Source organism: Haemorhous mexicanus, chromosome 3 (genome assembly GCF_027477595.1).
Source record: "Haemorhous mexicanus isolate bHaeMex1 chromosome 3, bHaeMex1.pri, whole genome shotgun sequence".
NCBI classification, from domain to species: domain Eukaryota; kingdom Metazoa; phylum Chordata; class Aves; order Passeriformes; family Fringillidae; genus Haemorhous; species Haemorhous mexicanus.
In genome coordinates this window covers 7,492,584-7,607,408 of record NC_082343.1, presented here as the reverse complement: position 1 = coordinate 7,607,408, position 114,825 = coordinate 7,492,584, and the positions used below count along the sequence as shown (strand labels likewise).

The following is a 114,825-nucleotide window of genomic DNA, read 5'->3' as shown; positions in this document are numbered from 1 at the left end:
ATTAAACAGAAGATCCCAGGTTTATAAACTAAACATTCCAGAGCAGTTAAACAAGGTTTAAACAACTAAAAAAAATATATATTAAATAGGAAAGCTTTGGACAATTTAATAGCTCAAGTGTACTGGAGAGCAAAGTGTCTTCCATATTTAATCACTGCATTTGATCAGTTTGTGTAACATATCCAGATTTATTAGGTCTTCAGCAAGCCAACAGTTTTTGTATCTGATGTTTTCCATTCCAGAGACCGTGAGATCCAGTACCTACTGTATCTTCAGCTGGCAAAAAGCTTGAACAAAAGCCCTGGCATGTTCACTTACATGTGAACCAAAGCCAGGACTGCATCCCTGGAACAGGGAAGGTGAGATCCAGGCAGGAGAACTGCAGGAGTGGAGAGCACACAGACAGGCAAGCTGGCCAAGGTACAGTGCAAAGTAGCACAGAAGTGCAACTTGAGTTGAACAGAATAGGTCACAACTAGCAGACATGTTGCTGTAAAATAGTCCAAACTGAATTTAGTAGTTCATGAAGTAGCATTCACTGAAATTTGCTAATTACCCTCTTAAAAGCATCAGGAACACCAAGGAATCAGAGAATCCTCTTCTGTGCTGAGACACATTCTACTCTATCCTACATCATCCTATTTTCATGAGGCTCTTGATGCTGAAAATTCCTTTGGCAGCCCTAGTGCTCCCCACAATTCACTGTTAGAAGATCTGAGTAAGAGCAACCAAGTTTCTCTTCAATTCTGTCTTACCTTTTGCAGTAAGAAGTTACACACAGGCATCCTTTGTAGCATTAATGAATACCAACATGCAATGCTGAGTATCAGGAACTGACCAAGTTCCATTTGTTTCCATCTGTTCTTTAATCTGTGAAATTTGCAGGTACTCTTTCTTCCTTCAGCACTTCCACCTGTTACATCCATTAGCCCAGGTCTGGAGGATCCTTACATACTGTAGCTACACAGAAGCTGTTCAGTCTGGGAAGCAAGACCTCGTCACAAACAGCTTTTCCCTCAAAAAAGTACCACTATGGTATCTTTTGGTCTTATTTTCACCATGTTCACTAGGTGCACAAATTCATTCAAAAAATCCCCAACCTTACTATGAAACAGAAAGCAGTTTCTAAGTAAGTGCTATTTTTAGAAAAGCAGTAAAGCTGGCCTCAGTAGTTTTAAGTTATTTTAAGAAACCAGATATGACACTTCAAATTGCTTTCCCTGACAGCTCTGACTTTTCTTTCAGTTTTAGCCCTTGACACAAGTACTAAAACTGAAAAGTGGATGAAATCAATTTTTCATGTAATTTTGCAAACTACATCTCAGTCTCACTGTGTTAAGGCTCTCCTGTGAACAGATGATACAATCACTAATCACTACCAACACTACTTCGAGGCTGATACACCAACTCACATAAACATGCACAGGCATTGAGAGTGAAAAGAGATATAGTTTTACTTCAGGTGATTCATCAGCTTGTTCAAATATTGCAAAATTTATCCTTTTTATTTAACAAGGGACAACATGGTGTCAGAAATTAATGTTCCAGCTATTTTGTCCAAACAATTACTTCATTCTTGTTTTTTCCATGTGTATATTTTTCTGCTGTACATTCCAGGCAAGAGCCATCTGATGTTTCCCTCTCTGGGATGTAAAATACAAAACACTGGTGTACATTCATTGTGGAATTTCTTGTAACCATCCCCTCTACCCCTTAAAGTTTCATGGGCCTCATTCCATTTCACTGGCAGCACAAGGAGGAGCAGGATGCACCTGCAATCCTGGAGCACATGATACTTCCTTGAGCTGAAGGGTCCAAGCTGGCACAGTTCCCAGAGAACACTTCCCATAACAATTGGCTGTTGTTGTCCAGCTCAGTTTAGGAACAGCCAGAGATTCCCCAACACATCCAGAAATGCTACTCTGGAGTAACCTGAAACAATTTGTACACTGGGATGGTGGGGAGGGGGAAATTGTCTGCATATTCTAGAAATTAATAAAGAAACTGAAGTGAAAAATATTCAAAATATATGAATACCCTTTCAGTAAATGCAATTACCAAGTTTATACTTGTTTGGAAGCATTTAACCACAAGTAGCTGGTAATTGGTCCATTACAGGAATTTTTTATCACAAAAAACCATTCAATGAATTTGTATCACACAGTATTTCTAGCTATCATGCTGACCCTTTGACTCAAAATTGCTTTTTAGAAGTTAAGGTATATGCCAGTATTTTTAAGCTGAATAGCAGGTATCTATCTCCAAGATAGAGTTACCTGTAAAAAACATTCTGAGCTGTATAAACCAGTAAAAGCAAATGCTCCTTCAACAGTTTAAGTCTGCTCTCAGACAGCCTTTTATAATTTCCTTGATTATTGAGAAAAATTACTTTTTTTTTTGAAAGGACTCAAACTACTCAAGAAGTTTATCTGAAAGCTAAATGTCTGTCAAATATTAGGCATTTGTAATGTTACTTCTGGTACGAGCTACTATGTTTTAGAAGTAAAAACTGTAGCTGAAGTTTCAGGAAAAATGTGAGTTTGCCACGATTATATAATATCTGACCAGACAACTTCTGATTTGTTTGGTGCTTTAACCATAGCCACGAGGTTATGCTGACAGCCATACAAAATGAACTTGCACTTTAACCCACAGCAGTAATATCAAGATTGTGAACAGCTACAAAATGCAGCATTTGCATTTTCAGTGCCATACCAAGTTGAATTCAGAACCACCTAAAGACAAAGCAGCAGCTGATTAAAAAAAGAAAACATAAGTCAAATTATAAAGCTACATAGTTTAGTACATTAAAACAAAACCAAGGACAATGGTATTTGTATAAGATTCCAAAAATATACAGATGGCGGGGGGGGAAGAATCACTGTACACAACTCTGAGGTGGTTAAAGTGACCAGAGAGACTGAACAGTGCAAGACATGCTTTTCCAGTTACAAGCTCAAAACAGAAGTGCAAAAGAAATTAAAGCTCTGTCTGAAGTGATTTACCTTTTAGGATAAGGAAAGCTTAGAATATTGTCATCAGTGTTACAGAGAAATTTCCACCCCAACCCCAACACAGACACACAAAATAGTTTAAGTTTTACCATAATACAGCATTTCACTCCAATGATGTCCCCAGAGCTTGGTGACTCCAGGGACAGCTGGTAGGTGTTCGGTGTTGGCCCATGACCCAAGTGATGCACAGGCAGCCTCTCCACTCTCCAGCTTTGGCTAACAACAGATCCCTGCCCTCCAGGCAGGGCGAGAGCAGCCACACAGCCCCGGCTCCCCAGCCCGCCTCGCTGCGAGGAAGCCGCTGTGCTGAAAGTAGAGACTGACTTATGGCTGAGGAACAAAGGAATTGCTTGACAGGTCTCTGTGCTCTCTCCCAGAGTTTGGAACAGTTTCAGGCAAGTGCTTTTGGCAGGCTGACTAAGCTGTACATGCATCTATCCATGCAAATGTAGAATATGGCTCCCAAGACTTAGAACCAGGGTGTGTGCATGTGAAGACTGGATAGAAGGCCCTTCCGTGGAAGTTTACAAAAATATATAGCCAATACTGTAGCTTAAGAAGTCAGTTTTACTCGTTACAGAGAACCCCAAAAAGTATTAACTACTTTTCAGACATTCCAGACAAGGTCACTTGTAACAAAAAAGGTCAAGTTCTCAAAAACAAGGTCTTAAAAGCGGATCTTTCCTTCAAGTGAACAGGACATCTGTTTTTACTCTTAACCATTTAGTCAGTTAAGACAATTTATTTAAGATTTCATGTGAACATATGCATAAACACAAATAAGTTTACTTTAAAACACATCTGCACGGAAAAAAAAGGTTAACCCTTCAAAACATAACAGAGCAGGTCTGGTTAGTATGTAGCTATTGCAAATCTTAAAGATTCTGTGCATTAGGCCCACCCATATAGAAAGCAGGGGAAAAGTCAATGAAAGAAAATCACTGTTCAAGTCTAAGTGGTGTTTTGAAGAGCCAGCAGCCTAAGTGACACCATGAAGCTGGTCACAGTATCCAAACAAGCAGGCCTGCTTGGGCTACTAGAGCAGTGTATCCTCCTGAAGGCGCCATTTCCTCCCCAGTTATTTTCTGTTCCGAAGGCGTTTAGATTTCCTAGGACAGTCTGTGGAATCCACCGCCTTCCTCCTTTTCCTGGGAGATTGTTCATTTGAGCCGGAACCCGAAGAATTCCCTACTGTGCTCTCCATCACCTCCCGCAGCTTGCGCTCCAGCTCGGCCAAGCGGGCGTTCTGTTCCCCAATGATTTGGGTCTGCTCAAGCAGTTTCTGGTCTTGATCCTGGAGCTGCTTCTGCTGCTCCTGCACTTTGACGCGCAGCTCCGAGATCTCCCGCTTCAGCGCCGTCAGGCCCGTGCCGTTGGCTTTCACCTGCTGCTGCAGCTTGGTGACTTCCTGCCTGGAAGGGCTCTGCTTGGAGAACAGCTGCATTGTTGTCAGTGCTGCAGAAGGCCCTGGAACTTCAGAGAGAGCTGTGATTAACTTACGGGTACAAACGGTGTCCCAGTGTTTGTATTTTGCTTATCCCTACTCCCCACACATGAATCTGAATCCCCACTGCAAGTTATGTGAACAGGCAAACAGATTTACAGTCACTTAAGCGTCTAACAAGAACACGTGGTAATCTCAGAGCACAACCAGTTTAATTTAAAATACTTACAGCTTTTCAGTAGTCAGGAAAAAAGTTCATAATTAATTTCCTGTATATAAGCCCCCCTCCTTTTGCTGCATCAAAACCTGTGTACAACTATTGTGCTGTCATCTAGACTTAGTGTCACAGATGTTAAGACAAATTCCCACAAAAAAATTACTTAATATGGAATAGTTAAGACTGAATGAATATCTTTCATTAGACCAGCAAAATTCTGCTGTCTTAGCTGCAGCTAAAGCTCTAAAAAATTGTAGTTTGGAACTTAACAAGGTATTTCGGTATAACTTACATTTTAGAAGGAAGGAATTTATTTTCCATGCTTCTTTAGAATCACTCCTCCTAAGCACTAAAACCATACTGGAATCTGAGCTTGGAACTGTTGATTCTAATAAAGTTCCTGCAAATCAAGGAGACTAACAGCTACGGTATAATTTCTTTCACTTTTTCTGCCATAAAAGGTATCTATCATTTTTTCTGTCATTATACTCTTCTAGCAATGCTGTGCAATTAAGGTGCAACTTCAGGTGCTCTACAGACAGAAGAGTCTGGAACAGTCATCCTCCTTTTTTTCCATTAGGATGGCAGCACAGCTACCATTATGAGACACTAAGGGGTTGCTATTGGAGAGGTTATGCCTTTCCCTGAACAAGAGAGAGGCATTTTATGCACCACAAAGCCTTGGCCTTGAAAAGTTAATTGAGATCAACTGTGGGTCTGGGCAATACTTCCTCAGCTGAGAGGCTCAGTATATACTAACACATATAATTAAAAAAAAAAATTTAAACCCATATATAATTTTTAAAAAGGTATATAATGATAAAAATTGAAGTACAACTAGCAGGATATACTAAAGGTGGCATACATACTTATGGCTAAAAGGATGGACTAGACATACAAGAAACAAAAGCATCTGCAGTTAGGCCTATTGTTTTTACTTAAGATGTATTATTTCCCCCCAATTTTTACTAAGTTATCCTTCTAGAGAGTTACATTTCACAGTTTCTAAAATGTGAACATATCCTGTATAGTGAAATTTCTACAATTTCACTAATCTTTTGCCTTTTACCATTAGGATAACTTCAGCCAAGAGGCAACTACCTTAAAGTTTGGCTCACAAAAATTCTGGAAAGTCTGACGGAGTATTCAAAGGACCAGTTTAATGGCTTATTTATAGACTGTTATTTTAATTGCCTTTCCACTATTACCTGTAACTATTTCGCTTGTTAGTGCATAAAATAGTACCCCCAGTAAAGTATAAAAAGCCCATTCCAGCCCTCTATGTACTACTACAGCTTAGGCAAATTCATTTGCAGCTTGTCCTAAAAATAAAAGGCATCAAATTGTCATCTCATGTGCCAAATTTCAACCAAAAGCAGCAATAGTCTCATTCATTGGTGGCACAAAAGCATTTGTTTAATGAATACACACTATGCATAATTCTAACATACATTCAAGTGACTGTTCTTTTAGTAGTACAAAGGCTCCTTAACTTTCAAAGCAAATGAATTTCAGTTAGCATTCTTAAGAAACAAGTATCATCAATATTTATGTAATAAAGCTCCCATTTAAAGGAGGGAGCTTAGAAAACATACAGTGCTGTGATGTTTTAAAGAACAACTAAATAAAACTTAACTATACGTTGGAATTAATACCTGGGGCAGTTCCTATTAGACGTCCCGATACATCTGACCCAGGCATCTTTCTTTTCAGTATTGGAACAATCTTCTCATCAAAATATTCCATAGCCATGGAGGAAATGTCCCTTAGTTCTTGAAGAACTTCATGAGCTCTCTGAGGAGCTCTTGTAGAGTTTACATATCTTAGCACTCGATAAATTTCATCTATTACCTAAAACATTTAAGAAGAATTAGGATTTTCTGATAAAGGCAAGATTATTTCAGTTTGTTCTAGGAATTCTGGCATATTTAGGGGTTTTTTACCACATAACAGTTGCACACCACTGTGTGTTTTAGTTCCAGATCAGCTTTTTGAAGTGTTGCTCATGATGTATCAGAGAAGCTATTCATTTAATCTCTCTTCAAAGTCATGAAATAATGCTCATTAGGTGAAATTTGAAGTACAGCCATAGTTGGCTTGCAAGTTACATAATCTATACTCAGCAAAGCATGATCATTTCCTTCAGGAGAACCTGAAGCAAGAAGCCCTAAAGCAGAGCAGTCACTACCCCTGCCAGTCATGAAACAGAATTGGAGTAGCAAGAATTAGCATTATATCAGCCTGAAGAGCTGTAAATATTTACTTGAGTCCGCTTCCATACACACAAAATATTGCAAATTCAGATTAAGTCCAAAATATATTCATTTACAAAACATCAATTCACTATTGACAGAGAACAAAACTCTCTTGACAGGTTTGGAAAACAAAGCCCTTTAGTTAGGAGAGATACAGAGAGATGAAGGGAGTCTTACTAATTTATGAATTAAAATCTGAAGCAGGTCAAGATAGGAATGCTGGTCTCTTAGCCAAAGCTATACAGGTATTTTGCACAGGATTAAGAATGTTTGAAGAACACACATAATAAGGACCTTGTAATACAGTTGCACCTTCTGCTCTGATAAAGGAAGCTTAGCTAAAAGTCCCAAAAGCTAGACAAGACCTAAGTTTCTCATCAAGCCACAAACAACAAATGACTGCTCTAATTTCATTCACTTTATATCCTGTTAGCAACAACATCCTCAACATAAAACCTTGCAGCAGTGCTCTGCTATCACACAGAATGCTGAACCTCAAACCAGGATTTGCATATTCTAACACAAATTCACTTCCTGGCAGTTCTATGGTGAAATTTCCTGAGGGAAGCAAAGCAGGTGGGAGGGAAACCACAGACACTAAGTGAACACAAGACACAAGTGAACACTAAGCCTTGAGTCTGATTGACCAAAATATTAATTAATGGGTGAACTGGTAACTGTGCTGAGAGTGCAGCAGTGCTAGCAAACTCACACACTAAAAAAAAAGCCACCACCAACTTTTTAGCAGTTGTATCAAAATAAAATCAAGGTGCTTCCAAGTTGGTGCCCACAAGGAAAAGCAAGCTCACCTGCCCAACTCCTGCACACCCGTGGGCAAGGATGAGTACTGCCATTCCCTCTACTCTTCAGAACAGTAAAGCAACATTTTTTTTTAAAGTATCCCATTTACCATGTAAGTATCAGGAACTTAAGTTCATTTGACTTCATTATATTAATTTTTTAAAAATACATGGTATATAAAAGCATAATGTAAAGACATACAAGGATATAATTTAAAATGAATTAAAATCCAGTCATCAAGACAAACAGAAATAGTTACTTCTTCAAGATAAGAATACATTCCATGCCCACAGTTTATCCTACCACTGTATGCATAAATGCCTGCATGCTTCCCCAGAATCCAAAAGATAACTCTTCCATTCATCTCACTGCAATTCAGTTCTCTGCCCACAAAAAAGTAACATCAACATATCTGAACCTTGCATGGGAAGATCAATGAGTAGAGCATTAGGATAATGTTCACTGATCTCATTTAATCCCTGAGCTGTACCAGTCTTCCTCTGAGCAGGATTTTGTCAATTCCCCTGTGCACTGGTGATTTCACAGCTTATAAAACATCGGTATCTCTGATGTACATCTTGCCTGCATAATTTATATTTAATGCTGGGCTGCTATTCTAAAACACCAGAACTGTTCAGTAATGTTCCCATTTAACACACTTTACATTTAAAACTAATTCCACCTACTCTACAAAAATATACCATTCACTGTAATATTGAACAGTGTTTTGACATATTAAATACCTTAATTCAATTAAACTGAAGTACTCAAACCCTTAAGAAGGTGCCTAAAATCATGACTGACTGAGTACCTAGTGTTACATGTAATCTAAATTACTACATCTTCAGATGGCCTGATCACATGTTTTTTTCTAAAAGGTTGTAAAAGATGAGTATCCCACAAGTCAAACATCAGAATCAAGAGAGAATCTAAGGGCAAATAGAAATCTAATTTAAAATAATTAATATTTAAATACAGCCTGGTTTATTCATTTCAGGCTGCCTGGTAAAACAGAGTATTGGCTTGTAGGTTTATTTGCAAGTATATATATAAATTATATATACACACACAAAATAACAATTTTCCCCAGCCGTGCCAGGTTAAGTTACACAATCCGATTTTTTAAACACAGATACATATTCACATAATATAGTCTGCATTTTACCTTTCCAGGTATGAAGCAACAGAGATTGGAATCCACATACTTCATGAAAGTCATATTTAGGAGAGAGAGTCTCGTTTCCACAGCAGCGAGGATGTCTGCATGGCGAGCTAATGAATGGTTTCTCCTTTCTGACTCCCGTCTGGAAAACAGACCACAAGGTGACACTCATTTAACAAGGAGTCAAAAAATCCAACTGTAACACTTGTCAAGTTAATTTCACCCTTAAAACCCTGTAACCACTGACATTAGTCTTCACAGAAATAATAGACACTGAGACCCAGCTAGTAACAGCATACTACATTTTCTTACACAAGATTTGTTCTCTAAGTAATTACTATACCTTATGTGCTCCACACATTTTGTATGTAATTGAGGACTGTTTAAGAACAAGGCTGCAATACTGACTAGCAGCAGACACTGAGTCAGAGAGAATGTATTTATCCCACTCACTCATATGGTCAGTACTTCATTGCAATTGAAATAATAAAAGTAATATATTAGTAGTGAAGTTTACATAGTGAAGAACTACTATGAAATTTAGGTTTGAGCTAGAAACCCTTTTTGATAAAGGATCTCTATGCTAAGTAGCATTTAGTTTCTTCTCTCTGGCTGGGAAATCTGATAGGACACAGCAGCAGCTGCTCTTATTCAGTGGAAAGAGGAAGAAAGACATTGCTTTAGTGGGAAACCAGTTCCCAGTAATGCTCACATGTCAAATCCCTCTTCCTTGTTCCCACTTAATCCTTGCCAGTGAAAAACCTTGCCTGTGTTTTAAAGCAGAATATTTGATAAATCATCAGTGAAGGCAGTTTTTCTTGAAAAGGAATAGCATTTATTCATTCCCAGGAATCCTCATTTGATTTGCCAGAAGAGTTGACTAATACAGAACCCTGACTTCTCTGTTTGAAATACCAGACACACTTCTCACACCACTATTCTGTAATTAAATCTTAAGTTCAAGGTGCTTTTAGAAAAAAAAATTAAATAAAGGCAAATGTGACTCAAATTTTCAAGATATATAAGAGAATTAGCCAGAAAGGAATTCCTTTTCAATAATCTGCTTAAATCAATCTAACACAATTAAGTTTAATTCCAGTGTTAATGGGTACATACCTTGGAAGTTGAGCTTTAACTTGCTTTTGACACAAGTTGTGGTATCTTTCCACTTTCAGAAATCCCTGATTTAACATTCTCTGGCAAACCAAGTCCATTCGCTTACAAACCTGTATTTAAGTAAAAAGAAATCTTAAGCCTCAATTAAGGCCACAACTCACTTTTACTATTATCTTATCCCTACTTGCCAGGTAGCAAAAGATTCTCTTACTGGTTTTTGCTCCATTTCAACAAGCAAAAACTGCAGTTGAGATTAAGGCATTCCCATCTCCACCAAAAATCACGATACTCCAAAAAGGAGCAGCTATGTTTCACACAGTTCAAAATAAATCTGTTGATTTTGCCTAACAAGAGACAGTAGGCTGAATGCCACCTATTAGAAGCAAATACAATTTCCTCTGGTTCTAATGGAAGTTGCAAATGCCCACACCTGGCTTTCAGCATGGTCTCCACAGTGATTCTGGTAGATGAAATTAATATTTTGTAGTCTCAAAAATAGAAACCTTTAAAGGCAAGAAATCACAGTGGTTTTCTTCCAGTGTTTAAGGCTTATGTTTTTTGAGTCAACCACAATTAAATTTAAAAACACATGGAAAACATTGCACATGGAACAAGATTCTCCTTTTTGCATAAGAAAGTCTCTTCTCCTCTGTTTAAAGGATTCCTTTATTTGCTGTTGGACACCAGTAGTCTCAGGGTTTTTTGCCCCACAGAGTTAGGAAGAAGGACACACATGAAGAGCACATGAAGAGCTGCAGAAGATATAATAAACTGCTAAAGTTAAACCTTCACAAAGTGACCAGTTACAGGACAAAGCCAACTCATACAAGTTTAAAGGAATTCCTGTTCAATTCTGAAGATACAAGAGCTTAGTGACCCAACTGTTCTCGGAAATAGTTTTGGTTTTGTTGGGACTTTTTTAGGTACTGAAGTCCACAGCTCTCACTGTGACCCCACTTGCCAAAAAATACGTTTTTTTTTTAAATAAACACTCCTTTCCTCCATACACTCATCATTTCATAACTTCCAAGTCTATGTAAGTTTATACCTTGAGGAAAAAGATTCTCACCTCTCCCAGAAAAACCTGCAATTACTTTGTGTAATGCCTTCCGTATAAAAAGAAGGAAGTTCTGCTTTGTGTCCCAAGTTCTGTGAGAACTGACCACTTTCAGACAGCCCATTAAGCAGTGACTGTGGATCTGTCTGTGCCCCTCGGTATTACATCCTTCTGCTTAACCAAGGATCAGACAGGCAAACAGCAGAGGGAGAGTCTCAGCACACTCTGCCCCACACTCAGTGATCCAGTTAAATCATCTCCTGTGTAAAATCATCTCCTGTGTATAAGGAAAAATGCTGGCCTTTCCTACAGGAAGGAGGAAATCGTTCTTTCTTCCCTGAGCTCGTAGCAGTTTTAAATCGTTTACGTGCAGCTCCAATGGCACCGAATCCCTGAAGCAGAAACCGGGACCTGCACAGGGCTGCGTCAGCTCTGCAGTCACCGGGCACCAGAGGAAAACATCTCCAGGCGCGCTCGGCTCCGCGCTCGGAGGCGGCAGAGAGGGCTTCAACCTCGCGCACAGTGACATCTGCCGGCAGAGAGGTCCCCCAGGGAGCTGCAGCCCACCACACGGACCGCACTGGGGTTTTGAACCTTCCTCCTCTGCTTGCCCTACACAGCAGGAAGGATTCTTTGCTCCAATTTCTGGACAGTACCCATATTTAGCCAATAATCAGTCCAGATCCCAAACTTCGGGACCACCAGAGATCGAAAGTGTTTGTTTGCAACTTATGTTACCAATCGTCTGGTAATTCTCAGCTAGTTCACTACCTAAACCATAGAGCACCTGGATTTATAGCAACAAAATACCTCTTCTAGCCTGCACAGTCACATGCAAAGCTTCATTACACTTTTAGGTGTCCATAGCAGTCCAAGACAGTTTGATATTATGTATTTGATAGATTATACACTGAATTTCCTTATCCTTGTATTTGCAATTTTGGTGAATGTTTTCTTATTTTAGTCACAGGCTGTCTTTCCTCAAAGGTCAAGTCAAACCAGACCCTGTGTTCAATTTTCAGGGTTAGAAAGGTAATCCATGTAAAAAGCAAGAGAGGTTGCTTCTTCATGTGCTGACTTTTATGTGAAAGCAGCTTTCTATGATCCTATAAACTAATTTTCCACTTCATTTGTAAACAAACTGACACAATCTACTAACTTCCTTAAAAAGCGTGTTTTATTTCTTCCAAGCTTCACTACCAGATAACCAACTCCAAAACAAATATAAAATATCCTGGAGTATTTAGATTCAATATATGTTATTTTTCCTAGACAGTGACACCATGTTATATAAAATGCCTTTTTTAGGGTAAAGTGGCAAAATGTTTATAACTTCATCAAGAAACCTTAAAACAGAAATGCCTGTAAATAGAGACTGACTGAAACTGGGATTATTAAAGCCATGCTGTCCAAAGGCTATCAGTCCTTACTTGTGCTGTGCAGGAAATAAGCACAAGCTTACTCCAGAACCTCAGTAATCCTGATGTGTGTCAGAATCCAAGATAACCTTCTCAGAGTGTTCATAGAAGGAGGTTGTGAACTGAGTGATTTTAGTCATGCTTGTCGTAGACATAGCCTGAATGGAAGTGCCTTTCCAAGCTCAGACATGTGACTGAAAAAAACACTGGAATCTAAGAATTTCATTATTATCCCACTGAGGTAGAAATTTCAAAGCTTCTGCAAGTCACTAAAAATATCCCTGTAAAAGGAGCCTTCAAAAGCTGGAAGATAGGGAGCTTGCCTGTCAGCATGCACAGTAGGCTTGTCCAAAGCATTACAGCTTCAGACACTGGCATCCTTGGGGTTTTCTGTTTCTCTCATGGGGATCATCAGAGGAAGCAGATGAAGTAAATACTCAAAAGGGCTGAAAGCAAAATGCTGCTGCTTTTCCTCTCATTCACTTTGTTTGAACAAAAGTTTGAGGGCTCAAGATTTCCCTCATTTCAGACATGACTGCTCTCTGAATACCTATTGTTTAGTCTCTGTTCCTTGGATCTACTTCACTGCTTAACCTGTAGGTGCTTCATTTCTGCTTTCACACACAGTGACCCCAGGAATAGCAGAAAGCATTTATGCTCAGGAAAGCAAGTGCTTTTTGCACAATGAGGGGCCCACAGCCTTGCCTTGCCTGATGGCAATCATCACAAGCAGGAAATGTTCTTTACCTCATCCTTTGGGGACAGAAAAAGACTTCTGGATCTTATGCCTGAGATTATGCTCCTCATTATGCTCTACATAAACAATGCACATTCCTATCTCTATTTCAATCTGAAAACATTCTGGTGCTCTATGTCCTCCCACCCAGCCAACTCCTCAGTCTGCTGTTTTGTATACACTGTAGATCCAAACCCAGTTCAATCCAGAGTTTGGTTTTTTTTAATGGATCACTGAGCTAAGGTGATCCAAAATAAAAAACACATTAAGACATCCATTCCTTCCATGCTGGGATCCAGAAAATGCATCAAAATTATTGGTCTAAGGAATCCACATATTTTTGTCTAAACGTATATGATCAAATTTTGTTTAGGTAGATTGATGTCCTGGATTTTCCTGCCTTCCTCAAGATGCTTTATCTCATGGAATCCCACATTCTAAGGGGTAATGAGGCTGCTTTTGGGCATGTTTCCAATATGCATGAGACCTGAGCAATTTCCTATCTGTCATTCAATTAATGTACTCCTGCAATGTATCTTTAGCACAATACTACTTATTATAAGATACACTCATTTATCTTTGATAAGCAGCTCAAGTCAGTCCTCACAGAAAACAAAAATCTACTGTTTGTGCAAGGCAGCTCTTAGAGCAGGAACAAGCAAGTCTTTCCAAAGGCTACTCACCACCTTGAAAAATCCCAAAGTAATGAAATTTCATTCTGAATTTATGCCTGGCACTACTGTTTTTAAAGGCTACCTTAATTCTCTGACAAAAGCACCTGGAGCTATGAAGAACATTCAGTGTCTGCCTCTCAGTGAACTGCCAAAAGAACACCTTCAGCTCTGAACAGCCACCTGAAAGACCCAGCTGATCAAGCTTATGGGCTCAAACCAGAAAGGCTTTGATTCTTTACATTACTGCTGGTTAACAAAAGGCTACTTTCTTCTCAGAAGAATGCTCATAATGCCTTCTGATGTGCTTAAGGGAACAGTTAGGAATTTGATGGGGATTAATTTTCTTGGCTGTCACTGACTCAAAAACTCAAAGTAGGCAAAGATCAACTGAATAGTTTCCTTCATTTTACACCCAGTATTGCTCTACATGTGTTTCAAAGCTGGTATTTATCAAGTCTAGTTTTGCATATTTCTGAAAGTTCTGAAAGGGGCAGTCCTATTCTAGGAAAAGGAACTTGGAGGTGCTATACAAGAGAGCATAGAAGTGTCACATTTTACTTTCTAAGTGCCAGTGAGAGTTAAAAAGCTGGTTTAGTCCTGACATCCTCACCTTTCCTACTCTCATCTTCACTGCCAACAGAGCATTACAAACACTTAGAGCTGGAGAAAGAAAAAGCCTTCTGAGAGCTCCCACAGGCACTACCATTCACAAGCTGCAAGGGGAAAGCTGCAGCCACGGGCTGTGCCTGGCGTTGCAATTCTGAGCCTGAAAAGTGGCATATCCAAACACCATGTGATTTACTTCCCTTCCCCCTGGTCAAACTGCAGGTACCACCTGTGATCTTGGGCCAGGAGCTGGACTTTTGGGATCCTCATGGCTCACTTCTAACTCAGGCTATTCTGTGTTTCTCAAGTACCACATCTTTTTTACAGATCCACTACCTACTCTCACAGAAGAAGCTGAAGTCTTCAGGGGACTGACAGCAGACTCTAGAAATATTAAGGAACTGGTATGCTGGAGCAGTATAAATGAGAACAGATTTTCTGCTTGAAGAGCTTTTGGTTTATAGTTACAGTCAGGATGCAACACTTCAGGCTGCTGATCCAGGACACAGGCAGTCCAATTTCCTGCAGAAATACACCTGTAATATTATCCAGTTTAGACTAATCGAGTTCTTAAAATAGGAAGGGTACAGTGCATTCAGGTTTACTGAGAGTTACATAAGCTGTGCATTAATTCCCTCACTATTATTCCATTTACAACCTCGTAAGAGATTCAGTAAGACAGCAGCTTATCATAATATGACATGGTTTACATCAGGCTCCTTATGCAGGCAGTTAAATATTGATATACATTGATCCCCTCACTGACAGCTGTGGGGTTTTTTGGTTTTTTTGGCATTATCAAGTTCAGAGGTGCAGATACTATATGCTATTAATTACACATCCACTAAGACTGGAAGAAGCAGGCAGTTTTTTTGGTTGGTTTTTTTTTTTTTTACATCTTCTTTTTTGACCCACATTTCTAGATAGGGGAGGATTCTTGGAGCAGCAGGCTCACCACCTCCTACACTTGTATGCTTAAGCCCTATAAGCAAGAATAAACACACATACGAGACACAATAGACTGCCCACCCCAACCAGTCACTGGGAGAAACGACCCGCCAGCAGCCCGGTGCTTTCTCACTGAGCGTGAAAGGAACGAAAGAAGTAAGAGACGGCATAAAGAGCTTTAGGAATGCGGGTATGGAAGCGCACACGGAGAGCGGAGAAGGGATAAAGCCCCATCCCACCCCACCCCACCTCATCCAGCCCCTTCCCCGGCGAGCGCAGCAGCCCGGCGGGGGGCGCCGGGGCCGCCGCCACCGCGGCCCCTGCCCCGGGCCAGGCGGGCTGAGCCCGGCGGGGTGAGCCCGGCCCCGGCCGCAGCCCCGGGGCCCGCGCCCCGCCGCCTCCCCTCCGCGGCCCCTACCAAGCGCAGCTGGCTCGTCTCATCGTAGGACAGGAAGCTGAGGATGCTCTCGATAGCCACGATGGGCAGCCCCATCAGCGTGTTGCTCTGAGGCGGCGGCTCCATGGGCGCCAGCGGCTCAGCGGCCTCCGGCAGCGGGGCCGGGGAGAGCCGCGCCGAGCCCGGGGCGCCGCCTTCGCCCTCCGACACGAGCCGCTCCTCCGGCGCCGCCATCTTGCAGCCCGTCCTTCCTCCGCGGGGGAACGGCACCGCCTCTCTGTGACGCCTCTTCCGCAGCCGTCACGGCAGGCCCGCCCCGGCGTTCCCGCAGGGAGTGCGGGAAATGGAATCCCCAGCGCTGCTGCGGTGCCTGAGGGCTCGGGTCGCTAGCCCCGCCCGGGGAGCCGTTCGCGGGCGGGCGGGCGGCAGAGGCACGGTGTCCGACCCTCGTCGGTGGTGCCCGAGACAGGACGAGGAGCAAGGGCCGTAGACTAAAACACGAGAAGTTCGCCAACCCGAGGGAGAATTTTTTAAGCTGAGAGTGGCAGAGCGCTGGAACAGCTGTCCAGGGAGGCCGTGGAGTCTCTCTCCTGGAGACCTTCAGACCCCACCTGGACACGTTCCTGTGTCACCCGCTGCAGGCGACTCTGCCTTGGCGGGCGGTTGGACTGGAGATCTCCAAAGGCCCCTTCCAAACCTAGTGATTCTGTGACTCCCATGCAGGATTCCCACTCTCTCCGTGAGGAATTTCCCTAATACACAACCTGAACTTCCCCCGAGGCGGCTTTACAGCATCCCTTCGTGTTCTACGGCTGGAGGCCGGAGAGGAGGGATGAGCGCCTGTCTCTCCGTGCCCCTCTGAGGAAATGCCGTGGGAAGGATCTCCCAAACCTCCGTGGGTGCTGCTGCACAGTGACCTACCGGGACAACGTGCTTGGATTGCAGTGAGGCAGCTACACGGTGGAAAATACCTCTGTAGCTCCTAAGCGAGACAAAACCACATCCTCAGTACAAAGTAATCCAGCCTGCTGAGTTTTACCTATGGATAGGCGAGCACCCCTTCAGTGTTTGGTGTCCAAGCTGCCTCTACTCCGGTGGCAGGGGGAGCCACAGCAGCCGGGGTGCTGCAGGTCCGCTGCCGGCCTTTGGGATCAGAGCCAGCTGGCAAAACCCTCGGCAGCCCGAAAACCACTGCCTGGAACCAGCCATAATCGAGCAGGCAGAACACCCAGAATAAAGCAAACTCTGCTCCTTTATTTCCCCTTTATCCTGTATGTTAAGGAGGTTTCTGGATCAGATTGCTGGGACAACAGAGGGATGGGACCAAGAGCTGTTTCTAGAACATTCCATGGTGCTTCTGTGAAGAGGCACTCCTCAATTTCACAAGCATTTTAGCCTGACAGGAGTTGGCACAGCCTTTGAAAAGTATGGTGCCAGTCTCCTCAGTGCCTTCAGCAGCTGCTGCTTTGTTTCTCATCAGCAGTGTTGGGTGTCTGTGCTTGACTGGGGAACTGGTGCTGCTGAAGACTGACTTGCCAGAGGAAAATCACTAAACAAATGCCAAGAGTGATGGTAGCAAAGTATGTGGGAACAGGACATCAAATATTTGGGGAGAATGAGACCACTTCTTTCAGTACCTGCAGCAAGGTAGTGCTCCTTAAAATATTACAGGACAAAAGAATTAGCTGCCTGCAGCACCTCTGTACATTTTTTTGTCAGCCATGCTTCCTCTCTTTGAAGTTTTATCCTAACCCATTTCTTTCACTCCCCCCTCTCCTCAGAAACTCATCTGCAACCTCTTTCTTAAAATAAACAAACAAGCCCCAAAACACAAACAAACAAACAAACCCAAAACCAAAAAGAGGCATCTGGAAAAGAATTAACTTGGGAGCAGGGCAAATGCAAGGGTAAGGCTTTATGTGTGTCATCCTAATGGCACTTCAAAAATGTGTGCTGAAATTAATATTTCCTTTTTAGGAGCAGAACACTGTGTGCCTTGTATGGATCTGGAAGTGTTTTGCTCCCTCCCCTCAACTCATCAATGCTGCTGTCTTGCAGCAAGAGTTTTATTCTTGTGCGTGGTTTTCAGACCTGATCTCCTTTCACATGCACCGTCAGCAGTTTGAAACTCACTCAGGAGAATTCTTTATGAACTTGTGACTTGGCACGTGAAGTTTGGGTTGGCAGTGTGTTGATGCTTTAAAAGGAAGTAGGATTTTTCATCCTACCTAAGCATATAAGATTTCACATTGTTTCAAGAGAGAGTTTCTCTTTTTTTTTGGTCATATGATTTAGATAATTTCAGTTTTTTAGATACAGCTCTGTGTTTAATAAATATAAGCCGTATGTTTTTCATATCACCAAACAGAATAAATACAATGAACAATATACATAGCTTAACAGTTAATAAGTCTATTTTAGTAAGTTGGGTAATTCTGCTCCCTTCCAGGTTCTGACTCATGTCCTTCCCCAATGTATCTGGTGTCATTTTTCTGAGCATGCATCACTTTGCATTAATTTGGAAAAACACAGTTCTCATGCACTTTCACAAAACCCCCATTACAGACTCTGCAGTGGATGAACTTTTCAGTTATTTTGGGATACTGTGAAGCCAGAAAACTTGATAATACTTTCTGAAAGGGATAAAATAAAGTTATGTAGAATCTGTTTGCATATTACATGTCATGTATCATCTTGAAATAGCCATCGTTTTTATTTAACCATGTTAGAATTATGAGCATAGTTGGATTGATTTTTTTTAACTTCTCAATGACTCACAAGAAGGTGTTAGGGGAAATGAATTTTTTCACTCCTTTCATGCAAAAATCCACATAATATTTTGATTTATGTTTGGGGGAATGAAATTTGGATATCTCCATACTCTGGACTACATATTGTGCTCCCAACTGACTGGAGTGTCGTGTGTTTTCAGGCTGTGAAATTTTACTGAAATTGTGTGGAATGTTTTGGTTAGGCTTGGTATGGAAGCAAGCCACCCCAAGAACTGTGATAAAGAGAAAGGAGCCTGGCTCAAGCACAAGTCAACTTGTATCTATAAGATCTGAGAAAGGAGGAGAAATTAAAGAAAGGGAAGAGAGAGAGAGAGTGAGAAGCAGGAGCTAACAAGCAGACATCTGGGAAGATGGGAGTGGTGGAAAAAATTTAGCAGCAGGGGTTGGAGGTGAAGGAAAGTGTGTAAGTAGGTCAGAACTGTCATGTTGATTAGGAATATTGGAGCAAAGAGGAGTAACGTGCTCAGAAACTGATGGTAAGAGCAGAAGTTGGGTGGGAGGAGAACAGATTTGTTTTATTAAGTCAGTGTAATCAATAGAAAAATAAAAAAGCCTTTCCCACACGATATGTTTTCTTCTCAGGGGCAGCAGCAGTTTGCTCACTTCATGGATATTAGGAATTTTTTTAAAGAGATGGTAAATTTGAAAGAAGTCTGGTCTATTCACAGAGCTGTACTTTCATTCAGGCTGCTGGACACTAAGGCAGAGTAAAGCCTTTCTTGCTTAAAGATCTTTTTGTGAAAGGCATTAAAAATGGGAAAAAAGTAATATTTCAATTTCCCTTGAGTGTGTTGTTAATAAACACAGCAGTGTAAATTTGAACACATTAATCTTTCACAGCTGAAACTTTTAATCCTCTAATAGGTAAATGAGTAAATATTGTGGTATGGAGTCAGCTTCAGATATGAATGTAATCCCAGTTTAATTAAATCCATATAAATATTTAACTGGATCCTTTGCAGTTTAATCAGTTTTGGACCCAGTAGTGCTACATGTTGCATAAAAATCTGGTTGAGAAACTGACTCTAAAATCTACATCCACCCCTTAATTTACTTGTACTACTGTATATCAGGTATCTGAGAGTAATCATGTGTTGATGTTGAGAGGCAGAAGAATATGATGCTCCATGGGAGGTGAGAGGTAGAAGCAAAAGGAAAACAAATAGAAGACAGGAAAGCAGAAAATACAATCTCTCTAGAAAATACAGTCTCTCTAGATTTTTCTGAACTGAAAGTGTGGGGACCAGACCAGTCTTGAGTGGTTTATGTAGGCCAAGCATGTTGCACAGTCAAGCTTTCATCAAATATATTTTCCTGTTTCAAATTTCAAGAAAAAACTTAAAATGTTTACATATCCACAGGAAAAATGGCATTTGTAGACACATACTATATTAATTCCATACTACTAATAATTAATTACAAATCAGATAAACCAATGTACTTGGGGCATTAAAAAGACAAGGGTTCAGACAAAGACCTTTTCTATTTCCTTGGAGTCAAAATACCTCCCCCAAGGAGGGCTGCAGAATCAGCTCCCAATGGTTACACATCCTCCCTCAGCTCTACTCAGAACAACTTTGGTCAACAAGCTTAGATAAAAAAATGAGAGGCTTTCATTAGATAACATGACTTCTGCTAATTCTCTGTATTATTCTCTTGTAGGATGTTTGCCATCCTACAAGCTTAGATAAAAAAATGAGAGGCTTTCATTAGATAACATGACTTCTGCTAATTCTCTGTATTATTCTCTTTTAGGATGTTTGCCATCCCTAGGGCACAGAATTAGTTATCACCATGAGGAAGGGCTCAGTTGTGATGTAAGTTCCAAGGAATTCCTTTAATTTCAGTATACTAGCACATATTTACACTATGATAAAGATAATTCAGGGAACACATCAGTAATGTCTTTGTGTCTCAGAGATATCAGTTCAGCTTGGTAAAATATCATAGATACAACAAACTGCACAAGTAGTTTTGATGTCCCCAGGTCTGCCAGGGTTATCTCAAGCAGAGTTTGATATTCTGAGGCACAGGACTATAGCTCTGTGTGAGAAAGTGCAAAAAGACAGATAAATTAACCATGAGAAAAGGTTTACAAAGACATGGTCTGCTCAAATATGATATTGTTGAGGGCCTGATCTTGAAATAATTGTATATTTTCTGAAATCCTTCTGGTTTAATTCTCTCTTGACTCCAGAGGGGCTGCTAGCATGAGCTAAGTCTGGCTTCTTGGCAGCTGAGCAATAGGGATGAGGCAACAGTAAAATAGCAGTGTTCATTTAACTCTCCACATCCTCCAAACATCCAGCTGGGATGAAGGTCCAGAGTCACTGTGTGGCTGATCAGTGCCTTAAAGTTTCTGGGAAGGAATGAGATTTTGATCACAGAACTTCTGTTTCCAACAGCTGAATATATTTGTGCTTAATGAGCACGTGTTTCAGTTCCTTCCCTGTTTTTTTGCTCTCTGGCCAGCTCCCTTATGGGGCTGGATGAGTGGCTGCAGGCAGATAAAACTTTCCTAAATCACTGTAATTGCCCTAAACAGACGTTTTGTTACAGAGGGTCTTCTGTCAGGATCTGTGCTCAGATAAATTGACAGGGATCCAGAGTGAGTGTAGTGAATGTAATTTGGTTATTGAGAAGAATGGCAGCTGTGTGTGATGCATACAAAACACTAATTTGTGCCAGCCTACATTTTGTTGAATGATGCTGGGGTCTAATGGAAGAAGAAGTTTCTTTCTCCTCTTTTGAAGACATTGCAGACTTGCTTTAGCTGGCTGATTGTTCAATTACCTGTGAGGGGAAAAAACCCCACACAGAATTTAAATTACATAGAAAAGACTTTTGAGTGAGGAAATTAGAATTTTCTTCCAGCAAGTAACTTGAGAAGTTGGAGGAGCTCTAGTTAAATAATTCCTTGTTGATCTGGAAGAAATTGAATACTTCTCTTTAAAGTGAGTGATGCTTTTGATATTAATGACACTTTCTATTTTTAGAGAAACATCCTTTGAAACTGTATTTAAATGATCAGCTTAAGGCCTGAATAGGTTGCAGCAAAATTGATGCAAATTTCTGAAGTATTTTCTGAGTGCTGCTGGCTCTGTACAATTATTAGTTTACTGAGTAACATGATTATGTACTTTATGCAGTGGGTGCATGTGGGACTGTCACAACTTAGATAATGGGGTGAGTTTACAGAGAGGATGCAAGTTAAGCAAGAAATAATTTTTAACTAACTTTAAAGTTACAGAGTCTGAACTTTGGTTGTCTGGTGTAATTGCTTATATGCATGACTAGCTCCTACATAGAGTGGCCAATGATATTTATATTTACTTTGTGTAGTAGTAAGTGCTATCACAAAGCACCATCTCTCATGGCTCTGAGTGAGGCAAATGTAACTCAGCTGTTTCTCGTGTTGGGAAAATCCAGATTTTGTTTCAGCTGTGGTGCAGGGATGTGACAGAATACAGTTATTTGTTTGGATTTTAAATGGATTTAATCTGAGTGTGAATAAGGAACTATGTGTCCCAACCAAAATGGACTTGGTGTGAGCACAAAGCACACACCATCCAAGGAGGGCCCTGATGATGATGTTGATATTCTGCACTGAGCATGCCCTGATGTGATAAACTCCCTACAGAGGCTCATTTCAGCTTCCAGACACAAGTTTAGAGAAGTGGCTTATCTCCAAGAGGAAGATATGTCTGCTGTGTAGCTCCTCAATGTCCAAGAAAACTTCACACTTAGAGAACAGGCTGACAGAAGTTGTGGCAAGCCACTGTGTCTTAATTTAAAGTTTACACTTGTTAAATGCTTCTTGATGTGCTGCTTTGAATGTAGGATGGACCAAAAGCTTTTTCTTTGGAAGCAGCCACTAGAACAACATGGGATGTCCTAGCTGATGTTGTTAGCAAATTTCTGAAAAGATTTCATAAATCATACCTGCAGACTTTGGAACTTGGTCAAGCACTGGAACAGGCTGCCCAGGAAAGTGATGGAATCACTGCCCCAGAAGTGTTCAAAAACGTATAGTTGTGGCCCTATAGTTGTGAAGGACCTGGCAATGTTGGGTTAATGGTTGGACTTGATGACTTTAGAGGTCTTTCCCAACCTTAATGGTTCTATGGTTCTATGAACTAGGGCACTTTATTTTCCAGGTAGGAGATAGACTCAGTCATTGCTGTGTGTATTCCCCCAAACTCTTTCTGCTCGAAGGTCTGTTATCTGATGTTTTGAAAACAAATTAAATTGTAGGAATGCAGCATTAAATAGTGGAAATGAATCTGACAACAACAAGAAGGCAGCTGGTGGATTGGCAGAACTGTATGTAGGTGCTGAAATTGTTAAACCATCTGTTTTCTCTTCTTTAGCTGCATTTTCTCTTTGTGAGGAAGTTTGACAACACCGACTAATCGAGGCCTTTGTGTTGAATCACTGCCTGGAAAAGCCTTATCTTGAGCTGAAGAGTAGCTGTCTAAATTAGGTGCCAGAATTTCAACATCGATGGAAAGAATCCAAACTTATGAAGCTGCTGTGCCACAGCCCGATGAGTTTAGGTGAACAATTCTCTAATTCTCTTGGCATGTACTTTTTTTTTTTCTTTTCTCCACAGCAATCTCAATTCCAAAGCTTTTCCTTCCTTCTGGACTCTTAAATCATATCCTTGGGGAATTAAGAGCTCAGAAATCTGACTTGGTGGAGTTTTAACAGTAGGTGGCAGTGGACAGCAAATCTAACCCAGCTGCCCTCCTGTACCTCTTCTGTTGCTGCTGCTTGCTTGATTTATGTCAAACACCCTCTGAAATTACTGCCTTAGAAGCAGTCTAAGAAACATATTCAGCTTTTTGCTGAAGAATTGAAGGGTTTATTAAAACCAACCAAAAGGTAAAGCTTTTTTTTTTTTCCCCTTTAAATTCTTATGAGTTCTTGCAAAAGGAATGTCACCTGATAATCCTCCAAATTTTTGTCAGGACTGTAAAAGGGGACTTGTCTGGTCTGCAAGTGGTTCTGGGCAGTCTGGTAGAGCAGAGGATGTGAAGTTACTATTAAAATTGCTTGGATACAGTACAGAAGGAATTATGTGGAGTTTTTGAGTTCTAAGTAGTGTGCTGAGAGCATGAAATACAGCAGTGTTTTTCCAGCCCTGTCCTACAGATCCCATTGTAGGGAAGACTAATGACAAGAAGAGATGATGTTGTTTATTTCTACCAATTATCATTACCAATAATGTCTGTAATGTCTCTGCTACTGCACGTTTCTATGGTTCAGATCAAGCTGATCTCCTGTGGAAAGAATAATAATTCTGCTACATTTCTGTTTAGTGGTTTTGTGGACTTTTTTTCCCTTTTCTTGGATACTTTTCAAGCCATTCCAGGAGTATGAACTTCCCTTGAGCTGATGTAGGGGGATACAGTATGGGTAAATGAAGGTGGTATAGAAGGTAATCTTATCCCCCAGTGAGTTGCAGCTGGACCAATTACTAAAGATTAGAAACAGGCCTGATCTTAACAGGCCACACCTGTAGCCAATAAGAACCAGTGGTATAAAAGAGTGGATTGGTGGGATCTGGAGTCAGATGACTGCTGCAAGGATCAGGAACAGTCAGTGCTTAGAGGAGCTGCCTGTGCGAAACATTGAGGAGGTATGATGCTCTGGTGATATGAAATCCTTACACTGTAATGATGTTAGAACTCCTGCTAAGACAACAAGCTGCTGCCTTATGAAGACTTTATTAAAAGGCCTCAATGGATCCACCTTGGGCAGCACAAGAGCCCAGCCAGGGCTACACCCCAGATGAATCCAAAATGGTCACAAAATGGACAAGCAGTCATGGGCTCTCTCACTTTTATAAGTTCTGGGCCATTTGCATATTGGAGTTAATTGTCCAGTTACAGTTCCAGCCTATGAAGTCCCATTCTTTTTGTTTTTCTCTCTTCATTCTGCCCTTGTTTATGCTCTTGGGCCTGAGATTTGGATCATTTGTCCTTAGTCCCAAGCTAGAGAAGGAATTGTTTTGTCTACCTACTCTGTGAAGAGCGCTTACTATCCCTTAATATGAAGCTCAGAACTACACACTAAAGCAGGACAGAATCTGAAAAATATAAAAGCTAAGACCTGAGGCATCAGAACCTTTGCTGTGATCACTTCTAGGGATCTGCATGTGGCCTTAGTCAAATGCAGCATGTTCTGCTTAGGCCACCAAAGGTAGTGGGAGCCAGGGAAGAGGTGCAGAGCTTCAGCTGTCCATGCCTTTGGCTCCAGATCCTGTGGCTCTTCTTTTTTCTGACAGCTCTGTGTGGGCAGGACTGGGAACTGCTGCCCCTTGCCAATGCTCCTGTGCATGACTCAGTTATCTCCAACTGTCGACACTCTGGAGGTTGAACCTGTGGTCAGAAACCCTCCCATATTTCTGCCCTCTCTGGGGGAACCATCAACTCTCTGCTGATAAACCAAAAAGTCTGTCCTGGAATTAATAACCTGTTGTGAGAAATTCATGCCATGCTTCTCTAGTGAAATCATGTCTGAGTAGCTGTGAGAGGCAGGAATGAGAGGTGCTGTAGGGAGGGCGAGCAGTGCTGCTGAGATAGGCCCGGGTACAAGTGGTTTTACCTGCAAACCTGGCCAGCACTGTCCCCTCTGCTGGAGAGGAGCTGCGATCTTCAGTGCGAGGCCAGATGGCACTGAGAGCCCTCACTGCAGTGTATGAGTCACAGAGCCTGCACAGAACTGGAAATAAATACCTGTGCACCCCTTGGAGCTTCATTTCCTTAGCAGGGATGGAGTTCTGTGTGAAAGATGTCAAAGATAGAACTTAAGCCAAAAGAGACTTCTGTGGATTGGCCTGCAAGAAGCTTATGCTAGCAAAATGTGGCTACCTCACACACACACTCATCTGAAACACCTTTTCTACTTGATTTTTACCTAAGCATTTCCAGGTTTATTTTACAGGCTTAAAATTGTTATTTTAATATTCAAATTATTAGAATTATTTGTGTCTGTATTTAGGGAGTACATTTAAAAATCACATTCCTGATTTTATCCCTTACCGACTACATGCTTCTAAAAATTCAGCAGGGATTTGCAGAATCCTTGGCTGGAGTGTGTCCAAAGAAGGACAACAAAGCTGGTGAAGGTTCTGGAGCACCAAGGCTTCTGAGGTGGGACTGGGGGGTGTTTAGGCTGGAGAAAAGGATAATCAGAGAGACCTCATTGTGCTCTACAGCTCCCTGAAAGGAGTTTGTAGCCAGGTGGGAGTCGGTCTTTTCTCCCAAGTAACAAGTGATAGGGCAAGAGGACAAGGCCTCAAGTTGCACCAGGAGAGGCTTAGATGGGGTATTAGGAAAAATGTCTTTACTGAAATGTCTTAACTCAAAGGCTGCCCGGGGAAGTGAGGGGGAGTCACCCTCCCTAGCAGTGTTTGGAGGACATGGATATCTGGTGCTCTGGGATGTGGTTTAGTGGCAGACGTGGCACTGTTGGGTTAATGATTGAACTCGATGATCTTCCAAACTCAGTGACTCTACTACTCTGCGATTTTAAGAATTTCAGTTCTCCATTGCCACTTGCTTTGACCTGTAACATTTTTATCCTGTAATATAAATCCAAAGTCTGAGTTTTAAAAATTCTAGCAAATGAAAAGTTTGGCTTTTCTAAATGGCTTTGTAAACCTTCTGTGAGTAGGCTGACCCATGCATGCGGGCACTGGAGAAGCGAATCGGGAAAGAGCTGGAATTCACTGATCCCGCTCAGCCGGTGGGATACCCGCGGGGTTTGGGAGCAGCAGTGCGGCTCTTTGCCCGCGGTCCGTCCGAGGCAGCAGCCCCAGGGAAACGCGCGTTTTCCGCCGGGACAACGGGGGAGCCGCTGCCCGGGACGCGGCCGGGGCGGGGCCATGACGTCACGGCGTTGCCAGGAGACACCGCGCCGTGTTCGTGAGGCGCCCAATGGGCGCCCGAGGAGGTGACGTCATGCCGGGGGCGGCGCCTCCTCATTGGCCGGCCGTGGCGCGGGGGCGAGGAGCGCGGGGAGTGGGGGGCATGCGGGAGCGGCCCCAGGATCGGGACAAACACGGCCCGGCTCGGCCAGGGTTTTATTCCTTCTGCAGCAATATTGTATTAAACAGTGCTTGCTTACCGCCTAGGAGTTCCTGGGGGAAGGGGCTCTCAAAGCTCCTTTAATGCTCTCAAAGTTTCTTTACTGGTTTAGAAAAATAGATGTTTGTATACAAATTAGGTTCGTGTTTTGCTCTTCCTTCATCTGGGAACTTCTAATCCCCTCCGTTTTTATCCTGCTTAATTGCTGCGAAGATTTTAATACGAGTAGGAAAAACAGATGGGGCTGGTTTTCCTGGCCAGAGAGCCCTGTAACGGTGCCGATTGAATATACTTTTTTTTTTTCTAAGCCTTGCGTGAGCTTCTGAAGTGATGCTAGCGAAGTGCCTGGGTTTGAAATGGGTGTCCTGCACACTGCTCCAAAGAAGGGAGAACTTTTTCCCTCCACCTCTTAAGTGAGTGCAAAAGATTCGTGGGGATGTTTTTGGACAGCCCAACTAAGACTTTGCCATCTCAGTCAGGTCTGACTTGATCGGCTCACCAGGTCCAACCAAAAATAACAAAAAAAATAAAACGTGCCTCGGGCAGGTATGCTCCATTGACTGCGTACGCGAGGAATTTAAAGATATCTGTAGGACGGTCTGTCTGAGGCACAGGGACGGCAGGAGCTCGCAGATCAGGCTAGGGGAGGCTCTGCTGTGACCTTGGCTGGTGGCTTTCACCCCCGCTGCCGATCCAGGGCAAACCGCGCTGCGTGTGCCCCTGCCCTCGGTGGGGCCCCGAAACCCGCGCGTTCGGAGCGGCGTGCGGGAGGAGGTGACCCCGTGGGGGCTCCCAGGGATCTCGTATGGTCACAGCCCCGCGGAGTGCCGAGCCCCGGGACGTCTAACCTCCCTCGTGGAGCTCCGGGCCGGCGGGGGCAGGAGGTGGGCCGGCCCCTCCCGGGGGTGGGCGGCGGGCGGGGCGCGGCGGCTCCTCCTCGCCGGGCCGGGGTTAGTTTCGGAGCGGAGCCGGGGGTGGAGGCGGCGGTGGGAGAGCGGCTCCCGGTGGGAACAAAGCGGAGGGCGGGCGGTGAGGCTGGGCCGAGCCGGGTGCCTCCCGCAACAGGTCGTCCCTGCGCCAGCAGCAGCGCAGCCCCTCCGCCCCCCGGGCCGCCGCTCCCCGCTGCGGGTGGCGGGGCCGGCACCGGCCGCCCTCATGCGGTTCGGCTCCAAGATGATGCCGGTGAGTCCCGGGCCGCAGCGAGCGGAAAGTTGGAGCGGGGCAGCGGGAGGGAAAATGGATCCTGCAGCCGTGAAGGGGGGAGGGAGGCGACTCTCCTTCCCTCCGGCATTCCCTGCCCGCCTTCCCCCGCTCGGTCCGGGCTCTGCGGCCGCGCAGGGGCTTCCCCTCCCCCTCCCAGGTTTTCCTTTTCTTCCTCTTTCTCGCCGGGATCAACATGTTAGACGGGCCCGCTGGAGCCGAGCCAGGGCCGAGGGGGCCGCGGGGCCCCGGCAGCAGCGCGGGGCGGAGGGGGCCCGCAGCGCCCGGGGCTTTTCCTTCGCCCCGCTGCTGGGGGATACGGCTGGGATAAGGCTTCCCCGCCCTCCCGCGGGCTAATGGGCACTTCGTCTGGATCCTGCTTTCTTCTTCTTTTTTTGTTTGGTCGGTTGGGTGGGTTTTTTTATTTGTTTTTAATGGTACGAAGTTCTTAAAGTTGGTTTGAGCCGTGCTGCTTCTGGGGGTTTGGGTGGCTTTGCCTGGCCGTGCCCGGGCTGCCAGAGGAAGATGGTGCCCGCGCTGTTTGCGGTTCGGAGTGCTGCAGCTCCCGGGGCAGGTAGTCCCGACCTCGGCCGGCAGAGTTTCGGGAGCTGTTGGCGGCGGTGTGTGCTAAACCTGCCCGGCTCTGGGAGGTGTCTCTGTTCTAACACTTTCAAAGGGCACACGGAGCACCGCCTCCTCTAAGGAGTTTTACCATGAATTTTAAAACTGCACCGTTTTTGTCAGTTGCAGTTGGATGAAAGCAAAGCCCGGCAGCTTTTCCTTAGTTTCCAGCGGAGTATATGGGAAAGCAGTGACGTAAAATAGTTTCCTTTGAAGGTACACCTGCCACTAAATCCCTGGGTTTAGTGGCAGGGATGCCCCGTGAAATCCATTTTCTGTTGTTCTGATAGACTGGAGTATGCACAGAAAATCCTGACGAGCTTAATACCTATTTAGTCCGAGCTGAAGGTGCTTTCAAGTGTTCTCTCTGCCGTCCTCCCCCGGGCGATGTGGCCTGTCTTACCGAGTAGCTTTGCACGCATAGGTGGTTCTTTCAACAGCATTCTTGTATTAAAGATTATTTCTAGTTTAACTCTTCAAGGAACTGACTAAAGCAATTAAAAGAGGAGCTGTACTGAAAGGTGAAACTGGGAATCCATGCTGGAAGGATGTGGGTGTTTCAGGGAAGCTTGTTTTGCTATAGGTGTGAGGTTCTTCCTCTGCAATTAGGAGGAAATAATGAGCGATAATTTGATCTCGCAGAGCACTAGCGAAGGCTGGGTGACGATTGCTCTAGCTAATGAGGGAGGAACAGACAGAATATGAACCCATCTAGATTAAATAGCCAATGTGTTGTGCAACAGTGGTGTTGTCTGCCTGTAAAAACAGAAAAAACAAGCAGTAAATATAATAAGGTGTTGATTCGATCCATGTCAAAACTGAGCTAGGTAAGCGCCCTCATATATCAGTGAAATCTTCAAGAGATGCTGTTGCCGGTGAGTTCCTTGCCACTGAGTTCAAATAAAGGAGAAAACAAACAGGCACAGTCTTATCCCATCAACATTTGCAGGTGACAAGTTCCAGAGTATGCATTGCCCCGGTGGCTCCGACTTCTCTTTGGCTGACGACTCAGCTATTAGGGATTCTGCTTTTTCACACGTAAATAAAGGGATGAATATGGCCTTTACACATTGTGTTTACTGCGAATAATGAAAGGATTGTGAGGGTTGAAAGTGGCTTAAGGAATAAAAATATAAGTATTTTGAGTATTAGAACTTTTAATTCAGCTTAAAAAGCTTTTCTCCAGATTTCCTCATTGTTTTTTAGTTAATAATAAAAAAAAATCTCATTTCTCTTTTCAGAAAAAAATTAAAAGTTTGAGATGGGCAGAGAAGGAGGATTTGAGGAAGGGAGGGAACAGGACATGAGGGCTCTTTTATTTGTTCAGTAGTGCAGTGTTTATAACTTCAGTATCTTCTTCACTGTTTGAATGAGAAGTTGTAGGCTGGCCCTAAAGCATCTACAAAATGTTTTGTTTCTTAAGAGTTTAAGATGTCTTCTTTTCCCCACCTAAATTCATCTGTATATGATTTTTAACTCTCAGCTCCAGGTCCATCTCCTGTGCTCCAGAGGAGAGCGTGGGCAAAGGATTAAACAACACAGTTTGTTCCCCAAGTGGGAAATACAGGCAACGTGAGCCCAGCCAGGAATTCACCTCTGAGCAGCTGCCAGGGAAAAGCTGGGAAATTGCTGTAGCAGCATAACTACTCATGCTCTTGGGAGACTACCCTGAAATGGGAATGTTTTCCTTGTGGTAATGACAGATAGGAGCTCAACTGCTGCTGTAACCATATGTCAGGGCAGTGGGATATAAAGCCTGCACGAGGGTGTGCTAAGAAGTCATTTGTGTGTAGCTGTACTGATGAAGGTAATAACAGGGTTAATGCTGGCAAGCTGTGTGAGGTTGTCTCACCTTTCATCTGTGAAGGCTTGTGGGAGTGTGACTGGTACTGTTAAGCAGTGGAAAGGAGCTGGAAACACTTTCTAAAATAGCATATTTTTCCACAGCATAATTGGTATCTCTCCTTTTATTTTACATTATTACCCTAAAAGGAGCATGTATTGAGAAATAATTTAGGTCATTATGCATGCTGGATAAATGTTTGGGGTTTTTTTTTCTGTCAGAATGTGGGATATGGTAGATTGAGCTGCCCTTTAATACCCAGAGAACTTTTTAGATCAACCCCCCCTTAATCTAGATAATGATTAATTTTTTAATTTGAGTTATGTGCATTGGTTCCTGGGGGCCTCTTGAAATTGGGATGGATCCAGACCCACAGCTGTATTGTTAGGGACTAACTTGGCAAACTAGAGAGCTCTTTAATTCCTTAGTTTTGCTTTCTGTCATCAGAAATGACTGAAATGTCTGACACCCAAGTTCTTGATAACCATGTGTTCTTTTCTAATCAGGTTAAGCTTTCAAGTATAACTCTACAACTTTGATACCACAATGAGTAGTGCTTTCCTTCTAAAGTCTAACATCTTGTTCCAAGGGAGCTTCTTGGAGTTGCCACATCCAGTGAGCACTTCCAGTACATATTTTCATTGCAGAATGCTCACTACTTTGTGGATATCTCTACATTTCACCTTTTAAAAAACCCTACAATTAAAGGTGTTTTGCAGTTAATTGGAGCTGCTGCATGGATTCTGAGTTACTGAGGTAGTCTGTCTCTGGGAATTTTTGTAGGAAGCACTTCTCTGGAAGTTTAACTAAAGAACTTTTAGCAGAAGTGAATCTCTTGTGCTTTGTAATATAAGCAGCTGTAAGTTTGTAAACAAACTGACCCCCAGCAGAGTTTATGAGAGGAATAAGTGAGCTGTAGGATCTCAGTGCTGTTCCTGTGGTCTTTTAATTATTTATCTCTGGTCAGCTTTATCAGTCATTAACACTGTTTTCCTTGGCCCCTTTCATGGATTTCAGTGCAGGAGTGGGGTTTCAGACTGTGAGCTCTTTAAAGAGTATGCTGTATATCTTCATCTAATTGCAGGATTTAGTTTATTAAGTGTTCTTTTAACTGAATATCCATTTAATGTTCATAATTTAGAAGTTTTAATACTATATTCAAACACTTTAATGTGGTACTCAGTGTTTAAGTATTCTGTCTAGAATGCTAAATAAAGCTTAGGTGATTGTTCTGCCGTGCTGTCTTAGCTCTAAACTTCTCAAACCTCTTGCACTTCTCTTATAGACTCTGACCTGTTGTTATGCAAAATAGAAAACACTGCCTTGAGGTTCCCAGAGTGCTCTTTTTCTTTTTCCCCTCCCTTTGCTTCATGCTGTTACAACATGATATTTTTTACTTTTTTTTTCTGTTTAGTTAATAATTGTTCCAAGAGTAGTTTTAAATTCATTTACTTTTCTCTATGTCTTTTTTAGTACCATAGCACTCTACCTGCAGTTTGTGTTATATTACACAGCAGTGTATTAATATCTTTGTTTCTTTGTGTGGCTTTTATCAGACATGGGGGAAGGGCAATATTACAAATTCATACCAGATCAAGCTGTGGTGACCATGGGAATAGTTAATTATGCCTCTTCTGATCTGCTGAACAGTTCAGGGGCTGAGTGCCTCGTGGGGCTCTTGCATTTACACTTTTGAGGGCTAATATGCTGTCATGAAGTTTGGGATGGATGGATAAATCACAGAATCTTGTTTTGTCTTCTCCTTCCTAGTGTTGTCAGATGGGATCTCTGCTTTTTTGGTGAGCAGATCTGCTTTGTGGGATTAATTTATGTGCAAGTGAGTTGGACTTTAAAAGAGGCAGGTATAAAGGTTATTTCCACAGAATTAACTAGTGGCATGGCAGTGTGCCTAGCATTCCTTTCAAATTATTGATGGAGAAACAGTCTTGAAAGTGCTCTGTTTGCCTGGCCCCTGTCCTTGCCAGCAGCCTGCCTTGGGGACTGCTTTCTCTTCTTGTGTGTGTTATGGAGTTTGTTTAATCACTGCACGGTCCTGCCTTGCTGCCTCCCTGGTGGGTAGCCCTGACAAGACTGGCTTGAGCTGCCTCCTATGGCTTGGTGGCACAGCTGAAGGAGAACTTCTTGCTTCCTTGTGCCTTCCTTCCCACTGACAACAAAGGAACAGCCAAGATCCTTTTAATGTCTGGGCTTTCACCATCTTGTGAAGTGTAAAACTTACTCAGTGCTCTGGAAACTGGAGAATGCTCCTATTCAGGAGGTAACGAGCAGATAAAACTTCTCTTTTCTCTCAGTTTTATTATCTTGAGGCCTGGTTTCTGTCAGCTTAGTCACTTGTGAGTCAGGCAAAGTCTTTTTGATGTTCAGTTCCCAAACAGTGGGATGATACTGTGAGTAAAGGTCACCAGAAATCCTGGACATCACGTGAAGTGTACTTAATTATCTTAGTCACTACTGCTTTACTGGTTTAGAGGTTTCAGACTTTTCTGTGGAACATGAAAGACCTGAAAAGTTGTTTAGAACAGTGTTAGATAACTTGCTGCAGTTTGGGATAAATGTTCATGGAGAGGGAACAGTGAGCTGGGACAGAACAGCAACTGTGACTCTGATGTGTTAAAGGGCACAAAGTTGTCTTCTGCCGTTGCTGTTTGCATTTAGGTAATCATTAATATGCAGGATCTTGCTGCTGCTGTTTAGGGTTAGTCATGCACTTGTACTCATTAGGTATTTCTCCAGAGAGATGGTATTACATGGATGTTGACCCCACTGGTGTCTTAGGGGTGAACCCTTTGGGTTTTGTTTCTGTGGTGTTAATACCAAGAACTTTTTTGCTGAGCTGGTAACAGATTCTGTACAAATTGATTCTATACTGCTGTGATGCTTCCTGGACTTAATCTGATATGAACCTTTGATAGATAGCTGTGTGCAGTGCCCTACCTTTTACTGGTGTTTATTTTAAAAAGGAAGATTAGGAGAAAACCTGATGCATTTGATTAGGGTTTTGCATTGTTTTAAAACCCTATTCATATGTTTATTTCATGCTTCTGCAAAGTAAAGCATAGACATCTTAAAATTAAACTTGTGCTACAGTTATCACTTACTCTATGTGGTTCTCTTGATAATAAAATTGATTCTTAAAAGCCTTTATCTGCAGTGTACCTGGGTGATAATACCCAAACTCGTGTAAAAACATGGACATGTTCCCACAGAATTGACAAGAAGATGACTTTAAAGGTTCTGACTTTATTGAGTTATTCTGTATCAAATATTTGATCTGTAAAATGCAAACTGCTATGGATCATAACTTTGAATAAAGTGAGCAGAAGCTGCAGGGAGGTCAAGCCATTTGTTAGAGGTCATGCAGTGAGCTCAGCCTGGGAGGTGGAGGACCTGTAGAGTCAAACCAACTGGTGCATTGTGGTGCAGCTGGAATACAGGTCTGTCATATCCAACATCAGCATTTAAATGATTTGAGGGGTTAATCACAAATGGAGAGAGAACTCTGGTGGTAATTCATTGTGTTCCATGCTTGAGAATGGGCCCTGAAAGAGATGCTTCTTCACAAATCCTTTAAAATCTATAAAATAAATGTTCTTGTTTCACTGTTCAGGATGATTCTTGGATAAGAAGCAATGTGTGGGGTTCCTTTTGGTTTTTTGTTGAATAAGTTAGGAGATTTTCCTTGTCATTTGATACTTCAAATTTGTGAAACTTAAGTAGTTCAGGAGCAGTTGAGATCTAAGTTTAGATTACTGGTTTTCCTCTATTTCATTAGGATGTTAAATCCCATTGTTTCTTTCAATTGAAAGGTAAGGGAGAGTCTCTGGAATTGTGTATTTTTCTTACTTATTTTTCCTTCTGTTATTTAAAAGAGTAAAATCCTTTTTTTTTGTTTGGTTTTTTTTTTTTTTTTTTTTTTAGCTGTGTTCTGCACCAAACCACAGTAGCTCCAGTGTAGCAGCAGCCTGTGAGTGTGTGAACAAGGAGCTGGAAGGCTCCACATAAGCACTGCTGTAGTTTATCCTTGTATTCTCAAGGTGTGGAGGCTTCACCTTCTAAAAGGTGACTGTTCCCTTCCTGAATTTCAGTAGCCACAAGCCTCTTCAGCCAGACACAGGAATCTCACCCTCCTATTCCTTAGTTTTGCTGAACAAAGCTGAAGTTGTGCAACTTGGCTAAGCTAGCAAATAATGTGAATTTAGAGGAGGGCTTTTACTCCCTGTAGCTGGGTCTTTTACTCAGCTGTTTCTGTCATACCTGTGCACAGTTATAACTTGCTAATTTCCCTGCTGCCTGAGGGTAGTGGCTTGTCTAGTGCACTTTCTCTCTCTTTTTTTTTTTTTAGGAGTTTGTACAGACCTTTTTTCAGTCTGCTCTCTCAGTAGGTATTTGCTGTCCTGAATGCAGAATCTTACCTAGGTCAGTATCTGAATCACACAGAGCAGTGATTGTTAGCTCCTGCCTGATTTCTCCAGACAAGTGAAACCCTTTCCTGCCATCTTTGGATTTCCTAAGCCAGGGAAGACCCTCTAAAGGATGGCATTTGTTAGAGCTTCTCTGGTCTCAGCTCTAGTACAGCTGTGTGCCTCTCAACATAATCAAGTGTTCAGGAGAAGCTCATTCCATAGCAGGGAATGACTGATTTCTGGCTGTGGTGGAGTGAGGGAGGTGTCACTGAGTCTGAAAGGCAGAGTGCAAGGGACCAGGCAAAATGAATCACACCTCCCAGGAGAATGGCAGGGAGCTGTCCTGTGAAATACCAAGGTGGCAAAGGGACTCTGCCATGGCTCATGTCTAGGCTGTGTTCCTGAAGAGTGTCACTGTCCTGTCATGCTGCCCTGTGGCCTCTCCATACTGCATCTTCCAGCCTTTTGAGAACATGTTCTGCTGCAAGAAAAGGTCTGTGCAGGGAAGCCATGGACACAGCACTCTGTGCTTCTTGCCTCTGCCCTCTTGTGCCTGTGTACTGTCTGTAGGTCTTGCCCACAAGGCCCTTCTCAGAGTGATTTACCAGCGTTGCACAAAAAACATTGTTATTTAGGGTGCTTCTCTTGCAAATAGTATTTAGCAGTGCTGGCTAAGAGAAGGTTTTCTACCTCCAGGGAAGCTGAATGAGCAGCCAAGTAGCACCAGGCTGAAAGGGACAACTTCTGAAGCTCTTGAAGCGAGAGGAACCTGGCATAATATGAATGTTATTTGTTTAAACTCTGCTCTGTTTAATTCATTTAAAATAGGTGTGACATCACCTAAGCAACCACCATTCTGTACAACACTGTCTTGTTCACTGTCATGACTTTGGTGACAACCTATAAAGCCAAAAGCCACCCAGCAAGCTCTGCTGCCTTGCCCTGCTGAACTGTTCTCCCTTCACTTCTCAGCTGGTGTGTCTGCACAGAGCCTGCTATTGCCTGGAGAGAGCTGTGGGGAGTGAGCAGCACTTAAATAAAACCTGTCAGACTGTGATCAGCTCTACAATCTGCCACCCTTCTGCAGTGTCTGGTGGAGTGTCTGAATGTTTGGGATACAAGTTAAAATGTGTAGAGCTCCACAGGAGCAAAGGTTGGAACAAGCAGGTTGCTTGGGCTCATGGGCTGACTGAAGGGGATAAGATTTCTCCTTCCCAGTTCTGCTGTAGTTTTACATATCCTGTTACTGTAAAGTGGTTGGCTGAGACTGTCTGGCCCATTCATCATTTCTCATGTTGGACTAGCCCCACTGATCCCTTTTAACCTGAAAATAACAACAAAGATCCATCTGTTTTGTTGCAAATGCTCAGTGTGTCCTCTGTGCCAACTGAATGGCTGCTGCTTTAGTTACTCGTGACTTCCTATATGTTGCAGCCCAGAAGTAGGACAAAACCCCTCCTTTGTGGCTTTGAATAATAATAATAATAATAGTAATAATAATAAAATCAGCTGTTGTCAAATAGGTGTGATCACCAAGCACAGGCATTTTGTGCTGGCCATCTTTGGCATGGCTGTGTTGGTTGTCTGCAATGCTGTGTGTCCTGGCAGTCACCTGCATGTGACAAGTGAAGGTCATTCCCATGCAGCAGGAGTGTGTCCCACCCAGAGCTGGTGTTGACTTGGGAAGGGCTGCCCTTCTGCAAAGGTGTGGTGTGGCATTGCACCTAATGGACTTAATAGTAGGATGCTGCTCAAATGGATGGTCTTGTTCCTTTGGTTTCCATCCACACCCAAAGCCACGTGTCTTTCATAGCTTCCCCTTGAATTTAGTAAGGACTTGAGTGATGGTTTGTAGCAAATAAAGGCAAAAAAAAGCTAAAAACTTCCATGGTGGAAGTGATTTGTCATGGGGCTGTGCAATCAGAAATAACAGGTGGATTTGGGAGGATCATGGTGTGCCTCAGCTCTCCATTTAGGAGCTGTCAGATGACACCTTATCCTCTTCCTACCCTTATGGTATTTGCAGGGAATGCCCCAACAAAGCAGGAATGAAGCATCTGACTCCATGTTCTCAGAAGGCTAATTTATTATTATTTTACTTTATTACACTATATTATATCAAAGAATACTATACTAAATTATACTAAAGAATACAGAAAGGATACTTACACAATGCTACAAAGATAATAATGAAAACACATGACTCTTTCCAGAGTCTTGACACAGCTTGGCCCCAATTGGCCAAAGAGTCAAAACAACTCACAGCAGAATCCAGTGAAACAATCACCTGTGGGTAAACAATCCCCAAACACATTCCACATGTGAGCACAACACAGGAGGAGCAAATGAGATAAGAATTATTTTCCTTTTCTGTGAGGCGTCTCAGCTTCCCAGGAGAAAAATCCTGGGCAAATGAATTTTTTCAGAGAATGTGAATGCCACATACCCTCCCTTGAGAGTTGGTAATACAGGGGAATTTCTCCACCATCTTTGTGTATTGTCCCTCACTGCAAGGATGAAGTTGGACTAACAACAACGTTACTCTGGAGATATTTAGAGGATGTAACAAGGAAGCCTCTACATTGTAACAGCAAACATGTAGGAAGACAGAGCGGACTTTGAAAGTGATAAATGGGCACACTATTGTGCCGTGTGGTCTGAAATTCCTAGTTTGAGTTAGTTTGGTTTGTTTTTTGCTTGTCCTGCAGGTAGGTCGCTGAAAAGCACATTCTGGAATTGGAGCATAAAGGAGATGTCAACCCAGGCTGTGATGTGCTAAAATGCCTCTGAATTTGCCATTGTAGTAATGCATTTTAGGGTACCAGACTGGTCAGCTTGCATCACAGAACAGCCCAGTGTGTCCTGTGATTTTTCCTGCACTGGAATTAATCTGTGTGGTTAAATATGTCATTGTTTCAGATGCCAGAAATGGTGTCGGTCCTCTGACCTACCTGTGTGTGTCATGAGTGTTTTGGTTTGAAGTGTTTTATGGAGGTAGGACACAGGTTTTGACAGCTGTTTTCCTGGAGGAGTGACTAATACAATGCATTTTCAAAAGTGTTTGGCACAGAGCTCTGTGGAGTTGCTGGGTTTGGAGTAAATGAGTGTTCTACACTTTTTTTTTCTGACTTGCTAGATGATTTGTTTTATGTTGCTATTACATCACAAATCTTCTGCTGTCTTGTTATTTTTTTAAATACTATTTTAGGTACATTGACTCACAAAAAAAGAAATTCCTCTCCTCTACTTCCATACGCTGCCCACCCCCATGCGTGCTCCCACCAGCACAGCCCCTGATATCAGTAAATAGAATTTAAGTAATAAATGTGCTTGATGTATGGGCAGGCACTTGCTGTATGATAAATGTGACTTTGCCTTGTGTGTTCTGGTGGGCTGAGGTGGAGCTGCTTCCTGGTGTGAATGCTGATTGTCTTTTTATTGGTGAGATTATTGTGCCTTGGCTGAAGAAGCAGAAAAGGAGAGTTTTTAAACCCAGGAAGAGTTGGTGTCTTAGGCAGTGGGAGGTGTGGTGTGGGTGGGAAAGGTGCCAGATCCTGTGATAGCCTGTGTTGTTTAGGTGTAGGTGGTGTTAAATATGCTTTTATCCCTGATGCACATCTATTTTTGCTTTTCTCCAGGAAGAGTCTTGTCTTGTACAAAAGACAATCTTTTTTATTACCAGAAAAACATGGGGCTTTCTTTTCATTGTGAGGAAGTACCTGCATTTTAAAGGACTGTCTTGAGATGTGTAATTCGCCCGAGTCCCCACAGGGAGCACTTACTGTGGCCTTTTTTTGGCCTCTGGCTGAAGGAACCATAACACTTATTCCCAATGGGGAGAAGCTCTATTACAGCAAGAACAGCCTGCTTTCTTTTTTATTTTCCTTTATGAAGTTATTACTACCTTTTTTTTCTTTTGTACAAAGACTCCTCTGAGTTTGACGTAAGTACAGAAAATTGAGATGATTCAGGCTTAAGCTTGAGTTTATAACTCATTATGCTTGGATGCTGCCTTGGCTTTAGGATCATTGGGAGCAGCCCATGTTTAGTAACTGAAGAATGGGAGGAGGAGCAACTGGAACCCCCCTGTGATTATGTTGTATGAGTTGGACTGGTCCCCTTTTCTGTAGTACATATCTGTTGTAAGAATTACATGGTATAATTTTTTTATCTGCTTGAAAATAACATTAATTTCATTCTGCTTGTGTATGAAATGTTTATAACTTGGTGCTGAATGCAGAAGATGAGGCAGAGTCTGCCTGAAGGGGCAAACCTCCAAAGATCCAATTCTCCTTTGCTGGCTCCAGGAGGAGGAGCAAGCTGCAAGTAGGACACCAAGAGTACAAGCTCAAACACCATGTGTGCTTGCTTTTCTGACAGCCAGCTTGCAGGAGTTAATGATGAAGTGTCCAGCAGTGCAAAAGTGGTGTCTTCAAGGAGCCACGAGGAAGGATCTGGGGAGAAAGGGAAAGAGTATTTTGGGGTGGAAGGGAATATGTTGAAGGAGAGGAGCTACACAGATGGCAGTGACAGGGATCTGTGAATGTGCTGCTGTGTGGTATAATATGAAGAATATATGCAGGGTTTGTTTACTCTGGGTTTCTGCAGTTGTTTAACTACATTGGTGCAAATTCAAGTGGATCCAGGTCTGAGCAGAGCGAGCTGTAGATGATTGGTGTTGGCAAATGTGGGTGCTCAGTAAAAGGCTGTGGTTTCCTACATGTGTTACTGAAACAAATATATTTTATATATCTTACAGGCCAATTTGCTTGGTTTTTATCCTTGTATTGGGTTTGTATAGCCAGGTTTTGGTGGGGGGGGGCTGCACAGGTGGCTTCTGTGAGAAAGTTCCAGAAGCTTCCTTCATGTCCAACAGAGGCAATTCCAGTCAGCTCCAAGATGGACCTGCTGCTGGCCAAGGCTGGACTAGTCAGAAATGGTGGCAGCACCTCTGGGATAACATTTAGGAAGAAGGTAAAAAAAGATATCGTGCAGATGTAGTTATGGCTGGAGAAGAGCAGAGTGAGAGGAACAACTCTGCAGACACCAAGGTCAGCTCAGGAGGAGGAGGAGGAAGAGGTGCTCCAGGCACTGGAAGTGAGATTCTCTGTCAGACTGTGGTGAGGCAGCTATGCCCCTGCAGCTCTTGGAGGTCCATGGGGATGTAGAGATCCACCTGCAGCCCATGGAGGAGACCCCCACTGGAGCAGGGGGATGAAGAAGAGGCTGTGAATGGGCTCTGAACTTCTGGGAGGCCCATGGTGGAAGAGGCTCCTAGAACAGACGTTCAGACCTGTGGAGAGAGGAGCCCATGCTGGAGCAGGTTTCCTGGTAGGACCTGTGACCCTGTGGGAGACTCACACTGGAGCAGGCTGTGCCTCTGAAGCACTGAATCTGGAAGAGTGACCTACCTTGTAGCAGCTTGTGGAGAGCTCTTCCCCTGGGGTGGACTCGCACTGGAGAAGTTCATGGAGATCTTTATCCTGTGGGAGGGACCCCTCACTGTGGCAGGGCAAGGACTCTTCTCCCTGAGCAGTAGCAGGAACAACACGGGATGAACTGACCACAATCCCTATTCCCATCTCCGTTCACTGCTGGGGGAAAGATCTTATTGTACTTCTTATTTTCCTGCTCTGAGTTTAATCATAAATCCAATTAATATCCCTAATTTGAATTTGTTTTGCCTGTGACATTATTTGGGGAGTGATCTCCAGCTTCTTATCTCAATGTATGAATCCTTCATTATGTTTTGTCTCCCTCATTCATTTGCAGAGGGGAGTGATAGAGAGGCTTTGGTGGCAGCCTGGCATCTGGCCAGGGTCAACCCACTACAGAATTTTGGATTTTTTTTTTTTTTTCCTACTGAATGCTGATGTTGCAATAGACACTTGCAGTATAAAAGTATGGGTGGCTTTAAAAGCCACCTTTGTTTGAGATTTTCTTGCCTTGTGTGATAGGTGGTAGCTCAGCCAAGGAATGGGGAGTTGGGTTGCTCCTGTGCTGAGTGTTCATCCAAAACAGTGAGCTTTATTTGCATAGACCTTTCTGGTGTCTGGCTTGTGGGAGGACTTCTGCTTTCTTGTGTATGAAAATGCCTGAAGAAAAATGTCAAGCTGGAAAACGTAATTTGGGTTCAAAGTAAAAGTCTTTGTTTGGAAAGCTCTCTGAAAGACGGGGTGCATAATGCTCAGCTGAAAGAAGAGGGGATGTAGGTCAGGAATCCTGTGTTTACCAGTCCTGATAGACTTCACAAAATCAAAATTGCTAATCTAAGATAATGATTTTCTGCAAGATTTGGCAGGAAAATTGTTATTGCATATTCCTCATTAGTAAGTCTGAGCTGCGGTGCTGAGTTCTGTTGTTGAGGTTGCAGTCCATGAAGTAGAATGAGAGCAAACATCCTTCCATTAATTTCAGACAGTAACAATACTTGGCCAGAACTTGGGCTGTTTCCCTTACAACTCTTCAGATTCCCATCATGATGATTCAGATGCCTGATAGTGAGATGTAATGTGGCATTTGTGCTACAGCCTTTGCCCAGTTGAACTAGCATATACCATAAACAGATGGCTTTCATGCTGTTCTCTCTACACTAAGGATAAGAGGGAGGAGAAAAAAAAAAAAGGAAGGGGAAAGCTTTCTCTTTACTGCTTGCAGCTCGTTTTCCCCATCCCTTCCTCAAAGTGCACGTAGATGTACGTTGTATTTTAAGTCCTGGAAAAAATTGACATTTTTGCTAAAGATAAAATACAAATGCATAACAAACTTATTGTTTAAAGGAGAAACTACCACGCCATTGAGAGTAAAAGCTCAGTCTTGTTTTCTGCTGTGATACAATGAAAAGGGAAAAGGGCTGTGCTTTATATAGACTGGGAATAATCTGAACAATCCCATGGTGCTTCCTACTGTACTCCACCTACCTTGCATCATAACTTCCTTTCTCATATTTATGGCCCAAAGCCAGTGCAAAATAAACGGAGTGGTGTGTGAGGAGATGGCAAGAGCAGAACTCCGTGCGTTCGGGTGTGGCTGGAGGCAAGCACTAAACTTTACTCTGCATTTCTCTTGAACCCCTATTGAACAGGATCAGGGATAGCAGCCATCCCATGTGCCTGTGTTCTAGTAAGTCTATTATTATCTTTGCTTACCTTAATCTTTTGCTTACCTTAATCTTTAGGCACAATAAGGGAGGATGTTGCCTATGGAAGAACGGTTTTCAGGGTCTGGGGAACTTCATGCAGAAGAATCACTGAATTACTCTCTTGTTGTGGTATACTTTGCACTGAATGGAGAGCTGTAACTGTGCACCAGCTCTGACTGCTGCTTCTCAGAACAGGAAAATGTGCTGCTGTGCAGGCTGTCTTCTGTTGTTTAGAAAGTTGCATTAAGTCAGCAAAAATATCTGTTTTAGCCACTGATTTCTTTGTAGCTATCTGGGAAGGTGCAGCATCATTGCTCCCACTAGGTAAGATGCAAGATTTAAATTTAAAACTCTTTGTGTGGAAGGGTTTTGTATTTATCAGGGAAGACTTAGTAGTATTTAAACTGTGGGTAAAAGCAGTTATTTCTCTCACCTGTACTTGAAATGTGATAGTTAATCTATTAATTCTAAAATTTCTATGTTGCTAGTTTTTCAGTTAACTAAAACTAGCTTCTAAAATTACATTTTAGTTCAGGATTTAAATTTAGAGAAAAGGATGTAAATTAGTTGAAAAGTCCTAAAAGAATGACTTTTAATGCCTCCTTAAAAATGAGAGCTGAGAAAATTTGTTATGCAAGCTAAAATCATTACTTAGCTGTGTTATGGAAATATAAAAACCTTCAACACAGGTAATGAGTTCTTGAAGGGATTAGGTTTCAGTCTGAAATGTAGCTAATAAAGAATGTGGTACAGAATGATGTTATTAGCTCTCATGCAAAGTAACAAAATGAATCAAATTTTCCAGAGGCAGGATGCTTGTTTGGCTATCAAATAATGGGATTGGCTCTGCTGTTGCCTCCTTGTGTGCCTCAGTTTCCCTGCCTGTAAAGTAGGAAACTGCTTGCTTGTGTCATGACTTCCTGGTCATAAAGTGCTTTGAAGCTGAAGAGTACTGTGTGAATAGATGCCATGGTTTGTGTTGTATAGTGCATGCTGTGCAGGAAGCCTCCATGAAGTTAGGAATCCAGACAATAGTGAAAAACAGCATTAAGTTGTTATTTTTTTAATATATTCTCTTCTTGATTATATTTTATAAGGGACTGAGTTTTGCTGATTGTTGCCCATTGCTGACATTCTGTGATCAGAGTTAGATCTTTCCCTAGAAAAATGTGGGGAGGGGGAAAATGTGTCCCTTTTAATTCAGATAGTTTCAGGAATTAATTAAGTGTATTTTAATTTACATCATGCCCCATATAAGAGTGTTCTTCTGAATATTTGAAACCTGAATGCTTGAGTGCTATTAGTGTATGAATTAGAAAGTATCCAATTTAGCACCCTTTTAATTCCAAAGATGTGTGACATCAGCTTTATAATAACTAAGGAATAAGAAAAGTCTGATCCTTGCAGAAGCACCATCAAAGCTGAAAAGTAAATTGCATTTCTATTCCCCCCCACTTTAATCAATAATTGAGGCCTTCTGATCTAAGGAGAAGAGTGATTCCAGGCCTTTGATGTGAAATGATATCTTGTTGGATGGATGGGAATTATAAGACTTGTGTTTGCTCAGGTTAGTTTTTGGAAATGGTTTCTTCTGGTTTTGGATTTTTTTTAAAAATTATTTTGCTTTTAATTTTTGTTTTGTGTGGCAACAAAGCAGGAGCCAAAATAGAGTGTGGTCATAGCCTAGCACTTTTAACAGAGCTAGCCATTCTTAAATATTTTACTTTCAGTTGAAAATGTATTTGCAGATGTGGAGACCCTTTGTACTTAATATGGGTGTAATTGTATGAAATGATCCCGTTGATGAGCTCAGCAATGAATGGGTCAGATTTGCAGGCAAAGGTAAGGCTGTTTGATGTGCAGGAGAGAGATGGAGGATTATAAAATGGCCCATGATTTGCTTTAGTTGATGCCCTCTTCTGTCCTTCTGTTTGGTTGCTTTTCTTACTAAGCTCCCTTCCTGTTCCTGGGTGTGTTTCAATCCTGACTTAGTGGCTGTAGTTGGAGTTCATTCATAAATAATAGGAGTTGAAACAAAATGATACATTTTGTGCTGGGGATACTCAAATTGTACTTCACACCGATGTAAATTTTTGTAATATTTGTGCCTGAAGTGGCAGGCTTTTTTGGGACACAAGGTCCTTTATGTTCAGCACTCTGCTTTTCCATCCAGTTGTTTGTAAGTCAAGCACTGCAGTCATTCCTTGCAAAAACTCTCCCTTGCTTTATCTCATGTGACCTTGGGCTTCCCTCTGATGTCCTTGGTGCAGCCGATCGAAGTGCCTCATTTGGTGGCTCCATAACTGCAAACTTCTATTTTCTAAGCTGGAGCAGAGTCAGCTGGAATCTCTGATGGGATTTTAAAAGGAACTGCTTCAGTAGATACACAACACCCCTGGTTTCTCCCAACACCCCTGGCTTCTCCCAAAGTATGCCAAAATACTGCAATGCTTTTATATTTTAAAGCTTTTTGGTACCTGTAGTGAGCATGGTTTTGGGCTGGGAAAAGGGAGGGCAATCTTTTAGTTGAGACCTTACTTTAGGGATCTGAGTCCTGTTCAAAAAATGCTTGGTGTGTGTGCTGGGCGTTCATAAAACTCAGTTTTTGTAAAGGAGGAAAAAACCCTCATCCAAGGCTATATGGAATTGTCAGATGTTTCAGTAATTGCTTTCATGCTATCTTTAAAAAAAAAATGCAAGGTCTGATTGAAATTCATCTTATTTCTTTTAATCAAGTGCTTCATTTATGCCTAATCTGAAACTGAATTTTTTGCATGTTGGGTTTTTTTTCCCCTCTGAAATTGCTGGATATTTGTATACAACTGTCTTGACATCTTCAGTTTCAGGGAGGAGGGAGAAACTGTTTTGTGCTGTAGGTGGATGTGAGGATTCCAGCTTCTGAGCAAGTGTCCTGAGAGCACTCATTTCCTTTGTTTCTTGTTGCCATGCAGCAATAAAACAGTGATACAAACTAACTGGTGGGGTGGTTAATGAATGTCACAGTTGAACTATTCCCAAGGGAAGCATGAGTGAGTCCTGGAGATCCCAGTTTGAGGTGGTGCCAGCCCCAGCAGCCACCGAGGGTGATGAGCAGCACTGAGAAACCACAGCAGGCATTTGGTTCACATCAGTTTCTTCACCTTTCCCTTCTTCACCTCCCTGGGAAGAGGCATCTCTGTGATGGATAGTCTCTGGTCAGCTTGCCCTAGGCTCCAGTGTGTCCAGGTGGGCAGCAGGGTACCTCAGGAGGCCTTGCAGGTGAGCAGGCAGTGGTGGTGACAAATGTGACACCATTTGGTGTGAGAATAGCACGACTGCTTACAGAACTTGATCATCTCAGCATTGCCCCTGGAGCTGAAGGGAAGCAGGATGAGATAACATCAGTATCAAAACATTTTAGTTGCTTTAGACTCTTAAAGACTTGAAGGTATGTTTTTTAGGGAATTTGCAGTTTGGTTGCTTTTCCATTTCTTAGTTCCTAGAGTGTGTGGGCTAGAGGCAATGCAGACACTCCCAAGTCCCAGAAATGGCCCCCACACAGCAGGTCTGAGTGCTCTTGGCTTAATGTATTAGTAATTATCCTGAGCATTGTGGATGGAAATGGCAACTCGTGATCCTTCCTGTGTAGTTGTCTGTATTGCTAAATCCTAAGGATTAACAACTGGATAGAGCCAGGCACACTGAAGAATGAACAGCCCAGCTAGGGTCAAATTAGGTCTGCTTTGTATATAATGCCATGGTTTGTATAATTTTCTCTTAATTCCCATCTGTGAGCTCATGTTTTAAATTAACAAATGTTATTGCAGACACACAGCCTGTGCCATTTCTCAGTGGCATTCCTGTTCTGAATACAAGGTTGTAGAGCATTAAATGTGAAAGGTTGATAAGTTTTACACACCTACATAACCCTGCTGTAAATCTATTTGGGAACTTCCTTTTTATTTTATATTTTTCTGCCCCAGTAATTGTGATTAATAGGTATTCTTACCTGGCTGCACCTGACATCCTTCACTGCCAGGCTCCTCTAGGGGAGTCAGAGACACTGCATCTGAAAGGTAGCATGTTCTGTGACAAAAAATTAAAGCCAAAAGTCAGAGTTCCTGCTTGGAAAGCTTTGTTCCTTAATTTAGGTCACTACCTCCTTGTGCTGTCGACAGCAGAACCTGTTGAGCTCATCTTCACTCTACAGTAAATGTGTGGTAAACTGATCTTACCTACCTCCACATTCTCTCTCCTAGTTTCCTTCCTTACAACCTCCAAGTTTGGCTTTTTTGTTTGGTTTTCTTGTTGATTTCTTGTTTTTTTTTTTCCCCCCTCCCATGAAGGGACAAAGAACTGGGTGGAGGAATGGAGCCATCAGGCAGTTTTGAGCTCACTTTCAACAGGCTTTTTCCTCTCTGTGAATATTTGTAGAAGCATTCAGGAATTTATCAGAAACCCTTGTCTTGGGGAGGTGGGCAAAACCAGTGGTCAGAAATTCTGTGTTCTTGGTGTAGTGCCAGGGCCCAAAAACAATTTGCAAGTGTTTACACTGCCAGGAGTGGGCCAAATACTTGCAGTCTGTGTAACAAGATGTGCAGAGTCTGGAGTGTTTTTGTCAAAGCTTTTGAAAGAGTGAAGGCAGTCTCTCATACGGGGTTGAAGGGGATCTTGGCACTCAGAATAGCCCTGGAAAGGCTTTGGAGACATCAGGAATGTGCATGTGCATGGTTGTATTCCCTGAGAATCCCCAGCAGCGGATTCCTAAAGCTGTGAAACAGATGGGGCTGAATTTCTCTTTGCAAAGGCAGAAACAACTCTAATTCCATAGTATTTACACAAAATCACAAAAATAGTGTATGTAGTAATGGTTTTGTTACATTAAAAAAATGATTATTTAAATTCATTTAGAAGGGTTTTTATACCTTTCCCCCCTTGTTTGATTTGGCCTCCTTTTCCTCCTCTTTGACCTTTTAAACCATTGCTCCTAAGGATGTATATCCACTTCACCCTTTAGAAATGAGGACAGGCAAGGATTTTTGTATGTTCTTGAGAAAGCACCTTTTCCATCTGTATGAAAAATCCTGAATTGTATAGGTTGCTGTTGCTTGAAATGCTTAGTGGTGCAATTGCTTTCTGGAGATATTTGACTGATTTTTTTTTTTTTTTGCTTTGCTGGAGGCCGTGTGACTAACAGCCAGTTGAGACTGAAGTTGAGAATTGGTCTCAAGAGAACTGACATTAAATTTTAGCTAGCAGCTAAACTTTGATAGGAGTTTAATATTAATAGCATGTAGCTAGATGCTGCTCAGAGGCAGTAATCATCAATGTTTTCTATCAAATATGGCAACTAACTTTAGAGTGCTTGTTTAGTAGTTGTGGCAGGAGAGACATGAGCAAGAACATCTGTGTGGTGTGTGTAAACAGATAAACCAAAGATCAAGGAGCCTTCTCCAGCTGTGAAGAGGAAGCCAAGTAAAATATCCTTGATTTCCTGGATAATGGGGTTTGGGGGGTGACCTTGTTTTCAGGCTGAGACTAAGAGCACATCAAGTTGACTTGTGTTTCTAGGAACCTTTCTATGAAATATGTTACAGAAATGCAAATTGTGTTTCCACTTCACTACCTATGTGGTAAACTCTGATGTTTTTTTATAGCAGATGTAATTACCATTGTTTTTCCCTCCTGCTGAACTCTAGTTGACTCTTTCTCCTGCTGTCTCAAATGATTGCAGGATACATACATAGGTGTAATAAGGTGGGAGGAGTTCTGATGCATCACCTGAAGAGGGAAGGAAGGAGCACCAGATCCAGATTCAAAACCGAGTAATCCTCTGACACTGTTGAGTCAGGGATGGATGAAATGACTCCATGGTTCAGAAGTTGAAAAAGAGAGACTTTATTAAGAGGTGGCATCCTTTTATAACCAGGATTGCTAAGGTGAAACCTGATTGGTCTCCAAGTAAAAACCTTTCACACCATTGGTGAACCATGAATAGCACACTCTGAAGGTACCTATCTATGAACAACACGAACAGAAAGAGAGATCATTGTTTTCATTCTTCCTCTCTAAGTTTCCCAGGCCTGAAGCCTGGCAGAATTCTCTTTGACTGAACTGAGAATGTCCCAATACTCCAGCAATGTGATTTAGTTGAGCAGGGGATGACTTCTGCAGCATCTCTCTTGCTTATACCTTAAAGAAATTCGGGGTTGTTTAGAAAATTGTACCCACTGTAGTTGATAAGATGTTATCTGTGTGGGAAAGAATGCATTTAACAGCAGGTTGTGACTCCAGGGTGCAGCCTGCCTTTGTGTTGGAGAGTAACCTTGTGCTGTTGCCTTTGTCTCCTGCAGATGTTTCTGACCGTGTACCTCAGTAACAACGAGCAGCACTTCACAGAGGTGCCAGTCACCCCCGAGACAACCTGCAGGGATGTGGTGGAGCTGTGCAAGGAGCCTGGGGAGACCGAGTGCCACCTGGCTGAGGTGTGGTGTGGCTCAGGTAGGTCAGGCTGGCAGCTGCTGAACTGCTGTGCATTCTCTGCTCCTGAGAAGGTGGCACATGGAGACCTGACAGATGTGATCCTGTCCCAGAGAGTTTCTGCATTGCCATTTCATTAGTTTCATCAGACTGGCTGTGTGATAACCCACCTGCAAGAAGGCTCACACGTGCAAAACTGAGTGAAAAGCAAAAGGGAACTTGAACATGCAGATGTTTCTGTGTCTGTGCTGCCCTTCTGTGACTCAGATGAGTCTGAGGGGTGAGAGAGAGTATTTTTCTCTTCCTCTTCCTCCTCCCCACAGTGGGATCCCAGCAGCCTTTTTGGGGGTTTTGAGGTACTAGGTATTGGTAGTTCTGTGACCAGTCCAAAATAATTTCTTTAACCCCACAGCCATTTTCACTTGCAGTGGCAAAATAAAGCTTCCTTTTTCTGATGACACCTTCAGTGTTACCAATTGCATTGAGTGTGGATGGGAAGGAGTGTGTTAGCAGAAGGAGTGGGAGTTACCTGGTGTGAAGTGCTCTAAAGAAAGTGGGTGACAGAGAGGATGGAGAAGCTACTTCTGACTGTCCTTCCAAGCCTGTGGAAAAGGGGTTTGTGCATGTGGCTCATTGTAACTTTTTTTTTCTTTTTCTGTGTTCTTCCATCTTGGGAATTCAAATCTCCCAAACTTGCCGTGCTCCATGGGAACTGGAGAATATATCAACAAATAAAATCTAAAATATTACTAATGTCACATGGCTGAAATAGGAAAGGGCTCTGGACTATCTCCTGTCTCCATGGTACTCATTGGATACTGGGAGCCATCCAGAGGCATAAGATAGATGAATCCCTGGCAGGATTTTGAGTAATGAAAAATAATTATGTCTAAGCCAACCTTTTTGAGATGCTTCAACAAGATTATAACAGAATCAGATGATAAGGGCTTATATTTCTCTCTTCCTCTGCTGTTATCTCAGTCTCACATCTGTTAAAAGAAATCTTTGGTGAGATGGATGTTTGTTTAATGCTATGAGATACCTGAGTTGTCTCTTGATATTTACTTGCTTCTGACAGAGATGTAATGTTTCTAATATTTCTAAGTCTAAAAACTGGAGCAGATTTTTTCTCTTCTTAGAAATAAAGAAGCTTTGCTTCATCAATGATAATAAAATCAACAGTTAATCATGGAAAGAGATCTTCTAGGAATGTATTTTAATTGTACATCTTTGTCTGAATCAACACCATACTGAAGTCTACAGTGAAAGAGAAGTAAAATCAAGGTTTAGGTAAAACAACTGAATTTATGGTTAGTCTTAATGCCCACACCCTGTTAAAGAGCACAAGTGGTTGTGGAGGGGAACAGGGTTCTCCTGTTGGTACTTCAGGTGGGGCTGTGTCAGAGTGGGGAGCTCCTCTCATGTTTCCTGAACCTGGATTTTTGCTTGGCTTTTGAGATGGTGATGTAACATTTGCTAGAAAGGGCAGTGAGATTGTCCTGAAATCAAAGGAGAGCATCTACAGGAAGAGGCAAGTCATATCTGCCAGTACTTAGTGCCCAAATGTTCTGGTTAGGCTGAAAAGTGAACTTCTGTGTGAGTGGGACAATAAAGTATGCGGTGTTTTATTTATACCATCCAATTATCTGCCTCTCTGCTAGTCAAGGAGGTGTCAGAAAATACAGAAACAAAGTGAAGCAGTGAATTTTTTTCTGAATGAGTCTTTGCAGAGACATCATGAGACACACAAGAACAGATATCTAAGACAAAAAAAGTTTTGTCCACTTTTACAGTGAAAACCTTGACAAGATCATTGAGCCCAGCGTTTGCCAGAACACCACTGTGCCTACTAGGCCATGGCACTAAGTGCTATGTCCAGTCATCTCCTGAACATTTCCATGGGTGGTGACTCTGCCACCTCCCTGGGAAGCCTGTTCAAATGCTTAACCAACCTTCAAGTGAAGAAATTTTTCCTCCTGCTGTCCAACCTTAACCTCCCCTGGTGCAGTTTGAGGCTGTTTCCTCTTGTGTCACTTGTTACCTGGGAGAAGAGGCTGCAATCCCCCCCTGGCTGCAAGCTCCTTTCAGGGAATTGTAGAGAGTCATCAGGTCTCCCCTGAGCCTTCTCTTCTCCAGGCTGAGCAACCCCAGCTCCCTCAGCTGCTCCTCACCAGACTCATGCTCCAGACTCTTCCTCAGCTCCATGGCCCTTCTCTCTCCAGCACCTCCATGTCCTTCTTGCAGTGATGGCCCCGAACTGGACCCAGCTCTCGAGGTGTGGCCTCAGCAGTGCTGAGCACAGGAGGACAATCCCTGCCCTGCTCCTGCTGCCCTCATTATTGCTGACACAGCATGTCAGTGGCCTGCTTGGACACGCTGGCTCATGTTCAGCTGCTGTTGACCAGCACCCCCAGGTCCTTTTCCACTGGGCAGCTTTCCATCCCCTCTGCCCCCAGCCAGTAGCACTATTTGGGGTTGTTGTGACCCAAGGGCAGGGCTCAGCAGTTGGCCTTGCTGGAGTTCCAAATACAGTTCCCAGTTGTACTTGCTAACAAAAATGCAGTTATCTCAATGGCATTAAAAGATGTGAGTACTGCATTCATGCCTGTTGTTTTGGATAAAATATGCCTTAAGCATCTGTGTAGCATCCAGCAGCAAGCATTTGCAAGATGTTTTCATATATATTCTGGATTTTTTTGGTGAGGGGAGGAGGCAATGGGGAGAGAAATACTTTTAGCTAATCTCATTTTTGATGTCAGTAAAGTTTTCCATCTTGTTCTGCCAGGATTAGCCACGATTTCTGTTTAGTTTTCCTATTACACTGAACAAATTCAACTGCTCTGAAACAAACATGGTGCAGGACAGCTGACCTCTGGGAGTAGAAACAAAAGATTTGTGTTGGAAAATGACTTCTTAGACTTCAGTTATTGGGATCCTTCTTATGTCACTTGTTTCTTTCTTTTTCTGACACTTGCTCAGGAATTTTAGCTTCTATTGTCAGATCTTATTAAGCCTACTTTGAAAGATTGCTGCAAGTGTGCTTGAGGCACTTTGCTCCCTGAAGGGGACAAGTTTACTGCTCTTCCTGTCCTCCTAGTTCTGCTTGAAATTTGATGAATATCAAGGCAAAATTTCTTGACCTTCCTATTATTATCAGAATTCTCTTAGGCAGTTACCTTGCCTGCTGTGGAAAGCAGTCAAAAGGAGGGAGTGCATGTATAAAGATCTCCTTTTTTTCCTCTATGAGACGGGGGAAAAAAAAAAAAAAAAGAAAACTGATTGTCCATTCTTCTTGAGCTTTCCAAATGTACATTTGTTTGGTATTTGAAAATCTCTTTGACCTTCCTTTGAAGCCAGTGAGTGGTATTGACAGAATCCTTGTGTAAAGGGCATCTCCCTTGATTATAGAGTTACTGCTGAAGTATTGCTGAGCTGCTAGAAATCTGCCTCATAAGCCTGCTGTATAGCCTTCAAGACAAAACTCTGCTAGTGGTGCTGTTGATTGTTGTTGTTGTTGTTGTGTTTTTTTCCTTTTCCTTGAATTAAGGTTTAGCAGATGAGGAATGTTTTTCGCTGTCTAGACAAGTAACCGCCGAGAGACGGCATTTTCTGTAACAGTGACCTACTTGCTTATTCTGTAAAGCTAATCTCTTTTGACAGTGACTCCAGAAATTCTCCTTCCTAGATTGCTTGAGCACAGCTGCAGCATTTTCATTTAAAGAAACACTTCTGTGTTGAAAAGAGCTTTTCACATACTGCAAACATGTTAGCAGCTCCTTTTTTAATGGAACTGAAAACATTTATACTTAACGCCAACAATTTTTCCTGCTGAAAAGATGATTTCATATTAAGACAGTGACTTTTTGAAAGACTTTATTGAATATGAATGAACTACTCTGATTTCTTTTTTCTATCTTTCCCCTCCCCTTGCTTAAAAAAATGAAAGGAAACTGCCAACAAAAGCAACGTCAGGAAAAATGAAACTGGTGCAAAAATGGTGGTATTTAATTTCATTCTTTGTCTGCTTGTCTTATTTCTCAGGCCAGGAGCAATATCTTCTGCTTGTCTGGCATCCAGCACAAACAGGTCCAGCATGATCATGAGCCCCAATGCTGTTAGAGGATACTGTGACAGTATCCTGGCTATGTAAATTCACTGCTGTGATATATTGACCACACTGTTGCCAACATGTTTAAAATAGGCAAAAAAATTGATGGTAAAATGTCTAGAATAACAACAGAAACTGCTTTTATGTAAAGATTTAGAGGCCAGTAAGTCACTCTGGCTGGGAGTGCCTGGTTGTGATATGTGTAAATTTTTAAAGAATGGTAATACAGAAAGGGACGAGTAGTGGTAGATTTAGACTCACACTGGGTTTTTCTATTATCAAAAGGCAGTAAGTAATGCTTAAAAATTACTTATGTGACTGAATCCTGAGCTTGGGGATAGAAGCAGGAAAAGAAATTCAGTGGAATTTGTGCATGTAACTTTTTCATCACAGTTATTTGAAAGGAAATGGCAAGTTCTTACTGGGCTCACTTTTCACTGTCTGATCCTTTTTTTACTTTGAGCTGTGAATCCAAAGTAGTTCAGCTTTTCAAGGTTTATCAGAAATAGGGCTTTCAAAATGCATCTCATCTGAAGTTCATGAAATTTGCTGTCCAAAACAATGAGCTGGCTCTGTGTCTGACAGGAGCTGTGGGAGAACACTTGAAGTGACAGGAGCTGTGCTGGCACACTGAGCATCAGGGCTGCTGGGTACTGCCAAGGAGCCTCTCCAGGCTGCTGAGTGCTCCTGCCTGAGCTTGAATGCAAGGGCTGCCATCCAGCGTTAGGAGAAGAATTCCTCTTCCCTGAGAGTTTATCTTTGCATCTCTCTTTGTTCCCCTTGGAGTTAGGAAGTAAAGGTGTCCCTGTAGGAATTGTGGTAGCAGTGCCCTTGAGGAGGGGGTGGGAGTGACTGAGGGATGAGTTTGTCTGAGGTGCCACAGAAGAGGAGTGAAAGGTACAACAGCACATTTCCTGTAAGGTGATATGCACATACCAAATGAGGACACTAGAGCTGAAAGCTCCAAATTCCCTGTTTGTTTTCCCTCAGGCTTTGCCTCAGCTTTTCCCTTCAGGGGTGGACTTTTCCAGGGTTGCTATTCAAAGGTGTTGTTTTAGTTTCAGAAGCAAGGAGCTATGCAGTGGCTTCTTAAAAGAAAAGTAGAAATCTCTTGGGTGAGGGCAAGTGTTGTGTGCACTCACTACACCTGTGCACTCACAGTGTTCAGGTGGAAGATGGACAGACATTTTTGGTTTAGTGTGGGCCCAAGCTGTGGTGGGATGTAGCAGTTCACTGTTCTTGTATTTGGGTTGCCCCCCAGATGAAGGCAGGAATGATGCATCTGACTCCATGCTCTCAGAAGGCTAATTTATTACTTTATAATACTATCAAAGAATACTAAACCTAAAGAATACAGAAAGGATACTTACAGAAGGCTAAAAAGATAATAATGAAAACTCGTGACTCTTTCCAGAGCCCCGACACAGCTTGGCCCTGATTGGCCATTGAGTCAAAACAATTCACATGAATCCCATGAAACAATCTCCAAACACATTCCACATGTGAGCACAACACAGGAGAAGCAAATGAGATAAGAATTGTTTTCCTTTTTCTCTGAGGCTTCTCAGCTTCCCAGGAGGAAATCCTGGGCAAAGGGATTTTTCAGAAGATGTGACTGTGCCACACTTAAAGGTTTTTTACCTTTTCCAGAGCGCCCCATAGCCGACAATGAGCGGATGCTGGATGTTCTGCAGAGGTTTGGAATGCAGAGGAGCGAGGTGCGGTTCTTCCTCCGCCACGAACGCTCTCCTTGCCGGGAAGCTGGTAGGTGTTGATCTCAGCTGCTTCATCTCTTCAAGTTCTGTGTCATTCTTCAAGGCTAAGGAAACAGCTTCTGTGTGTTATTTATTAATGTTCATAGCCAGTAGGTGTTGCAGCCTTTTTTTTGTCTGACTGTTGGCTAGTCTTTGTAAAGGCTTCATCTTCCCTTGCTATATCTGGGAATAGTAAATCCCAATTGAAATTTCTGCAGGTTTTTCTAGAGCTGGTTATCACCAAAGCATTCTAGGCACACTGTATTAAATATATTTTCTCCAGCAAAATATCTTGAAATCTGTGGTGGTCTCTTTAAAATATAGAAATAAAATAAATATAGAAATAAATATAAATTTTGTGCTTCTCTGCAAGCCAAACTCTTGCACAGTGATTTGGGTCATTGTTCACCTGGATAATACTTTACCAGGGTGATACTGGGCAAAGATAGAGCTCTTCAAAGTTTCTCCTACGCATTTGTGTTAGTTTTAGGAATAGCATTAAATGAACTTCCTGGTGAAGTTTTCTGAGAATATACTTCTCATTGTAAATTGAAATGTGAAATCTGTAAAGGAAGTTACTTTCAGTTTTTCAGGGGTTTTCTGTGTATCCCACATTCACCTCTTTAGTAAAATCTTTCACTTTTACCTTTAAATCAATCTACCAGATTCTTCTTTTTCCCCCTTTTCTGTTTTTGTTCTTGGTAGTATTTCTCAGTGTTGGAAATACTGAATTTGTTAAGTGACATTGTACCCAGCACATTTTAGATGCCTGACTGTATCTCAATATTTGAAATGCATCCTGGTGATAGGATGAGTGCATGAAAAGCGAAAGCTGTGCCATTTCTACCTGCTGAGGAGCTAACAGAGCAGTTTAGTTGTCCAAATGTATTTTTCCAAGTCCAGGGTGCCTGTAGTATTAGGATTATTGTCATTTTATTTGCCACAGCACTGCTAAGCAATGTATTTGAACTCTGAGTTATTCTCACAGAAATGTGGTTTTGAAATAGGAATCAAATGGGCAAGAAGGTAACAGGCATGGCTTTGTCCTCTAGTACACTTATGTTCTGCAGGGAAGTCAGTGAGATTGGTATTGGGCATCTGAGCACTATTTGCACATGATTTGATGGGAATAAAGTAGGGTTCTAGTTAAGCAGCAGCTTTACTGACACAATGACTGCCAGGAAGAAGAAAAAAATGTGTTTTTAAACTGTGCATCTATAGTGCACATTTAGTAGGGGCTGACTGCCTGTTTGCCACAGGATAAATACTGGAATAGCCTACTGTCGCTTAAGCTAGTTTTGTTTGTCTGTATTTTTGAACATAACTGTACTTTAAAATAAAATTTGACATTGAACAGAAATCTTTTCAGAAAATGTGTTGTGTTATCACTTAAATTCATCTTGGTGTAAAGAACAGGTGTTCAGATTCTACACTATAATGATTATTCTGTTTCTCCTTTTGTACTGAAAGCAATGTCTAAAAGGATAAGAAAAATCTTACATTACCTTACCGTCTTTGACTGTTTCTGTCTAGGGACTGGACAAAGGTCTCAAGATCCAGCCTTCAAAAGAAATGGTGTGAAAGTGCCTGGTGATCGAAGAATAGAGAACGGGGTGAGTGCTGCATGCCATGGCTGAGCTGGAGTTCATTTTCCCACAGCAGCCCTCCCAGGGTTGTGCTTTGCATTGGCAGCCAGAAGGGTGCTGATAACACTCCAGAGTTTTGGCTACTGCTGAGCAGGGCTGGCACAGCATCAGCACTGTCTCAACATTCCCCCCACATCAAGGGGCTGGCAGGGGGCAGGGTCCTGGGAGGGGACACAGCCAGACCAGCTGACCCAAAGTGACCAAAGGGATATTCCCTGGCATGTGGCGTCAGCTGAGATACAAAAGCCAAGGGAAGGAGGAGGAACAGGGGAACATTTGTTATTTTACAACGTTTGCCTCCTGGAGCAACTGCTTCCTGTGCTGAAGCTCTGCTTCCTGGGAAGTGGCTGGACATCGCTCTCTGATAGGTAGAGAATAAACTGGTTTTTTGTCCTTGCTTGCTTGAACAAACTTTTTTGCCTTTGCTTTAGTAAACTGCCTTTTCTTAACTTAGGAGTTGTTTTCCAGCTTATTCTCTCTGCCCTGTCCTGCTGGGAAGGGGAGTGGTAGAGCAGCTTGGTGGGCACCTGGAATCCAGCCAAGGTCAACCAACTGTAGTCCTTTTTGGTCCCTGAACTGGGGTGAGACAAAGGCAGTTTTTATATATATATATATTCATATATAAAAATAATTTGTAGTTGCCAAGTATCAAGCTCCTGTGTGGGACACAGAGTTTGTCAGCTGCACTCCTTATCTGTTTTTCTGAGTTTGGGAACATATTAATATAAACAATGGCTCTGTGCTTTGCCCTCACGCTGATGGCCTTGCTACACTGGGGGAGCTGTCTTGTGGGGATGATGAGGGAATACACCTCCCTCTCCCTGCCTGAGATGGATGTGAATGCTTTTAAAATGCAGGCTCCCATGGTCTTTGCTCATCCATATATAAGCTGTTTAATACTGTATAATAATATTAACTAATGCTGTTGGCACCCTGTGGGGTTTGTGGAATTCAGTGTCATCTGGGTGTAAGAGAAAACAAACTTTAGGTGAGGAGATACTGAGCTGTGCTCTGAGGTATCCAGCTCCTGGGTGGCAGGGTGTGTGGAAGGACTTGGGCAGGCGCCTGGAGTGGTTATCACCTCCCATTGCCTGGGGCCTTACACCTGAACAGGTAATCAGTGAGCCCTGGCAGCTGAGAGAAGGGTGCCTTGCCCACCCCAGTGAAAACCAGCAGCGTCTCAACCTGTACTGGGGCCTGGCCTGTGAGCCACAGTTCAGTGCTCAGAGCACTGTAGTTGAAACAGGAACCCAAACTGTGTTTGAGGACACTGTGGCTGAGACAGGCATTCAAACCACCATAATTGCCCCCGTGGTGAAAAAGGAAAAATGGAAATGGCCAAAGTAAGCTGCAGCTCTGTATCATTGGTTGGAAAGGGAGGAAGAAGGAGAATTAGGGAAAGTAGGAGTTAGATAAAGAAGCCAGTCCTTCAAAAAAGAAATTGCAAGGAGTGAGACAAATCAAACAGGAGACAAAGTTACTTGGTCCTTGACCTCAGCAGAACTTCAAGAGTTGTGAAAAGATTACAGCTGCCATCCATGTGAGCAGATTTCTGCCTGGCTGCTTCAGTGTTGGGGTAGTGGGGCTGACAGTCAGCACTTGGAAGGTCATGAAGCCCAACAGCTGGGATCCCTTGCCAGAGATCAGGAAATTAAAAGAGAAATTGGAAAACAGCAGTTTGCAGTTTCTGGACATGGCTCCTCTCAAGTATGAGGGCAAGGTATCCATTTAAGGAAGATCCTGTAAATTCCAAGGAAAGTGAACCACTGCATGAAGGTGTCCAGTACTTGAGAGAATTAGCAGTGCTGGAAGTCATCTATAGTGATCTAAAAAGTGACAATGTCCTTAAAGATCCAGAGGATGTCCCTTGCACAGTGGCCTTGTGGAGGAAGGTGGTTCATAGTGCCCCTGCATCCTATTCCAGCATCTAGGTGGTACTGTGTTACCTGCAGATGGATAGACCAGCTGTGGAGGTGGCATCCTCTTGGCTTTGGCATGTAGAAGAAACTGGGTACTTCCACATCCCTACAGCCAGCACCCCAGATTTTAGGGGCAGCCCAAGAGATTGCTCCTCTCCTGCCCCAGTGAGGGGGAAGGGAAGCCCCAGGAACAGGCCATGTAGGGAGCTGTGGTTATTCCTGTGTGAGCAGGGAGAGGACATGAGGCAGTGGGATGGTGAGCCCCCCTCTAAGCTGGAAGCTCATGTCCATGAACTGAGAGGGAAGAGAGCTGTTCAGAAAGGGTCACCAAGAAGGCTCTCAGTGTAGTTGCCACAGAGAGACTGGAAGGCAATCAGTGATCTCCTGTGGAAACCCAGGGCACCAGGAATATTTCCCTGTCTGCTCTGGGGTGCCCTGACCCCAGGGCAGCACTGACTTTGACCCTCATTCATGGAGAAAGTTTCCTAGACCTCAAGATAGACTAGAATCCACAAAAGTGTGAGATAGATTATAGAGAGCAGTGTAGGTGTACCACTTGGTGAGAAATGAAGGTTTTGGGATTTTTAGTATGTTGTGGATGGAAGCAAGATGGAGGGCACAGGGTGTTGTCCTGAGTTTCTTCTTCGTGCTTCTTCTTCCTCCTTCTTCATGGGTTTGGGTGGCATTCTGTAATTGGGCAGAAAAGTCCCCATTGCAGTTCTGTGGGATCAGTTATTGGGTTAAAAGGGAAAATAATCTAGGTGTCAGTTCTTAATTGGATAGTTTAGTCTTAAAAGACCTTGTAACAAGAGATAGTTGGCCATTTTGTGCCTTCTAATGAAAAGCTGCTGAACTCATGGTTGTGAGACTGTTTTACTGATAAGAAATAATAAACACCCGAGTCAGAACATGAAATACCATCTCAAGTGCCTTTAATCCAGACCCAGAGAAACCCACAACTGGTACCCCACAACTGGTTGTTTATGTTTTAGACATAAAAGGACTGAAAGCATCTCTTTTAACCATGGTGAGGGGACTTCTGCTCTGGCATCACCAAGATCAGCCAGAATACCCTCACCAGGAGCAGGAATAGAGGGTCCTTGCCTTTGGCCAGGAGGAGGAAAGGATGGCTGGGCACACTGGGCTGTGTGGATTCAATGGCCTGGCACATCAGAGCCACACAAATATAAAGCTGTGGTAGATAACTGATGGGTGTTATTGAGGCCATCAAGGCACAGGAGTGCAGAACCCATCTGGGAGTGACTGGGGGATGCCAGGTGTTGTCTGTAATAGAGGCTGAGGTGAGTTTGACAGGGCACAAATGGCAAAAGCATCCCATGTGACTGGCCCAGAGGCCCCTGGTACCCTTGGCTTCAATTTCCTCAGGAGAGGGTACTTCAGGGATCCTGAGGGGTACTGATAGGGTTTAGCTGTAGCTACTGTGAATACAGAGAAGATCAGGCACAGAAAGACCCCTTCATTGTGAGATTGTTTCAGGTTGAAGACCAGCAAGTGACAATTGCTACCAGAACGGTGCCCTGGCAGTAATATCACATCAACTGAGACTCTGTAATTCCCATCCATGAACTAATTTGTTGACTGGAGAGCCAAGGAGTGCTGAGCAGGACCCACTCACCCTTTAGCAGCCCCATATGGCCAGTGCAAAAGTCTAACAGGGCCTTGAGAGACATGTTCTGTGGTGACATGGCACCTTGGAGAGAATTGAATCAGACAAAGGGACTCATTTTTGAAATAACCTCATAAACTCTTAGGACAAGCAAAATGGCATTGAGTGAGCATATTGTGACACTTAGCACCCACAGGCCTCTGGAAGAATTACCATTATAGTGAAAATGGAGGCTTTCCCTCTTTGGAGATGCAGGTGCAAATAGTACCATGGAAAGAAATGACAGGCTGGTAATGACTGCTCTAAAATAGACACAAAGCCTCTAGCAGTTACCATCCTGGCTTTCAGTTTCCAGGATGTCACCAGGATCTCTTGGCTGCCATAGCTGTGCTTGTACAGGTGATCTCAGAGCCACAAATGCACCATCCTTCCCCTTCTTTCCTCTCATCAAAATTCTTTTCTCATATTACTTCAGTTTACTCCAGACTTCAAGTTGACACCAGTTACTGTTTCATTGAATCCATTGTCTACCACTCTTGCTCCATAATAGTATGGATATAAGATTGAATCTAGACTCAGGAAATATCTGAAGAGACAACCAATAACAGTGCTGTCTTTGAAAGTGGTGTTTTCCCTCCTGCCCAGCCATATTTAAACTTTCTATTTTCTTCAACTTACGTGGAAGGGCTTCAAATTATGTGATACACCTACAAGCACAGATCCATGCTGCCACATGCTGAGCATTCTGGGCTCAGTCAGTCAAAGCTGATTCATGCTGAGCTGAATTATAAAGAGCTCTGAAATGCCTCCTGAAAATGCTGCTGGGATTTTGCTGCTAGAAACATTGATGTTCCAAAAAATGTAATTTTCTGTGAGTTGTTGAATTGGGCTACACATGTGTATGAGCTTACAATTATTTGTTTTACCATAAGAAGTTACTGTGTCTCTTCAGTCGGGGTTTTTTTTTTGAAAGACTTTTACCATACTATTCTACAGTAGCTCTATTAAGTGCTAGCCAAATCAAAAATTCTAGACTTAGCATGCTTTGGGTTTTCTTTGACAGGTAAGTGCACCAAGGATGGATATGACACTGGCTGAACTCCAGGAAATGGCATCACGCCAACAGCAACAAATAGAGGCTCAACAACAAATGCTGGCTAACAAGGTGAGTTTGGAATTAGATTGCTTGCAGCCAAAAACAAAGGTAGTAAGAGTCATGTGAAGTGGAAGGAGGATTTGGGTTTTTTTCACCCCTTCTAAACACAGGGCTCCTTTTCTTTGGCTGCCTGTTTTTAAATTTGAAAGTCAATGTATGCAAATATCCAGTTGTAAAACATACAAATAATGCCAATGATAGAAGTGGCCATTTAGCTTACTGAAGGGATAGGGCACATAACATTAATATATTGTCATTCATCCTGGTGGCTCTGTCAGCTCTATTTGTGCTCCATGTGGTGACCAGCAATTCACCAGTTTGATCACTGAACACTGCTTTTGTCTCTGCTGTCCTGTCATGCTATCTTGCCTTCTCCTGATAAGAGTTCAGTGTGCCTGGTTTTCTGGGACAGCTGGCTGGAAGAGATGTCTTGCATGTGATAAAATAACCTAGGACTGTGATTTATAAAGTGCTTGTAGAACAATAACAGAAAAGCTAATGGAACAGAAAAGCTCCTGAATTGTGTAGGGGAAAAATACTCTGAATGTATCTGCAGGATGGTGGCACAGAGCTCATGTTTTGCTTAATGTGTTGGTACACATTACTCTTGAAAATGAAGCAGAAAATGCTGCTTTTGGCAGAGAATTGTGAAATGTGAGCTTGTCTTGAAGAGGGCTCGTCTGTCTGGGTGGGTGCTCCCATGGATTTCAGAATGTGCTTTGCTGGGGAAGAAGGCTGCTCTGGGCATCTGCTCTCAGTACTTTTCCTGTATCCTCTCTCCCTCTCCCTTTGAGATCAGTTCTGTGTGTCTGTATGTTTAGTACCTTGTTCAGTTCCCTTGGCCCTCAATAATTGTATCTCAGGGAAATGATTCAAGCCATGTCTTTCTAATAGCTCTGCAGCACCTGCTGAGTGATATTATGTTCTGACAAAATTGCCAATAAAACTTTTTCTGCTTGTGGTAAGAACAGGTGTGACTATGATGCAGGAAATTGGTCAATCAACCAAGTGATGAGAAGTTTCACCTGAAATGTAGCAGCACAATTAATATCCACACTGCCTTGTTTAATTGGCCAAAGAATTTTGCCCTCTTCTCAGTTCCAGCTGAGATGTGTTTATATATGAGGAGCCTAAACTTTCACGGCTTCTGTTTCACTCACAGGTGGTGGCAATACACCCTGGTCTTATAAATAACACTGTAGTCACAAGAAATAGGAGCACTATTTTTACTGTAAGTGATTTAAAAAAGAAAAATATGAGTTTGAGTCTGTATAGTTACCTATTGGGTAGGTGTTTGAAGAAGAGTAGTCCTGTGGGTGTCCCACTGGTAGGAATTTTCATTTCAGTGCCTGCCTGGAACAAACTTGCTTTCCTAGGTGCTTCTTCAGAGTGACTTTCCATTGCCTCTTTCCTGCCTTCTGAAATCAGATGCAATATTAAAAATAGATTCTGAGGGAGGAAAAATGGAAAAAGACACTTTCTTTTTAGACACAAGCTGTAATCTCTTTGTTTTTTGATGACATTTTCCTGCGTGGGAGTGACTCCAAAGTAGTGCATACACTGAGGATGCTGCCTGGTCCTGGTTTTCTCCAAAAGGCAGGCTCACTTTTTTGCTCTGCCTTTTTTATTCCAAGTGCACAAGAATCCCTGTTTTCTAAATCTGACTGGTGATTTATTTTTTTCTCTTGTGGGTTTGGCTTTTTTGGAGGAAGTGTGGATTTCTTATGTAAGTAAGCAGTGGTAGTCTTGGATTTTAGGGAGTGCTTGGGAAAGTCTCACTAGTTCTACTCCCCTGGAGCAACCTGTCATCTCCAGAGCTGGAAGCCATGTATAATGGCCAGTGATTTAGTGGAATTTTTTTGTAGATGATCTAGTGGTCTTATGGCTTCTTCTAAGTCTAAACTAGACATGTGTATGTAGAAATTGATAACACATTATTTTACTCTCTAAAGGCAAAAGGATCTTCTCCACTAAGGTGATATCTGTTGTTCAAATGAGGGCCAGTTCACTGTAAAGGTTTTCCAGTGTCTTGATGCATGGTGATCATTATCTCCTGATATCTGATCATTATCAGAGGTTTGGTGTGCAGCCATCCTCCATCTCAAGGAGGTTTTAGCAGAACTAGTAAAAGTACAAAATAGTGATGGAAAATACCAATAATTTATGGAATGCCTTCTACATAAAGAATGTCTGATATTCTCCAGCATGACTTAGTTGTTTAAAATGTGACATATGATGGAGATATATAAAATACAAGCAGCATGGAGAAGGTGGAGAGGAAATAGTCCTTAGCTCGTGTAGCTCAAGAGCTGAGTAGTGATTAAAACAAATTTGTAAATGTCTTGGAACATGAATGCTTAAATTTTTCTTAGACTTCAAAATCTTTGCCTTGACTGCAGGAGCAGCGCCTGAAATTCCTGAAGCAGCAAGATCAGCGACAGCAACAGCAAGCTGCTGAACAGGAAAAACTGAAGAGATTAAAGGAAATTGCTGAGAATCAAGAAGCCAAACTTAAGAAAGTGAGAGCATTGAAAGGTCATGTGGAGCAAAAAAGACTCAGCAATGGGAAATTAGGTGAGTTGCTGGGGGAAGGTAGCCTGGGATTTTTCATGAAATGCAGTTCTTAGAAGTCAAAAATTTCTGGTGATTGTAGTGATTCAGAGGAGTTATTTACAGCATTACAGGAGATGGTAATCTTAACAATTTCACATATTGTATTTACCAAGAAAGCTCATGGCTGACCTAGAACAAAATATATTTTCTTACTATATTTTAAAACATCCTGTAAGAGCACCCTGTGTTTTGAGCCTAGCATGTCTGCTCTTTAATTACAGTGTGCTTTTTTTTCCTTACTTGAATACCTTTGTGCACCACAGTAACTTTTTCCATCCTTGATGTCAATACCCTGCACATTTAGTTTGTTATTTTCTTGGCCTGTAACAAAGCTTAGCCTGGTACCCAAGTTACCTTCTATGCAAGAGGTAATTAATGGCCAAATTGGCTGCATATTTGCTTTTTAGTTATGTGAATCTGACCAGTATCTGCTAAGTATTGGTTGGGTGCTTATAGTTCAGCATGTTGTTACAACATTAAGTCTGAAATAAATATTTATTCTTCTGCCTACCTTTTCATGCTCTCTGTGGTGCAGAACTTGTTATTTCCAGCCTGACTCTACTGAAAACATTAATACATTGCTTTAGTAGGAAGCATTTTGGTTGACAGATAAAGCAAAAGTGTTTTTCTGTCGGAGAAGACCTTTTGTGCTTGGGTTCTGTTGCACAAAAGAAACTTATGTTTTAAGGCTTGGAAGGATGGTAGAAACTTATGTTTTAAGGCTTGGAAGGATACAAGATCTTGGAGCATGTGAATCTGTTTTACTGCAGCAGGTCTGATTTTGGTACTTGCTTGAATTCTTAGTGTTTCCTTAAACTTCATTCTACAATAGAACAGTTTCAGCAGTGGGAGCAGCTGATGACAGATGTTTGTAATAGACCCGAAAAAGCTCTCTGAAGCCTTTGTTTAATGTGACAGCTTGGGTGTTTTGTCACTGAGTTCTTATGACCTAAATTCAGAGTTCCAAGTATCATAAATAAGCCTTGTGGTTTAGTGAGTATCTTCCTGCTGAATTCAGCATTCAGTGAATTTAGGCTTCTCCAGATGAATTCAGTCTGGCATTGTGGTTTTGTTTGTTTCAATACTTTAGAAAGTTTAAAAAAAAAAAAGTTCTCTTTCCCTCCCTGTCAGTGCTCTAAGTAGACCAAATTTCCATAACCATTCTAGAGAGCCTGCATTTGCCAGAGCTCAGAGGAAGAGCTGGTGTGACAGGGCAGTGGCTTTGGCTGAGCAGCCCTGCTCTGAGGCCGGCAGGGCGCTCTCTGCCTCCTTAAGTGCTGCCTTGGAAGCAGCCCACGCTGGGCTGTTTCTCAGGGCAGCTATTGTGCTCTGCCCTTCTTTGCAGTGGAGGAGATTGAACAGATGAACAGCCTGTTCCAGCAAAAGCAGCGCGAGCTAGTGCTGGCCGTGTCCAAAGTGGAGGAGCTCACCAGGCAACTGGAGATGCTGAAGAACGGCAGGATTGATGGTTACCATGACAACCAGTCGGCTGTAGCTGAGCTTGACCGCCTCTACAAGGAGCTGCAGGTAATGGGGGGCCAGCCTGTGACCCTCAGCCCTTCTGGGCTCAAAGTTGGTTGGGTGGTTTCTTACCTTGTTGGAAAGAAATCCCGTTGCTCCTGTTCCTGCCAGGGCTGTGTGTGACAGCCTGCACGCTGGATAGTTGTGCTGGGTTTAAGGTAAAGAGGGGAAGGAGCACACACTGTCTGTACCTTTCCTTTCTGCAAGATTTGGAGACTAACCAAAGTTTTCTGAGGAGGGAAAACATGACTTGACTTTTTAGAAGGCTTTTCTCTTTCCAACCGTTTCCTGTCCTAGATCCTGAAAGTGAATTTGTTTTTATTTTGGTTGTTTTCCCCTCCTCCCCCACTGCTTTGTGAATTTATTCAGTTGAGGAACAAACTGAACCAGGAGCAGAATGCCAAGCTGCAGCAACAGAGGGAGTGTTTGAACAAGCGCAACTTGGAGGTGGCAGTCATGGACAAGCGTGTTAATGAGCTGCGCGAGCGGCTGTGGAAGAAAAAGGCAGCTCTGCAACAGAAAGAGAATGTACCAGTAAGTGGGGGCTATTTCACAGCTAAAACATTAATTCTGTGTCTTGTTTGTACAGCCTGAAGTAAAGACTTGCTTGGGGGAAAGGCTGTGGAGATGCTAGACTTGTTGTCTTTATCCATATGTAGTGGAAGTCTTGTATTATTAAAGTGCTTTTCGTGGTACATTAGTGTTAACCTACTTACCCGTGTTGTCGTGGAATTCTATTTCAGATTTTTTTTTTGCTATTACTACCTCAGCTTTATAATTCTCAGAGCTGTTTCAAAAAAGCACTTTTGATATTGCCATATCGTTTGCTACTCGTTCTATTCTTTTTTACTTCTTTTTTAAACTCTGTGAATGGACTCTACAGAATAAAATTCTTTATATTTTCTTTCCCCCCCCCCCCTTCCCCCCAAGGTTTCCTCAGATGGGAATTTACCACAGCCAGTGGCTTCTGCTCCAAGCCGAGTGGCAGCAGTAGGTCCTTATATCCAGTCCTCTACTATGCCACGTATTGCTTCCAGACCTGAGCTCTTGGTGAAGCCAGCATTTTCAGATGGGACACAAGCTTTGCAGGTACCTGATGGGCCACTGAAAACACAAACACTGCCCAATATGAGAGCTGGGAACAGTTCACAAGCTAAAGCTCCTGCAGGTAATAGCTTACAATTAATGTTTTTTATCCAGAGATGTTTTGTTTTCTTACCTAACAGCTCTGTTTTGATGCTTTGTCTTTTTTAAAGCAAAGTGTTATTTGAGATGCCAGTATTGCTACTTGCCATTTTTTCTGCACCAGTGAATATATTTTATAAGCACTGAGGTTCTATGATTCAATGTTAAAAATGAAGTAAATCTATCAGTGAGTTCTTTGAGTTGTTATACAGTGTGGACTAGAGGGGGACTTTTCTATAAAGTAATTATTTGTTTTAAAGTTCTCCTAAGAACTATCCAACAGTGTGTTTGAGTTTCTAGAGGCAGTTCTAGTACATACATGGTGCCTGGATTTAAAAACTGGCAATGCCACGTTTTCTGATTGTGCATTTTGGAAATGACACACGTAAAGGATTAACCAACGTTACAAATTCACAAAGGAGGTGCTTGCTTGTAGCACAGAAATAGCAGTGAAGTTACTGACTTCCTGGAGAGTGAGGTTTGGCCTCTCCTACTTGGAGAGTTAATTTGTTGGCTTCCCTCTGTGGCTTTCTCCTCTGAGAGACAGTTCAGTTCAGTAAGAGAAGTCTAAAGAAACTTTTAGAGAGTTGTAAATATCTCTTCTGTGCTATCCTGGGGAAAGACTCCCTTTTCAGCTGGGAGAGAAGAGGAACACTGATCTTCCCAAAAGCAAGAATGGAGACTGAGCTTGCAGAATAGTTCTGTTTATTTTCTATCTGCCTTCCTCCATCTCCAATTCTGGCAGATACTGCAGTGAACATTGCACAAAAGCAGTTCCAAGTGTCTCTTGCTGTATTGGAGAATGGAGGATTGTTTCTTTTTATTTGGTTTGCTCATCCTAAAACTATTGGAGTGGAATTTAGGCTCTAGACCACACAAAATTTGATTTTTTTGCTAGAGGAATGCATGGTGGTTAGCTGTTTGAACTAAAATATCACTTCTTATTTTTTAGCATTTGGACAAAAGGACTGATTTCCTAAAAAAAGTTTTTGGTACTTTGTCAGAATGAAATTTTCTGCTGCTGCTTATTATTACTGTTTGAATTTAACATTACTTAGATTATTTAGAATTTAATAGGGAGAATTTGGTGAAATACTTAATAGGAGATTGCAGGCATTTTCTTAGTGGTTTTTGCAGACCTCTACTCCAGTGAATGTAAAGATCATAGATCTTTAATGCAGACCCACATACACATGAATTTTCTCCTGTTTTGGCTATCCCTGGCAGAGTCTGTCTTTGCTTTAAGGCATCATGTTTTTCTTTGCACAATATATCTTTTTTATACTTAACATTGTATCACTTCTAACTTAGCACAGATACTCAAGGCAAGTTTCCTACTAGCAGGAAATAAGCCAATCTAGAGAAGTTTCTTTTTTGAATGCTTTCAGTGCAGATGTGTCCTGTGACAAAGAGTTTTGCTGCTGCTTTTGGTAGTTGTTCTTCAACTTTATTTGCATTCTCTTTTTAAAACAAACAAATGAAAATGTAATGCTAGGTTTTATAGCTATTAACCTCTATGTGATACTTCTACATTGGCTAGACCTGACTCTTACAGAAAAAAAACTATATGTAATAAGTCAATAAAAACTACTATTCTAGCTTAATATGTTCCACTTAATCTTTCCTAGGTTCTGTGGTCCCCAATGCAAAACCTTCTCCATCTGCTCCTGACTGGAGTAGTTCAAATACAGACAATCATATTAATCAAGGATCAGCCTTGACTTCAGGAAAAGGAATTGTGACAAGTGAAGGACAAGGTACGTTCTTGTGTGCTTGGCTAATCTTAAAATTTGGAGAATCTGGTTAATGATACCTCTCTTCTGAATGCTTCAGTAAATAATTGAGGATTCATTTGAAAGCTCGAAAGAAATATCAAAGAACATTACTTTGCCATTACTTTGCTAGTGGAAACACAAGGTGACCCCTGTGGCAGGGAGAAATGATGAGGAGGACTCCATAACATCAGAAGGCTAATTAATTACTTTATTATACTATGATATTCTATATTATATTACACTGTATTACGTTACATCTAAACTGAATCTGCACAAGCACCCAACTCAACTCAGCTGCCCAGAATCTCATGACTCTCTGCTGACTGACAGTCTGCACACGTGCTTGGCCCTGATAGGCCAAGGAAACAAAACACCATCACTTTGGGTAAACAATCTCCATATTGCATTCTGCTTTGGCACAACACAAACAGTGAATGAGATGAGAATTGTTTTGATCATTCTTTTTTCTGCTTCTCTCACTCCTTCTCTCAGGCTCAGAGAATGTGAATCCCACACTTTTTGCTATGGTGTTGCAGGGTTTTTAAGAAGAAAGAAACCAAACCCACAACTTGCATCAGGTGGTGAAGAAGATCCTAGTTCCTTCTTACATGCCCCTGTTGAATTTGCATAATGCAGGATTTGACAGGCCCAGGGGCCCTTAGTGCAGAGACAGGATGGATGCAAAAAGCATCTCCTGCATACACTCTAAATATTGCACACAGCAGTATAGGAAAGCAGGACAACCCCAACCATGGGGAGGAATGATGAGGAGGACTCCATCTTATCAGAAGGCTAATTAATTACTTCATTATACTATATTATTCTATATTATATTACACTGTATTACACTGAATCTGCCAAGCACTCAACTGCACAGAATCTTGTGACTGTCAGCTGACACACACAAGGATTCAATTGGTCAGTGAATCAAAACACTCACACCAGAATCCAATCAAGCCAATTCCTTCAGGTAAACAATCTTCCTCAGTGCATTACACTTGTTCCAAAACACAGGAGCCGTAAATGATAAGAATTGTTTTTTCTCTCTCTGAGGTTTATAGAATGTGAATCCCAGAAATATCTCTGGGAAGCTGTGCCTTGCTTTTCTCTGTGAAGGGAAATGTGGCTACACAGCAGGACTCTCACCCCTACAACTGTGCCATCCCTTTTGAAAGTTGTCTCCTCTCTCTTCAACAACAGCTGAAGGGGAAGCTCTTTTACGAGACAGAGAGAAGAAGGTGCGTCCGTTCTCCATGTTTGACTCTGTGGAGCAGTCTGCTGGGCTGGGCACGCTGAGGAAGAACCAGAGCAGCGAGGATCTCCTGCGGGAGGCACAGGTATGCAGGGAGTCCTGGCTGCTGCTTCCCATCTGCCAGGCCTTACCCACAGCTCTTCTCAGAGCTTTCTGCCAGCCACATTTGAAGTACTGAGGTCAGCTTTTAAAAGACTGCTTCTGAGAAAAAAACCCTCTTAGGCTTTTAATGGCAATTGGTAACTCCACATCATTCCCTGCAGTCACTGTGGTGGGAATCTGACTGTATTACTTGTACAAGTGTGTATTTTTTTCCCCCTAAGATACAAAGAGGCTTTTGCATGTTTGTTTTCTTTTTTTCAAAATCATCTACATGCTTGTTTCACTCTTTAATGCAACAGTGTCCTTCAGATGTTTGACAGCAGTAAAACTTGCCACCTAAATTTTGGCATGAGGACACAGTTTGATCAGGTAGGGGTGCACTAGCCTACAGCTGGGGATGACAGGTGCTTTGTTGGAGAGCAGCCTCTTGACAACTGAGTGTCTGATATCTCTGGAGAAATTATTGTGCCCTGTCGTTGCTCCTGTTTTAGACATAGCTGTTACAGAAGAATGAAAGAGAATAGGCTCAAAGTATTTAAAAATATCAGTGATGACAAAAAGTTTCAAGCAGTTTCTTCCTGGTTTCAGTGATGTTGTAAACCTTATTACAGCAGTAGTAGATATAAGATACTGTGCCATACTTTGAGGCTCTTTGGTCCTTCATAGCAGAACTCCTAAATCATGTTTTACTGTTTTATCTTAGTGAATTTTTTTGTCTTTCAGACAACCAATAAAAACGTAACCAAGGTGCCACCACCTGTCCCCACTAAACCAAAACAGATAAACTTGCCTTACTTCGGTCAAGCCAGTCATCTTCAACCTGCTGATACAAAGCTGGATGGAAACCTACAGAAGCTGCCTTTGGCTATTGCAGCTGTGGGGAACAAGCAAAAGCCAGTGGCACAGCAGCCTTCTCATCCTTCTCAGCAGATACAGCAAAGAATTTCAGTACCTCCTGCAGGTTCTTCCTCTAGTCAGGATCAAATTCTTCCTTCCTCCAAGCAGGAGAGTCCCCCAGCAGCAGCTGTGAGACCTTTTACTCCTCAGCCATCCAAAGAGACTTCGCTGCCGCCATTTCGAAAGCCTCAGACTGTGGCTGCCAGTTCCATTTACAGCATGTACACCCAACAGCAGACTCCTGGGAAGAACTTCCAGCAGGCAGTGCAGAGTGCTTTGACAAGGGCACAGACCAGAGGACCACATTTCCCAAGTGGTAAGCATGGGGCTCTCTCCCTGTCTTCTGTCTGATAAACGTCAGGTGGATGTTCTTTCCACCTGGTCTGCGGGTATGAAGCTGTTCTTCAGGGAGTTAAGTGGGTGAAGGCAGCTGCAAGAATCTTGGGTGGATCTTCCATGCTGTGTAAGAGTGTTAACAAGAAGTGCAGAATGTGTGTCTTGGGCTTGCAAGATAACTAATGGTAGATCTGGTTACCAGATCGGTTCTGTTCAGTCTTTTGTATTCTGCTTCTTTGCTCTACATAAAGAATACACAACCTGATTCACCTTTCTTTGTTGTTGTTCTCTTGAACATTTGTTGAGTATTGTTCTCTTGAACATTTGTTGTTCTCTTGAGTATTTGTTGTTGATCAAATACTCAACCTTGTTTCCCCTTGACCCCTCTCTGAACCACTCCACAGTGTATGGCAAGCCCGTGATGGCAGGAGCTGGGCTGCAGAACCAGCTGCCGCAGACAGACAACATCTACTCCAACCTCCAGGGCAAGCCAGGCAGCCCAGAGCCCGAGATGGAAACAGCAGCCTCTGCTCACGAGAACCACGAACCGGAGCGGATCCCCCGTCCCCTGAGCCCCACCAAGCTGCTGCCCTTCCTGTCCAACCCCTACCGCAACCAGAGCGACGCCGACCTGGAGGCGCTGCGCAAGAAGCTGTCCAACGCGCCCCGGCCGCTGAAGAAGCGCAGCTCCATCACTGAGCCTGAGGGGCCTAATGGCCCCAACATCCAGAAGCTTCTCTATCAGAGGACCACTCTGGCTGCAATGGAGACTATCTCAGCTCCCTCGCATCCCTCCAAACAGGCGGCATCAGCTGCCAGTCCTGAAAGCCCAGTGGAAATCCCAAATCCTTATCTAAGCACGGAGGCCGAAAAGGAAACGGCTGCTTCCATGCCAGAAGCAGCTATTGCTGAGGAGACAGAAAGCACAGCAGCAGAGCAGGGTGAAGCTGCTCTTCCCCCTGCACCTTTGGACCCTGTGCCTGAAGCTGTGTCAGACAGCGATGAACTCACGCAGCCCAAACCAGAAGAGCCAAACCTAGAAGCTCCACTGCCGCTGGAGGTGTACATGGAAGAATATCCTCCATACCCACCACCTCCCTACCCATCAGGGGAACCAGAGAGTTTGGGAGAGGACTCTTTCAATATGAGGCCTCCTGAAGTTACTGGACAGTTTTCCTTGCCTCCTGTAAGTATTAGCTTACAACTGGGGTGCCCTGTCAATAAATCATCTTGAGTGCTGCCATAAACCCTGTGCATTGTGTTGTAGAGCTCAGGCAGATGTGGGAGAACAGTCACACAGTCTAGGAGTCTCTCTGTTGGTATCTGTTCTAGTTGTGGGATGCTCTTATCTCCAGACAGTAATGATAAGTCTCTCTTGTCCCTAGAATTAATGACATAATGAAGGGTTTCAAATTGAATACACAAATAGTAAAACTCTACAGAGCTGTAAAGAATCCTTCCTTCTAGAAGTCTGCCTACACCCAGATTTTACTTCCTTTTTAAGAAAAATTAAAGCTGATTTTTTTCTTTTTTCCCTTGAGGTACAGATACAGATTTTACAAGCATTTCCCACTATTGCTAGTATGAGCTGAGGACTAATTTTCTTAATCCTGGATTGCATTTGTTTATCTGACAGTGCCTTTCTTGAAAAATACGTAGGAACAAACTTCCTTAGTTTCTGTGTAAAAAACTGATTTGTAGATACCAGCTGTTTGTACTTCTTCTACTGAATGTTTACTGAATTTCTTTGAAATCTGATTTACCATCAGTCTACTCTCAAGTTGCATCAAAATGGAGTCTCTTGGGGCTGGGAGGAGGCAGCATTTTTACTATTTTATTTTGCAAGTTTGTATCTGTGTGAGGTATGATGTTATCTCACTGTTGCAGAACAAAAATGCTTAATGCCTTTGGTTTCTCAGACTTTCTTAAAAAAACCTATCAAGAGTAGAGTTTTGATAACAGTTTTCCTAACCTGATACATGAAAGTGGTTTTTTCCTCTGTCACTTCACTGCAGAGGAGTTAAAATATTTAAATGTGCTTTTTAACCTTGTAATTTGTGCATGGAGTAGACATTTCCTGTGTTCATGCTTTAAAGATTTTGTTCTTGCTCCCTTTTACAAGGAAACTTGAGTGGTAGAATTTCCTGAATTGTGAGAACTCACTTCTGCTTGGTTTGGTAGTAATTCTGCAATGATGAGAAGAAACCAGCCCAACTTCTTGATTTCATATTTAAATCCGTGGGTTGTTCTGCCAGGCTCGCTTTTGGAAAAGCCTCTACTTTTGATATTACATACAAATCTACAGGCAGAAGAGCATTTCTACTTAAATATCTTATCTCCACATGCCTGCTCTTGCAGAATATGTGTCAGTTCTATTCATCTTTGCCTGGACATCTGTCAGAAATTTACATACCCTGGTGAATGGTGTTATTGCTGCTGCCCAGGCAGCTGGGCGAGCGCTGAGCTAATGCGAGCGTGTTTCCTAAAGCAGTGGGTACAAACTCAGCTATAGAAATGCTTGGGAATCAATGGGAGCATCTAAAGCAATTCTGCACTTGGTTCTGTATTTTCCCAAAACCATTTTCCATCACTGTTTGCTCCTGCTAACCTCTGGTATGCTTGCAAAGATGATAGGAACTTTAGATCAGCACTTGCATTAGTGTTCTTTGTGGAGTGTGCTGCTTGGTTTGTCTAACAGGTATGAGAGTTAATGGTGAAATTGTCAAAAAAAACAAACAAAAAATTTGCATATTTTCCTGATCTTTGGTAGTTTCATTACTTTGTTGATGTTTGATCAAGGTAACTTCTGTATGAGAGTTGTATAATGACCTTGTCCAGAAACAAAGGCAGAGATCTTTCATAACATGCTTAACCTAATATATTCAGAAATGTGTTTGGGGATTGGTAAAAAATACTATCAATTTCCTACCAAACACTTTTCTAGTTGATCATTTCTGCTGTCATTCCCAAATAAGCACTTTTGCATTCATCATTTGCCAGGAAAAAAGTGCCTGTAACTTGTGTCACCTTTTCACAGGGGAAGAGGACGAACTTGCGTAAGACTGGCTCCGAAAGGATTGGCCATGGAATGAGAGTGAAATTCAATCCCTTGGCATTGCTTCTGGATTCATCTTTGGAGGGGGAGTTTGACCTTGTGCAGAGAATAATTTATGAGGTACAAATGCTAATTTGTAAAACAAGGAATTTCAATGCTGGCTGAAACTGAGTAGTCATAGCTTTTCTGGACTAGTGCAGAGCCTAGATCTGTTCTTGAGGAGATTAAATCCTAGCAGGTTCTAAGTGATCATACTTGGAGGCTGATTTTAAGTGTGTTAAATCCACAGTGGATATTTAGCATCGAGACCATAAATTTGCAGGACACCTTTTTCTCATTTTTTATGTAGTGTTTCATTCCCTGTCTGGCATGTTATCAGATAATTTGGTAGGCAAAATCCATGTGAACTTTAAATAAAGTTAAATAAACATAGATCAGAAATTTATTGAAAGTACTTCTAGTAAGTTATCAAGATCCTGTTTCTCTGAACCACACTGTTAAAGGGAGAATGCAAACTTAAATATGAATCTTGGTGCAAAGCTGGTAGTGAATGTAGTCTTCTTGCTCATGTCCTTTCTAGAAATTCATCACAAATTCATATTTCGGAATAATACAATTGATTTTTGTGTGAGAAGAGATACTTATTCCAGAGTTTCACCTGAATGTGATTGTTCCTTTCTGTCTGGCCAGGTGGAAGATCCTAGCATGCCCAATGATGAAGGAATTACTGCTCTGCACAACGCTGTGTGTGCTGGGCACACAGAAATCGTGAAGTTCCTGGTGCAGTTTGGGGTGAACGTGAACGCAGCAGACAGTGATGGATGGTGAGGCTTTCATTAAGTGCCTCCTTAGGGATGTTCTCCACTAGAGTCAGGACTTGGGAGCTGCTGCGGGTTCCTCACAATGTCCCTTACTTTTCTCCTGTGGAGCTGGCAATTAGTTTTCTTTCCAAAGCAGAACAGCAGCACTTCTTTGTGGGGCATCATATGGGACTTTGCAGATGGGAAAATAAGGAAATTAAAGCAATATTCCCTGCATGAAAAAACCATTGTAGGGGTGGACACAGTTGTCAGGAAATGGCTCTGTTTCTTTGAGATATTGAAGACAGCTCATAATGAACCTTATGCTGAAATTCCCAATACCCTCTGTGAGATAACCTATAACTTACTTGTGCTCTGGGCAGTATCTAGCCATGCAAACTCTCCCCAGTTCTTTGTCCAATAATCAGCCAACTTGAAACCAAAATAAAGTGGAAAACCTTCAAACAAGGCTTGCAACTGATAATGTGTTACAAATCCTTTTTACAAATAACTAGGGAGATTATTTATGGGAGGCTGATGCAGGGGGTAGTGATTTTACTGGTATTTCTGCCTATAACAGAAGTGCTTGAGGCCTAAAAGTGAACAAAGCTGCATGTGCTCCCTCAGCCTGAGGGGTTGTCACAATTACAGGCCCTTGTCACGAAGTCAAATCTTGAAGTATTATGTGGATTGGAAGAGGCATGATGTCAGGAAGATTTGTGAGTGGGTTTTAATGTTGATTAATTGTTGAATTTTTAGTTCCTTAATGAATGTTCCTAAATGTAATGGATTACAGAAAGGTAGAATAACTGGAGATCTGTATGGAAACTTAGTTTTAGGGCTCAAGCAGCTCTCAGTAGCTCCTGTTACCTGTGAAAAGTGATTGCTTTTGACGTGCTGAGTTAGGTGTTGTGCTTGGCAGCCCTCAGCAGGGCAGGGCTGATTGCCCAGGTCCTGCAGGCTTGGATGCTGTTTGCTCCCAGGGCACTGTAAGCACTGGGAGTGAAATGCCATCCTTCTGTGCTTGCCTTGCAGGACCCCTCTGCACTGTGCAGCATCCTGCAATAACGTGCAGGTGTGCAAGTTCCTGGTGGAGTCAGGGGCAGCTGTGTTTGCCATGACCTACAGCGACATGCAGACGGCTGCGGACAAGTGCGAGGAGATGGAGGAGGGCTACACACAGTGCTCCCAGTTCCTGTATGGTGAGTGCCATCCCCAGCCCTGCAGCACGCCAGGGGCTCCCCTGCTCTCAGGTTTTGTGTTGCTGGAATGGCTCCCGAGGTATTGAAAAGTCTTTTTTCCCAGCCCCACGGTCGAGGAAGAAGTTGAGATTCCTCAGCTCTGGTTCTCGAGGTTGTTTATTTTCTCTTCTCTAACCCATTCTTTCCTGACCCACTGAGGTCTGTCTGGCAGGTTGGCTCGTGGCACACTGACCACCCTTGGGGTGGTGTTGGCTTTTTATACTAAGAACTGTGTGTACTTTATTTACAATAACTTTCCAATACCTGTCACCTACGTTAGACAATCTGTCTCTACTCTAAACCAATCCAAAAGTGTCACCATCCCAGCAAAAGGTGGAGGACAAGAAAAAGAAGAAAGACAGAACACGCCCAGATTCTTCCATCTTTCCTCTTGAACCCCCATTCTAAATCCCCAAAATTCTACATCTTCACATTGTGATAAATTCACTAACATTCCACTCAAACTCTTGTGGCATGTTAATCTTCACCCAAAGTTGGTAATTTTTTCCAGGGGCTAAAATTGAAGGTACAGGTGTCTTTGACTCCATGTCAAGGTCTCTGAGCCCCCTGCCAGGGGCTCGAGTCCTCCAGAGCAGCCAGAGGAATGTCTTGGGTTCTGACACCCTGCCACCTTTCACTTCATTGAGAGGTGCATGAGGAGGGGTGAGTTGCACACTCAGGTTAGGTGCCTATGCCTCTTGGAAAGAGAGAGGTTTTCACCAGCTTCAGCAGCTTCCTGAGTTCCATTGAGATGAACTTTGAAATACTCACCCTGTGGAGCAGAGCCTATAACCAGAAGGTTTCTTTATATTAAAAGCTTTGACTGAAGCATGTGCATTGACAGATGCACCAATTAGGTGAATCTTGCCACATAAGAACTTCTTTACATGAAAGAAAAGTGGTATGGGTATGTCAGTGGGCAGTTCATGGCTGTTACCTGGTGTCTTGAAATGAGTATTTCCTAATGTGCACCTTAGAACCAGAAAAGCTATTGCCAAGGTCCTGCCTTGATGGATGTTAGTAAGCACTGAGTTTGACTGTACCTTCCTGACTTTTTTCTTCACTTGCATTTAAAAAGATATCCCATATTAAGTTTAGATTTTATTCAAATAGTAAGGCTACAGAGATACTATCTTTGAATGGAGAAAACGAATTCCCCCTAGGGTGTGATGAGTATTAGGCAGTGAGGTTTTACATTACTTTACTGTATGTTTTGTGTGTAATGAGGTTTTAAATTACTTTTCTCTGTTTTATATGTAGCTCATGTCCCCTAGGCACACACCAGCTGGTGTGTCATCTCTCTGCAAGAGGTTAGAGTAACAGCAATGTAACACAGCAGAAAAAGCTGTAAAACTGCCTTTCTGCTTTTGTGGCGCAGCTGAGAGCTGAGTTTCTCTAAGCTGCTCCTAAGCCAGGAGATTTCAAAACAGTCTGTCCAGCTGTCCTCACTAAGCTTGAAAACTGTGTCTTTGGTGCCAAATATATAGTTTTCTCTGTAAAGGGAGGAAGCTTTTTTAAACTGGCATCAAAATTTGTAGGCTAAACAAAAATTCATTTGGTTTTGTATCCAGACTCTGAGGGAGGTCATCAACACCAAATACCCAAGGAAAATTGTAGGATTAGATAAAAAAATTACTTGTCTAATATTTTAAACTGGTTTTAACTCAGACATGAATTAAGAGATGGTCTATTTGTGTTGCACAGCTCTTGAGGTATTTCTTTCAGGAATTTGTCTAATTCTTAGATTCAGATAAACTGCCATGAGATCCTGTGGAAATGAGGTCCATGGTCTCATTATATAAAGCATGAAGAAATCCATTCTTTTTGTTTGTGGGGTTTTTTATGACCTTCCATCCGATGATTTCACTTGATACTCTGTTTTTTTCTTGAGTTTGGGATCTTCTTGTGTTATGAGATACTTTTTGGTGGGTCCTGAAAGGACTGTAAGGCTTTGGCCTATTAAGTTTGGCCAGTTTTTCCAGATTGAAACCACTGAAACTATCTCTTGATGGTATTGGCTGTTCAGCTACCAAAGTTCCTTATTGTTTCATCAGAAATCAGTCCTTTTGCTAAGACTGGTTCTGCTTGCCTGTAGTTACTGTAAGAAATTATTCCTTAAAACTGCTTCTGTAAAAGAAGTTTGGGAATCTGTATCTGTTTCCAGAACTGCACTAAAACCTGGCCCTCTAAACTCAGTATTAAGCTTGGTATAATTCATTGATTCACCTAATCTTTTTGTTGCAAATGATGTCCAATATCAAGTAAGAAGTACAGGTAGGTTTAAATAAAACCAATCATCCTTTAGCATTGATTCAATTACAGGTCATGAAGTATGGAAATTTTCAGTTTCTTAAATGTAATGCCTGCTTTGATGCTCAGTGCTCAATCTTCACTTCCCTGGGTGCAGAGCATGGCTTTGGCCAAACCTCTAATCATACCAAATGCAAAGCAAGGGAAGAGTTTCTCTGAGCAGAGCTTATCATGCACTGGAAGTAATTTAATGTTATGTGCTGAGCTGGTGTGCAGAAGTGAAGAATTTGGTTTGAGCAGATGCTTCCTTTAGCAGATGCAGGTGGTAATAGGTGCATGATGAAAAGGGAAAGGATGAGTTTTGTGATGCAGTGTGCAGCGTGCTCTCTGCTCCTGGAAATACCAAAGCAAACAACAACAAAAAACCCACAGTAGAATTCAGTATTTTAAAATAATTACCTAAGAGAAAATCAACTGGTGTACAAACTAAGATATCTTTTCCAGTTTTCTGCTTAGAGGCTGAGGAAATGGGTGCAGAAAGAAGAGTATAATCTCTGGCTACAGCTGTAAAATGAGCAAGTTCTGAATAATCCTGCAGGGTGCATGTGTGTACTACAAAACCCCTTAGTCCAGAAATCATTTAACATAATTGTGTTTCTGAAGGCAGTGTTTAAAACAAGGAAAATAAAAATAGTGTTAGAAATGAAAACTGCTGAGATAACCAAAAGCAGCTGCAGAGAAGCAAGCAGATCTCTCAGGTATAGGGCTGAGATGCAACGTGCTTTAAAGTTCTGAAATAAAATGACCCAGGTGGCAAATGACACCACAAGCATCAAAATGACAGTAGTGGTCAACCCAAGCAGGCATTGCTATCTGTCTGTGACAGAAGGAGATTACTGTTGCACTAAGAGTACAGAAAGTGTTTCTTGCTTATCACTTAGGTCTAGAAAATGTGGACACAAAAATATAACCTTTTATCAGTCAGTGCTGCTTTCCCCATTTGCCTGGTATTTTTTGAGCATATTTAAGGAAGGAATTTGTCTGCTGTAACTTCATAAAGCCACTTCTTCCAGGGCCAACTCTGAGTAGGCAATATGGTGCCAAGTCAGTAGGAATTTTGGGTTTTTTTTCGTGGACTGTCTTCCAGTAAGAATAAAGGAGTCTTTCCCTCCTGTCGTCCTTTTTATTTATATCTTTTCTTCTCACTTGAGCTGCTCTGTGTTTGCAATGTTGCAGGAGTGCAGGAGAAGATGGGGATCATGAACAAAGGAGTGATTTATGGGCTGTGGGATTACGAGGCTCAGAACGATGATGAGCTGTCCATGAAGGAAGGAGACTGCATGACAATCCTGCGCCGCGAGGACGAGGAGGAGATCGAGTGGTGGTGGGCACGGCTCAATGACAAGGAAGGCTACGTGCCCAGAAACCTGCTAGGGGTGAGTCCTGGCTGCTTCCAGAGCCAAAAAAACAACCCCACCTCTGGATGTGGAGTGTAGGCAGCATTGTGTTCCCCTTGGATCTCTTGCATGGAGGTGCAGCTTTAAGAGTCCAGAGGAAGGAGGTGACATTCTCCATCTTTATTTAGGGAGTTGAATGCCTTGGCAGAGTGGGTTGACAGCCTCTGTTTAAGGTACTTAACACAGATTAATGGGTGCTATAGGAGTGTGCCCCCTGTGGATGGAGTGACAAAACTATCCTTTGTCTCCTTAAAAAGGAGCCCACAAGTTTCTTTCCTCAATTAGCAAAAGAGACACCTCATAGGATCTTGGGGACTTCACCTCAAACTTAAGGATAGCCAGTTGGACAGGAGCCAGAAAGTCCCATCTGAGCAATTTACTAGAAAAAGAAGAGAACAAAGAAACTAGTGGCTTTTATGGGGTGTTTAACCAGGAGCAAGAACCTCTTGCACCTGGCTCAGTTTTTCTCTTTACAGAGTTTTGTTATTTTGCCTTTTATTAAAACTTTTCTGTTTCCAACACCACCACAGAAGCCATGCTGCTGATTTGATGCCTTCTAAGGTAGCTGAGCTATCTTGGGTATATATTTATATATTGATAATAAATCTCCAAGAGCTTATGAGACCTGGCTTGAGGAGACCATATATCAGGGTGCCCATAAGAACAACATGTATCACCACCCTGCTATGCACAGCAGGCCCTAATACCAACCTTGTTTCACCATCTTAGAGAAAAAAAAATCCCTTTTATCCAAACATGTTCTCTGAATAAGGCTTTCTTGAGCATGCTTGTTACTGTCATATTTTCTGAAAAATCTCTTTGCCCAGGATTTCTCTCCTGAGAAGCCTCAGAGAAAAAGGAAAACAGTATTATCTCATTCATTAGTCCTGTGTTTTGCTGCGTTGGAATGTGGTTGGATATTGTTTATCCAACATGTGAATTGTTTTTACTAATTGGCCAATTATGGCCAAGTTGTGTCAGACTCTGAAAAGAGAGTCATGAGTTTTTATTATTATCTTTTTAGCCTTCTGTCTGCATCCTTTCTGTATTCTGTAGTATAGTTTAGTATAGTATTCTTTAATATAGTATAAATCATAATAAATTCGTCTTCTAAGAACATGAAGTCAAATTCATCATTCCTTCCAACAACAGGGGTCTCAGAAAACACCACACATGTTCTCAGGCACATGGGGTGATTTTAGGGCTGTCCTGTGTAGGGCCAGGAGCTGAACTCAGTGATTCCTTGGAGGGTCCATTCCAACTCAAGATATTCTATGACTTTTTGAGAATTTTCCCCGTTTCAAAAAAGTGATGTACTGGCACAAAGGGCCTTCAGAACTGAAACTTGCATGAAGAGTGAGTCATGAGTCCTTCCCTATATACACAGGGCACCTTTTGATCCAAGGAGATAACCTAGATTTTTGCAGTGTTTATCTTTTTTTCTAGTGTTGGAAAACAGATTACATAGCTCAGTAAAGGCAGACCTTTTTCTCCTATGCTTTTAAAGTAAGATTTAACTATATGTCTAAGGCCTTACATGAATGGCCTCTCCTTCTCTCATCACCTTTTGTATTGCCTTTTATTAAAAAAAACAGTGTACAAATAAAACACTTTCAATTATGTCCCTGTATTTCTCCTCATAGCTGAGTTGCTAGAAAATGATGGCAGATGGACACATATATAAAAATTCCATTAAGCTTTTTTCTGCAATTCTAGTTGCCCTGGTGCTGGAGATAAGAGGTTCTCCAAGATTAACCACTGTGAATTTTAGCTGATTGATGTATGATGCTTGAAAGAGGCTGAGCCTCCTTCCTCATGCAGATAATCCTTACTCTTAAACTGCTTGGATTTTTCAGAGCAACTCTATCTAATGCAAAATCAGTTTTCATGTCTGTATCATTTCCAGGTCAGGCCTACACACCATGTACTCTAAAATCCTGTCTAACATACTACTCCTGCTCAGTTTTTTTCCTCTCCAAAGTAAACATTTCTAAATTGAGAGCAGCCATCAGCCCTGCACAGTAAGGGTAAAATGGCAGCCTTTTGATTTTTGCCTGCCCTGGGCAGAATTGTGCATGTAGTGCTTGTTCATAATCTTGTCGTTTGAGCCTTAGCACAGATGTGTAAGAACACAAGGAACACCTGTGCTTCTAGGGGGGAAAAAAAGCACAAGGCAGCACAACTTAAACTGGAGATCAGAACTTACCTTTGTAAGCACAACACAATCCCAACAGAATCTTTGGGGAGAACTACACAGTATTTATTAACTGTGACACTCCTGTGTCTGTTCAGTTGTTTGAGTGCTGCCACTGAAATATCTTGTGGTGATTCTCCAAAGCAATTACAGGCATTTTAATGCAGCAGCTGAATTCTAGTCTGTGATGTTCACCAAAGAGGAAAACATCTGGTAGATTAATATATTCTTATTTTTATCATAGTTGCTTTTATCCTTTTGCAGCTAGGTGTATTGAATAAAAACAAGAATTGAATTATCTGTATCACTGCTCTACCCCTCTTAGTGACTCCCTGTCTCCCTATGCTAATAAGATAATACTGTCAGGTGCTATGGTACTATAACTGACTGACTTCATCTCTAAGAGTGGTGAAATCACAGCAGGCTGAGACAGTCCTTGTGGTGAAGTCATTGGCCTTGTCTTAGTCCCTGAGAAAAGAAGAAAGTCTGATTAAAGAGAGAAGGGGGCAGCTTTGAGGAGAGCTTTAAGCTGTGATGTAGACATGCTTCAGTTAGAGCATGGAGGATTCATCTCTCCTAACTGGATGAAGTATATCCTCCTATTTTCACATGCCAGTGGCCAAGCTGTGCAGAACAGCAGCTGTTCCCTGAGCCCTTCCAATGGAACAATCACCTGTGGGTAAACAATCTCCAAACACATTCCACATAAGCACAACACAGGAGAAGCAAATGAGATAAGAATTGTTTTCCTTTTCTTCTGAGGCTTCTCAGCTTCCCAGGAGAAAAATCCTGGGTGAAGGGATTTTTTCAGAGAATGTGAGTGCCACACCTGTCCCTGCTGTGTGCTGTGCCAAGCTCTGTCCTGTCAGTTTTCCCCTGCACCCCTGTGTGTGTGTGACCAGCACATGGCCCAGTGGCCACAGGCTGGCAGGGACCAGTTTCCTGCTGGGCAGGTCATTCATGGAACTGGCCACCCACCCTCCACTCTCTAAAGCTCCTCCACTTCCATAGTCCTTCTGCAGACAGATGTTTCCAGCTTGCCCAAAGCTATACTGCCATAAAGGCTGATAGGTGAGAGAAAGCAAACCAGACTTCACCTCTCTGGTCCCATTTATAAAACAGGGAATAATCCCCCAGTTCACGGACCTCAGAAGTCTCTCAACTTACAAAGCCATGTGCTTTTCCTGGCCCACCCACCTGGGTAGAGCTGAAAGTCCTCAATTATGTGCTGCTCAATACCTTCCTTTTGTACTGACACAGTATTTTTTTAAGTTTGCTTAAGACTGCTAAATTCATATTTATCAGTGCCCTGGGTGGTTTTTATAACCATGCTATTTCTACTGTGGGTTACATTAGAATTGTAGCACCAAAGAGAGGGGGTTTGTGTTCCTTTATTTTTTCTTTTAAAAAAGTAACCTTTTAAAGTACTAATTTTTTAAACCTCATTTCTGTTTTACCCTCAGCTGTATCCAAGGATTAAACCTAGACAAAGAAGCTTGGCATGAAATAGTACAGAAGCCAGATTCTTGAAGTACTAATCATGGATAACTTACAGAAAAAAGTCCATTTTGTGTTGGTTCCAATATCATGAGACTTATTTCAATGACAATGTAATTTGAAAGCTATGAAAAATGTGCTCTGAAAACAAATGAAGGATTCATGCATTAGCAAATGGATGAGGGCATTGTACACGATGAAATAATGCTTACAAGCAAATGAAATTCTGCTGCCTTTGGTCAAATCAAGCCATTATGTTCAAGTACCCACCCAGCTGTCTTCAAACATGGCAGAAGAGAGTTTCACTTCTTTTCTGCATTAAATACAAGGACCTTTTGAAATTGCCATTGAAGGAATTATCATGAAACAGACAACTTGGCTTTGTGCAAATTTATCCCGAGGCTTTTTCCAGATGGGAGAAACTGAAGTATGTGCACAGCACCCAACTACTTATTGCTGGAAGCAGAATGTTTGTTAAAAGAAGCTAAAAAAACTCAAGTGCATCTGAAGAGTGACAACCACATGACCAATCCATTAAGCAATAACTTTTAAAAAAGCTGTAGCATCTTAGATATTCTATGTATTCAAAATATCATGAGCTGTAACAGAAATGTAGTTTTAGATTCCTCTTTTTACAAAGAGCCTCATGTATTTATTGTATTTTGTACTTTGAAGACTAAGTGTAGAAACTTTCTGTAGTCCTTGACAATGTACTTGTTTTTACTCTACTTGTTTACTCCACCATTAAACTTTTGTCTCCTCTTAAGCTTTAACTCTGGGTATTTTAATTAGAAATGTTGCTAGTGAAGACACACTGCTGTTGTACATTACACTAACTTTCAGCTACTTTCTGTATTGAACTGAACCCCTCCTGCCCCAGCCATTCAAGGTAGGTTTTCTGCATTTAAAATTGAGCTGAATCTGTTAGTGACACATTGTTAACCTTAAAAGCTAAGGGACATACTTCAGGAAAAAGCCCAGCTTGGCACAAGTATTTTCCAAATAAAACCTTTCCTATAGAGCTATCCTTTCTATCTATTTGGCAGTAATTTGATACTGAACAGTATTTAACAGAGGAGCAAATAATTCCTTAAGGGTATTTAGAAAGTGCCTCACCCTACAGGCTCCTGTTTTCCTACTAGGTAAGTCCTGCTGCCCATAAGGAAGAAATAGTTTCTAAGGAAGAAATTTCCCCACAGTTCCTCAGGTGGGGAAGCTAAAGGCAGCAACAATTGGCTCATGGTCACAGCCTCTGATTTCAACAGTCTTGAGTGTGGGGTGTATATAGTATCAGTTATCTATCTTAGAAACCTTGGGCTGTTCAAGCATTAATCTTTAAAAGTATCAGCTTATCTAACATTTCATTAACTGCCTCACATCCACAATCAGCTCCAGCATGCTGGTTTTCCCCTTTAAAGGGCAGCAACTTCTGTTCCTGGAAGCAAAAGGCTCTGCATGTGCACTGTGATGATCTGTCTCTAAGAAAAAAAAAACCAAAAAATGCTTATTTTCAGCAGAAATAACAGTCTGGAAAATTTTATTTTTACTTTTTTTTTTTAATTTAAATACTTTCTTGTATTGCAAAGGAAGATAAATAAGATACAGGAACTCAAGATTCCACCTGAAAGCATGGGCTTTCTCTTGGAAAAATCTTGTTGCCAACAGCCTCCTGCTCCAGGCACATCAATGCTCACTTTGACCAAAGATGTACTTGCTACTCCAATTCTTTAAAGAATATTTAACTAGGATAGTTCTGGGGCTTGGACCCCCTATCTCTGAGTACAGGTGTTTAGATATGCATTACTGTCTCTTTACTAACTTCAGATATGCAGGATGTTGTTCAAAAAGCACTTTTTAAAACCAGATTGTCAAGCTATAATGAGCTTTTCTTGCTGAAGTCCTGTAAAATGCCTTAAATATGAAGATATTAGCAAAGCAGTGTTTTCAAAACTTGCACAGAGGATTGATACTAAATTAAAGCCTTTGTCCAGAGGCTCTATGATAGTAGGCACAGACTGTCAGACCCATAAAAATGGGGTTGCAGGTTTTTCTGTGGAAGTAGAATGCTTTTCTTCTTGCAATTGCATGCAGAATCTGCTTGCTTTGTGTAAGTTAAGGCACAATCATGTTTGCATATTACTTGTATGGAGCTTGATTATCTTCGCCTGCCCATGCTCTTGTTGAGGTCTCAGGCTGCTGCCAGTGTCTCAAATGACAGTGAAGCACAGCCACTATAACAAGAAAGAGGAAAACAAGGTTAAATTTAGTAAAAAGACCTGTAGCAAGCATGCATAGTTGCATTTCTAGCATATAGTCAGCCTGTTGGTACAGAAGTAATTTTAGGATCTTTCCTGAGCGATTTAAATTTATATTTCACTTAAGTTTTGGGATTCTCAGGTTCAGAAATAAGTTATGTTCAGGTAATAAGCAAGTCAGACACACGTAGGAGGGTACTTTTCTCCCAACTTAGTCCTTTCTACAGGGCACACATGAAAGGCAGAAATAAGCAGACATGAGCAAGACCTTCACTCTTGCCTACACAGCTGCACCTTCATTTTGGTCTGTTGACAGAAAAAGCAGGGAAGAAGCCAAAATTACTGCTAGCAAAGGGATAAAGGGCTTCTGGTGCAAGTAACTGTGTCTGTTAGAGAATATGTTGTGATGTAGGTACATTTTTAAAAGGTAACTTCTCTAAGGCTGCTTATGTAGATAAATCCAGCACAAATGTGAGTACTTATAACCAGCCATCCTCAGTCAGAATGCAGCAGGACAGACCCTACATCCCACCCCCCCAAAAAAAAAAATTAAAACAAATGTTTTAGAGCTAAATGAACTTACATTAACAAGGTTCAATTCTATTGTCCCACTTTTCTCAGTATCCAGTTTTCTAAACATTTCTGTGGTTGGAGAGAGGTGACAGACAAGGGTAAATACAGGAACTAATTTGAAAGTCTTCCCTTTCTTTGTGCTTCAGGATCAATAAGGAATTAAGTCCCAGAATCTAAAACTTGATAATGGCCTACACCCCACATCAGACAAAGTCATTGTGCAGGAGCAAGGCTAAACACTTTTAATTGCTGTCTAGTATTTTTTAATTTTTTAATCAACATAAGAGTTGTTTGCATGGAAGACCATCTGTGGTTCAGCAGCCTGGCCTAAAATACTGATTCCTGGATCTAGGAGGAGCCAGATTAATATCTCAGGTTTGAATTTGTCTGAGCACCTTATCCTGGGCTTTTGGACAGTTCTGCCTGGACAGTTTTCCTGCTGGAATCCCAAGGCAGCAGAGCCTGCCTGGTTACTGAGGGTGCACTCACTGAACAAGGTTTCGAGCCGAATCAAACAGCGCACGAAGTTGTCAAAGTCAATGACCAGATCCTCGTCAGCAAAACGAGCCACAATGACCTGATGTAACTGGCAGTTCAGTTTGAACCCTGGAAATAAAATGCCAAGGATTTAAAAGACTCTTAAAGACTTTTTAAAGACTATTTCCAAAGAGTAAACAAAGGTACAGAATGAAATGCCTGATCCTGCCTGGTGGCAGGAGGGGAAGGCTCCAGAGTGCTCAAAATTCAGTAAGTTAAGATGGGACTGTATGGCTCTGAGCATCTCTCACCCTGCTTGAAACTGATGGAATCCTCTGAAGAGACAGATCAGTAGAAATACCTGCTGTTTCCAGTGCCCTCCTCATCTCATACGAGTTCATGGTACCCGATCGATCCACATCAATTTCTCTGTAAATTTTCTGCAAAACACAAAACCCAAAGGGAAACCTTGGCAATAATGCAGAGTGTGATTTGGCTTCTGGCAGAAGTGAAACATTTTGAAATGCAGCCTTAAAGCACTTTGCAACATTGATCTGAAGGACTTGGTACTTACATTCATTTATTTTAAAAGTGACTTTAAAAACTAAGTTTTTTTAATGCAGTAGCCAGAGCAGATAAAGACAAAACATGGGGGACTCCCAGGGCAGGGACTGTGTGTCTGTAAAGGTGCCTCTGCACATTGTATGGCTCAAATCAGCCTACAGCCACTTCTACATGTGATGGATTGTTCTCCCAAAGGGGTTGTGTCTTACCTGGTATTTCTGAATCTTTGTCCAGAGGGTGTGGAACTCCTTCAGTCCCAGTTTGCCACTCCCATCATTCTTCTCTGAGTTAAGGAAGTTTCTTCAGAGGAAAGAAAAAAGGGGTTTCCTCTCCCTCTGCTGGGTTTACTTACATGGGCAGTTACGACTTAAAAAAAATTGCAAACAGAAGAAGGATTCAAGTCCTCTCTGAAAGACTCTCTCTCTCCAGGACTCATCCTGTTAAATACACAATTGTTGTCCAAGCTATCCTTCTAAATTATTAAGATCATTACTTTAAATCATGGCCAGCTCACAAGCTCTTTCTGCACCCCTGCTGCAGGTCTCTGTCTTTCCACTACAAGTATGAACGAGCCAGGATGATTCCATTTTGTTCTGCATAGTGGGTTCAACACCTGCAGTTACTGGAGCACAAGTCCTGGGTCTGGATTGTGAACAGGAGAAGCCACAGCCAAGCCTGCTATTTGGAGACCTTCAGCTCTAGAGCAAACAGCTAACAAAAGAACCTGGTCATGGCACTGCTCCCAAAACCTGCCATGGAGTGCCTATGGACTGCTGTATTTTACACCAAATTAGAGAAAAGTATCACCTTGTGCTGGTAATTTTCCCTTTTTCCAACTCTGCAATTCAACTCCCACTGCACAGAGAAGCTGAACACAACTATTCTTAGACCTGATACTTTATCCTACACTTTTGCCTGTATCTTAAGAGTAAAAGCTCCTAAAATCCTGCATACTCTCTGCTTTCTGTATGGCATGTCAAAACAAAACACTGTTATTTGTGTCCCTCATTTTCCATTTCCTAAGTCCTCGTGGCTTTGTGATGCTCTTACCAACTCCAGCCAGATAACAGAGAGGTGGAACAACCCTGCAGCCAAGGCCATCCTCACCATGCTGAGAGCCTTTTCCCAGCACAAACATCACTTGGTCCCCAGCTAAACCAGAACACCCAACAACTGGGAAGGCTTCCAAGCAGACTTTGTTTGCTAATGGATTTTCCCACTGCCTGGGATAACACATGTGTGAACAGCAACAACAAGGGAGTGGCTTTCCAAGGGAGGAAAAGCCAGCTTCACCTCAGGAGCCATTAGTACACCAGGATGGACCCACCAGGGAGCAGAGGCAGCTGGCCTGCTTCAGCAGAGGAAGGGCAATGTCATCTAGGAAGAGCTTTAAAGGATACATCTAACAGGTCAACCATTATTTTGCATGTCTCAATACTAAAGCCATCAGATTTAATATCTTGGCCTGTAAGGAAAGAGCAAAACACAGGATTATCACTGCATGCTGTACCACAGCACCTTCCTAAATAGCTTATGAAATCTCCAACCACCTTTTATTTGCTTCCAGAGGTGCCATCCTTTGAGCTGGGATGTGTCCCCAAGCAAACAGCCTGAGTAATCTGGTTTGTGGGCATGCTGCAGCAGCAAGAGACAGAGACAAAAGCTTTCCTGCTCTTACTGTCTGCCTGCAAAGTGCACTTCTGTGGACAACGTGGACTTCCAGCTTAGGAAGGTTGGCAGGAGGTGGCTTCATGAAAGGCTGAAGATGAAGCCAAGCTTGGTAGGCAGCAAGAGCCCATTGCTGGTTACTGGCTGCTGCACTCAGACATACAGCACTCTGACCACCTGCTAAGATTTCACTCTGGAAATTAAAGAGACTTATTTCTCGAGCACTGTTTAGTGGGAAGGAAAATAATGCAGAGCCAACCTAGGAATCTCTTCATAGAAAGAGAAGCCCAGAGTTTCAAAGTTTCTTCTCCTCCTTAGGGACACCCCAGACCATTGGCTGGGCTATTGCTTGAATCACTCATGGGTGATTCAATACTAAAACAGCAGCAGTATCTCTCTTGATTATTATCATGGATTATTCAAATCCATCCATCCTCCTGGCAGCCAATTCCCAGTGGCAGATGCTGGGATAAAAGACACCCATCTGTACCCTGCCAAAGCATACAGCTTGTGAGACACCTCCTAGGCTGGCACAGCCCCAGCCTTTCTGCAGCCCCCTGAAGCAGCAGAGAGAGCATGTGGTCGTGGCCATGAGGAGAGCCAAGCAGCAGGTCTGGGGCAGAGCCCAGGCTCTGACTCTGCCCAGGTCAGCAGTGCCCTCTGTGCTCCCATGGCCACTGTGGAAACCTGCTGGTGGCATCTGAAGCTGCTGGTGGAGGAGGGCACTCACGTTTAGCCAGGATTCTATTCAGGATGCTGCGCAGTTCGAAGGCAGAGATCTCTGCATCCTGTGGAAAAGAGGAAAACAAATTTCCCACCCTGAGCTGCAGACACCATCTGCAGTCTCTGATTCCTTCAGGTAAGCTGGCCAATTTCTAACACCCCTTTGAGTTCAGCTCCCTTGAATGGAAGGAAGTGGGAAGCTCTCCCCACTCCAATTCCCAGGAGCACCACCAGTTCCCAGAGATTTGTGGCATTCACATTCTCTGAAAAATCCCTTTGCCCAGGATTTTTCTCCTGGGAAGCTGAGAAGCCTCAGAGAAAAAGGAAAACAATTCTTATCTAATTTGCTTCTCCTATGTTGTGCTCATGTTGAATGTGTTTGGAGATTGTTTACCCACAGGTGATTGTTTCACTGGATTCTGGTGTGAGTTGTTTTGTCTTTGGCCAATTGGGGCCAAGCTGTGTCAGGGCTCTGGAGAGAGTAATGAGTTTTCATTATTATCTCTTTAGCATTCTGTAAGTATCTTTTTAGTATAGTATAGTATAGTATTCTTTAATATAACATAGTATCATAAAATAATAAATTAGCCTTCTGAGAACATGAAGTCAGATGCATCATTCCTTCCTGCCACAGGGGACCCTGCAAATACAGTAAGTGGGTAAGAGAGATGCTTCCCCCAGGACAGAGTTCAGCTCTTGTGCAGAGTCAGCTCTCAAGTGTGTGCACAACTGTGCATCCCAGAAGCTGTGCAGTCACCCACCTGCTCCCACAGAGGATTTCTGAGCACTCCTGGTGAAAAATCTCTGCTCCTTTTGAACTGTGGGCTTGACTTTTATCTCTGCAGGGCCCAAATTCTGTCCTTGGGCAGAGCATATGGCTGGGCTGGGCTTCTCCCCAGGCTGCTCTTGCCTTGGGCACACCTTGCTGCTGGGTGTGCTAATCTCTATTGTATTTGCAGGGATCCCCCATGGCAGGGAGGAATGATGAATCTCACTCCATGCTCTCAGAAGGCCAATTTATTATTTTATGATACTATATTATATTAAAGAATACTAAAATAAACTATACTAAAGAATACAGAAAGGATACTTACAGAAGGCTAAAAAGATAATAATGAAAACTGGTGACTCTCTCCAGAGTCCCAATGCAGCTTGGCCCCAACTGGCCACTGAGTCAAAACAATTCACAGCAGCATCCAGTGAAACAATCACCTGTGGGTAGACAATCTCCAAACACATTTCACATGAGCAAAACACAAGAGAAGCAAAAGAGATAAAATTGTTTTCCTTTTCTCTGAGGCTTCTCAGCTTCCCAGGAGAAAAATCCTGGGTGAAGGGATTTTTCAGAAAATGTGAATGTGACACCCACTCACCCGGATGCCAGCAAGATGTTACCAGAAAAACACTCACATTTCCTGCTAGCTGCCCAAAAAGCTTTTTAAAGCTGGGTTCGATGTCATCTTCACTGATCTCAGTCTAAAAGACAGAAACAGAAAATGTCAAAAGGGGGAAAGTTTCTGAATGAGAAAGACTTGATGCATTTCCTTGCCCTTAGTGAAAAATTCAACTGGCAAAGTTGAATGTACAAAGTAGTTTTTACTATGATTTTATTCAGTTTTATTTTCAGGGGCACTTCAAAATACTGGCATTGTAAATGCTGGAAAAAACACCCACTACACATGGGGTAGCTGCATTAGCAGGCAAAGCATCCCCAGCTCCAGCAAGACTAAACATATGGTGAGCCACTAGTTACTCCTGGAACAGCATTACAGGCAGAAAGAGCCCTGCTGCTGAAAGCTGCACTCCTGGAGTCCTGGAGAACAAAGAGAATTTCCTGTGGCTCCAGTTAACTCTTGAGATGTACCTCTGCCTGGGAAGTCCAAGTTCTAGACAAAGGACACTTGTTTCCATTACATTCCTGATGATATTTCAATTTGCTTGACACCCAGATATGGATATTGAGAGATCTTTTCCCATAGTAGGACAACATTTCTTGATAATGCCTATAGAAAACATCACCCTGCTCAGGGAATAGGCACTCTAACCCCCCCTTTACAACAAAATTATCTCAATTGAAAACATTTCATTTGAGGTACCTCATCAAAATTGCCTTCAATTTCATCATCTATCACCCTAGAAAGAGAAAGAAATCAATATTCAGATAAAAACAAATCATGCTTATGATGCTTTTCCTTCAAGCTTCAGTTAAAGAGAGATTCTTTAAAATATGGAAATAACAATGAGCATTCAAAAATTACTGGATTAATCAGCTGTGGACACAGCATAGCACAGAGAAAGCTGTATTTTGCCAGCTGTGGCAACAAGAGTTTGAAAAGACACTACAAATTGTAGTGCCACAGACAGGATTTTGGGGCTCACATAACTCTTTGGGTCTTTTTTTGGCTGCTTAGCACAGGACCTTGGGTACCAATCAAACTTTGTCTAGTCATTTCTTCTTTAAAACAGCAAAAAAGTGAGAGCCCTAAAGTAATTCTGATGTGTCTCATGCTGAGGGGGCACCAGACCTACAGATGGTACCCAAGAACTCCTAAGGGCCCATCAGAAGCTGAATAATGGATTATTCAATCCAACAAACATCCCGGGTTTCCCACTGCTGCAGGAATATGCAGCAAAATATTACAGGCTAGAGGAAGGTTTCTGCTTGCTTTGGATCAGGGCAACTCAATCCAAAAGAGCCCACAGCCCTTCCTCAGGCTTTAGCCCAGCTGCTCTTTAAGATGTGACATGCCTAAGCCTTTTAATTTTAATTAAATAGGAACTGAGATAACAAAATCAATAAAAATATTTTTTTTTCCCCCACGTGCCCACTGCTGTAATATGGTCACCACAAGCTACCCACGTGGAGTTTGCATTTTTTTCAGAGAAGACCCTGAGGCAGAAGTCTCCATTCTTGTCGGGCTCAAAGGTGGAGGGCACGATGATGTATTCCCCTGCAGGCAGCTTGAAGCGGTTCAGCACCTCCCGGAGGTTGATGAAGGTATTGGATTTTTCCCGGGCTTTGTTGGTCAGGAAGAAGTTTTTGCTCAGATGAATATTTGTCTGGCCAGAAAACTTAGGAAAAGCAAAGAAAGGGAGAGAAAAAAAACCCCAAACACTGGAGTCTGCATGTGTTCACATTTACAAATTTAAAATAGCATAGATATGTCTGGGGAAAAGAAAATAAAAAAGATGTCAGCTTGACAGAACTGAAAAAGAAGAGAAAGGGAGTGAGACTCCTGAGATGTGGCTGCAAATATATTTTGCAGATCATTGCAATAAATCATTCAGGTCATGCTTTTGGTTTTGCAGATGATGATGGGTGGCTGAAGACATTGGGCACATTCCTCCACCAATCATTTTTCTTTACATTGAGATGGCACATGAGCCATGTCCCTCTGGTCCCAGAGCTGGTGCCACCTGCAGCTCAGCTCTGCCTCCCAGGTCAGAGCAGAGCCTGCTCATGGAGGGCTCCAAGAATTAAAAAAAAACCCAAAATAATAAAATAAATCATATTTGGAGTGAAACATCTAGTGGAGGGGGTTGGAACTGAGTGATCTTTAAGGTTCCTTCCAACCCAAACCATTCTGTGATTCTGTGATCTTCCAGAATGAACTATTTTTGCAGAGTCTTACAGGTGGGCTGCTTCAGCTCTAGAGACCAGCTTCAGGAATGTGCATCTTTCAGAAACCTCCTCCTTCCTGTCCTCCCAGATTTTTAAGAATGAAGGAAGAATTTGAAAAACCTGTCAGACCTGCTGCATAGTGAGAGATAAAATCCCACCTTCTGGGGGAAAGAAGAGTGACGATCAGTTTTCTTATGGAAATGAAATATTTGGACAACTAGGGTGAGTGACAGAGTCCTGCTAAGGCATTAAAAAAGCACATAAAAAGTTTAATTAACCATACTTTACATAAAAGCCACTGGTTTGGGCACAGCCTCAAGAGCCACAGGATGTCTCAACTGCTTCACACAGACCCTCACAGGGACAGCAAACCCAGTAATGGGGTTACCCAGGGGTTTTGCTGAGCTTCACTCCTTCCTCTGAGGAGCAACAGCTCAGAGGCATTGTTGCATTGCCACCCCTCTGTGACCCCCAGGGTGTACTATTAGCTGCCTGCAGGTAGAAATAGAGAGAAACCAAAAGAGGTGGTGCTTAGGGAAATGAATATAAACACCTCCTTGGAATATTATTCATGAGTTAAACATGACCTCTGTGCAAACCTGGAAAAAGCAGCTGTGCTCTGAGGGAGCAAGTGTGGGGCTGGGCTGAGAGGAGAGCCACAGAAGAGTTGCTTTGGGGAGTTTTTACAGCACTGAACACTCTTATCCCAATACAGGACACTCTAAAAATGCAACATGATCTCAAGGCCCCTTCCAGAATCAATGGCCTCCAACTGTAGACTCTGTGCAGTCATGGTGTCCTGCAGTGAAGTAGGATCCTCTGAGCCTCTTCTTCCCACCAGCCACTGAGCCCCAACACTGCACCTCGACCACCAACCCATGGCACATACCTCTGGGGGCACCTGCAGGGAGAAAAGGAGAGAGTTAGTTGCTTCTTGAGTGGTGAATGGCATCTCCATCTTCTTTTCACCTTTACTTAGCAAGGACATCCACATTCTTGTGGGGGGGAAGCGAAACAAAACAAAAGAAAAAAACTTGGCTTGAGAGGAAGGTAGGTGTTGAGCCCACATCACCCAAGGCCAAGTGCTGGCTCAGCTCCCAGCTCCATCCCTGAGGCAGGTGAGGCTCACCTGGGGCAGTGTGGCCACAGCCAGAGCCACAGCCAGGCTGGTTGTGGCTTCCTGCTGAATCTCCTCCCTGCAGCCCACCAGGATTTTTATTGTAGGCTCAATTTCTCTACTATTTCTCCCCATCTCCTCTTTCTCACTCCTGGCTCTCTGACCTTTCCATCAGCAGGAAAGGAGACTGGCTAAGCAAGCACGACGCAGCTTTTTGTTTCTTTACACCCTCCTTGCTGCAGCTGCTGTCCAGCTCAACCCATCTGAGTTTTGATGGAAAGCCCAGCATGGGAACTGCACTATCCCATTTCTGGGATTGATTAAATTAGGTTTTCAGTTTTCCTCCCCAGTCCTGTCAGCCTTCCTTGCCTCATAAATGGCAAAGCCAATGGTGTGCATGTCCTCGCCCATCTTCCTCTGCCTCCGACGGTGCTTCTGGATCAGCCCAATGAGGAAAGTGCAGCCCCCCTCAGGATCATCAGGGTCCTCATCTTCTTCCTCCAGCTTGATCAAATACTGAGGATTCGTCCAGAATGTGTCTGGGAAGTGGATTTAACAAACTACTCAGAGGCTTCTTGGATAGCAACCATGATGATATTTAAACATGTCAGGTGTGACAGATGTGTACTGCATTTATCACATGGGGTGCTATGTACTGCATTTATCAAATGGGGGCGCTATAGGTACTGAACTTATTACATGGGGGCGCTCTGTACTGCATTTATCACATGGGGGCGCTATAGATACTGAATTTATTACATGGGGGCGCTCTGTACTGCATTTATCACATGGGGCGATATAGATACGGCACCTATTACATGGGGGCGATATATTGCAATTATTACATGAGGGCGATAGATTTCATTTATCACATGGAGCGCTATATACTGCATTTATCACATGGGGGCGCTATAGATACTGCATTTATCACATGGGGGTGCTATAGATACTGTATTTATCACATGGGGGCGCTATAGATACTGCATTTATCACATGGGACGCTATGAACTGCATTTATCACATGTGGGCGCTATAGATACTGCATTTATCACATGGGGCGCTAGAGATATGGCACTTATCACATGGGGGCGATATATTGCAATTATTACATGAGGTGATATATTTCATTTATCACATGGAGTGCTATATACTGCCATTATCACATGGGGGCGCTATAGATACTGCATTTATCACATGGGGGCACTACAGATACCATGTGATAAATGCAGTACTGCCAAAATCAGCTGTTAGAAGAGAAAACTAATGCACTGCCCTGCCCCCCCCTACCCCAGCCTTTACAACCACAACAGACCCTCATCAGGGAGCCACATTTCCCAGACTTTTTAGAGTTTAGTCCTAGATATTCCATTATTCATCCCAAACCATCTCCTGGAAGCTCCCGGAGAAACTACAACTTCTCCTGCCCTGCCAAGAGCTGCAGTTTCACTTTGTGTAACCTGGAGGCAATCCCAGGCCTTCCCTCCCTGTGGCTGATCCATCTGTCTCTGGAATTGGTTCCCAGTCAGTACAGTCATGCACCTGTGTGCTTATTAGTGTCCACTAGGATGGACAAGTAAAAGGTTTCCAGTTTTTCTTACTTGGGTAATTCCTGCAGCCCCCTGCAGTGGCTCCTCTCCTCCAGTTGCCATCCAGCTTCTGCAGGCTCCACTTTTTGTACCTGTCACTTGCCAGGGTGTCTGGAGTCAGGTTGCAGATCTCCAGGCGGGAGTAATGCCTCAGGAAGTCGTTGAACGCCATCCTGTGGGAGACAACGCTGCTGGCAATCTTTCCTCAGGAGGGTTTTCCATCCCACCACCTTGTCCATCCTCCCTCCCTGCCACTGGGATTCAGCACTAGGGCTTGGGGTGAATTTGTACACTCCTCTTGGAGAGCAAACTGGGAGAAGTTGCTTTGCATGAATAAAAGCAGAGCAGCTGACATTCCCTGTCACCGTCATATTTTCTGAAAAATCCCTTTGCCCAGAATTTTTCCCCTGGGAAGCTGAGAAGCCTCAGAGAAAAATGAAAACAATAATTATCTCATTTGCTTCTCCTGTGGTTTGCTCCTTTGGAATGTGTTTGGAGATTGTTTCATTGGTTTCATGCAAATTGTTTTGACTTAATGACCAATCACTGCCAAGCTGTGTTGGGACTCTGGAAAGAGTCACGAGTTTTCCATGATTATCTTTTTAGCCTTCTGTAAGTATCCTTTCTGTATTCTTTAGTATAGTTTAGTATAGCATTCTTTAATCTATTCTAGTATCATAAAATAATAGATTAGCCTTCTGAGAACATGCAGTCAGATGCCACAGGGCACCCCACAAATACAACAATTCCCTTCTGCTGGAATGTGGTGCTCACCAGAATTCCCCATCCTCGTGTCTCCTGGTCAGTCGCTCCCGCACCTCAGGGTCAACACCACTCCAGTTTGGGCAGCTGGAAGAGAAGCCCACATCAACCACAGCCCATGGGAAAGGTGAAACTCTAATGTGGCTGCTCTGGCACAAGATCTAACTTTTAGCAGTTCCAGAATTCTCAAATCACTGCAGAATTAAAAATAGATGCACCTGGCACATGAAATACCTCCCTTCTCAAATATCCAAGGTAAAGGATGAGAAACAGAGTGTTATTTTTAGAAAGTGCAATGTCTGGACTGAGACAGAAAAAGGAAGAGTCAGAATAAAAACTGCCCAGCCACAGAAGTGTGTAAACTCCAGCTTTCATGGCTAACAGCAGAAATGGATTTTTAAAGCCCTTTTAGAAAGTGAGTTTTCAGAAGCTCACCACTGAATCCAGGCTGTTAAATAAGCAGAAACTACAGGGAGCTTTCTAGGATTCACCAACCAAGTCTCTGCATCTTACACAAAGGCTGGAATTTGCATGAAAGGCACCACGAACTGTGATGGCTACAAGGGAGATAGCAGCAAGGGGATGCTTCTCTCTGAAACAGTTCCACGTGAACACCACATCCAGACAGGACTTACAGAGGAATTTCAGGTAGGGAACAGACAGAAAAGCACAGAAACACAACTGCACCCCTGCAGTAAAGGGCTAACAAGGAAGCCATTGACTCACTTGTCATTCCATTTCCCAGTCCACTCCACTTCTCCCCAGGGATTTCGGATTCTGATCAGCTTCTGCACCGTTCCTCGGAAGTTCACCTGATGGGATCAGAAGTGGGTGGAGAGGCACCGGGGACTCAGCACCACCCACCCTCCCTCATCCTCTCCAGTAATTAAAAACTTGACAGATCAAGTATCCCAGTGCTAGGCATGACAACATGCACACATTTGGTCTAAAAGACAAAAGTGCAGCTGATTCTGTCCAGAGAAGTTTTGCAGCATGCACAAACCAAAGCCCATAAAAAAACAAAACGTCTGATTTGTGCTGCTTAAAAAATCACCTTTGATAGGCTTACAAGCAAAGGGAACGTAAAACTGCTATTCAAAAACCAAAAGAGCAGGTACAGAGATATTTCTCAAAGTCATCACTTAGGTATAAATTGTCTCTTCACATTTTTACCCCCGTGTTTATATGTTGGAGGAGCCTGTTACAACAGCCAGGACACTGAGACTGGCCACAACCCCTCTGACCACACCAATGCCCCACAGAGCAGCAGCCTCAGCCCCTCCTCTTGTCATCTGCAGGTCTCTGCAGTCCAGAGATGAAATATCCTTACAGAATCTGCACAGACCTCCAAAGGAGCAGCCTGGCTAAGTCATGCCTACTTGTGAACTAAGGTGAACAAGCTCCCTCTTCCCTGCTTTTGCTGTGAGAAGACCACCAAGTGCACACCCACAAACCAGCACAGCATGTCAGCAGCTCTCTACACCTCACCCTGAGCTTTCAAAAAGTATTTCAGAAACAATTACCAGTGAACTAACCAAAACCCACTGCACACATGGAAGGATGCCATGATCTGCTTCCTTTGTTTTGTCTTGCCTTCACCAGCCTGCTCTTGGTCAGGCCCCTTGTGCTTGAACACCAAGCCCAGCTGAAAGGTGCTGCTCAGCAGCCACTTTGGGGACAATAATACATGGGGGGTTTTGGTATTGTTTTTTGCTCAGAACACTTCTTGCTGTGCTTCTAAGGTAAAATAAGTGTGGCCTGCTGTACAGAAATGGACTGAAGGGCCTGGTCACCAGCAGAGGAGAACATTCCTTCTGCACAGAGCTGCCCACCATCCCTGCTCAGTGGGAAATAGCTGTGCTCATGGAAAGGGAGGGTTTTTTTTTGGTCAGACACCCAAGAAGGTAAATCTGTGTTTATCCAAAACATACCAACTAATTAAGCATTCCTTCAGAAAGAAGAGACTCAAAACCCAACTCAGCAAAATGGGTGACACTTAGGAATTTGCAGTGTTGAAGATGGGTTTGTGGTTGCCCCACACAGACCCTGCTGCTCCCTGGGGTGGCACACCGACCTGCTCTGCCCCGGTGACCGAGTACGCGTGTCCCTTCACCAGCTTCTGGGAGGTGACTGCTTCTGTTTCTGCAGCACTGGTGATCTGCAGGGCAAAGGACATCAGTGATTGCACCTTCCCACGGGCAGGAGATCCAGCAGAACAGAGCTTCCCTCTCCAACAGAGCTCTCGTCTCGCTGGGAGGCTGCAGGAGTGGTTTGGCTGCTGCACAAAAGCCACAAGTGTGACAGAGCAGGGAGAGGGGACAGCAGCATGTGGGGTGGTGCTGGAGCCCCAGGGGGTTTGCCACGTTTGTGGCATGGGGTGCACACCAGAAGCCTGGCACAGCAGCAAAGTTCCCTCCTGGCTCCAAAACACTCGGTGTGGTGCAGCCACTCCTGTGCATCTCCAAAGGGGATGCACTCAATAAACTCCATATTCTCAAGGGACCAGGAGAAAAACAGGGAGTGACTGGCCTGAGGCTCCCACTGACATCACACCCAGCTCCAGCAAATTTCAGGGTCAAGACACCCCCTGCAGCTCCAAAAGAGGCTGGGAGGTTCCCCTTCCTTTCCCCAGCCCTGGGATCTGCCCTGCAGGGCAGCAAGGGAAGAGGCTGAACTTTGGATGCCATTTGTAGCTGAGGGCACATCCCTCTCAATTTTTCAGAGCCACTGCTTGGGCAGTCTGGCCTTTAAACACTGCAGAGAAAAGTCACTTCTTGCCAGACAGTGAATGTTTAACCACCTATGAAACATGTGGCTGTCACTGTCTTTCCACCATTTCAGAAGTGTGTGACCTCTAAACAAGCATATTTGAAGCTTAAACAAACAGAGAGGATTGGATGGAGCAGGCAGGATTCCTGCTGTCAATTACTGCCCAACAGCACACTCTCCATTTAATGCTTAATCTCTGTGTCCCTATTTCTCTTACTGAAGAGAAGAAAAGATTTTTTTTACAAGCTTTTTATTTTTTTCAAAGGATAAACTCAGCAACAGTTAATTTACACTACAGAAAGTGGTAGCACTTATCAACAACATAACATATTTACTTTCCCCCCCACCCACCCAAGGGATTTGTATAAGTCTGGGGCAAAAATCCAGATGTCAGATTCTTATCTAAATGCAAACGAGTAAAACAGGCCTTGAAAATACCATGAAGTCAAATTGACATTAACCAAGCACTTTTCCTGCTGAGAAGCTTCCCTCTCCTGGGACTCTGATTTAACTTGAAAAATGGGAGGAAACATTTACATTTATATTATGAATGGAGTTTTTGTAAACAGTTTACCTTCCTTTTAGACATAACTAAGATGCAATCTCATTTGGGAGGAAGGTGATTACCACAATAACAATCCTCAGACTCATTTCAGTAAGGCTAAGAGCAATGCTGAATCCATGCAGGCAGGGCCAAAACTCCTCTTTTCATTCCCATGTGGGTCCAGCTTCTGACAATGTGTCTTCCCATAAAACCTTTCAAAGGTCTGGCAACAGTCCGAGCCTCTCTGCTTCCAGAGCAGAGCCCAGATTTTTTTGGGAGCATTTCAGGTACAACTTGTGAAACAAAAATGCTGCATCAAGGATGGACATTGCACCTCTGAGCACCTGACTGCAGGAGCCATTAGCAGCACCTCTCTCAGCCTGTGCCATCCTGCTGCCAGGCTTTCTTAGGAACACAGATGCCCATCAGCACCCCTGACAAGTTCCCTGTGTGATTGATTACCCTCAACCTGCCACCCAGCAGAAGGTCTGTCTCATGGAAGAAGCACAAGGGAGGGAATGAACTTTTTACATGCGCTAATGAAGTTTAGTTTCAGCCTAACCCCCACGGAGAGCACAAGTCAGAGTCACAGCTGTGGGTCAAATTCTCCAGGCACAAGGCAGAGCAAGGAGCCACAGGCAGAGGGCACTGGCAGGCTGTGTGCAGCTCCTGCAGGTGCAGCACAGCTCCACCCCCAGCTAGAGCCCAGAAATAAACCCTGCTAACTCACATCAATGGAGCAGCCAAGGAGAGAGCCTTTCTGGAGTGCCTTCTGAATGATCTTGAAGAGGTTGGGGGGTGGCTTCTGCAGCTCGTACCACTCTGCAATGCCACCGGTGAAGTCCTCGAAGCCTTCGGTGGTGGTGCCACCAGAGAGGGACTCATATGAGCCATTCAGCCTGCACAAAATGGGGGACAGACACAACCATCAGGCTCCCTCTTCTCTTCTTCTCACACACACACACACACAACCATCAGGCTCCCTGTTCTCCCCTTCCTTAAGGAGAGGCACTCAATGTGCCAGCTGTCCCAGCATTGCTGCTTTCAGGAGCATTACAGCAGCTACAAACGTGCCCCTCCATACAGCTTTGCTTCTTAGACCTCTGTGCTTGGAAAACCCAGCCCAAAATATTAAACAATCATGCATACACCTTGCAGGTTCAGTCCTATCAATGGCAGGAATCATGAACACTATCTAAAGAAAAAAGAATATATTAAAAAAAATCAAGACCAAACAATTTGTCTCTCTAGTTCTACAGTCTTTAAACACCTTTAACAGTTATGGGTCTGAACTTCAGTGGATCTCAATTTCCTAAGTCAATTCAAAATAGTAGAGTTAGAGGATAGAACTCCTCTCTGGCCAAGCCAAAAATGGAGATTCAGATATGAGCACTGAACACAGACCTGGGCACATGGACTGATGTGCTTTGCACACTGAAGCACTGGCAGCTGCCAAGCCCTCAGAGGTGCATGGGGCACATGAAATGGAGCTTCCCAGGCCCTCGTGGGAGCAGGCTGCTCCAAGAACAGCCTCACCACGAGATGCAAGAGCTGCTTTTCTTGGCTAGCAACAATTCCAATGCTTTTGGTTCCTTGTCTCAGGCATCTGCCAGCAAAGCCATATGAAAGGAGCCATTTGGGGGATACCCCAGAAGAGAGCCATTTTGTGGGATACCCCAGAAGCTGCAAAGGCTGATAAGCAGACTCAGAATGCAGAGTATCCACGCAGCTGGGGGTGCTGTGGGGTGAGTGGGGGGAAGCCTGGCCCCTGACTCACTTGGCATAGGCCTTCTCCAGCAGCGCGCTCCAGAACTCGCTGCCCTCCGCCGAGTGCACGAAGAGCAGCTCTCCGTTCTTGGTGGGCAGCCTGTCGTCCACCACCACGTCCACCCACTCCCCATACTGCCAGAACTGAGGGAAAGAGAGCACAAACATCCATCACCACGCCATGCTGGTGGATGATCACCATCCCATCTCCAGCATATTTGTCTTTGAATGTCGATTTCCCTGGGGAAAAGCAATCCCCGTGTCCCAGCCAGCTTCACCCGCCCTGTTCAGGGATGCACATACTCACATACCCTTCCTCAGGGAGGGAGGACCACAAAGGCAGCCCCTGCTCCCAGATCTTTGATTAATGGCCTTGGTCCTTCCATCATCCTTCTTAGATGTCTCCTTTTTTCTGTCTGGCTCTTTGACATCCCACAAAGCCATGCCAGGAAACATCACACATGGATACACAGCCAGCCACATTGGCTCCTGCCCAATAGCACTGAGAGGAAAAGGCTGTTTTCCACATACCTGGAAGTGGAAAATTCCTGCATATTTATCCTGGAAGCTCTGGTCTTTGGGAACAACACGGGCCAGGATTTCTTCATTCAGGGTGAGAGAAGCAATGGCTGCCAAGAGCCAACAGTCTCCTGTAAAAAGAAAAGGAAAATGAAAAAAAACCAGACAGCATTCATTATTCAAACTTTAGTTTTTGCACTGCATCAGGACTGTGCATTATAACCAATAATTCCCTCAGCTGGGATAGGATGATCCCTCCCATCACTTCATCTCTGAGACAGAACAAATACCCTCCAGATCCAGGCAAGTGTTTCCTCAAGAACAAAGTCATAAAAAAAAAGTCAAAGCAGGCTTTTTCTGGCCCACCACCTCAGTGATCACCCATTCTGGCACTGTTTGAAAGAAAACTTAATATTCAATGGGGTGCCTATATGATAGGAAGCAGCACAGAGAGAAGGCAAAGAGCCTGTGGGCACACACTGGTACTTAGGGGTGCAATTCCTCCTCAGAGGTGTTTTCTCAGGCATAGGCTGCATTCTTCTCCCTTCTCCAAGGGAAAAGTTTAATGAACAAGTTTTTAAACAAGTTTAATAAACATGTTCCTTGTTCTCCAGAGACCTGTCCTGCGGGCAAGCTCCCTTTAAGGTCTCTTGCCAGCCTCCCTGAACACAGGAGCTCCTTTCACCTTACACATCTCTGGAGGCTCTTGCTCCAGGCCTCTCTGTTTAGTCCCATGTCTGGGCTCCAGCACAGTCACCAGAGAGCCAGGAAAGGCCTGAAGGCAGCCTCTGTTTCCCAGCCCCACACACCTCCTCATCCTGCCTGGGATGGAGCCAGCACCCCCCAGCCCTGCACACCACAGGCTGCCTGGACAGTGTTTTTCCACACCATCTCCTGCCACACAGAGGGAGGAAGAGACCTCAGCTCTATAAACATTACACCTCTACTTTCTGGAATTCTTTTCAGAGCCCAGTTTTACTTTCCCAGAGCAGTTACCTTTCTGCTCAGCCATGGGCCTCCTGCAGCCCCTTAGTGAGGTGGGCAGAGATTTACAGAGCCAGATGATATCAATGCAGGGAGGCCCCAGCGTGGCAAATAATGAGCTCTGACTCCATGATTTCAGGAGGTCGAACAAATGCTTTCTTGAGCTATATTATATCACACTAATGCCATACTATATTAAAGAGATACTGCAGAAAACCCCATAATTGTCTGGAGACAGTCAGGACACAGCCTTGGCCAATCAATCCAAACCATCACCAGGGTCTAATTAACAAATCACTTTGGTGAAACAATCTCCAGAACACATTCTACATCTGCCAAACAACAGGAGCAGCAAGTAGACATAAGAATTGTTTTCTCTTCTCCCTCTGTGCTGCCTTCCCCAGGAAAAACCCTGGGAGAGAGAATTATGTCTCTCTCTGTTCAGAGAATGTGAATGCCACAAGATGATGCCCTGACTGCCACAGCCTGACACAAAACTCCTTGTTACCATTCCCAGATCTGCTGTTCCCTTGCTTTGTGAACAGAGGGCAGTGAGTATTGCACTTGAGATTCCACAGAAGAGTCCTGCAGGATTGCAGCTTCAATGTGTGAACCTGCCACAGCTGTCAGTAAGCAGCAGCCCCTACACAGCCACCACTCTGCCATGGGAAAAGGCTCAAAAGCTTATGGGTGAGAAGCTGGGATCCAAATGGGACAAAGTCTCAGGGTGAATGAACTCTAGAGCAGCCCAGGAGGTCCAAATCCATCGCTCAGGCCCAAATCCATCTCTGCTCAGACAACACCAGCAGGAGCATGGACAACCTGCAGCTCCCCCCAGGCTGCCCTGGCTTGGCACAACTGACCCCCAGCAGCAGCTCTGAGAAATATATCTGTCCCACACATCTTTTCACACCTCAGGAAAGGTGGAAGAGGTGAAATTGCAGAATAATAATAATAATAAATAATAATAATAAATAATAATAATAATAATAATAATAATAATAATAATAATGAATAATTTCAAAACCTAAGGTGCTCATACTGCTTCACAACCTGGAGGGGAAGAACTGAACATAAAACTTCCCCTTCAGCCCTGCCTCTGGCTGCTTGTACTGCAATGGAAAAATCAGCCTGTCAGAGAAGTTTTCCAACAGGAAAGTCACCTTGCTGTTCCCCTGTGACAAACTATGAAGCAATGATGAAATTCCCCTCCCTGCTCTGTCACAGCACATCCACCTGGCCCTGCAAAGTGGGGATTCCTCTCATAGCCTCCTTCAAGGAGCTGAGACCCTCCTCCCTGGGAGCTGCATCCAAAGGCACTGCAAAGGTGTTTGCTGGGAAAGACAGGGCCAGGAGGAAAGAGTCTGGCTCAGAGAGCAGCGGTCACACCATTCTTCCCAAGAAATATTAGTATTTCTATTCCATAGCTAGGGCAGGGGCTGGGCAGGCAGGGAGCAGCACAGGAAGAGCAAATGAACAACTCAAATGGGCACAGCAGTTCAGGAGGGCTTGCTCAAGAAGCTGATCAGGCCTCCAGATGGTGAACATACACTTCAGTGCTCTAACACATCTTTGAGTCATGCTTTCCCTGGAGGTAAGAAGCAAGGAAATTCCAGGGGAAACACCCTCCAGAGCACCTCCACACCCACAAGCAGAATTTATAAAGAATTTCCTTGCCTTTCTAGCTGTCTCATCAAGGCAGACTGAAATTACAGCCTGTTGCAAAAATCTCTGTTGAACTTTATACTGGTTTCTAACAAGAATTTGGAGTCAAACACAAATCTTAACTCTGACAGCTCTGGGCAAGGTCCTGAGGTTTAAAGGTAGCTGCAGCATATGTGGAAGACATCCTTTGGTTTCCACATTTAAAAGTGCCCAACAGCCAGGATTTCATCTCTACCTCATGAGCAGCCATCACTAAAAGCACACCTGGTAACTCAGACTCTGGATGAGAACAGATCTTGTGATTCTACCTGGAGTTGGAGCACTAAGCAAGCTTGAGCAGGGTCTTTACCAAATAGTCTGAACTTCCAGAACTGGGGCTTCTGCAAGGTTCTTGACAGTGATTTTCCTTTGATAGGGAAGGAAAGTCCAAGGAGAGGCTGACAGGTTGCTTAGAGCCTGAAAGGAGTGTTAGCAAGGCTGCATTCATCATAAATGATTTTTGTAAATGAACAGTAGGCAGGACAAGGTTACCAGAAAAGGGAATATTCTCAGGCTGTGAGTTTATCTATACACATATTAACAAGAAGTGCTGTTTTTTGTCCTGGCATGCTTACTTTTTCCTGCTTTCAGTGTTTTACTTGTAGTTTCAATATACCCATCTCTGCATTTACCTAATCTCCAGCTCTAAGAAGAATGTTAAGAAAAAAAAAAAAAAAGTAATTGCAAGGCAAGCATAAATAGCCCTAAGGGCTTAAAATTAGCCATTCTGGGAAAAAAAAAAGGCAAAACACACCCATCAAATGCCTGAAGGGCTGTAAGCAAAAGGCAGCTCCTCTGGTCACTGCACAGCTCATGTAAAAGTGTGAGGTAAAAGGGAAAATGTACCTTCTGCCAATCACAGATTCATCATTATTTTAAAACAGTCTTAGATGAACAGCTACTGGATGTATTTATATTAATCCACAGCAGTCCAGAACATTTTCTGGTTACAAACACGAGGCTCTGGCAATCCACTGGCAGTGGAGTGGCTGTCAGCATGAGAAAACCAAGGGGCTGATTTTGGAAATTCAACCTCTTCAATTTGTTATTTTTTCACACCTTTGTTAAGTGAGGAAGAGACACCTGCACCAAACAGCAGCTGGGGGATCCTGTGCTGTTTACACCCCAGTGTTGTGATACCATGGTGACATCCACTCCAAAAAAAGGTGGCTAAGGGTGAACCAGGCTTCTCTGGCTTTGGAACCTCCCCTCAGCTGTGATGAGTCACCACCTCCCACGTGCTGTGCTGCCATTTGGAGCCAAACACCATCACTGACTTTGCAGTGCAGACACTGCAAAACCAACTCCAAATCCTCTCCTTCCAAAGTTTCTCCTAAGGAAAAAAACCCCAAAACAACAAAACCCAACAGCAACAGACCAAAACCAAAAAAAACCTCACAAGGCCAGAAAAAAGGATCATCTAAATCCCAAGGGGCAGAACTTTGGTGTCTGGAGAAGCTTTTGTGCACTGATGATCAGCTATGCCTTACATGGATCAAAGTTTCTTATAGTGCAGGTCAAAAGCAATTAACCAGATTTATGCACCTGGCCAAAGACTCCTGAGCTGAAAGAAACCCTGCTCATTAGCTGAGCTGTTTGGTGACACATTCCCTGCCAAGAAGCTGCCATGCAGATGTGCTCTGGATGCCCCATCTGTCCCTGCAGCATTCCCAGATGTTCTGAAGGGCCCAGCAACAGCAGTGAAACTCCCCATGGGCACAGGTCTGTTGCTTTTTGATCAAGCCTTTTGGGGGATAAATGGGACTACAAAAGTTTCCTATAGAAATAAGCAGCCTAATAAAAAGTACAGGTTTCCAAAAGCACCTGACAACTTCCAGTGCAATCTTCTCTAGAACTTCCTGAAATGTGATGGGACATGAACATTCCAAGTAAATACAAACCTCAAGTAAATGTAAGCTTAAGCAAATATCTCAATACAAATGCTGGTGTCAGATAAGGCAGTGGAAAAAAAGAAAAAAAGAAAAAAGAAAGCATTTGTACAGTGCCTCTGCCAGCCCCATTGTGTGAAAGAGCAGAGATTCCATCCAGGCTCTTAGGAACTCAGTGGCTATACAGAGATAAGATCAAAAGCATCTGACTTTTAATCAACAATTGTCACACAAGACCAAAATCCTGCCCAGATTAATGAGAAGGCAGCCAGGAGAGTCATTGCAGTACTTAGTGACACTGAAAGAGGAGATACAAACAAGAGCACTGACAAGCTCTGATTCAGATTCAGTCAGGAGTACAAAAATACCAGCTGTGAGTCACTTCATATCCTCTGGAGATACCATAAGCCCCATGAGAACATCTGACTGTTCCAAAGACAACTAGGGCAGCAAATGCTTTCATCAATTTAAAACCAGAGTTTGGTATTAGCAACAGCAATTTCACAACTTGAAAATGAAGCTTCAGATCTTTCATTCCCATGCCCTTGCTGCCACAGCATCTGCAGAGAAAAGCTGGAAAAGCAGAAGGCAGAAAGCAACTAAGTGACTGCAGAAACCAGCATCTCTACAGAAATGCCAGATGTTGAAATGGCATTACAGTAAACTTTAACTTCAATGTGAAGAACTTCTTCCCAGAAAGTTTGACAATAAAAAGAGATAACAGATGTCTGGCACATGTGTTTGAGCACTGGGACATGCTTCATGCCAAAACAGTCGTGGTGGGAGACATGGTATTGGGTGGAGAGAGCACAGGAAGGAAGGAAGCTGGTGACATGGCAACCCCCCAAGGCACAGCAGAGCCTAACCCACACCACCAATGATATTGGGGCATGAGCAGAACCAGGTTCATGTCTAAGTATTTTTACTGTCATGGACTTTTTGATACAAATTGCATCTGGTTGTCAAAGCACTAACCTAAAAACCATATTTTTCTGCATGAAACCATAAGCACAAAATATAAGCTTCTCTGCCTGTTCCATTTTTGGACATGAACCTGCAAATAGCAGCAGTGGGACTAGAAACTAAGAAGTCGCTGTGTGGTGAATATTTGAAAGCAAACAAAGAGAATTTGGTTCCTTTGCCAAGTGCAGCAGCACAGCACATCTTGTGTTAGTCATGTTTCCTGCAGGAGAGCTTTCCCTCAACCACACTATCTGTCTAATCCAAACTCCTCTCAATACAGCTATGGAGTAGGAGCCTACTGCTGCTTTCACTTTATTTCTTCTCCTCATATCTCTGCAGACATCCTCCACCTAAAACCCCTCTTGCCAGGCAAGGCAGGAGAGAGGCTTCCACACTGGGATAACTGTGCCCTCACTGCCAGGCTAAGCCATTTGCTCCCTACTGTCCCCTGGCACTTCCCTGCAGCTCCCAGAGCTTCCCTGGAGAGCCCCACCAAGGGGTTGACATTGCACAAACTGAGCAGAAGACTTGGCAAAAGCAGAGGGCTCACAGGCTGGCTCATCCCTCCTGAAATACCCCAGTTTTGTCCTCCTGGAGAGATGGCCACCAGCAGGGAATCCTCCATACAACTTCTTTTCTCTCTACAGCATCTCCCCAGGTTCCAGGAGATTCCTCCTGCCCAGCAGAACTTTCTCCCACTGGGGAAAGAGAAGTCCTGCTATGCACACAGGTGGCTGTTAAAGGCAGAAATGAGCCAGGCTGCTCTCAGGCACATGGATATGGATGAGAACATGAAAGGAGCTGGCCAGGGTCAGAAAAGCCATCAGGAAACCAGTGTGTGCTACCCCTGCTTGGTGCATGCAGAGAGGCTGTGCTCAGTAACCACACACGTGCAAATGCCAAGGAAAGGTGAGAAAGGTCTGATTTGAAATGAAGGGAGGTGGGAGGATGCAAAAGGAGGTATTTACTGCCGTGTCTAAACCGTGGTGCCCTGGGGCAGAACCTGCACAGAAAACTCAGCTCCGTGCCCCACCTTACCTAAGGCCCCTTGGCAGATGTCCGTGCGAGTGGCTCCTCCCGCTATGAACTGGGGGTTGGAACACAGCTCCTGGCAACAAAACAAGGCTGGCATTACACCTGGCCGCAGGTGAGGCAGGGAACAAGGCCACACTCGATGCAATTTAACCAAACCATTGACCACAGCAGGTGAACACCACAGAGATGGAGCAGGGCGGGAGCGGGTGCGGGCACCAGACACAGCAAGCACAGTGAGAATCACACTGGTGACCAGAGCTCGTGTGCAGCCAGCTCAATTCACAGGATGTGTCGGGAGATGCGCTGCATTTTCACATACACAGTGCACACACTGCTCTGCCATTACCTCCCCAACACTGACTACACCGAGGTCTTTCAGAAGTGCCTGGAGGCACCCCGGAGTCCAGCTGACCCCATGGCTCCCATGGGTGCTTCGGGAATAAACCGCACGGTGGTCAACTCTGGCTCTGCTGAAGGAAAGAGTTATCGGAAGGGACAGCCCCAAGCGCTACCCAAAGCGATCTGTCCACACGGGGAGTTCTGCATGGAGAGCAAAACGACTTTTCTGACTTGTTTGGTTTCCAGGCAGAGCAAGCCACGCTGCCAGCGTGTCCCCGGAGCAAAGGGGACCCTCCGGTACCCGGAGCATCCGCAGCCGCACGAAAGGAGCGCACGGCGGGGAGAGCTCGCACCGCGCCCCGACCGCCGCCTCCGCACCGTTCAATCCACCCAAATTTAGGGGCTGGGGGAAGGAGGAAGCCGGGTGATACTACACAATGATGCTACCGGGGATCCCCGCACTCCCCCGCCGCCCTACCGTGGGTCTGCGCCAGACGACGCCCTGTGTCTTGTGCGAGCGGGGCCCCAGCTCCCGGTAGCCGAGGGCGGTGGGGCCGGCGGGGAAGGAGGGGTCCTGGAAGAGCCGCCCCTCCTGCAGGCACTGCTGGCGCAGAGCCCCGAAGCGCTGCCCCAGGTAGGGCACAGCCCGGTCGTGCCGCCCCGCGCCCGCCGCCACCGCCCGCTCCTTGGCCAGCGCCTCCGCCATCCCCGCCATCGCCGCCGCCGCCCCGCCCCGGCTCGGTACGGCACAGCCCGGCTCGGCACAGCCCGGCCCCGCCTGTCATCCCTCCCCTCCAGCCGGTGCCACGCCGCTGCTCAGCCCCGCCGCACCCCCGGCGTGGCTCCAGTCGCTCTGTGCCGGCGGAGAAATTTCCCCTCCCGCTCTGTCCAGCTGTCGCCCCGTGCAGGAGCATCTCTGCCTCCCTGGGCGCCGCAGCAGCTTCGCACCTGCGCCATCCCTGGCTCCCCTGGTTCCACATGTAGGCATCAATTCGAAGAGGTTGGTATTTTCCGTGTAAAAACCAGAACTACCCATATCAATTCTCTGCGTTTAGGGAAAAAAAAACCTCAAAAAAAACCCCAGCAAACCAACAACAAAAAACCCCAACAAACAAACAAAAAACAAAGGAAGAGAAAACCTAATATGGTTCAAATCCCACTATGGTACATCTGCACCCCCTGTTGTCACCTTGTCACAAGGTACCATAGTGGGATTTGAGCCATAACATCGCAAGTAACAGAGATCACTTAGAGCTCGATTTGCTGGTGATCACCACAGCACACAGGACCCACCTGCACTGGCACAAACCACAAACAGTGAGATTCCCCCGATCCTCCCCAAAACACAAACACACACACACACACACACACACACACACACACACACACACGCACATATGGTGTGGGGGGAGGGAGTGTCTCTGTTTTGGAGGTGAGCTGCTGCCAAGAATGGCTGAAATGCTGCTGCTGGCACCCGTGTAGAGCAGCATCTCTCCGAGGGAGAATTCAATTTGTTTCATATTTTAAGCCTGACTCAGGACGTGCTGGAGCCAGGCAGTGTTCCCTGGGCAGCACGCAGAGGCTGTGAGCCCTTTGTGCTGCACCCACAGTGGCTGCCCAGCTGCCCTGGAAGGGCAGGCATCTCTTCTTGCACATTGTTTTCCAAGTCCTGGATGCATGAAACAGTGGTTTGGAGCCATCCTATCTGACTGAAATGAATATTACTGCTTGAAAAATGCTCAAAGAACCTAAAATTACTGGCAGTACTGTTTGCTGAGATGTGGTGGGAAGTTTTCCTTCATTGCTGGTACATGGTGCTCCAAACCATTGCGTACCACTGCCTGTTTGCTTGCTAGTTTTGCACTTTGAGAATTTATTATTCCTCTTCCTAAGCTCAGCACAGGTCCTGCTTGCACAGTTCATGGGAAGCCATTGCCATTAAACAGGAAAAAGAGCTAAGCATTGCCCATTCAGTTCCCAGTGTTCCAGAGGGGGCCCCCAAAACCTTTTGGAAGTTAGACATGAATGGTCTGAGCAGCTGATGTCTGTATAGATCATGGCCAAGCAAGAAAACAGCCCTGGTACCACCTGGCTGTCCAAACCTGGAGAGGCACAGCCCAACTTTGCTTTGAAGATGCCTCCTGTCCCCTAGGGCTCAGAAAGGCTCTCTTTATGAAGGGAATAATGGTGTTTTTAGCAGCACGTGGGGAATCAATCACACGTGGAGAGCTGGAAGCAAATTCAGTCATGTTACATGCACTCAGCTGAGGCTGTGCTTTTAGCCAAGGTCTCCAGCATGGCTGTGCTGAAGCTCGAGCAGGACACAGAGTGGCATTGGAGGACGGTTTTGCTCAGCTGTTTAGATTTGTTAAGCTCTGCTGGGTTATCTCACAGGCAGGGCCATCTCCTGGACCCGGAGACACCAGGGAGTTGAACTGGCAGTGGGCTGTGTTGCAGCCTAACAGGAGGGATCTGGAGCTGTAGAGCTGCTCAAAAAGTGTTTCTTTGGCTCCACACAGTGGCTCGAATCTGTACAGCTGCCACAGGTCAGACTGCTCTGGTTTTACAGGAGTCAGGGTTAAAGGAAACCAGAGTCAGTTCAAAACAATGGCTTTCACTCACAGTTTTGGTTTGTGAACTCTTCTGCTCCAGCTATTTTCCAGCAGATGCAGAAGTCTGAGCTGGGTTGAAAATTTGTTATATGATTACTTTGCTTTTCTTAGCTATCTCTTATGTGCCCCACAGATGACCCTCACAGACTGAGCCAAACAGAAAGGAACAAAGCCAGAAAGGAGCTGAGCCAGCAAGTATTCAGTTAAGCAAGTGGAGAGGTACCTGGGCAATGCAGGGAAGATGTATATTAGCCAGCCAGGCTTGTTAGACTGGTCCCAAACATACAGGGACTGTGCTGTCCCATGTGGTTTAGTGACAGACAAGGATATATCAGTGAAAGACAGAATTTCTCTTGTTATCTGGGAAGTTGGCTGTCCCAGCAGCCATCTGAGCAGCCCCTGCCCACAAGTCCTCTGCAGCCAGGTGAGTCAACTGCTTCCACTTCCAGCCCAGCAGCAGATGTGGATGGAAGTTCACAGTTTGAGGGAATGAAGTTCTTTTGAGCACTACGCCAGCCAATTCCTTAATTTTCTACATACTGACACAATATGCCCATTTTCTTTAAAGAAAGAGGTGGTTTCCATTTGACTGTGAGACCAGTGTGATGCTCTTAAGTGAAAGCAGCAGTTCCACCACTAGGTAACCACTTCTGTCTCCCTAAAACCAGGAAATTTCAGAAGGAAAGAGAAATCTGATTTCTTCTCAATCTCCCTGCACACCTGCAGCTCTCCAAAGAAGTCACCAACTCACATTTTGCTAGTGTGGCTTCAGCTGCTGCTGGAGCAGCTCATTCCTGCTCCTGATAGGGAGCATCCAGCTGTATTTCACAGCATGGAGTTTCAGGCAGGATGGGCTTCTCCTTCCCTGTGCCCACACTCAGCAATTGTGAGGACCCCAGAGCTGCTCTGCTTTGCATCATCCCTCCTCTCTCTGGCTCCTCTGTCCTTTCACTGCCCATGGATACTGGGGAACAAATGGCCAACAGCTCAGGAAGGGAGGAATGGGCCCAGACACCTTCTAGGCTCATGTTCTCCTTCCCAGGAGCTGCCCCCTCCTGGTTAGGATGAGGGTGATTTCCCAGGGGAAGAGGCTCACAGTAGCAGCAGTGATGTTTCATCTGGAAGGGAACTGCTCTCCTGTCTGAGGCTGGGATCTGGAGAGGGTCTGAGCTTTCCCCAGCATCTCAAGCTGTCTCCAGTTCAGTGTGAGGTGTCAGAAGGACCTGCAAAATTCTGCTGTCCTTCCCAGCTTCCTTCCCAGTGCTGAGCCAGCATTCTGGATCAGCCCAGCTCATGTTGTGGAGCTTCACATGTGGGGTGCAGGCATTACCTCTGCAGGATATCACCTTCCTCCTCCTCAGGCACCAACAATTCCATGGCTTTTATAAAACAGCCAAGCAGGATCAGAGCTCATTTTAGATGTGTTTCCCAACAGGGAAACTGCCAGGCTGCAGCTTGAAGCAACCCCTCCCTCCCCACACACTCAGATGAAACATTGCAACCTCTAAAACAAAAATCTTAGAGACAAACATTTAGGAACTGTCATAGCTCCCAATGGTGTTCCTATTGACAGTCACTCCATTCTCACAGCAATAGGGTGGGTAGGAGCCCACACATCTAGAATATGAGAAGAAAAGCTCTCAGAATGAAACTGATCTGTGTTCATGCTGCAGGGTCTACAGTACAGGGGAGCAGATTTAATCCTCATCAGCCCAGTGATGCAGCACAGGAGAGTCCCTCTCATTTCCCTCTGATGCACTGCATCAGAAACATATCTGAAACTGCTGGGTAATTGGCAGTTATTTTCTTCTAAAGATTCCCCCATATACAGAACAGTCCTGACTGCATGGAATTTTCAGTCTCTTCTGTGAAATTCAGGTGAAGCATTTTTCTGGTTTAATTGGTTCTTCTTTATTCCCCCCTCATCCTCTTGCTATCATCAAGAAAGGGGGGGAGGGAAAGGAAAACAAGAAGAGCCAGGCAAAAATATGCAAATCTCAGAGGCAACAAAAGTCAGAATAATTGTTATAACGATTAACCCTAGGAGTTAATGCCCCTTCAGCAGCAGTATTTGAGTCATGGGGAACCTTAAAAACTTTTTCCTCCTATACTATAGCAGTCAGCTGTTGCTGTAGTCAACTACAGTCATCACCATCTCCTTTATATCCTCTAGATGGTGCTTGTGTATCACATTCTGCACCAAATAAATCATGCTGCCAATCAAGCTTGGGAAATGGATTTGAAGTGCTGTGACAAATCACTAGAATCAAATAGTTGTGGTGGGCACACTGGGTGGCCACCTGGTGCAGGCCTCCCCCAGAGAAAAGGGTTGTCCTCAGCCTCTTTCCAAACAGGAAAACTGAAATTCATCATTAAAATCTGATTGTATTATAGAATTATAGAGTGGGTTGTGTTGGAAGGGACCCTAAATATCATCTTGTTCCAACCCCCCTACCATGGGTAGGGGCATCTTTCACTAGAACAAGGTGCCCAAAGGCTCATCCAACCTGGCCTTGAACACCTCAGGGATAAGACATCCACATGGTATGGCTCCAAAAAAACCTACACAGAAAAAAAAAAAATAGAAGTGATTTTTAGATAAAATAACCACATGAATTATACTTTCCTCACACAGGGGAAAAACAAGATTTTGTGTTTAAGTGTGGTGTTGTAGGAGCACTGATCCACTCATTCATTTTGGCAGGGCCCTTCACAAAGGTCTGTCTGCAGGATGAATGCAGACTGTTAGCATTCCTAAAAGAGCCTCCATGCTTTGTTGCCAGGAAACAACAATGAAGGTGTAGGGCTGCCAGTTTGATGGCAGGGATGCAGGGCAGTGGCATTAATCCCATGCTTTGCAGACATGAGATCTCTATCAAACATGAATGCCAGCACAGCCTGCCATTTTTTCCTGAGTATTGTTTGGCTAATGGATGTATAGAAATGGGGAATACTAGAAGAGCTCAAGCCAATTCCAGCATCATCTCAGGTCTCTGAAAGCCCTCCTCTACCCTGGAGAATTTGGCTTTATGGTATCTTGTGCTCATGCATAAAATATTTGTTTTCTAGGTAAGAAGAGTACAGCTAAGGTGACTTGCATCTGCCAGGATCAGGGGCCATCAAGACTTGTCATTAATTATTAAGCCAAGGGATGCTCATATTTTCACTACAAGAGGGAAAGAAATCAAGATGAGGCTTTTCTAGGTAATCTTGCCTGTGAGCAGAATCAAGACAAGCCTTTGATAAGTCCTAAGGGTGGGGATGCAGTGGTCAGGATTTTATGTGAATTTGAGGGCTTTTATTTTTATTTTTATTTTTTTTTTCTTGTGTGCAGAATCTTCTAGTGTTTGCTCAGGGGCAAAGACATAAGTTTGATATTTATGCATTCATAAAATAATAGACTTTTTAATGGTTTGTTCCATGCAGGGTATTTTATGCTGTCCTGCTGACTTTCAAGGGATTAATCTCTAGTAAGGGTAATGGAACCTTGAAAAATCTTATGATTCTGCTTCCTTGATTTTTAGCACTCCTTCAGAATAATTTGTTCAAA

At 43.5% G+C, this 114,825-nt stretch overlaps 3 protein-coding genes across 4 annotated transcripts; 1 reads left to right on the top strand and 2 right to left on the bottom strand.

Annotated features, from left to right (window-relative positions):
• Window positions 1-2,782: 2,782 nt before the first annotated feature.
• FBXO28 (F-box protein 28) lies at window positions 2,783-16,108 on the bottom strand. Its single transcript, XM_059840675.1, has 5 exons — window positions 15,867-16,108; window positions 10,010-10,119; window positions 8,897-9,035; window positions 6,331-6,526; window positions 2,783-4,487 (listed from the first exon to the last, which is right to left on the bottom strand). Exons 1-5 carry the CDS (start codon window positions 16,077-16,079, stop codon window positions 4,093-4,095), a joined length of 1,053 nt encoding a protein of 350 aa, XP_059696658.1. The 5' UTR covers window positions 16,080-16,108; the 3' UTR covers window positions 2,783-4,092.
• An 11,590-nt stretch (window positions 16,109-27,698) lies between these two features.
• On the top strand, window positions 27,699-83,569 carry TP53BP2 (tumor protein p53 binding protein 2). Of its 2 annotated transcripts, none has more exons than XM_059840671.1 (18): window positions 27,699-27,912; window positions 48,292-48,439; window positions 54,177-54,290; window positions 55,814-55,893; window positions 60,536-60,637; window positions 63,028-63,202; window positions 64,587-64,768; window positions 65,132-65,296; window positions 65,693-65,930; window positions 67,576-67,704; window positions 68,923-69,059; window positions 69,800-70,289; window positions 70,714-71,495; window positions 73,347-73,484; window positions 74,055-74,188; window positions 75,200-75,366; window positions 78,892-79,091; window positions 82,770-83,569. In XM_059840671.1, exons 1-18 carry the CDS (start codon window positions 27,886-27,888, stop codon window positions 82,809-82,811), a joined length of 3,450 nt encoding a protein of 1,149 aa, XP_059696654.1. In that variant the 5' UTR covers window positions 27,699-27,885; the 3' UTR covers window positions 82,812-83,569. The 2 variants fall into 2 exon arrangements, with proteins under 2 accessions (XP_059696654.1, XP_059696655.1); XM_059840672.1 differs by lacking the exon at window positions 27,699-27,912 and adding an exon at window positions 41,826-41,940.
• A 769-nt stretch (window positions 83,570-84,338) lies between these two features.
• Window positions 84,339-109,382, bottom strand: CAPN2 (calpain 2). Its single transcript, XM_059840674.1, has 21 exons — window positions 109,142-109,382; window positions 108,328-108,397; window positions 101,762-101,880; window positions 101,241-101,374; window positions 100,194-100,362; window positions 98,225-98,308; window positions 96,877-96,962; window positions 96,163-96,237; window positions 95,401-95,561; window positions 94,172-94,341; window positions 93,575-93,586; window positions 91,924-92,135; window positions 91,160-91,196; window positions 90,474-90,539; window positions 89,071-89,128; window positions 88,073-88,137; window positions 86,882-86,950; window positions 86,470-86,548; window positions 86,121-86,237; window positions 85,642-85,700; window positions 84,339-85,034 (listed from the first exon to the last, which is right to left on the bottom strand). The coding sequence occupies exons 1-21, from the start codon at window positions 109,376-109,378 to the stop codon at window positions 85,011-85,013; spliced, it is 2,103 nt and encodes a 700-aa protein (XP_059696657.1). The 5' UTR covers window positions 109,379-109,382; the 3' UTR covers window positions 84,339-85,010.
• Between the last annotated feature and the right edge of the window lie 5,443 nt (window positions 109,383-114,825).

Bases quoted from the DNA above. Each gene is read 5' to 3' on its own strand.
- FBXO28 (XM_059840675.1), bottom strand. From the start codon at position 16,079: ATGGCGGCGCCGGAGGAGCGGCTCGTGTCGGAGGGCGAAGGCGGCGCC. The intron at 10,120-15,866 runs GTAGGGGCCGCG...ACTTAAATACAG, and splicing joins AGACGAGCCAGCTGCGCTTG to GTTTGTAAGCGAATGGACTT. The intron at 9,036-10,009 runs GTATGTACCCAT...TCTGTTTTCCAG, and splicing joins GTTAAAGCTCAACTTCCAAG to ACGGGAGTCAGAAAGGAGAA.
- TP53BP2 (XM_059840671.1), top strand. From the start codon at position 27,886: ATGCGGTTCGGCTCCAAGATGATGCCG. The intron at 69,060-69,799 runs GTATGCAGGGAG...TTTGTCTTTCAG, and splicing joins ATCTCCTGCGGGAGGCACAG to ACAACCAATAAAAACGTAAC. The intron at 70,290-70,713 runs GTAAGCATGGGG...ACCACTCCACAG, and splicing joins AGGACCACATTTCCCAAGTG to TGTATGGCAAGCCCGTGATG.
- CAPN2 (XM_059840674.1), bottom strand. From the start codon at position 109,378: ATGGCGGGGATGGCGGAGGCGCTGGCCAAGGAGCGGGCGGTGGCGGCG. The intron at 91,197-91,923 runs GTGGGTAGCTTG...TTCTCTTTCTAG, and splicing joins GAAAAAAATGCAAACTCCAC to GGTGATAGATGATGAAATTG. The intron at 85,035-85,641 runs GTAAGTTCATTT...TTCTTGTTATAG, and splicing joins TAGAATTGAACCTTGTTAAT to TGGCTGTGCTTCACTGTCAT.